Source organism: Phragmites australis, chromosome 6, assembly GCF_958298935.1.
Source record: "Phragmites australis chromosome 6, lpPhrAust1.1, whole genome shotgun sequence".
NCBI lineage: Eukaryota > Viridiplantae > Streptophyta > Magnoliopsida > Poales > Poaceae > Phragmites > Phragmites australis.
The window spans coordinates 14,379,611-14,522,508 of NC_084926.1; the positions used below are offsets into that span (position 1 = coordinate 14,379,611).

Here is a 142,898-nt window from a genome sequence, read left to right on the forward strand (position 1 = left end):
TTGCTGGCTCACTGGGCTGTTCGGCCTCGACAGTCCATTGGCCGGATAGTTTTTCTACTAGCCCATTCGGCACCCGCTCCCAGGCCCGCGCCAGCTGCCGGCTGGAAAAGCTGGAACAGAAAGAGATTAGGACGGCCTTCATGCGGACTGTTCACTGCGACACACTCGCGGCTGAGCGGCCGGCCTCGGCCTGCGACAGGTCTAGTGCACTGGTGCTCGGTGAACGCTGAACGGTGGTGATTGTTATGAGCTTGGTGGGCCGGTTGTGAGCCTGTAAAGTCTTGAACTTCTCCTGGCCATTTTCAACTCTCATTTTGCAGAGGTAATCTTGTTCAAACTTACGTGCCTTTGGTCCCTTGAGCGAGCTGTGTAAAGCATTGTCATGTAGGTTTTGAAGTTAATTTCACTTTCCAGCTCAATTGGTTTATGGGAAAAGAAACAAAAGAAAAAGGTATACAATTTGGCATGAAGGTTGGCTTTACATTTCACATATCTTCCACTTCGATCCGTCTGTTGCCTTGTAGCAGATTTATCATTTACCCCTCTTCAATCAAGTGCAAATCATCGATTCATGATGCAACTGATGGATGCCATTCACGACGCACTGCGGCATATGTGCTGCAGTCTAACTACTGTAGCAAGCAAGCTATGCACCTAATCTTTGAACGTTTCCAACTATCTACGTTAGCTTAGTACGGGGAATCATTCAAATAGTATTTAAATTAATCATTAGGATGATTATTTAATAAGATAATAGATAACACACGCTCGTCTTTCAACATGTCACGTGTTATGCCACGTCTTATCACAACGACCACAACTAACAGTGATTAACCCGAATCCTATTCTGATAGTCTCAGTATGTGTTTTATGCTCAAGATTGGAACGCACGTCTTTACAATAAGTTTCATCGCATTAAGACATAATAAAAAATGAGTAATGTAAATATATTACACATCCTTAAGTTATTACAAGTTAACGATTTACGAAACGGCAAGCACTAGGAGAATCAATTATAACAGTTTCATCTCCTAATTGATTTCGGTTAGTACACAGCGGAATTAAAGTTTGTATTGGAGCATGATGGCATGTCCCGGACAGAGTGCGGAGAGAGTCTCATCTAATAAGGGGCTCAAGCTAAAAGATAAACCTGCGAGCTGGAAGGAGAGCGCAGAGTGAAACGTCATCTGTGTGATTAGGGGAAACCTCTCCCGGGTCCCCTCTCTTGCCCTTTGAAGGCTTATTTATAGAGAGGGATGACAGCGAAAATTACCAGACTGTCCCTAAGATATTATGTTACAACCACGTGCATAGATAGGTATTATGGGTATTTCACCCCTTTATATACTACGTGGTGATTGAGATACTATAAAAGCTATAGCAATACCACAATGTATCGTCTAAATATCTCCAGACTACGACGTCCCCCCAACAGCTATAGTAATCCCATAGTGCATCGTCTAAATATCTCCAGGCTAGGGCATCCCTCCAACAATACGCCCTCATCTGCTAGTTCCGAGGTCCCAAGGGGTAAGTGGATGAACAGAGGACTAGCTCCAACCCCGCCTCAGAGTCATAATAACCTGATCAGCTTCATGTCCTTATAAAACCTCTCAGCGATGGCCGTGAGTAGTGGCGACGAGGTTCAACGAAGCTAATATTGTCGGAGTCCTATGACGAGGCCAAACGGAACATTGTGGTGAAGCTAGAGGCGAAATTGAAGGCGAGGCTGAGGGGCGTGACAGAGGTAGAGACGTCCAGAACCCCAGCGGCAGAAGCCGGAGGCGGAGTCGAGGCTGAGGGGGTAATCTGCTACCATCTTAGCGGTGGATGATGGAGGTGGAGTCGACGACGATGTTGTGGGAGGTAGTCTGCTACCTCCTCAGCGGTGGACGCAGCGGGACTCGATGTAGCAACTCTTATCTCTAGGACTATTACCACTAATCAGTCACTAATCTTGTGCTTAATTATTTTGGATGATCACTTTTAAGTATTTTGGTGGTTCTGATGTCTTCTCAAGTGTATGAGGGCTTCTCTAGTAGAAATGCTCGTGTGATAATACTCCGATGTACACAATACAAGCGCTGGACCACCCGGTTAATTGATCTTCATTCTTCAGCACTTAAAATTGCCTTTGTAAGAAATGCTATGATGCTTCTGCTGTACATACACTAGACAATCCGGTGAGAAGAAACTCTTCTGTCCAAAAGTACATCTGCTGTAAAAATACTCCGGTGCTTCTCAGTGCCAATCACCGGACTATCCGATGAGGTCTTCAGCTTTCACTTCGCTTCTAAGCAAAACACTCTATTGTGTACTCGAGCCTCAACACCGGACTATCTGGTGAGACTAACAGCCTCTAGATTCAATACTCCAGTGAGTGCAAGCTTCACTGCACCAGACTATCTGGTGAGATAAATCTTCCTTGAACTTCTCCAATTCAACCAAACTTTATCCTAACTGCGGTGGCTTTTTCATATATTGCATCCATGAGACCTACTAAAGCATATACTTGACAAACATATTAGTCTTATTGACTATTGTCATTAATCACTAAAAACACATGCATCCCCTAAAGTAATTGCGCCAATCATCCTAAGGGCATGTTTCCTGCAATCTCCTCCTTTTTAGTGATTGATGACAACACAATCAAAGCAAAAGGCAAATAAATAATGATACCAATTGTAAATGGCAAAAGGCGTTACCTCTTTGCTTGGATGCATGTACTTACCACTTAGTCCCCTTCTGTTGTAGTTTCCCCTTTCTCCATTGCCACTTTCTTCCTTGGTCCACTCATGCAAAAGCTTCCCATTTGTCAACTTGGCATGTTATCATTCATCTTGCTTTGGTCATCAAAATTCTTTCACTTTGTCAACAATCTTAAAAAGGGCTATAAGTACATGTTGAACTCAAGGAGTTAGAGCACATGGGAGAGAGCTTCATAAATCATTATCCAATAAAATAATACTAACCGAAGGGTTACCACTTGTAAGGATACAATTCAAGGAAATGGTATCAATTGAAATAAAAACACATGGATTATAATTTATGAAACTCACATAATATGATTTAAATTCTCCCTATATATGTGTATAGATATGATGAGAAAGAAACATATGCATAATTAGACAATATGAGAGATAGAGAATTTAAGTCATATTATACATGAATGTAGCTTAAATAAACAAATGAATTGACAATGATACCTATTAAAGCCTTTAAACATTGTATACCTTCGGGGACATGTAGATTTCTTCATAAGACTACAAAAGATACAACTTGCAACACATGTTAGTCTTAAAATCAGAACATAGGATATGCTCCCCTTAAATTTGTATATACAAGTGTTAAATACTTGTGATATTTATGTGCTTGTTATTAATAAAAATAGGAAATTTATCCTATAGATTGCACTCATGGCACACAAAATATATCTATTGAAGGAAAAAAAATACTATGTAAAGAATTTACAACTAATAAACTATATAGGTTGTTTATGGGCAAGAGAGAAACACAAGCAACCTACCATAAGATAAACCTACATTAAGTATTGCAATAAATTGAAATATGCATATGCAATCCTAGACAAGGCAAAGTGCTAGATGCAAAATAAAATGCATGAACATAAATCTAGCTACCATTACCTCTTTTACCTTTGGATGGAGGATGTTGGGTATATGATGGTCATGATCGTCATCAATACGCTCAAACTTTGTACACTTGACTTCTTTGCTTGAACCTTCACTTCATCTTGTGAGCTAAGTCTCCAATTCCCCCGAGCCAACACTTGGACTTTAAGTCTTCTTTGGAACCTAAACCGATTAGGACCCCTTTATGTTGGTGATGACTTCCTTGTGCACCCAAATAGGTTGGTTCCATCCCTAGTCTCATCTCCCAATCTTGTGTGCAACCACCTTGATATTGTTTTTCTTCTTGAGCTTGTAGCGATTGTTCTTGTTCTTGCTTTTGCCATTGTTTTAGGTTTGCTGTAGAGGTTGGAGGTCTTGTTGGATATGTTCATTGCTTTATTCTTCCCCTTGTCTCTTTCTTGACTTGTTTATATTGGAAGAACTTGTGGCCTTCTTGATGACACTTGAAGCATGTCATTGTGGACCCCTCCGTGAGCTAGTTCACCATAGTTGAACAGTTATCTTAAGGAGGTTGGATATGATTCTTGCTCTTTAATCTTGCTAAGTTCTTTTTGAGCTTCTTCACTTCTTACTTCAGCTCATCATTTTCTTATGCAATGAGATCATCATATGTTTTTACAACAATATTATTAACACATATCTTATTGCAAAGGGGTAAGCTAGATAGATCAATTAAATTATCACAAGAAGTACAAGCATATACCTTAGGATTGAAATTAAATAGAGATGTAGATTGCTTCAAAGGAACATTAGTTTGCGATTCAATGCCCTCAAGGTTTGCCTTAAGTTATTCATACTCCTTGTTTACCTATTCGAATTTGCTAACTAATTGTTTATAATTAGGGAAAAAGTAGCATGAATGTCATTAAGGAAATTAAATTTCTTTAGTTCTTTAGCTTGTTTTCTTTAAGACCCTTTGTTGCTCCTTAATCAAATCAAGAAGTTATTGTTGAGAGGGGAAATCCTCATCGGAGTCATCATTACTTATATCGCTCTCTATACCTTTGGCCATAGGGCACTTGTGTGATGATGATTTGCGTGATGACGACCTTGAGGAAGAGCTTCTCTTGGAGGAGTGGGTGGCAAAACTCTTATCATTTGAAGTATTTACTTTATAAACATATTAGTCTCATTGACTATATTATCATTAATCACCAAAAACACATACATGCCCTAAAGTAATTGCAACAATCACCCTAAGGGCATGTTTCCTACAGGGTAGTCTGTAATTCCCTCAGCGGTGGATGCCGGAGGTGGAGTCGATGGCGATGCTAAGGGAGGTAGTCTGTTACCCCCTCAGTAGTGGACGCGGCGAAGCTCGATAGAGGCAAGGACGTATAGAGCCCCCACGGTGGTAGTCGGAGACGAAGTCGATGGCGAGGTCAAAGGGGGCAGTCTGCTACCCCCTCAGTGGTGAATGTCGAAGGTGGAGCTAGCAGCGAGGCCAAGGGGACGGTCTGCTACCCCCTCAGCGATGGATGCCGGAGGTGAAGTTGACGATGATGCTGAGGGAGATAGTCTGCTACCTCCTCAGAGGTGGACGCGGTGGGGCTCGACAGAGGTAGGGTAGTCCAAAGCCCCCACGGCAGTAGCCGGAGATAAGTTCGATGGCGAGGCTAAAGGGGCAGTCTACTACCCCCTCAGCGGTGGATGCCGGAGGTGGAGTCAACGGCGAGGCTGAGGGGCCAGTCTGCTACCCCCTCAACGGTGGATGCCAGAGGTAGAGTCGACAGCGAGGCTGAGGGGGATAGTCTGCTACCCCCTTAGTGGTGGATACCTGAAAGGACAATGATGTCGTCTAGAGGGGGGTGAATAGGCGTTTTTACAAAATATTCAACCCTTTCTACCGTTGGCCTAAACTTGCATCGGAATATAAACTAACGGGTTTTTCTCAATTGAAAAACCTAAATATGCTAGGCTCAACTAGTGCACAATCACCCTAAATAAGTGTGGAAATTACAATCCTAAGGTGACTAAAATTATTCAATTCTAGCAAGAGATATGCAATAAAACTTAAATTGAAAAAGGCTGAAAACACTGTTCATCTACCTGAAATTACTGTTCACCGGAGACTCCGGTGTAGTCCGGATACTCCGGTTTGTACAGGTCCGGAAACTCCGGTAAAGGCCGGATTCTCCGGGTTCTGTACAGAACTGAGCCCGAAACTGAATGAAATAAATGAGTAGAGAGTTCTAACTCAAACCAAGTGATGTCGTGTGTTCTTGGAGATGATTCCAAGTAGATTCACGAAGAACCTACACTCAAATACACACAAACAAGTAGATCGAGCAATATGCACAAAGATTTGAGTAAGAACATAAAAGTAAGGAAACAAGAGAGGAGACGCAAGGAATTGTTTCCCGAAGTTCAGATTCACCACCGTGAATCCTACGTCTCCGTTGAGAAAGCTCCAACGAGCCGGGTCTCTTTCAACCGCTTTCCTCTCCAAGCTCGGTCACACTTGAGCTCGGTTTCCACTAACTTGACCTCTTTCCTTCCGGAGGCGAGATCGACCTTCACAAACTTTCCGCGGCTCACCACAAGCACGGGAGCTCACCGGCGACACCTAGCCGGCTAGGAGGCTTCACCTCCAAGAGTAACAAACGCTTCGAGAACTTCTTGTCAAGAACTCAAGTGCTCAAGAATGGATTTAGCTCACTTGCACTCAATCTTCCAATCTCTCAACCCAACTCACTTTTCTTCTCAAATCACACACTAGAATGGAGTGGGAGAGGTTCTTTTGGCTCTAAAAATGTGTTCTTTTCGTGCCCTTCCAGCAGCCCCGAAGGATGGGGTGAGTGGGGTATAAATAGCCCACTCCAAAGAACTAGCCGTTACTGTTTTTGACAGAACTGACCGGAGTATCCGGTGAACACCGGAGTATCCGGCCCTAAATCCAAATACGGCGTCAGAACGGTCACAGAATGTGTCAGAACTAGCCGTTACGCACTTTTCTGGACTTTTACCGGAGTATCCGGCCTACACCGGAGTCTCCGGTCGGCACTTAACCCAGAAAACAGCCCCGGAGACTTCCCAGAGTCTCCGGCCACTTCAGGTACCGGAGTATCCGGACTTCACCGGAGTCTCCGGCCTTTCCAGGCACCGGAGTATCCGACCTACACTGGAGTCTCCGGCCACAGCACAGCTGACCTCCGAAAAACGACGATAACTTTTGATTCCGGAGTCCGATTTCGACGATTTTGGACTCTATGGAAAGCTTATTCAGAGGGCTACACATCACAACTGAATTCATGACCTAAAACACATAGGATCAAATTATGAACACTCCAAAACCCATTTTGGACACTTTCGCACTTTCCGCTCCGGACTCTTAACAACAAACTCTCACTTTGGGTTTGGTTGGGAACTCTTGAGCACTGAGACGCGACAATTAGCTCACGTTGCATCCCTCTTAATAGTGCGGCATACCTATACTCAAATTCAAAGATAAAACTCGTTTGAACCACTTTGAGCATTTGAGAACTTTCAAGTACCGCTTCTTTTCTTTCAAACCTTGAGGGTTGCTAACTTCCATAAAATCTTCACTCCATCTCTTCTTGATTCTTCATATGATTTATGTGAATCATCCATAGCTTCCCATAGCCTCGCACGGTCCATCGGCGCAAAGCCTTCACTCGCTCTTCACCACCGCCTTGGTCCTTCGGCGCCAAGCCATTTGCTTGCCCTTCACCACGGATGGTCCATCGCAGCCGAGTCTTGCTTGCCCTTCACCGTTTTGCCATAGAAAACCACTTTGTATTCGACATCTTCAAGGAATTCACTTTTTCATATATGGAGTCCACTTTTGTTCTTCACTCTTGGCATATGTGATTTCAATTCAACTTATGCCTTCTTATAGATCCTAACCCCAACTCACTCTCAAGCACAAAGCACATGGGTTAGTCCATAAAACCTAAATGACAACATTTATACCTTAAGTTACTTGATCTCCACAAGTAACTTATTAGCCTTCATGCATATTGTCAATCTTCATATAGAACCTAACCCCACTCATTCTTAAACACATAGCACACGTTTTAGTCCATAAAACTCTATTGACAAGTCATACCTTTAGTTACTTGATCTCCACAAGTAACTTAGCCTTCAGGCTTATTGCTAATCTTATTGAGCTTCTTCTTCTTATGAGCATCACCAAGAGCTCCTTTATTTAGATGCATATTTCTCCTCCATGCATCACATTCGAGCATCACCTAGAGCTCATTCATCTCGATGTACTTTCAATCTTCCCATTCACCTAGAGTTCATGCATGTCTCTTCACCTAGGCTTCACCTATTGAACAACCTACTAACAATCTCAACAACATTGTTAGTCCATAGGTATTGTCATTAATTACCAAAACCACACATAGGGGCTAGATGCACTTTCAATACCAGAGGTGGAATCAACAGCGAGGCTGAGGGGACAGTCTGCTACTCCTTAGTGGTGGATGCCAGAGGTGGAGTCGACAGCGATGCTGAGAGAGGTAGACTGCTAACCCCTCAGCGATGGATGCTGGAGGTAGAGTTGGCGATGCAGCCGAGGGGGACAATCTGCTCGCCCCTCAGCCAACACATTCCAAATCACATTTAGGTTGGTTGGGATCTCAGCCCTTGCATTGTTCCTGCAATTGCTTTTGAAAATAATGTGCCTCTCCGACACGGAGGCTATTGCTTTCAAGATGCCAGAGGGTTTTCTACCTCTCTGATACGAAGGCTTTTGCCTTCAAGATGCGGGAGGGTTTTGAAAATAATGTGTTTTGACAGGGATAGCAAAATTCTACAACTTGTGCAGGATCAACAACGCCTTTTAGCTCCCTGACTCCCTGGTCCCCATCATGCTTTTTGGCCGCGAGTGGGCGAAGGGTGCATTCTATTAGCACTATTGGCATGGATTTAGCCGAGGCAAGGAACCTTCTATTTATATGTATGTAGGTATGTATGTATGTGTAAATGTATGTATGCATGCATGTATGATGTATGAATGTATGTGTATATGTATGTATGTATGATATAAGAATATAATTATATTGTGCTGACTTCATCTTTTGTCTTACACTTTTGGTGGCACCAACGTTTCATTTGTCTCCCCTTTCCCGGCCCCCTCGCATCTTGCGGTAGCTAGCGATTGGAGGTTGCAATTCTTTAGGGGTGCTTGGTCGAGTTGGGTGTGAGCAAGGCTGAATTCTTTATTGGCTTTTGGTTTGATACAACCTCAACGGTACTCAGCCTACGCCTTCAAGTCACCTGAAGGGTCCATATTTCTCCCATGTGGGGAGGGTTCACACCTCTCTGGCATGTAGCAATGCTAGAGGGTCTGGTACCTCGATGGTACTAGGGCTATGCTCTTTCCACGCCTCTCTAGCATGTAGCAATGCCGAATGGTCTGAGACCTCGACGGTACTAGGGCTATGCCCTTTCCACACCTCTCTGGTATGTAGCAATGCCGGAGGGTCTGGGACCTCGATGGTACTAGGGCTATGCCCTTTCCATGCCTCTCCAGCATGTAACAATGCCGGAAGGTTTGTGATCTCGACAGTACTAGGGCTATGTCCTTTCCACGGCGTGGCGCGGCGGCCAGTGGCACGACGCACGTGTGAGCGATGGCGCGGTGCGTGCGGCTCGGCCGGTGATAGCACGCACGTGAGCGGTGGCGTGGATAGCGATAAGATGGTCGGGTGGCGACGCGGAGAGACGGCATACAGGCGGCGCGGCGACAACACGGTGCACGCACGACGTTAGCCGAGAGATGGGAGCACGGCGGTGCAACACAGAGGAGCAGAGGGTGAGATGGGGGAGAGGGAGGCTCACCGGTGCCACTCAGAAGGAGGCCGGGCGGCGCGTGGGTGGCACGGCGCGACTTGTTGCAGCCTTGGCCGGGCGGCTGGCGGAGTGAAGGAGCAGGGGAGGCTTACTGAGCAGGAGGCCACGGTGCGAAGAGGAGAGGCAAAGGAGCTACGTCGGGGAGAAGCTGAGCTGTTGTGTGCTTGTGTGTATGTATGCATCTGTGTATGAATGCTTGCATGTGAAGCATGGGAGAGGAGCAAGGAGAAGACCAAGTTGATTTCAGGCTCTGAGGAAAAGATCAGTGGCGTGGGGAGGAGGTTGGCCGATGCAGATGAAAGATAGAGATGAGAGGATCAGAGAGGGAGAGATGTGTGTGTGAGAGAGAGACAGCAGTGAGAGATGAGAGAGGACAATTCAATTGTATAAGTAGAATTGAATCAGATTAGCTAAATTCAAATGAATGTATTTGAATTGCAAAGAGATGTATAATAATTCAATTACAATTAACAGAATTGATTTGAATTGGGTAATTCAATTTGAATTTGAAATCAAATTGATTTTGGAACAAGGACTCGAATTGCATGTTGATTCAATAAACGTATTCGAATTTGAAATCGGATGAATGATAATTGAAGGAATGATTTGAATCAAATTGGATTGGCAATTCATTTTGGATTTGAATTGGATTGTATTGAAATGAATTTGTGAAAAGATTAAACTGGAAAGTATTCAAATATAACTTGAATGATTCGAATTGCGTTCACATACGAAAGTGACGATGATTTGAAGAGTCTAGATTTGAGATATTTGGGATTAAATTTAAATAGGAGTATTTCAATTTGGATCTGTATTTGGATTTGGCACTAATCCAAATAAGAGTATTTGAATTTGGAGATTGATTTGAAAAGAATATTTGAAGTTGGATTCAAAATAGAGTTTGGCATTAACTCAATGATAGTATTTGAATTAGGAAATTGCCGAAAAGAACTAAAACAGATTCGAATTGAGAAACATTCAATTTCGAATCGCCACTCAAAGAACCATAAGAATCACTAAACCAAAAATGCATATGCTCAATTTAATGCAATGATTTATTTAGAAATTAATTTAGTGCTCGTTGGAATACTTAGCCCAAATAATATATTTGAATATATGCATACAAGTATATACACATTCAAATATATATTTCCTCGATTTTATATTGGTTTAATAATTAGAGAATTTTTTAATTTAGAGTGAATTTTGCTATTTTCTAAAATGCTAGAACTCAGGGTGTTACACTATGCTTTTTCCTTCTTCTTTTTTACTCAGGTGCAGTGTCCACTGACCACACCAATGGACACAAACATCCTAACACGCCGCAAATCACTCGGGGAGCCAAGACAAACCACCACTTCTCCTTCTACTTTCAGAAGACCACACAAGTCGGTGCTCATCTCCAAGCGTGGCCCTCTGGATCACGGCGCAAACATTCTGGTGGAGCCCACCGTCGGTGGGAATTAAATCGCATGCCTTGGGAACTAGCAAAATGGGTCCGGTGAGGCTTTGGTCGAGCGCACAGAGGCTTCGACCGGGCGAGCGAAGGGGCTCAGGTAAGGCTCTAGCTGAGTGCACAGAGTCTTCAACCGAGGCAAGGCACGTGGAGAGGGCTCCGGTAATGAGCGCGCAGAGGCTTCGGCCGAGGCAAGGCACATGGAGAGGGCTCCAACGAGGCGTGCAGAGTCTCACGCCAAGTAAGCAGATAGGTTCTGGTATGGCTCCAGCCAAGCACACAGAGGCTTTGGCCGAGGCGAGGCATATGGAGAGGGCTCTGGCAAGGTGTGTAGAGGCTCGCGCCGAGTGACTAGATGGGCTCCGGTGTGGCTCTGGTCAAGCGCGTAGAGGCTTTGACCGAGGCAAGGTGTGTGGAGAGGGCTTTCGTGAGGCGTGCAGAGGCTTGCACCAAGATGAGGATGGGCTCTAGCATGGCTCTGGCCGAGCGCGCAAAGTCTTCAGCTGAGGTGATGCATGTGGAGATGAGGATGGGCTCTGGTGTGGCTCTGCCCGAGCACGCAGAGGCTTTGGCCGAGGCGCGGTGTGTGGAGAGAGCTCTGGCGAGGCATGCGGAGGCTCACACCGAGCAAGAGGATAGGCTCTAGCGTGGCTATGGTCGAGCGCACAAAGTCTTCGGCTAAGGCGAGGCGCATGGAGAGGGCTCCAACGATGAGCGTACAGAGGCTTCGACTGAGGCGAGGCGTGTGGAGAGGGCTCCGGTGAGGCGTGCAAAGGCTTGCATCAAGTGAGCAGATGGGCTCTGGCGTGGCTCTGGCTGAGCACACAGAGTCTTCAGCCGAGGTGAGGCGTGTGGAGAGGGCTCCGACGATGAGTACGCAGAGGCTTTGGCTAAGGCGAGGCGCGTGGAGAGGGCTCTGGCTAGGCATGCGGAGGCTCGCGCTGAGCAAGCGGATGGGCTTTGGCATGGCTTCGGCGGAACGTGCAGAGGCTTTGGCTAAGGCGAGACGCGTGGAGAGGGCTCTGGCAAGGTGTGCAGAGGTTCGCGCCAAGCGAGCGGATGGGCTCCAGTGGCTCCAGCCGAGGCGAGGTGCGTGGAGAGGGCTCCAGCGAGGCGTGTGGAGGCTCACACCGAGATGATGATGGGCTCTGGTGTGGCTCCAACCGAGTGCGCAGAGGCTTCGGTCGAGGCGAGGCGTGTGGAGAGAGCTTCGGCGAGGCATGCGGAGGCTCACTCCAAGCAAGCAGATGGGATCTAGCATGGCTCCGGCTGAGGGCGCAGAGGCTTCGGCTGAGGCAAGGCGTGCGGATGCTCGTGCCAAGCGAGCGAATAGGCTTCGACGTGGCTCTAGCCGAGCATGCAGTGGCTTCGGCTGAGGCGAGGAGCGTGGAAAGGGCTCTGGTGAGGCATGCGAAGGCTCATGCTGAGGGAGCAGACGGGCTCCGGTGTGGCTCCGGCCTAGCGCGCAGAGGCTTCAGTCGAGGCAAGGCGTGTGGAGAGGGCTCCGGCAAGGCGTGCAGAGGCTCACACTGAGTGGGCGGATGGGCTCCGGCGTGGCTCTGGCCGAGCACGCAGAGGCTTCGGCCGAGGCGAGGCATGTGGAGAGGGCTCCGACGAGCCGTGAGGAGGCTCACGTCGAGCGAGCGAATGGGCTCTGGCGTGGCTACTACCGAGCGCACAGAGGCTTCGGTCGAGGCGATGCGCGTGGAGAGGGCTCTGGCGAGGTGTGCGAAGGCTTATGCCGAGATGAGGATGGGCTTCGGCGTGGCTCTAGCCGAGCACGCAGAGTCTTTAGCCAAGGCGAGGCACATGGAGAGGGCTCCAGCGATGAGCACGCAGAGGCTTCGATCGAGGTGAGGTGCGTGGAGAGGGCTCTAGCGAGGCGTGCGAAGGCTTGCACCGAGCGAGCGGATGGGCTCCGGTGTGGCTTCGGCCGAGCATGCAGAGGCTTCGACCAAGGCGAGGCATGTGGAGAGGGCTCCAGCAAGGCGTGCGAAGGCTCGCACCAAGATGAGGATGGGCTCCGGTGTGGCTCTGGCCGAGCATGCAGAGGCTTCGACCAAGGCGAGGCATGTGGAGAGGACTTCGGCGAGGCATGCAGAGGCTCGTACTGAGCAAGAGGATGGGCTCCAGCATAGCTCCAACTGAGCACGTAGAGGCTTCAGCCGAGGCAAGGCGTGCGGAAAGGGCACCAACAAGGATTGCGGAGGCTCTAGAGGGGCTCCTTTGCTTTTCTCTGACATGCGTGCATGGTGAGCCAACAAGAACAAAACAAGTGCACGACATTCTTAAACGCAACTCGTGCTGCAGGCTGGCTAGCCACTCAGCACATGTGAGTAAAGTTTCCTTCTATTGAATACAAGCGCTCAGTACTTATGCGACCCGTCTCTTGTTTATTTGTAGCCACGTCATGTCAGCATGCTAGAGTATAGGCCTCGCTATTTGATAGATTGAACATGGCCCTCTCATTTAGCTAGTGGTACGAGTTCCTATGGGTTGTGAAAGCAAAGACTACACACGCCGTCAACTAACTGCAAAGCAGACCCTATAGTCAAAAGCCACTACAGCGCAACACTCATTTTTTAAGGTGCAGTAAGGTGGGTCCAGAGAACGTGGGTACGCTGGGCTGCACGACTCTCATGTGCGCGTCTTCGACAAAGAGATAAACTTATCAGTGGACGACTGCAGACCATAAATTATAGAAAACTCTATACACACACGGCAAGTATATATACTACTATTTCCCACATCGCAAGAATAAATATCCTAAGGTCATGGTACAAACATGAGGACTTTAGTCAAACCTTGCGGCGCCATGCCCTACTGTGGACGGTGTGCGTGTCAAGTGGGGTGGTCTAGTTTTTTACTGGCTAACTGCTCTATCTCTGCCACTACCTGCATGGAAGAGCAGCTATAGCCCAATCCCATAGTATTTAAATGGGTCTGCTCTCTTTTTCACCATTATCTTTCTAGCTTGGGCGTAGATCTTTGGTGCTAATGAACAAAACATTCTAACGCCCCCCAAAGCTGAGGTGCAGTGGACACTTGCCCATAGATAAGCATGTAATGATGAAAGTACTACCACTACCTGTGACTCGTCAACCAAACTATGGTGACTCAAGTGCTAGTAGGAGTGTCACAATAAAAGGGGGCACGCTCTTACCTGACACATGGAGGCATTTTTACCTTTGATTTTGCCCTCACATGGGTTAGCCGTAGCTTGAGGTTGGATGGGCGTGGGGAGCGATCAATATAATGACATGAACAACAAATATTGATCGACAATAAACAAAACCTCCAATAATGTAAACTTGCTCAACTCAAATAAGCATCAACAGATGCTTCTCCTAAAAGCCCACATGCTTTCCATCTTTCCCAAACTAAATGAAATTCTATGATTGATGTCCAACGGACATTAAACATGTTCATGACCGAGAGCTCAGTTATTCGAATAGTTCTTAACCCCGCAGGAGAGTACTTCTTTACCCACACGATATGAGACCACCAACCATACAATCCTTTAACTGCAAGTGATGATTCACGTGACAACCGTTCATGTACTCACCCCGAACCTTTATTCCCATACCCAAGCCTGCGGAAAGTACCTAGGTCCACGCTCGGATATCCCTAGGAGTCTCTTACAAGTACAACTCACACCTTGGATGAATGAGTCAAATGAACACGTTGATGGACCATACTTAGCTCATCCTTACCATATTCAGATATGTGGTAGTACAAAAAAGTGCTTAAGCCAACGGCACCAACGATCGTTGCTTAAATGATGCAAGTAGTCTATGGCAACCGGGTCTCGTCTCCTGAACTACACCTAACAACCATTCACATCTCGTCTGAATCTCACTAATTCATGATCCCAACTCATTATTCCTTTGAAACAGTAATTAAACGACATATAGCTCGCGAACGACAGTGTCATGCACCGCTCAACTTCTACCGAGGACCTATGCAAAGGCTAAGTAATCACCGCGTCACTTTAAGTTAGACCATGACACATTATACCCAGGCTACAAGGATCGGGATTAACAACTTTCTCAAGGTAGGTATTATGCAACAAGTAGGATCTACCCACATTCCTGACATCAACTCACTAAAACATGCATATACGACATATAGCAATATTTAGCAAACTGACCAACAAGTCACTAAAATATAGGAGAAATATGATAGATGCTTGCCTGGTAGTTCCTGTTCATCACTCACAAATTCTACTGGTTCATCTTCGATTTTAAATACACAACTCTCCGAAACGTTGTTTTTTAAATAAAGGAATGATGCACTACAATGCAATGGGTATAGATGGCATGAGATGAAAGATGCTCTACAATGCATGACAATTACTGGAGGTGCAATACATCATGTCATGAGTCGATGGCACCAATGATTTCTTAAATTGGGTTATTATTAATTATTTAATATTTTCCGGGATTAACTAAGCTTAAGCCAAAGTTTAATCTAAACAAAAAATTAATTAAGTATAACATGAGGGTGAGTCTTTCTAATGAACAAGACATAATATAAAAATATTAATAAAATTGATTTCACTAATTTTGAATGGACCAATAATTAATTATGAATTATTAAAGCTTAAACCTATTTCGTTAACTAAAGAAATTTCAGTACATATTTCATGGGTGCTAGTATTTTTAACATGTAGAGTATGATAATACAAAGCTAACAAATTTGGTTTCACTATTTTGGATAATTATTCAATTTAATATGAATTAATCAAGCTTCAGCCAAATTAGCAATGTAAGAATAATTCGATCACAATTTTCAGGATTATCAAAAAATTAAAAGCTGTAAATCCCTTTTCTACCCGAGCCAAGTTAGACATAGCCATGATCGGTGGGGCCAAAGTCCATGTCAACCGGATCAAGACCTAGAGAGACCATGGCCGGCCGGCAAGATCTCACCAGTGCTCAGGCTCACCTTGTCATTGACGGACAAGGATGGGATTCAGCCGACCAAGAACACCGACAGAGAGAGAGTGAGGTGGGGAACTCGTCTATGGGATTTCTTGACCGGTGGCCTGACCGAAGCATGGTCGACAGCAAGCATGGTGGCATGGCGGCGCAAGGCGCTCACGGGCGGTCGAGCCGGCGTCGGGCCGAGGGCCAAAAGGTTCACGCAAATGCTTCAAGGGGTCGTGGGGAAGCTCACCAAGCTCTCGGTTGGGTCGGAGAGGTGGCAGGTCGACGGTGGATGGGCGAAGCAAGCCACCGAGGATGAAGAAGACGGTGGCACGAGCTCCAATCTGGCGGGGAAACATGCCAAATTGGTCGGGGAAGGCGCGCAGGACACCCCTCTTTGCTTCATGTAGCTCGGGCTCGGCTGATTAGCACTTGGGTTCATCAGATTTTGTGATGGCACAAGGGACCAGAGTTGAAAAGGGGTGGCGCTCTCGGTGTGCTGCTTTGTGCTTGTGCTTGGTCGGGAAAGCAAGAGAGTGAGAGAGATAGAGAGAGAGTGAGATGGAGAGAGAGAGAAAGAGAGAGAGAGAGAGAGAGGGCCGAGAGAGGAGGGAGACGTAAGGCAATAGCTGAATTCACTGGAAGGAGGTTCGGTGGCCGGCTTTGATTGTCAACAACTGTGGCGGCTGACATAGCTCGGCTGTGTCCAAAATAGAGAGAGGAATGGGATGACACGTGGGCCCCAATAAATAGTAACCGGCAGGAAACAAAATCTTCCTTCTTCTCCTTTGATCCAAAAGAGGATCTTTCCGAGCCCAAAAATTATAGGACTAATTTTGAGTGATACTATAATAAGAAACCCATTTTGATTAGTTTGACTAAAAAGCTAGAGTCAAATTTAATTTTAAATTCTTCCAAATTGTCAACTTTTATAACTTGTACATATTTTTAAGGCTTCAATTTAATTCCCAAAAGTCTAGAAAAATTTATTAATATTCTTATTATGTCATGTACTAATTTCTAAAATTATTTTCAACCCTATGTTGCATAGTAATTTTGTGAGTTCTTTTATAATGCACGACTTCTCATTAAACTTAATAATTCAATTTTTAATTTTTAGTTACATGCATAATTAAATATGATGCTAATGATACTCATGAATGCTTAATGACATATTTAATAATTTTGGGATGTTACCTACGTAACCATTTCAGAACATGTTTAAATACTTTAAATCAAAATCAACAAATAAAGCATGATGTCATGACGTATATGCATGCCTAATGACCGGATTATGGTTTTGAGGTTTGACAGCTATGCTGTAAGGATGTCCACATTATATGTTTATCTATGTGGAGGAGAGTTAATATGAAGAGAGAGAAAAGCTAGCTACTAGTGTGTAATTAGTCTATACCCTATTCCGATGCATATTCTTAATCAGCTAGCTATAAAGGTTGTCTATTGTGTTATCTGTAGATGATATGGATAACTTATATCTAGTAATTCACTATATTGTTTGGGACGCTCTTAATCATTTGATCTTCAAATCAACAATTGATTTAAACTGCGGTCGCTATTGTGTTCGGACGTGACAAAATTAATTATGTGCCATCTAGATTTCAGGAGTTGTGCAGACGACGCTAAACCACGATGAGTTCAGGGGAGGAGGGTTAGGGTTCAGGTTTTCGGGGTTCATCAGTGGCCATGAGGGTTAGAGGGAGGCTAGAGCGGCGATGAGCGGTGGCATGGTGTTGCAGCGAGGTGATGGCAGCGGCGCTGGTACCGTGGGCGGCAATTGAGGTCGACGACAGGGGTATCAAAAATGGATTAGTTAGCATGGAGGAGGGTTGCAGGCGCGGATCCAGCGCCAAGGACAAGAGGAGGCAGGTGAGGCAGGGGCGAGCACGCACAGGTTCATCAGTGGCCACGAGGGTTAGAGGGAGGCTAGAGCGGCGATGAGCGGTGGCATGGTGTTGCAGCGAGGTGATGGCGGCTGCGCTGGTGCCGTGGGCGGCAAGCGAGGTCGACGATAGGGGTGTCAAAAATGGATTAGTTAGCATGGAGGAGGGTTGCAGGTGCGGATCCAGCGCTGAGGACAAGAGGAGGCAGGTGAAGCAGGGGTGAGCACGCACAGGTTCATCAGTGGCCACGAGGGTTAGAGGGAGGCTAGAGCGGCGATGAGCGGTGGCATGGTGTTGCAGTGAGGTGATGGTGGCGGCACTGATGCCATGGGCGGCAAGCAAGGTCGACGACAGGGGTGTCAAAAATGGATTAGTTAGCATGGAGGAGGGTTGCAGGCGCGGATCCAGCGCCGAGGACAAGAGGAGGCAGGTGAGGCAGGGGTGAGCATGCACAATCACAAGCATTAGCGAGGAATAATAAGAACATTGGAAGGAGAGAACAGGCTAATAGCCCAGTGGTAGGAATGGTTGATCATTCTCTACCCATGAGTGTTCGAGCTCCAAGCTCGACGCTCGTGTCTCATCGGGGCTTGCCCCCATAAATTGATTTCTTCCTGACAGTCTCGAGTATCTGTGGACCATAGCGCGATGTGTCCATCGCTTACGGAGCCGAAGGCTTCGTACGTATGTGTATAGGTTATAGATGTAGCGTATGTCTTAGGGTAGATATGAGTGTGCGTGTATAGAGTATGATGTGTGTTTGAACATATATTCAAATAATACATCTTATATCTCAATGTTGAGGCTTTAAAAAAGAACGCTGGCAGGAAGAAGAAAGAATGCCAGCATTTGGATGGAAATCTAATGGGTCGTGGCCGTCGACCTAAGGGTTATCCGTTTTTAGGCGTCCGAATACTAGCACGACCCAATTAATTAATCTGAGATCTTGGGTGGCGAATGGCGAGAGAGGCGCGCGCGACCTGCGCTTTTTTTTTGGCGTTTTGGTGTTGCGGCGGGTCCGCGCGACGCGATCTGGTCAGACTCGGACGGGTTTCGGTTCCACGGGCCTGCTAGTCTGCCCGTTCGAATCCGTCCTGCCTGCACCTACGCCATCACGCACCGTCAATCCGGGATCAAAACCACGGACAACTTTTACATGCGTGAACCGGAAACTTCGCGGCAGCTTCGCGCGAGGCCGGGTGAGGCGACGCCGATGACGAACTCGTGTATTCGTGTGAATGGGGCAATTGCGTACTGCGTAGCCTCTGAACTCTGATGTCCACGCGCAGGGGAGGAAACAAATTCCAGCGGCCGACACGTCGGGTGGTTGCGTTGCGTGCAAGCATTCACCATTGCATCTAGTCATCTAGAACCCGTTGCGCGCGGCCGGCCCGTCGTCGGGTCGGGTGCATTGGGATGTTACTGTATATTAGAGCGGCGCGGGTTGCTGGTCAGCCAGCAGTTTCACGTCAGTAAAAAAATTTACACCGTTAAATTTTAATCGTGTGGCGCTCCGAGTTTACCGAGTACTCTGCTTTGCACCGATTAGTGCGCTCCATCTATCGAGTTTTTGTTGCCTCACGGAAAAAACATACGCTTTTCGAAGGCTCGAGAACCTCAAAACCCGTCTTGTCGTCCTCGCTCCTCGCCTCGTCTCCTCCCATTCACTTGCCTCTTCTTCTCTCCTTCCCGCTGCAATCGGTCACCGACTCCTCGGCTTCTCCCCGTCGTACCTCCACTACCTTCCACCCTGTTACGGTCGCCATCCCCGATCTGCGTTGTCCTTCCCGGCGTCGCGTGGGCCAGCCTTGTCGGCCGCCGCCTCCATCTCCCCACACAACTTCGCTGGCTCCGTCTCTCCTCTCGTCCCTCGACTTTGTTGCCTGGGTGTGGTGCCGCCCTCCTCTCATACCCACACCATCGTCGCTGCTTTCGCTCCGGCCGTCCGGTTACTTTTTGTTCCGCTTCCCACCCCTCCCGCCGTGGCCCTACCCCTGCTCGACCCTTAACGAGGCCGCGGCTGAGCTCGCTTCATTATCCTGGCTGCGTTTTGTTCCGCGCCCTGTAGACACCATCCCCTTTCTGCATCGTCCTCCCCAGCGCGTCGCCCCTCCCGTCAAAGGAGGGATACGGAAATTACAACACTAATGGAGGCGATAATCATTCTAACATATTTTTGGCCCTTCTGTTTTTAGGTCTATGTATTCTAAGATTTTTAAGCCCCATGAGCTCAAGAAAACTCTCTCTCGAATTTGAGTTATTGAAATATCAGACTTGGACGTGTTGATGTTTAAAGGTGTGTTTTTGACATCCTTTTTTAGTCTTCAAATCTGTTTCGTTTCATCCGAACTTCTTGGTTCTGAAAGTTTTAAATGTCATGTGAGAATGGCTTTTTTATGTTCTGATAAAGGACTGTTGCGAGGAGAATTAACTGGACTACTGCACATATATTTTTGGGCCTTGCTTGAATGAAGATATATGTTGTGCAACTTTCAGGCGGATATTGATAACAGTGGTTCAATCGATTATGGAGAGTTCCTTGCTGCAACTTTGCATCTGAACAAAGTCGAGCGAAAAGATAATCTCTTTGCAGCATTCTCATATTTTGATAAAGACGTCAGCGGTTACATTACTCAAGATGAGCTACAAAAAGCATGTGAGGAAATTGGTATAGGAGATGCACATCTTGAAGACATTATCCGAGATATTGATCAAGACAATGTAAATAGATTTGCTGTTCATTATGAGTCTGTTAGAACCTAAAGGCCAAGAATTCCATTCCATTTGTTCATCTCTTCAGGATGGCCGGATCGACTACAATGAGTTTGTAACGATGATGCAGAAGGGAAATAAGCCATTAGGGAAAAAGGGGCAAAGCCAGATGAGTTTTGGTCTTAGGGAAGCATTGAAGCTTGGCTAATGGTAACTGATGTTTCCTCTTTGCACATCTTTATTTTTTGTTAGATGGTTATGTTAGTCATCCACTCAAATTGAAATTGTTTTGATTTGAGCTGCTTTACATGACTATTCGATTATTTCTTCCTTTTTCCTGGTGCTTCAATTGGGGGGGTGATAATGTTAGCATCCATCGCCATGCTTATTGATTAATAGTATTGACATTTCAATGTTTTTCCTTTTCTTTTGGAGGACACAGGTAGCTGAACTTTGAGGAATTACTTGCACTTGAATTATAATATTACCTCGTTTAGGTCATAATTACATTTTCTGATCTCTTACAACCAACTTCGCTAAATACCATGCTTATTTTTCTTTCCTATCTATTTTTCTCATTCCTCAATACACACCCTCACATATTACTGGCCATCACTAAAAGATAAGTAAAAGCACTAAAAAAATTATCGCTCGCACGCGGGGCACACACGCAAGCCACTAGTTAAACATATAAGGCCCGAGCCGGTCAACTGGAGGCGCCGAGAGAGCGAGGAAGTTGCCACGAAGTTTCATCGGAGGTAAACCAAGTTGGATTATTTTCCGTGTGATGAGTCGTCGGGCCGTCGAGTAGCCAGATGGGGGAGTCTAAGGCTCACTCGTCCATTATAAAAACACATAGGGGACGACACGACAAATTAAAACAACACCAGCAGCTCGAAATTTATTTCCCCACCCTTCAAATTCTCCGGCAGGCCACCGGTGCGACGACCATCCTCGATTAATCTCGATCGTGTCTCGTCCGATGGAGGCGCGGGAAGAAGCTGCCAACAAAAGTCAGGCTGCGGAGGCTACCTTCGTGGTTGGTGATGATGGCGAGCTCTCCGGACTCGAGCCCGCCGGACAGGCCGGCGTTGACTTCGGTGGACTAGGCACCACGGGGATTGGCGGCGGGGATCTCCGCCTGCAAGACCTCTTCGGACCCGCCGGCGGGGTCCTTGATCATCCCTTGAACGCCCCTGGGCCCGGCAGCGGCGTCGACGATCTCGGTTCACATTACCAGATCGTGTGCCCATTATTGGGCGTGGAACATGCCCGTGGCGCTGACCCGGCACCCCCCTTCACGCCGGCCGGCCGTGGCGGTGACCCTCGCGTGCGGGAGCTGGACCCACGTGGCGTCGTCGTTGGACCCGACATGGCCGCGGACCTCCCGCGCGCCGGTGGCACGCTGAGTCATGCCGCGCTCCTAGCCATGTTGCTTGGGGCGATGATGCTCATCGGCGAGCCCGACGCGCCGTGGCCTAACCAATTTGGGGCGATCCTGATCTGGCTCTTTGGGTGCATCGCACTCCTCCTGTCACGGCACTGACGCCGGAGACGCGGGGCCGGCCGGCTCCCACCCGCAGTTTATCACCCGCCGGCCGGTCAGTATCTGTGTTCGCCCGGGACGGCGACCGGTGCTGCACATTAATCCCTTCTCCAAAATAAAAAAAGGACAGTTATCCAACATACAAACCTACCCTAAAAGACGAAAAGAAAAGAAACGCTGCTGGCTAGCAACACCGCACGGACTAGGATTATCCGGAATAAAATTATTATGAAACATACTATTTATGGTATAATAATCAATATTATGGTACTGATTACCTCTTACGAGATATTATTTCTCTCTAACTTCACCGTTATGGAGTCAGATAATTTGAATCTACACCACCATATATATATATGATAGTTGATGGTTTTATACGAGCCGTCTCTGTTTGAAGGCGGTAATATCTTATTTTTTACCTGAGTCCAAGTTGAAAAATTTGAAGTACACCTAAAAGACGACGAAGAACTGGATTTGATCGGTCGTCCAAACAAGATTGGTAAGTTCTTCAGGAATCATAATATATAAACGGGCAAGAACAAAAAGGGCCGAACTACATGGATTATGACGATGGCATCAGTTGGCTACGTCGTTGATTGGGCCTAGCTACATTCCAAAAGGTGGGCCCCACATGTTCTTGTGTTGATTAATCTTATGCCCTTTACGAGTCTTCGTGTGTTTAATTAATCGTACGTTGTTTACGAGTGTAAAAGGGCATGTCCGTGTTTGTCTCTCGTGTTGATCAATCAGTTTTCCGATTTTAATGTCCATGCAATTGACGAAGTGTACCTCAAAAATATGCCGGTAAGGTCCAGTCTGCAACTGCGGATTTGTGTGTATCAGTTTAATTCCATCCCCGTGCGGAAAAAAATCCTTTGTTATAAGTTCAGATATATATGATCCGAGCTTGGTCCGCTCAACTTAGGCTCGGTGAAGTTTGGATCTCGTCCGCAGAACTGGGTTTAATCGAGCCGCTCTCAACCCCAGCTCCAAGCATGAATTAGGAGCTCGATTTGCACCAATTCAGAGGGGACAGGTCCCGAATTGTAGGATGCTTCTTTTTAGCTGTGCTCTATTCAGATAGAAATGGAGGCCAATTACGATTACAATTCCAAAGGGTATCCAAGCATCAGATATTAAAAAATAGAAAGCTCCAATTACCCAATTCAAATCCAATTTCGCAAACCAGATGGGGTCATATATAGTTACTTCAAGGTATGCAGCCGCGTGGTTTATTCTGGAACACAAACAAATAACCTTTTTTTCCAAGAGAAGTTATATGGTGTTTGCAAGGTGGGTACCACCATTAGAAAAGCATCAGCCGTTGATTAACACAGGGTTACTTTAGGGATATAATTTTGGAAAAACTATGAAAATACCATCACAAAAGAGCTCTAGTTGCTAAATACCATCATAAAGTTGTTAGAGTTTCTAAATATCATCGCAAACACGAAGAACTCTAAAAAATATCATCGTCGTTGCATTTGCAACGTTAAAACGCCGTAAACAATACTCGACAGCTCTAATTTCTTGCTATTAAAAAATAATGGTCTTTTGTTGCTCCCAAAATCTTTGAACTTTTTATACATTTTTCAAAATATATGTGAAACCCATTTTAATTAGATTCACTTAAAAATCATGTGTAGGATTTAACTAAAATTATAAAAAAAATCTACTTTTATAACTTCTAACAATTATTAGGTCTCAAATAAATACCCAAAAATATGAGAAAATTCACTAATATTCTTATTATGTGATGAAATAATTTTTAAAATTATTTCCAGCCTTAGGTTATATGGTAAAAAAGTGAGTTCCTTTGTAATGCTCTATTTTTATGCATTTTTATTATTTCATGTGATATTCTTCTTTTAATTTAATTTGATTGTCACGATACAAAACTATGGCTGGAAATAATTTTAGAAATTAGTACATCACATAAGAAGAATATTAGTGAATTTTCTAGATTGTTGGGAATTATTTGAGGGCCTAATAATTATTAGAATTTATAAAAGTAGTCTTTTTTGGAGAATTTTAGTTTAAATTCTACATGAGATTTTTGGATGAATCCAATTAAAATGGTTTGCATATGGATTATAAAACATGTAAAAAAGTTTAAGATTTTTGAAACAATAAAAGACTATTATTTTGAATAGAGGGAAATTAGAGATGTCAAGTAACGTCCACAATATTTTAACCTTGCCAATGCAACGACTATGATATTTTATAAAGTTCTTCGTGTTTACGATAGTATTTAGCAACTCAGCAATTTTATGATGATATTTAGTAACACAAGCTCTTTTGGAATGATATTTTTATAATTTCCCTATAATTTTTATTAGCAGCTAACTCGTCCACTCCACATTTAAAAAAAAAAAGCTAGTCCGATTCGTGATTTTCTCTGACCGTTTCGTGGTCTTCGTCGCCCCTGCACCTGATGGCCTAATCGTGCTGCGGCCGCCGTTACCTTTTGGCGCATCCATTGTCGGCCCCCGATCTGGCGGCCGCCGGCGGTGCTCTCGCCACTCCGCCTTGGATGGAGCATCGTCGACCAACCTGCCGTCATCTCGTCTCTAGAAATGGTTTGCCGTAGGCATGCCAGGCATGCAAGAAGCCACGGCTGGGTCGATAGCAAGAACATGCGCGGTGTCGACGTAGACTAATGTCGAAGTATTCAGTAAGGGATGTTTCTCACGAGGAATACGACGATTAACGGGGATATTTTTTAAATCTTGAACTATCGCGCGATCAGATTAAGGCTCATACGACCAACGCGAGGCTTGCATGATCATCCTTCTTGTGATATAATGTGATCTCGCGACCAACCCTTCCTAATCGTGGAACTTACATACTAACCCATCTAATCATATTTATTGATGTCTACTCAAGTGTTTCCCTTTCTCAGATGCTTTCTCCAGCGAATAAAGTCGTGGCTGGCGCAAATGCATAGTGTCCCGTCCTGTAGCATTAGACGCTACGGGGTGAGGTTTCGCAGACCGGCTTACGCCGCATGACAGATGTGATTGGGTCTGCAGAACGGCCAGGTAAGTGGACGAGGTCGCAGGTGGACTCACGCAAAGCTGGGACAGAACGGTTTGAAAGATGAGCTTGCGGCGTACGATGAGGGGACAGGCAGGGCTACCGAGGTAAGATAAGTGTGGAGACGTTCAAACGGATGGTATGGACTAGCGGTCCCACCGGCGCAAGGTGCAGCGTGCATGCTCCGCGCGATGATTAACGAACAGATGAATATATAGCTAGACATGGATCTACTAAATGAAACCCACTTGTAAGTTCTCTTTCTCTTGTATATAAAGAAGGGAGGACCTGTTTTGCAGAGAGGACGGAAGAACAAGTCTAGTATTTAAGAGGAACTCATCTGTAACCAGTTCACAAACACTTATAATAAAATATACATGATGTATGGTTGTTATTCTTCGGAATGTCTGAACCTAAATAACTTCTGATATTTTTGAGTTATTCATACCATAATTGTTCACGTGTCTATTGAACAACACATTTTAGAATTATTGTCTAAGACTAACCCTCAGCAACTGCCATGATCGTCCATTATTCATCCTCTGATTTTTTTAATACGTTTGGTGTCACATGAAGAATGTTCAAGAAAATGTTGTATTGTTTGCTGGACGTCATACCGCAGATCATGATGCCACTACCCTTTGGCCCTCGATCCATTGCCTGCTAGTATTTTTGAACGAACGGTATCGGACAGTGCCAATTTATATTGATAAAGAAGGAAGAAATACAAGACTATAGCTCTGGAAGGCTATAACCAATAAATGAATAAAAACAACAAGAGCGTTTGATTGTTGGTATTGAATGGCTCATATTATTCCCTCCGTTTAAAAATAATATGTGTATTTTTTTTTTATCTTTGAAGTCAAATTTTAACTAAGATTTCTCATAAAATATATTATTTATAGCTATAAAACCTATATAGTATGAAATTATTTTAAATTATAAACCTAGTTATGCAATTTTTATACACTAGATTTTTTTCATAATTTAATTAAATGTTAGTTAAAATATATAAATTTTGATTTTTTTTAAAGAAACACACATACTATTTTTAAATGTAGAATATCTGCAAACAATGTAAAACACCTCTTTTTCCCAACAGCGAATTATGTTCGCACCAATAACTTGTCCTGCCAAGTTAAGCATCTCACTTTCCCCGCTAAAACTTGAGGTCAAGCACATCATATCATGATACGAACCAATTATGTTCATGACAGCAATCGGTTGCAAGTTATCATATTGTTCCAATGGAATCACTGCAGGTGGCAGTCGTTAGATATTCATATTGGAACTGCTGTGATAGATCGAAATTACTATTCCAAAAAGGCTTTTATGCATTTTTTTTCCCAGAAAAGAACGGAGAGGAAGAAAACTGATGAAGCCGTAACCTTTCCGGGAAAAAAACTATTTCATTCAATCGAGGCAACCTATTACAATAGGAAATGGATTTTCTGACTTTAGCTAAACTAAAGTCACAGTGACTTTGATCTTCGGCCATCGTATGGAAGGCAGAAGGATCAGGTCGATCACTACAGTGACATGATAAACAGTAAAATAGTACAGTATCCTGCTGAAATGTGGAAACCGTACAGTAACTAACTGCAAATTTACTTTTTTCACTGTTGCGCTGTGACAGTATCTGTTTCCATTACAATGATAAACTTGCTAAAAAATAAAGTGCGAGTAGACCCCACGACACAGACCAACAGACTTCTCACTTGGCAATACCACGCAGAGGCTAACCGGGGTGGTGCCAGTACTAATTTATTGTCCAAAATTGCAGGTTTGATTCAATTTCAGGCCCTCTATTTATTGGAAGAATCAAATTATTTTTAAACTCCGACATCAAGCTTAGTATTAAAAGGTCTGTTTGGTATAGTTTTAGCTTCGAGATCTATATTGAATCTAGAGTTTATATAATAAAATAAAATGATTTAAACTTTTATTTTTAGTTTAAAGTAAAAACTAGATGGTTCAACTAAATAATCTCAGTTCACCGATACTCTAGATCTCAGATTTTTTAGAGTTATATTTGATCAGCTTAAAAAAAAATAGATCTGGAGCTATAAATAGAGCCAAAATCGGCAGCTCTGTGACTTGTTTGGTCTTAGTCGGTTCCAAAGCATTACTTCTGCCCCTCTTCTTGTGTCCAAGCTCCCAACAAGCCAACATAGTTTGCTGAAGCTCGAAAGCGAACCCGAGTCAAAGTCGCAGAAGATTTGCTCCAAAGCGTGTGGAAAACATGCATGACCCGCGCACCGATCAACACGAACTCACCTAGCAAATGATCCCCTACGTACATCCTAAATGACACTACCGTACGTACATACGAGCCAACACCAAACGAACAGAAGCATAGAGGATGCGTGCTCAGCGCGCGCGGCGCACGCAAGATCACGCCCACAGCGCCCGGCGCTTATTACAGCCGCGCCGCGCCGCGCCGCCCCGCATCAGAGCGGCGGGATGAACAGTGACAGGTAGCCGACGTGCCAGACCACCAAGGCCCCGAACAGGCGGGGCAGCTGTACTTTTGGATTTTTTAAAAAAGTTGTACTTTTAGATTTTTTAAAAAACTGTATTTTTTTATTTTAACTATTGAATTTTACAATAATTTTTTAACTTCTCAGCACACTATTTTTCAAAAAAGCTACTCTCAGCTAGCTTTTTAGTTTCTAATTCATTTATTAAGAAACAGACTTCTGGCTTTTTCAGAAATTATTTTTCAACAAATCCGTTTGTTTAGGCTTCTAATTTCTGGGCTTTTGACAGAAACAAAAATATAAATCACTTTTCAGCAAATCCGTTTGTTTAAGCTTCTAATTTTTAACATAATCAAAAGCTAAAAACAGTCTGAAACAAACATGCTGTTATAGGGCTCGCGCACTAGAGATTGTGTTCTGAATCCTGATATGCTGATGCGTTTTTCTTTCTGCGGACTGAGGAGATAGGCAAGTTGAGCAGGGCAGCTTCCGGGAAGTTCCCGTTTGGTAGCTACCAGGAGGAGGAGCCGCTCATTCCCATCCATGTTGATTTGTGTGGTGGTACTGGTGCCTCACGCTGACATAAGCACACTCTCCCCGGGCAAGCGCAACGACCGTTTTCATTTGCCTGCTGCGCGCCAACGGGGCGAAACCGTGGAAGGCAAATGGCATCACGAGGCCCGCCCGGGGACGGTGGGTGCCGGCGAGTGTATGCCCGGGGACCCAGAAGCTTCCTGGAAATTACCTGTTATGTCACCCTCAATGTTTTATTTCTTAATGATATTTAAGAGAAAAAAGAGTAATAAATTGATTTTAAAAAACAAGTTTATAATGTATGTATGTGTATGACTTGTTTCATAAGATTACTTAAAGTAATTTATTATCTCACAATCATTTAGAATTACTTAAAAAACTAGTTTCTTATGTAATAAACAAGTTCCTTACTCTATCCTCTCTAAATTGATTGTCACATCATCTTTTTGCTTAGATAAATACCTAATTAATATATAAGAAATTAGTATTATAAGTGGCCTTATGCCTATTAACACAGACACAGCCGATTAACCGTGTTGTTCATCTTTGCACGGCACATATCGATATACAAACTCGGTTTAGGATAACTTCGAGGTTTTATGTTTTTTTGCCTTATTCCTTGTAGATATTTCAAAATTCTCTAGAATTAACAATATGTTTTTTCCCTCCATTTTACTGATCTTAGCAGGATTTCCTAAACGGAATTAACAAAATGAAACTACTCCTCGCCACAGTAAAAAGATGTCATTTTAAATCTTGAGACTCAAGAATGTACAATCTGGTGACAGCTGTTATATTGGAAAGAGCTGCTTTTCCAGAGGAGGGCCATTTGAATAAGTTATTGACCGTGCGGCAATCACCGCGAACTTGTGGCGACAGCCGACAGATGCAATATAATAAGGCCACCACGAACATTTATGGTAGGCTGATGCCGGCCTAAACAATTATCCTAAAGCGTTGGAGTACAAGATACATCAGCATGCCCAAAGCATAGGCAAAGAAGATAGAGGGAGAGAGGATAACACGAAATTTCCAATGTCTTCGGTTTTCAGGCTTGATTTCTGCTTTGGACTTCTTTTCCACTTTGGAGACAAATCATCCGTGGTTCGCCACACGCACAAAATCATCCGTGCTTCGCCACACTTTGTCCGGTTCCAGCCCAAGTCTCGGAGAAATCCATAAATTAATGGTCACTCAGACAAAGCCTAGTACGAGATACTTCCTCTGATTATAAATATAGATCATTTTAGATTTGTACATAAAGATTAAAAAAGTAGATTAAATGATCTTGTTGCCTTTCATTTATTCTGTATTGAAAAAGATAACTCATTCATTTGTGAAAGTGATAGTATTTATTAAACAAAGGTAAGATGAGAACAAAAGAGAAACAAATACATAGAAGTTCGAGAATGACTTATATTTAGAGAATAGTTGAAGAGACTAAAACAATCTACATTTACAAACAGATGCAATATCGTAAACCGTTTCGCACTCCTCTAGCTGCAATACCAAGCCAAGCCAACGGCCTCTCCTCTGTAAGGGCAACTCTTTCGCATATAAAAGCTGTCACTAGATATATCTGCATATCAGATTGTACATTCCTGAGTCTCAAGATTTGAAATGACATCTTTTTACCATCGCAAGGAGTAGTTTCGTTTTGTTAATTCCATTTAGGAAATCCTGCTAAGTCAAGATCAGCAAAATGGAGGCAAAAAACATTTTGTTAATTCTAGAGAATTTTGAAATATCTGCTAGGAAGAAGGCAAAAAACATAAAACCTCAAAGTTTCAGGCATCCTAAACCCAGGTTTGTATATCGATGTGTGCTGTGCAAAGATGGACAACGCGGTTAATCGGCTGTGTCGTGTTATTGGCGTAACAGGTAATTTTCGGGAAGCTTCCAGGTCCCCGGGCATACTCTCGTCGGCACCCATTGGTGGTGGCTATTGCTTTCCACCCACCATGGGTGCACTGCAGCAAGCAAATGAAACGGTCGTCGTTGCGCTTGCTGAGCCTCGTCGTTGCGCTTGCTGCAGCAGGCATCCTACACGTCCTTGCTCGTGGTGGCATTCAACGACAACTACACGTCATTAAACGGATTCAAATGAAATAATGAGTTGCAGATATCGTTGATATGCACTATTTTCATATAACGATAATTTTTATCTGAGATCACATGATCGGTAGAACGCAGTGTTGTTTTAAGAGCTCTTTTACGATGGTTCATAATACATATAGGTAAAAGTAGTATAAATTTAATCTGATCATTCACGTAATTAGATATTTCTGTAATTACGACAATAGTATTAATATTTACCTACCATATCATTGAAGAGCACTGCAATCTTTTTTTAATATCTAATCCTCAAATAATCGTTCAACCAAATAATCAGTATTCAGACCAGTCTAAACATTAAACCTATGAATTTGCACGATATAACTACCATGTTATTTCTTTTTTCTCAAAAATACCTTTATACTACGTATACTTTTCTCATATACTACTCATACTACCTTTAAATAATAGGTAGTATTTTAACAAATCTAGATCATCCGATAAAAAAATAGATGGTTCAAGTTCTTCCAAGATCATCGTAAATTTTTTCTTTTTAAAACCTATCATCCATTGAAAGTGTGATATCTTTATTATTAAAGCTACCGTCCTTCCAACGAGTGACAGTAGTCTATTTTTACAAATTTTTTAAACGAACATCTAGTTTTGTATTTTTTGATTTTCAAAATATAAAAATAAAAAGCTCGCAAATAAAAAATAAAGCTATTTCGCTTCCAACCGGCGACAGTAGCCTATATTTACAATTTTTTAAATTGATATCTAGTTTTGTAATTTTTTATTTTAAAATATAAAATAAAAAAGCTCGCAGATAGATGATATGGAATAGCAGAGACAGAACACACAAAAAAAAATCTTTGTTCGGTTGTTCCACCCAAAGTCTCGGGAAAATTTATAAAGCGGCACCACTCAAGCAAAGCCTAGTACGAAATATCTTACACCTTCTCGCACTCCCCCAGCTGCAATACCAGCCAAGCCAATGGATCCGAAGAAGATTGCCGTCGATGATGAGCCGGCTCCCGCCTGGGAGCCCGTGGACTTGGACGCCGGCGGCCGCCTTCGTGCCGCCTTCCTACTCGTGCTGCTGGGGGCCGCTTCCATCATTGACGCGGTCGCCGGGGTGCCCAGCTGGTCTCGCTTGCTCGCGGCGCTGCTGGTGTGGCTCGTCGGCTGCGTCGCGTTGTTCCTGTCGTGGACCTGACGCCGCCGCGGGCCGTGACGTCCACTCGGTCTCCCGTGTGGGGGCTGGCCGGCCGGTGGGGATCAGAAATCGAAAAGAAATTCTATAAAACTGGATCTCATATGCAGATCCTTATCTCTGTATAATATGTTTTTTTTATCATACCTATATGCATATATATGAGTCATTTAATTCAAAATATATGATAGAGATGGATCTCACAGAATCGTGTAAGATCTCCATCCTATAAATATATGATCATAGCCTGTTTGGTTACACACGGTTTGTACTTAACTGTTGGAGTCTTGGATTTTTTATCGTGTCAAATAAAGAGGAAGTACTCTTGATTAAATATGGCCTTTTGAGTGGTCACATCATACTCAAGCTCTACCATATTTGCCTCTCAGAGAAAATTGCGGCTCATTTAGTTATCATGTTCCGTTTCTTTCGGTAACAGCGACTGATACATGTGCTATTGTTGAGATGGCGACGCGTGATCCTCGGAGGGCTAGTGAATCGGCTTGAGCTACTATAAAACACTAATTACCACTACCCAATTTTAGCTAGGGATAACGTGAAGTAATCTGTAGATTCAGATAGTTCAATTTTACCATAATTAACTAGTCAATTTAACAGAGAATTATGGATTGATTCATGCTTATCTTTAATTTTATTAGTGATAAAATGAAAAAAAAACATATAAAATCACGAGATGTGATGCTGTACTTAGAGTCTATTTGGTAAAGATTTCGGAGCAGCTTACCGGTTAGAATTAGTGAGTTCTGCCAAACAGCTTTCAGCTTTTAGCTTTCTGAGTGGAATCTATATGAGTGATTCTCTAAAATGAATTAGAAATTAGAGAGTTTAAAAAATAGTTTTACCTAATTTATTTTCCTCACATAATCACTTTCTCTATATATTTTATTTTAGAAAATCACTATAGAATCACTTTCAACCACAAAATCATTTTATCCAAAATATCATTTTCCACAGAGAATTTGAATCAGAGAGAGCTCTAGCAAACAAACCCGAAATAATCTTTAGCATGGGTTTCTTGGGATTAATCCAACAATGGATTCTATTTTTTGGCTGCAACCTTTTTTAAGGAATACTACAATTCCATAAAAACATGGACAGATCGACATGTTGAAAGTCAACTTGATTAAAAAAAAACGAACGAGGAGAATGACGGGAAGCAAACTTGTAATCGACCACCCCGTCGACTCTGCGGCCACCGCCGCACCGGAACGGTATCTTCCCAGCCGTCCGATCGAAATTGAACGTCCGATATCCACACCGGCTGGGTGATAACGCGATCCTGCGTACTTCGTCCCATCTACACTGAGACGCAGACTTCGAGAAGGGAGCGAGAGAAATGGAGAACGGCGGCGGCGGCGACGTCCCCGAAGACGCCAACGAGCGTAAGCGATCACTTCCCTGTGCCCTCCACCGGCCTCGATTATTAGTTGTTCTTTCCCGTCTCTTCTTTTGGGTTTGGGGTCGATTTTTTGCAGCGATGTTTTGCCTTGTTGGCGATTGGTGAAAGAAAGATTGGTTGATGTGCATGAAAAATTGGGGCCTTTTGCAGTTGTTCCGAGTTCCGTTCGCATGGTTTTCTTTATCCAAGCTTCTTTTTGCGTGAATTTAAGGTATAAGTATCTCTAAATTTGCTTTGTATGGTGTTGCGCAGATTGCCCTGGAACGGAGTCGGAGGATGCAGGGAAGGCAGAGGCCTGCGCCGGATGTCCTAACCAGCAGATTTGCGCCACCGCTCCCAAGGGCCCTGATCCCGGTAATCTGATCATCCATGTACCCCTAGAGAAAAAGTTTCATACAATCTGTGAATTGACCTGCTGCCCCTTTACTATCATCTGACGTATCATTTAGTTTGATACTAATTGTTTAGAATTAGCCTATTTAAGTTTAAGGTAGATTTTTTTATTACAGTAGCTGCAGATTTAGTATGCTGTGAGTACACAATTCCCCTGAACTTAGTAGATTTAGGATCGTGTTTCTTACTTGCTGGATTTCGGATGAGCCAAAGATGAAAGTATTTAAAATATAAGTCATGCGTGATGTATTAGTCATTGTAGAGCTGGCAGTGCTAGCATGCACTGAACTACATCACTACATCAACAAGGGATCTCAAGAATGGTCCAGTGCTAGCAGGAACTAACCTGTAGTTGTGAGTAGTCAAGGGCCAAGATATTCCAAAGGGAGTTGAATATGAAATTTTCATGCGCCAAATAAGAAGTTCGGATTTTCACCAGGCATTTGCCATTCAATCCAATTACATAACTGTTGTCTACAAGTAATCAAATTTATGAGTTCTTCAAAAGATAGATAATATTGTCATGCAACACGCCATTGATCCAAAAGAGAACAATTTGTGGGTTTTGCTTTGTTCTATTGCTTCAGGCCTGTGCTGTCCTTTCCCAGTAGGGCGAGTGAGTGACAGATCACATCGCCGCGAGTACAATCTACTGTGAGAAAAATGAACAATTATTTTTGCTACTTGTAAGAGCATTTTTCATAGCTAGCTTGGGTGTCTTCATGATCTATTTCATCTTTTTCCATGGAAGACAAATACGCTAGATGTTACAATTTGATATGTGCACTTGAATGTCAGTATGTTGAGGTATTTACTAAAGTTGTTCTGATGAATTGCCTCAGTTTTTAAGAATGAAGAGCTTCTTAAAAAAATTATTGGGCACAATCCATCTGTTTGTAGGTTATGTTCAGGGCTGATGAGGCAAGGCACTCATGATATTGTCTTCTATTCCAGTTCTATAATTAGTGTATGTTAAAGCGTATGCTATCATTGACCTATGGCTAACAGTATGATCTTAATGTGATAGAACCATTGGATTGCAGTGTGACTCTCCAGTAAGTGCAATAGCTAGATGCTTGACCTAAACGTAACCATCAACAAGAAGACATGATCTTAAATGTGATATAACCATTGGAATATATTTGGGATACATTTCACTGGAGCAAAGCATCATGGTTAAAACGTTGAATGTGTGATTGCCTCAACGATTCTAGTAGGTAACCTTTTGCTTGTGAGCTAGGGTTTTGTGATTGCCTTAACGATTGTAGTAGGTAACCTTTTGCTTGTGAGCTAGGGTTTTTGGCACGCGCTTTAGTGAGATCATACTGTTAGCCATAGGTGACTGATATGCGCACGGGCACTATTTAGTTGCCACTTTTATTTATTCTATGTAAGTTAACTTAGTATTGATTGATTGTATTTTGCAGACGTGGTTGCTATTATTGAGCGGATGGCTACTGTGAAACACAAGATATTAGTTTTGTCTGGAAAGGGAGGTGTTGGAAAGAGCACCTTCTCGGCCCAGCTCTCGTTTGCCCTAGCTGAAATGGACCATCAGGTTGGTCTTCTTGACATAGATATCTGTGGCCCTAGCATCCCAAAAATGTTGGGTCTTGAAGGTCAGGATATTCATCAAAGCAACCTCGGTTGGTCACCAATCTATGTTGAGTCCAATCTTGGTGTCATGTCAATTGGTTTCATGCTGCCCAACCCAGATGATGCCGTCATATGGAGGGGTCCTCGCAAGAATGGACTGATCAAGCAGTTCTTAAAGGATGTTGACTGGGGGGAGATTGACTATCTTGTAGTGGATGCTCCTCCAGGAACATCTGATGAACACATCTCTATTGTGCAGTACCTGCAAGCCACAGGAATTGATGGTGCAATTATTGTCACAACTCCGCAGCAGGTCTCTCTCATTGACGTGAGGAAGGAAATAAACTTTTGCAAGAAGGTCGGTGTCCCGGTTTTAGGTGTTGTGGAGAACATGAGCGGCCTGAGGCAGGCACTTTCAGATCTCAGATTCGTGAAGCCAGGCGAGGCGGGGGAGACAGATGCTACCGAGTGGGCGCTGAACTACATCAGGGAGAAAGCCCCTGAGCTTTTGTCAGTTGTCACGTGCAGCGAGGTGTTTGACAGCAGCAAGGGTGGCGCGGAGAAAATGTGCAACGAAATGGGAGTCCCTTTCCTCGGTAAGGTGCCCATGGATCCACAGCTGTGCAAAGCCGCCGATGAAGGGAGATCATGCTTCGCTGATCAGAAGTGCAGTGCAAGTGCACCGGCTCTCAAGAGCATCGTCAAGAAGGTGATCAAGACCGAGTGAAAAATTAGTTTCGGCCTGCTGGGGAACCAGTGCTGAACAAGGTACAACGATGTCAGAGTTTCAATGTACGTTACTATCTTTTACGTGCTTAAGTTGTATTAGCGCCAGTCTTAGTTTTGCCTTTTGCGCTAGTTTTTGGCGGTGAATCTGTTTTGTGATTTGTGTCAGCAGTACAGACGAAACTGCAGGATACTGATGAGTGGGCTGCGGAATAGTTTTGAGCTGCAACCTAATACTTGCTTTTTTAAATGCTTTGTACACGAACGGAATGGATTCTGTTTGCAAAATCCGAGCTGCCTTCTCTTGTGGTCGGCATTGGTGGCGCGTTTGCGTCGCTTGCGCGCGTCTCGTCGACGCAATTTTTTTAGGAGAAGAGGCGCCTCCATGAGATGGCACGGGGGCGAGACAGAGCCGGCGGCGCGCGTGAGAGGTGGTGTTGCGGCTGCTAATGCTTCCGAAGCGCGGAGTGCCATGTGCAGCGCCCATGGTGGCAGGGTCCCGGTGCCTGGCGGCCTGGCGTGAGCGGTGAGCGCTGAGTGAGCAGCGGGTGGTCGACGCCGATCTGATAGTGGCGCGAGAGGGCACACAAGGCTGCCGCTTCTTCCCCCTCTCGGCTCAGACTTTACCATTTCGCTATGCATTGAGATTTACTGGCATGGATTAATCATAGCTGACCAAAGAATTACAACATGGGTTAATTCAGAAACCACGACAACAACCATTTCTCTTCCCCTTTTCGTAACTTGTAAAAGAACTATCGTCACACAACTTGAACACGAACTGGCAAACAACAATCGTCACACAACTTGAACACGAACTAGCAAGCGACGAGCAGCTGAAAATTTGTATTGCCAAGATCATCTGCCATCCACGACAGTACTCCAAAGTTCGTCTTGCGTCGAGCTGTTTTCCCCCGTGGGGCTGACTTGGCTATTGTCATGATAAAAGTTGCAATTACACGCAAGAGCTCAAAAAAGTTGAACAACATTCTCAGAATAGAGATGTGAAAAGAAAATTTCACAAACAAGGAGTAAATTTACAACATGGCATCTTTTATTACATATTGTAAATGGTACACTGATTCCACAAGCAGAAGTTTCTTATTACAGTACCCAGATTATTTCTTCTCTTTTCCCCCAAATGTTTGTTGGCAAACCTCATCAGGCAGCACCTGACAACAGCTAAATTTTTGCCAGGGTAGGAGGTATCCATATGTAGCCATGAGTCTGCACATACCCCATCCTCTTGCTCATTTCATCAGCTTCAGGAGGGCCCCGGGTTCCAGGTTTGTATGGAATGGACTTCAGCTTGCCCGCATCGATGTCGTGCAACAAAGGACTGAAGATCTCCCAAGCAGCCTGAGACCAACAAGCACATTGTCAGGATCAGAAGGGAGCCTTCAGCACAGGAAATGCATAATGCATATATATACGATACTACAAAGTACAAACCTTCAGCTCATCTCGACGAACGAAGTGCTGCTGATCTCCTCTTATCCTGTTGAAAATTATATATTGGTATCGATCAGTAGATCATGAGGAAAAGCATGGTTGTTCCTTGTGAAACTTGCAAAGAACCGAATGTAGTGGGAACAAATATAGTACTAGGGTGGAGCAGCTCATACGTGTCCAAGATAAGACGCTCGTATGCTTCTGGGATTTTTATTTCTTGGTACCGTAGCCCGTAGGATAAATCCAGTTCACTTTGTTCAGTTGCCATTTCCAATCCAGGTTTCTTGACCTGCAAAAGTTTGTGCAGTCCATTTAGACAATGTCAATTGACAATTCCGTTGCATATTTTATCTTTGACCTAAGTAAAAATTTCAAGTGCTAGAGTTTAGTAGTTTACATACCGTTAATTTCATATACATGGATTCTGATGGCTGCAGGCGTATAACAAACTCATTCCTTCCTTGTTTCTTGCCTATATTAAGGTAAAATAGAGCACATCATTAATTACCTTCAGTAGAAACAGACAATAAGTCAAACGGATAGAAATTTAGTTATTCAAACAAAATCGATCAATGTAGTAAGAACATGGAAAATCAAGTTCCCAGGGGAAAATGGGTAAAAAAATCTTTTAGTACTGTAAGTTCTTATATTCCGATAGGTTTTGCATTTCCTAGGGCTAGTTCCCACTAACTTTTGAGTTTTGACTCAGGTTTTTCAGCACAAAGAACTGTTACAATAGTTGGAACCATTTGCAGGAACAGACTTCATGTCAACACATTTAAAAAATGTGAAAATCATTTAGTACGTACATCTAAAAATGTCACCAGGAACATCCTTGAACTGCACACGTATCTCTGCTTTCCTAGAGCTTAGTGCTTTACCAGCCTTGAGAATGAAGGGAACTCCTGCGGCACACACATTGATATTTACAGGTAAGTACTGATATAAACACACCACGATTTGTAGGTTCAGAAGTACAGTATTGGCATATGTATGAAGCATGATATATTTCAAATAAAAACATAAGTGTTTATGCACGTGTTACCAATTTCAACTACTTCCATTAACATGATAACTAAGACTGCAGTAGGGGCCTCCCCTACTGTTTTCCCCTAAAAAAAAACATGATAACAGAGAACTCTTGTGCCAAAATAAAGGGGTTGAGAAACTTCAGATGTAACTACAACGTGGAGACAGAATTAAAGAAGTCTGCAGAACTCGACATTGGGAGTTTTGAATACATAATTCATCTAGTAACATTTACCTTCCCATCTTTCATTGTTTACCCTCAGTACAACAGATGCAAAAGTAGGGGTGTTGGAGTCATCTGGCACAGTAGGGTCATCCTTGTAGCCATCATATTGTCCAATGACTACCTCATCATGCTTTATAGGGTTCACTGATTGCAGAACCTGGTATTGTGATGCAAAAAGGAAAAAGTTAATGTGTTTGAAATTTGTAAGGAACAAAAAATGATAACGAATAGAGGATTTATACTTCGGTATCACATCAAGAAAATCTAAAAACAGATATTCTGTAAATTAGAACTGCAATATGTAGTATAAGTTGATAAATAAAAAGATGTAAGAACCTTGACTTTTTCATCTCTTATGTGCTCAGGCTTAAGAGAGACAGGCCTTTCCATGGCTACCAAACAGAAGACCTGCAGATTAGAGTGACAGTGATACAAGAGCTCTCAATTCCTGAATACAATATTGTTTAGAGGAATTGTAATGATAGGTATCAGCCCTGTCTTCTCAGAAGATTTAACATGAGAACAGTGATGTTATTAAGTATTAACCGCACTAAATAATTGTCAGTGAAGTTTTGGGCACTCCCCATAATAAATTGTTGCTACTATAGATTCAAAATCAGGGAACCTGGCATCTCTGATACCAAATGTTAGGGTAAACATTCGTCAAGAGGATAGCCGGACGGCGTCAGATGCTAGGGGAGGGATTATATCATAGATTGGGGAACATAATATCGGGGGAGACTAGAGAAGAGGACTAGAAACTAAATTGATTTCTCTTTGTTTGATTACAAAAGGTGGCAGCTGTGTGCCTTATATAGGTCTACAAAAGATTTTATTTAAATTCAACTCTAACTTATCTCTAATTCTTATCTGATTTAAACTACTAACTTATCTCTAAATGCTATCTAATCTTTTCAAATAACAAACTAGAAGATAAAGCAGACTGCGCTACAACACTGCGTGCTGCAGTACCCGCAGTTGCTGTTCACTCGCGTGAACAGTATTTTCTGCACATAACAACTTCGCATATTAAAAAATGTTTGCAAAATTAAGCTATAAACCAAATTGCCAAAGGCTATCTTTACCTGCAACAAATGGTTCTGAATGATATCACGAATGATACTGCATCAGAAAAACTGGGGTCAGATACTCACAATGCCAGAAGAGAAATAACAACACATGGGGCATAAATAAGAATGACATTGCTTCTGTGCTATCTCAAAAACTAAACTACACAAGTTTTGAAGCAACGCTGTCAGTAACGGAGTAGTGGGTGTTTGCAAATGGGAGGAAGGGTCTTTGAATTCAGAAAAAATAACACAATGAAGTAAAAGAACTTTAAAAAGTGTCTTTGAAACCAAAGCAACACAAAACGTGCAATTCATGTATCTTCAAATGTATAAGTGTACATGATCAGAGGATTTGTCAGGACCATTGCTACTGTTCTACACCAAGGTTTCACAGTCGCCACCATATGCGTTTACAACAAGATGTTTTCAGTGAAGAACTCCCATGAAAAAATGTAGTTATTTCCAACATACCCATATTGATCAAAATATCCTCCACGTCCTTCAGTCCCAAAGTCCTCTCTAAATACGATCTGCAGTACGGATTTATTACACGCAAGCACATAGAGTTGGCACAGTTATTATCGTAACAAAAAGTAAAGCTTTCTGATATCGATTTTATTTAAATTTTGAAACAAACTGACAATGATATGATGTTTGTATTAAACTATTAAGATCTAACTATAACTTATAAAGATATAGCAGATAGAAGTGTGCTAACCACCTAGGAAAGGATCTTACCTGTACGTTGTCAATATTATCACGATTCCAGAGAGGCAACAAGAGGCGGTTTGCAAAACGAAGCACAAGCTGCAAATATGACAACATAAGAAACGGTTGCATGTATGAAGTATAAATAGCTCATTAAAGTCCCACATATTACCAAGTTTTGAACCAGCTCTTTTCCTAAATAGTGGTCAATTCTATAGAGTTGTTCTTCTTCAAACAGCTCTCCGAGTTGGGCACTCAGTTCTTGTGCAGAGTCCAAATCCTTTCCAAAGGGCTTTTCAACAATAACCCTTGTCCAACCAGTGCGTGATGCTGAAATTACAACATGGATAGATACCACCAATTGAGCACAAGAAGAATGGGGGACAAACAAGATAGTGCAGTAAAATTCAAAATTATCTGACCTCCAGAAATTTAAAGATCAATCTTGTTTTTCTTACTTATGTGGAAACATGAAAGACCATATGACAATCAAGGGGTTAAAAAAGAGGAAATTTGTTGCTGCACCCTGAGTGGTTCAAGCAAACCTTAAAAAATTGACTACATGAACTGCATTTTATTCCCATTTCATCAGCCATGGTGAAAGAGCAATGTGGAGAATCAAGGGTGGACAACTGGTCTGCTCAGAAGTTGAACCGTGCTTCTAGTAAAAGACTTGGAACTTTTTGTGTTTCAACCCACGAGGTAAATAGAAATTTGAAGAAGATTAAGGATGTAGGTTCTTTATTTCCTAATGAAGCCAAATATTTATTTCTTACATTTAAAGCTTTATTATTGGATAGCTTCGTTACTTCTAAGTAAGAGAAGGGGGGAAAACTTCTTAAGTGTAACTTACATGGATTCATGCAATATGATCTTATCATTTTGCATACTGACGGGTAGACCGACGGAGGCAATGCCAAATAAAATAGTCTGCGGGAGCTTCCTGATTGGTTTTCCTTTGACGTTTCATACTCTGAGATTGTCTTGTTTAATAATTCAAATCCTTCTCCACTATCATAAGAACCACTAACATATTTAATCTGCAAAAAAAAAAAAATCAACATGGTTACAAAAATTGAACATGCCAGGATTCAGGAACTATGCACAATGTTAGAAACTTACTAATTGCAAAAATTGTGAAAGATGTTCATCTGAAGCTCCTTTGAGGTATCTGCAGAAATAGAGCATAATATTCAGATAAAGAAAGAATGATGGAACCAATATTTCCATCAAACTAAAAATGGAGAAAATAGGAACGACCCCATCATAGAAAAGTAATGACTTCTTATACATGAAATCCTAGTATAATCCAACGAAAGTGGATCTTACCCACGAATGCGTTCTCTCAATGCGTCATCAGAAAGATTTGATCTTGCGTACCCAAATATATGGACTTCTCCAGATTGCAGGAATCCCTAAAGATGTCAGCGAGTAAGATTCACAATTATATACGTCTGACTACCTAAGAAACTTATATGTATACATTATATATATGAAATGCACATACATTATACAATGATGTTCTGCTATTTCTGTTCTACCAGGTACCCAAACTCCTAAACTCAACACAGATGGATCTACTTGTGCATTTTATTTTATTTTTTGAGAATCAGCTTGTGCACTTGTTTGCTACTTTTGGATCAAAAATTCACTGTTCTTTTATAACTTCTTATAGTTAATATGTAAGAAACTTCTAGTGATGATCAAATTACCTGCTGAAAAAGGTGGAAGAGTGCTGGGAAAGTTTTTTTCTTAGCAAGGTCTCCAGAAGCACCTAGGACAACAATGGACAAGCAACCAGACTCTGAAGATAGTTCTAGGTCCTTCAGATCTGACAAAGAACTAAATCTATTCTGTCCTGATAATGGGGAAGATCCAGACGATCCTTCTGACATGATAAATTGAATGATTTTTGTCTTCCTTCAGATATAACCTAGGAATGTTGCAAAGGTACAATTAATCACAAAATGTACAAGATGTTCAACCAAGTAATTTAGAATATATCAAATAAATTGATCCATGCTATGTAAGAAAACAAAGAAAATTCATTTCAGAAGGCACTAGAATAGAACACAGTGCAAGGAAATGAGGAATTACAGTCGCACTCATGAAGGCAAGGCCATCCTAAAATAATATTGCTGAACTAGATCATAGAACTCTTATAATTGATGGTCAATTCATACAAGAAAAATTTATCCTCTATTATATCACAGATTTTTTTACCCTCAATGAACAACTAATATGCTGCTATGAGGTTATAATCCAGTTAAAAAATTATCTATAAAGAAATCCATCGAACTGAGCTCCCTTGTATTCAGGGGAACTAAAATCAATTCATTGAACTATATATATGTTACAAAAAACTAAAGTTACTACTATCCTATGGGAGCTCATCCTGAAACAAGAAAAGAAAAACTAGCGAAACTACAGTTCATGCTGATGCCGCATAACTGGAAAATGGGTATTTTGAATGATAGGAAGCAGGAACTACCGCTTTATATTCTTTCAGAAAAACAAATTCTGCCGTATACAAATAACTACGCTGAATGCAAAAAAGGCTCAAATTACTGATGTATTAAGGATCAAAGCACCATCTTGCTGGTTAACTACGCTAAGAGAACTTAAGGTCATACAAATGTGGCAAGTAAGTAGCCTCTGAATAGTGAGCAAACAAACTCTGACAATATAATGAAAAGTTCACCTCCGAAGCTCAAAATATACGATTACAATTCAATTTCTCCATCACTAACCAATTTGCTAGGTACCCATACTTTGATAACTAATCTTGAACATGCAGGCATGCAGCAAATATGCAAGAATTGCATATACTCATGAATAAAGTCTGTGAGGAAATGTTCGGACGATCAGTGGCACAGGATTTTCCTTGAAAATTAACTTATTACATGAGAAGTCGTTTAGAGAGCAGAATAAATTAAGTCACTACACCAGTAAACTACCCAAAAAAGAGATGTTAGAAAGGGAGAAATCTCGCATGCTACAAGATTATCGTTCCCCCAACCACTCCCTAAGAAGAGAGGAACCCAAAGAGCCAACAAACACATAATCCCCGAAATAAACTGAACGAATCCTATTGCGAGCAGTTATTTGATCAATTGATATCCACAGAAGCATAAACACACAGGAAAGAAAAACTACCACTGATACCCTTCAGAATCGTAACGAACGGCGCAGAATCTGCAGCAAGAACTCCGGCGATCAACCAGGAACGCAGAACAGAAGAATCTCCGTGCTCAGCAAAGGCCGTGGAATGGAGCGGACTAGCCAAACACCGGTGAGATTTGGCTTTGCGAAGTGGGGGGAGAGAAATTTATGATGATGAATCGCACATTCGCACTCGTTTCCTTTTGGCTCAGCCTGTTTTATACCTGCGGACGGGCTCGTCTCGGCGGCCAACGTCCAGTCCCGGCTTTGTTGACCCGCTTACCATCCACCAACCCTGCTCTGTTCATCTGTTGCTCTGTTACAAAACTGTTCTGAAATTGAAGATTTTTTTCTTTTTTCGATAACGGAACCCATTACCATTACTTTTGATAACAGAATAGTTGAGTCTTACATACAGAAAGCATAGATCGTAAGTCTAAAAACATGACAGTAAGAAAGAGAATTTCACTACCTAAAGCCTTAGAGACTAGCACACCTAGAACCTAACAAGTATGAGATCATCACCAGACCCAGACTATCCGTATTAGAATTGGAGAATTTTTAAGGGCTAGTATGCCAAAAAGGCGTGATACACGTAGAAAAAAGAGCAAAGAACAGGACTATCCGTACTAAGGTTCTTCGTCCAAAGTGTGTATGACAATTTGGTTTGAGCATACTAATTCCATCCAATATAAAATTGACAGTTTCATAGCAACAACTCTTGATGACTTGGATGTTTGTAATCGCAGCAACAACTCCAGAAATTTCATTTTAGCGCGGTATCCTGCAGAAACAAACATGTTCAGAAATCTGGTGCCAACAGCGTGGGGGTGTGGACACATGCGGCCTTTTCTGTCGACAATATGTTCAGCCTGTACAGACTTGGCTTGACGGATCGCCAGACCGGTTCAGAGTTCCACACACGGTGCAGATTCAAAAAGCTTATGCAAACGCCTGCAATGGTCAAGCACAAGGGTTCATGCATGCTACTTTTTGGAATTTTATTATTTCTTAAATAAAAAATTGCAAAAATAAATGTCTATTTTGAAAATCACACATCTAGACTGTAAAAAATAAGCATGTCACCCTTCCAACATACGACATGTTTAAAAAATAAAATATGGTGCGTACATTGCTGTAAAAATTCAAAACATCATCGAAATAGTCATAAAAAGATTTTGAAAAAAATATATATAGTGTAGAGAATGCTATGATCTAGCTCTAAAAAAAAATTAGACAAAAATATGATAGAGTGTACAATAGAATTTGTTTGTACAATGAAATTTGTATTTTTTTTTATTTCTAATTGTATAAGTAATTGTTTGAGTTGAAAATGTTTGGAGAGCTGATTGCAACATTCTCTACGCCATATATTTTTAGAATTTTTTATGACTATTTTAATAGTGTTTAGAATTTTGAAAGCAGTGGAACATAAATTTTTTTATCTTTAAATATATCAATCGTTGAAAGGATAATATGTTTATTTTTTTAATCCCGTCTTCTGTTGTAAGGGTGATATGTGTCTGTTTTCTTTTCAAAACTGATAGTTATTTTTATAATCTTTCCATTTTAAGAAATATAAAAATAAAAAAGTTTGATCTTTTGGTATCTTCATGTTCATGCCCGCGTTCTTTTCATTGTACATGTCACCAGTGACAGAGCTTCACCAAAATTTTAAGGGTAAAAAACAGACCAAATTAAAAAAATATATATTCAAGTGCTAAACCATGAAACTAATATATAATGCAATTTATAGTCATTATTTCCCATACTTATTCAAAACACATATCTGAGTGAAATTAATAGATTATAATACCTAGAAGCAACTCTAAAAGACAGTACGATATATACACCAAAATTACAACTAGCTATGATCTCAGACTGATAGCCACTACAGATTAGCTCTTTGACGTTTTCCATCCTTAAAATCCTTCATTATATCTTTGTAGCTATACTTATCTACAATTTAACCATCAATCCATACAAGCAAGCTATTGAAAAAAATAATCATTTTTTCATCTTATTCCATAGCTAGCAGCGCTCTTCATAGGCAGCCAGAATTACTATAGAAAAAGTTCATTTGTGCCCTTCTTTCACTGTCGGTTTGAAAATAACCGTCAATAATAATGTATCAATGTCAGTTCTTAAAAAAACCAGTAGTAATAGCCCATCTGTCGGTTCTTGTCATCAAACAACACTAACAATAAATACAACTAATTTTTGAAAATTTATAACTTTTCCATATGGAGTCAGATGAAAACAAACTTTATATGAAAATTATAGTTCTCGACGAGATCTTTATAGTTGATTTTTTTTATTTGAAGCAATATAGATGACCAAATAATCATTTTAAAACTGTTGAAGGAAAGCCACACACTGGACAACAAAGTAAATTATCGGATCTCGTATAACACTAGTAAGTAATGATTGAAAAAAGCCACACATATGACCATAAAATTGAAAACTGCAACTTTAAAGATTTTTATCGTGAGTTTGGTAGCTCAGATTGATGAAACATCTACGCAACACCGACTTTCAGATGTAGCACTATAGCTCCAAAATATTTTAAGCAAATTGAAGAAGATAAATTTTGGATCAGAAACTTTAGAGGTCCCGTCGACGATATTCTAAGCCTTTTTAAGGTCAAGAAAGGTACCAGTGCAAACACCGGTATTTTTTTATGCGTGCCTCCTCATTAGCTTAGAAAGTAGATGTCAAATGTCGCTATTACTATATTCGATGAATCGACTCCCGTATAAATCACGAGGGTTTGTTCGTCGAGTACACACAAAAAATCAGTCTAAAACATATTAGATTTGGGATCGAATATTACTACTGTTTTGTAACACAAACTGGTAATGATAACTTTATTACTATCGATTCCAAAAATGGCAGTGATACTACCGAGTATCACTGCCGCTTACTTACTGCTAGTTTTGTGATACTATTTTTTAACTGACAATGATGATCTTTTTTTAGTAATGCAGAGTAAGTGAGCTCTAACCTAAACAAAATTAGGCCACATGGACTACATACCTGATGTTGATTTTTTTTTTTTTTTTGCAAAAAGGCTTGGGGGTCCACGACCCCAGTTGGCCTGACATAAGCTCCGTTTCTACATATCACCAATAGATATTACAATAATCAAGTTATTCAATAGCATAGTTAGAACATTTCTAACAATATAGTCAATCACTAAGCTATAATTTTTTTATGTCACCTATAGATAACAAAATAGACAAACCTTCCAATAAACTACCTATATCATCTCGTTCTAATTTAATGTGGAGTCACATATAATATGTTATTAAAAATCTGCACACACCTTGTAATGCTATCAACTAACTACACGTTAGTAGCTGTTAACTTTTATCTCTCCTCTCATTAACTCTCATTCACGTAGATAAAAATATGATGTATATATCCTTACAGCTAACTGACATGAATTGTTAGAGACGCCATAATAACACCGTCTACAAAGTTAATGTAGGCGCATATAATTAATAGACTATCTACTAATTAGTAACTAACTTTTCTCTCTCTTTGTTAATTCTCTCTTCAACATAGGCAAAAATTTAATGTGGCTTCCCTAAAGCTAGCTGACATAGATTATTAGAGACAGTCTTAGAGAGAGAGTGCCTTGGGAGGTAAGCCGGTCCAATAGCGATGGTGGACACAGGGGCAGCGAAGGAACACCGGTTGGATGATGTCGTGGCAAGGGAGGCACGACAACCACCCAACAAAGTTGAGTTAGCACAGCGGGCGCATATCTAATGGTGGTGACGCCGTTGGAGACATGAGGAGGAGGTGACGGGAGCGAACGGTACTATCGAAAGAAGAAGAACAGTGGATAGGTAGGAGGGAGGAAGAAAAAAGAACAATGGCAGTACGACCAAAATCCAGTGGCTACAAATCGTCAACCAAATGAATCGTTTTTTTTAGCCGGTTGACATATAGCACAACCCTTTTTTCAGGAAGACTACAATCCTGTTTGGTTGGCACATAACTGTAGGATCAAAGATATCGACTAGAGAAGAGTGAATATGTAGTTTCAAAATTAATTGCTATTTGATGAAATAAAACTTACGGAAATTAAACTAGAGATCACTAGTGCACTATAAAGTGATTAGAACTATGTTAAAGTTTGCAATCTTAAAGTGACATGTAACAAATTATATTATAGGAAGATAAATTATATAAGGTAAATTACATAAAAGTAAATAACACAAGAGATGACAAACGAATTTTATCCTATAGTATCGGTATGCTGACCACCCCTAATCTACGTTAAGGTGAGTTCAAGCTTCTAACATCTCCTCTATCAAATATACAATTCTCACCACGAGAAGAGGCTCACACCGAGCAACTTGATCTTAAAATAAATTAGAACAATAAACTATTCAATACCTCGATTCCACTAAAATAACACTTTACAACTTCGGTGAGACGTGATCAAAATCTCTCACAATCATCATCGGAGCTCCTTCACAAACTTTTTTGAATAGCTCAATGGTGCAACTACCTACCTCCAAGCCGTCTAGGAGGTAGTAACCTCTAAGAGTAACAGCTCGATGATACTTGCTTTAAGGATCACTAGTGCCACAAAGTTCAAACGCTACAAAGAAATACACTAGATGCTCTCACGCTCTCAAATATGCAATTACTAAACCAAGAGAGGGAGAAGAGGATGTCAAGTGCTCAAAAATTAAAAAATAAGTGCTAGAGCTCACCTTGAACCAGCAAGGGGTCTAATTATAGGCTGCAACTTGAAATATGGCCATTACCAAAAAGTGACATATCTTTGCATTTGATGATCAGACCGCAGTACAATTGGAGGTCAGATCGCCACTGATCTAACAGCTAGAAAAGTGTAATGATTACTTCAAATCTCAACTGAATTTGACCTAGCGAACAGACCGCTACTGATCTTGAACAGACCGTAAACGTAAAAAAAAAAAACCAAAACTCTCTATTACCTGACAGTCAAACCGTCAAACCCTACAGTCAGACCACCGACCGAAACAAAAAGTTCAAGCTCTCTGCTCACTTGGCGATCAGACCAAGATACCCCATCAGCCACTCAGAACTACTTCAAAGACATTTTTTCGGTTCTTCTCAAGTTAAATCTCCCAAAGAGAACTAGAGAGCCACACAAACATCGGCGCTTTCACTGACACTGGGGCCCGACCCCTGCTTCGCGGGCCCACGGGTCAGTAGCCACCTCAGCTCCCGACCACCAGATAAGCCGCTTGCTTATCTTCTCCAGTTCCCTCGAGGGGCACGCAGCGCCAAGCACTGAGGCATCCATGGAGGTGGTGGGCGGCGTGTCGCTGAGGCCGTCGTCGGCGCGCATCGGGCAGCTGTCGTCCGTCGACGTAGGCAGACGTTTCCTCCTTAGGGCGGCGCCGCGGAGGCAGCCGGCGAGGCGCGCGCTGGTGGTGGAGGCCCGGGGAAGGAGCTGGTCGGAACGGCAGATGCAGCAGCAGCGCCGCGCGCCGCAGCTGCCCAAGATCGAGGACGACGGCAACCCGCGCTTCGTCATCTTCATCCGCACCGCCAACGTCCGTGCCTAGCTAGCTCTAGCTGCCGCCAATCAATCGATTGGTTCCTGGTGTCGTCCTGCAAATTCAATCCCGCGTGATCAAGATTTGTGCTTCTTTCTGCAGGTCTACTTCTGGTACCCGCTCAACGTAGTCACCGGCGGCACGACGGCGAAGATCATGCTCGCGGCCAAGGACAACTTCCTCGGCAAGTATATCTACAAGGACACGCTCGCCAGGAACCTCGCCGCTGTCATTTACAAAGTACTAATCAACGACATCAGCAACTGTTTGCTTTACTTTACATGCTATTCAGGCGTGATTTTCTTTGACTATCTCCTTAGACATATATAAGCATCGACTTGTTCTTGCAGTAACAAAAATTGCTAGTGATAAGAAGACTAGTATTACTCTATTAGTAACTAACAACTGACTGCTTTGATGTCTGTCCATGTTGTATGTATGAAAGGATGAGGATGAGATTATAGACACAGCAAAAGCGCAGTACCGTGTGTTGAAGACCGAAAACGAGTTCCGATACGGCTACAAAGTCGTGGTAATTTTCTTGAACCTGAATTGCAGAAGCATAAGTTATTGGATAAGTTTTAGTCCTTGAAATGGACAATTGCAATTTACTTCACATTTGAGTGGGCAGGAAAATGGGAACATAAGATCTGCGCTGACGACAAGTAATGTGATCGAAGTATGTTTCTTGGATTTTCTCGAGTTCTATCAGTTTATCATAGACAATATTCTAATTCAAAACCCTATTATTAGTACTTGCCAACCATGATCTTGCTTTATTTTGAGAGATTTGACTCAATAACTATGATTGCATAGTACTAGATAGTTGCTCAAGATATGGTGCATAGAAATTGCATCTTTGATAGCCAATGCTCACATTTTCAGTAGATATATTTTGAGCATTCTGACAAGTCATTTACAGTAAAACTACTTATCTCAGCTTCCAAAGAAAGACGAGCTCAAAACTGTGGTTGACAAGGTGAAGGACTTCTTTGGCGATGTAACCGCTGGTGCCAAAGAATCCTTTGCGCAGATCACAGGGTCTGCTGTTGGCAAGGAGGCAGAGGAAGCAGAAGGGGAAGGAAAGAAGTTCGTCTCAAAGAAACGAAAGAAGCGGAAGTCAAAGCAGGGCATCAGTAAGTTTGCGCAGATCACTGTGTTTCACCAATGCAGCATAACGCTTATCTTCATCCTCTCTGCAACACTCGAACATTCGATCTGATCACGTGATTCCCGTTTACATCTTTGCAGAGACGGAGCAATAACTCTATCACTCAGTACACCAGGGGTCGATAAACAAGCGAGGCATCAGCTGTGATTTTGCCATGTCCCAGAGCTGCTCTGTAATTTCTCCACCTTTATTTTTTTTTGCAAAGAGACAATGTGTAACCTCCTTGATACTGACGAGTTTGATTTCCTCTCACTAAAATCTCACAACGTCTGTCGAAGATTTCAGCTGTATATTGATTTCATTTCTTGAAAGTTCAAAAGTGAGAGTGGTTGTACAGCACGGATATGAGATGGTATGGTCTTGCAACTGAATTCTCTTGCTGGAAATTTCGTCTGTAAAAGCAAAGGGTTTAGAAACAAAATGTTACACCTTGGTGAACTACGCAATGTCCACTGGTAGTTGATCAAGGTGTTGCGTATCAGATTCAGAGCGCTTTATGTAGGTCAAAAGGGTAATCAAATAGCAAATTATGTCAAACCAGTAAACTTATGAATCAATGCAGAGCCACATATATGAGACTCGAAATGAAAGAACAGGTTCACCACAGAAGAAACGTCTGCGAGATTGATCTGCGTTTTCCTCATTCTATAAACCCTTGGGATACATGTGCCAAATTCACACTTAAAACATAAGTTTTCTTAAAAACCTGTTCCCTCTGCAAGGTGAGAAATTCTCATGTCCAATGGAAGCAAATTGAGCAACCCTTCCTCTATGGGGAACATTTGCAGCGCTTCGAAGGAGCTCCAACACAATTCTTACAAGTCAATGACTCGTGATAGCCTCTGTATGCGGTTCAGCAAGAAGTCCCCTTGCTTAATGGTCGACTAGTAGAAAGCATTCCTCGCATCAGGTCGGTTCGTCTCCAGGGCAACAATACTTACTGGTCTATGAAATCAACAGTCACACCAGTGAAGCTTCCCAGCTGCAATCAATCGTGACAGTTCCCTACAACAAGTGAAATGGAAAGCTTATGAATTCATCACAGTATCAGAAAAGGAATGTATGGTACATGGGAATCACATAGATCAAATTACAGTTACAGGGCAACAATACTTACTGGTCTATGAAATCAACAGTCACACCAAATGCAGCAGCCATTGCTTCCATTGTCACACTCGTGTACGACTCCAAATATTGTGAGTAGACAACAGTACGCACTTCCCTCATGTAGTAGCGGAAATGAGGCTGAAGACAACGATCTAACTTGATCTGCTCCGTCAGGCCAGCTGAAAATAATTATAGACCATATACTAATATAAGCCACACAAACTTGAACATAATTTTACAATAATGCAAGAGTGTGGTCAAGTCATTTATATATCTTCACTTACAGAATGCAGCAAAAAATGACTTGTAATGGCAATTGTATAGGGAGTTGAGAAACTCAGAGAGGTGAGGCATTTCGCCAATCACAGCCAGGATTTCTGGTGCATCTACCACCTGTTAAATTCCTTGTTGGCGAGGAAACCACAACAGAGCAGACTAGGCAAAATTGAAATACCTTTTGTTTCAGAGATACACGATCCAATCAATGAGATGATACTTGTGAGGACTGTATAGAAGATGAAAGTATCGTATGGAAAGAGCTCATAACTTGTGAAAGTTGAAATGGGATCTAAAAATAAGCTGGCAGCTTTCTTGAAATTTCTGGTTGCCATGCAGTGCAAGCCTTCATATACTTTCAGTCGGTTCTTTCTCTCCCAGTCACCTCCTTCCTCAAACAAACTTCAATCAGTAAAATACAAAGTCAGATATCATCACCGCTCTGAGCCAAACAGCAGAATGGAACTCCACTAACAAAGGTAGAACTTACTGTTGTAAAATAGGCGATAAATAGAGCATGAATATTATTCCATAGAGGCAATTACCATAACAGTAATCTGAGCTATCTATACACATAATAAAGTAATTGCACAACTGAAAAAGGACAGCAACTACATTATTCAACATGTGTACCTTAAATAGCCGAATTGCAGAGCAGAGCATATGAGCAATTATTCCAAAAGATTGACAGCAGAATAACAGAAGGTAAAAATTTGCTCTCAGATTTTCACATAACAATTGGCTCCAAGACTCAAGTGTCTTGCTCCCAAATTGCCATCATCATATTCATCCAGTAAAGACAAGAATTTGCCATCTCTGTATAGCTAAGAACAAACATCAGACTGCCATCAGCAGCCCACAAGTTCAGTGCATCACAGCAGCTCATACATCCAGAGCACCACAACCCTATTGCTATTGTTTCTTGACTAATAGCCCAATCTCAGACTATACCAATCATCACAGAGCAAGAATCAGACAGAGGGATTAGGGGGGAGATTACTCACAGCGAAATTCGATCAAAATCGAAAAGAAGTGAGGCTAGGCACGACTCGAAAGCCGCTGTCCCAGAAAATCTAGCACCCGCCGTTGCCAACGGCGTGAAGGAGATCGGAGATACAAAGCCTCTCCACACTGCCACTGCACGCGTGGATGAACTTCAGCCGTGCAGCTCCGGCCACCAACAAATTCCTCTTCCCAGCCCCAAGAAATCAGATCGAGCAACCAACAAATCAGGACTCAATCTCCCCAATGCAGGCCGGAAAGGAACCAGGGAAAAGGTGAGAAAAATCACTCCAAAATCAGGTATCCCAGAGGAGAGGAGGAAGCACATAAGAAGGGGAGGCTCACACAGCACAGCCTGGCCGACGAATCCGCCCCAGAACCGCATACTCGAGGGAAACGGACATGGTAGTTTCGCCGCCGCCGCCGCAATTTCCCCAGCCAGCCTCATGCTTATCCACCCGAGGACCTCCGGCTGAGCAACCCTAGAGCTGAGCTGCTGCTTTTGCAGCACGACGAAAGGGCCAGGACCAAAACAAGCGAGAAGAAAAGGCCGGCCCAACCAGCTCCCCGATTAAGCCCAATAGTAAAATTTCTGAAAAATGCAACATTCCCCACCAAATTTTAATGTTGGAGATATCCGGTTTTATATACAGGATTTGAGTAGAGTGTACCTTACGGGTTTGAACACAATACCTAGTCATATAGACTTTGGCTCGAACAGACAGAGGAGGAATACACCTTGATCCTCTGTCTTGGTGTAAGAGCTTCCATCCACATAACACTATGTATTAGGCTGCCATGTTTTTAGTTCCGGGGTTGGACTTTATGGTCATATCCAGGTATCTAATTCATGAGTGCCACACAGAGAAGTACCCTTCTTCTCTACAATTGCGACCACACAATCACACTCATATAGGTGAATTCTCCTAGATGTCCTGTAGGACGACATCTATTGCCATACGGCACTAAACTCATTAAGAGCATAAAGCTCAACCTCTCCTACAGAAGAGCAAGGCAGCAAATAGGATCAATTTGCTCTTGTATCCACACAGCTTGTTTTCCTAGAGCCTAGTTCACGGGATCTCCGATCTCCTAGGATAGGTTACTGCCGACATGAATCTTTTCAGTGGGTAGTAATCCCATTCCTCTTGATGCTACCTGAATGACAGTTCTAGCCATTCCTTTGGTGAAAGGGTCCGCAAGGTTCCTTTCAGACTGAATATAATCCACAGCGATTATACCCGTCTCTAGTGTATGCCTGAGCGACTTGAGTCGCCGTTTTATATGCTTCGAAGACTTCATATTGTCCTTCCTACTCTTCACCTTAACTAGAACGGTTTGGTTATCGCAATAGGTGAGAACGGCCGGAATTGGTTTATCCAATATCAGCATGTCAGAAAGGAGTTCTCTAATCCATTCTGCTTCTACGGCTGCTGAGTCTAGCGCTACTAGCTCAGCCTCCATCGTGGAGTGAGTAAGGATGGTCTGCTTAGATGATCTTCAAGACACTGCTCCGCCTGCTAGAGTGAAAACATATCCACTCGTAGCCTTCATATCATCCGAGTCACTGATCCAATTTGAATCACTGAATCCCTCTATGACTGCAGGATGGCCAGAATAGTGAATTGCAAGGTTCTTTGTCCCATTTAGATACTTGAGTATTCTCTCCAGTGCCATACAATGATCATCTCCAGGGTTGGATGTATAACGACTCAACCTGCATACTGTGTATGAGATATCAGGCCTAGTTGCACTGGCCAAGTACATGAGGGAACCTATCACTTGTGAATACTTTAACTGGTCTTTTTCATAGCCTACGTTTTTCTTAAGCTTAGCATTTGGATCATAGGGCGTGGCTACAGGCTTACACTCTATCATACCAAAGCGTGTAAGCACTTTTTCCACATAATGGGATTGACTGAGTGTTATCCCATTCTCGTCCTTTAGGAGCTTGATGTTTAGAATTACATCAGCTTCTCCTAAATCCTTCATATCGAAGTTCTGAGATAGAAAAGACTTAGTTTGGTTAATCATTTCCAGGTATGTCCCAAACAACAATATGCCATCTACGTATAAACATAGAATAACACCTCGACCCCCACCATAGCGATAGTACACGCATTTATCAGCTTCATTAACACAGAAGCCGACCGAAGTTAGTGTAGTATCAAACTTTTCATGCCATTGCTTAGGGGCCTATTTGAGACCATACAGGGATTTGATTAGCCTGCATACTTTACGCTCCTGTCCTGTTACCACAAATCCATCTGGCTGGTGCATACAGATCTCCTCATCCAGCTCTCCATTGAGGAAAGCGGTCTTAACATCCATCTAATGCACAAGGAGATTATGCGAGGCTGCCAGTGCTAAGAGCACACGGATAGTGGGTAACCTGGCAACAGGAGAATGCGTATCAAAATAGTCCTCTCCTTCCTTTTGCGTAAAACCCTTAGCCACTAGTCTGGCCTTGTACTTTTCTATAGTATCATCGGGTCTGCGCTTTCTCTTGAAGATCCATTTGCAGCCGACCGGCTTGCATCCAACTGGGAGGTCAGCTAACTCCCAGGTCCCGTTAGTGATAATCGAATCCATCTCACTAGGACTGCTTCCTTCCAGTACTCCGCTTCTGGAGAAGTGTATGCCTCTGAAAGGTTTCGAGGTTCATCATCCACGACATAGGTGACAAAATCATCTCCCAATGATTTTCCAATTCTTTGCCTCTTACTTCTCCTAAGTTCCATATCAGGTATCGCATCATCAATACCTCGAGGAACATGGTCATCAAATAAAAGATCATGGGGAACAGTTTTCTTTGCTCGCATAGGAAAGATGTGCTCAAAGAATGTCGCATCCCGAGACTCCATTATCGAGTTAACGGCAATGTCAGCAACTTCAGAATGGACCACTAGGAATCTATAGGCTGTGCTCTGGTGTGCATACCCTAGGAAGACACAGTCGACAGTCTTTGGTCCTAATTTCCTTTTCTTCGGCAGGGGAACATGTACTTTAGCTAAACAGCCCCATGTACGAAGAAAGGACAAATTCGGTTTCCTCCCCCTCCATCCTTCATAAGGGGTTACCTCGCGATTCCGAGGAGCGACCCTGTTCAGGACATAGTTAACTGTGAGAACGGCCTCACCCCACCATGAGTTAGCCATACCAGAACTTTGTAACAAGGTATTAACCAAGTCACAAATTGTTTGGTTCTTTCTTTCGGCTACTCCGTTGGCCTGAGGTGAGTATGGTGGCGTAAATTCATGGATTATGCCACTTTCTTCACAGAATTCGGAGAAATCCCTGGGAATATATTCCCCGCCTCTGTCAGACCTCAGTCTCTTTATTGTATTCCCCAGCTGGTTTTCCACCTCGGCCTTATAGATCTTAAAGTATTCTAATGCTTCATCTTTTGTTTTCAGCAAATAGATATAACAGAACCTAGAGGCATCATCTATGAGAGTAAAGAAATATCTCTTGCCACCCTTGGTTAATATTCCATTCATCTCACAAAGATCAGAATGGACCAACTCAAGCGGCGAGGTGCTTCTCCCCTCGACCGAGTGAAACGGTTTACGGGGTTGCTTTGCTTGCACACACACCTCGCACTTATGGCTCTTATCATACTTGTAAGAAGGAATAAGATCCATCTTGCTCAAACGCACAATTGCTTCATTATTAACATGACATAAGCGAGAATGCCAAATATCAATGTTCTTATTAGAATATGAAGAATAGAAAATATTTGCAAAGCTATCAAGAATAGAAATGCGGAACATGCCTCCGCAATCATAGCCTTTCCCTACAAACGACCCACACCTGGTCATCACTACTTTATTTGACTCGAAGACTAATTTTATTCCTTGCCGGCACAACATTGATCCATTGAGTAGATTGCGGGTCATGGCAGGCACATATAGTACGTCCTTCAGGACAAGAGTTTTGCTGGAAGTCAGCTTCATGCTCACTTGTCCTACTCCGCGCACTGCTGCCGAGACCCCATTTCCCATCAGTATGGATCCACCGTCTGCGCCCTGAAGAGAAGTAAAACATGTCTAATCAGCACAAATATGCCTTGTAGCACCTGTATCAACCCACCAACTTACTAGTGAATTTGCCATAAAGGCCTCAGGTACATACCCACTAGTGGAGTCGCCTTTGCCGGTAACATCAGCTGTTGCAACTGCCACATGCACTTGGGCTTTGGCAGCCTTTTGCTGGTCAGGTGTCGGCCCCTTGCCCTTTCGGTCGCGGCATCTGTTGGCTTTGTGATCCAGCCCGCCGCAGACGTAGCAGACAATCTCAGGCTTCTTCTTCTTCTTCATAGCATTAGCCTTCGGTCCAGAATAACCAGGCTTGGCCTTCTCTTTCTTCACATTCTTCCCAGGATGGTTCTTGTGCTCGACAAGGTTAGCTTGAGCGGGCGCCTTCACCCCTCCATAGCCTGCCTTAGACTTCTCCTCAACATTTATAGCGGCAATGAGCTCATTAAGAGTCAATCGCTGCTTTAAGTGTCGACGTGCAGTGACAAATTCACGCAAAGAAGTAGGCAGCTTGGCCAGAATGGCATTAATCTGAAAGTTCTCAGGGAGGACACAGCCGTACTGGCCTAGGTCCCGCACGATCAGCTGTAACTCATGGATTTGTTCCATGACTGATCTGCCATCTCCCATGCGAAAGTTCAGGTAGCTTGCCACTATAAAGGACTCGTTGCTGTTGTCGCTTTCAGCATACTTGTCATTCAGCTTAGACCACACCTTCCGCGCTTCCTCGAACCCCACGTAGACGTCGAAAAGCCTGTTCGACAGGACGGCCAAGAGACGTGCTAAGGTTGAGGCATTTGCCTTCTCCCAACGGGCCCTTAACGCATCGAGACGCGTTCTTTCGACCTCGTCTAGCACGGCTTCCCCTTGAGTGACTGGCGGCTCTTCGGTGAGGACCCAGAATAACCCAAGCTCCATCAACCATAGCCTTGTTCGGGCCTGCCAGCGTTTAAAGCCGGTTCCATCGAAGATCTCAGGCTTAATCGCGTCCGAGGATGACAAAGGTAAGGTGGAGGAGCCAGAACTAGCCATATCCGAAGCAATACTAGGTTTTCTGGATTGTTGTAAAATAGGCGATAAATAGAGCATGAATATTATTCCATAGAGGCAATTACCATAACAGTAATCTGAGCTATCTATACACATAATAAAGTAATTGCACAACTGAAAAAGGACAGCAACTACATTATTCAACATGTGTACCTTAAATAGACGAATTGCTGAGCAGAGCATATGAGCAATTATTCCAAAAGACTGACAGCAGAATAACAGAAGGTAAAAATTTGCTCTCAGATTTTCACATAATAATTGGCTCCAAGACTCAAGTGTCTTTCTCCCAAATTGTTCTACAAATTTCATCATTGATTGGGCTATAGCTAAGATCTCAACTAGCAAACAGAGTTTGGACATTATATCAAAGTAAAGCACTGGACAGTGAGCTGCAACAACACAGAGGGCCTCTAACTGAATGTATTCTGTAATTTCAGAACTAACAAAAGTATACAGGTAGTGAACCCTGCAAAGGATTGCCATCATCATATTCATCCAGTAAAGACAAGAATTTGCCATCTCTGTATAGCTAAGAACAAACATCAAACTACCATCAGTAGCCCACAAGTTCAGTGCATCACAGCAGCTCATACATCCAGAGCACCACAACCTTATTGCTATTGTTCTTGACTAATAGCCCAATCTCAGACTATACCAATCATCACAGAGCAGGAATCAGACAGAGGGATTAGGGGGGAGATTACTCACAGCGAAATTCGACCAAAATCGAAAAGAAGTGAGGCTAGGCACGACTCGAAAGCCGCTGTCCCAGAAAATCTAGCACCTGCCGTTGCCGACGGCGTGAAGGAGATCGGAGATACAAAGCCTCTCCACACTGCCACTACACGCGTGGATGAACTTCAGCCGTGCAGCTCCGGCCACCAACAAATTCCTCTTCCCGGCCCCAAGAAATCAGATCGAGCACCCAACAAATCAGGACTCAATCTCCCTAGTGCAGGCCGGAAAGGAACCAGGGAAAAGGTGAGAAAAATCACTCGAAAATCAGGTATCCCAGAGGAGAGGAGAAAGCACATAAGAAGGGGAGGCTCACACAGCATAGCCTGGCCGCCGAATCCGCCCCAGAACCGCATACCCGAGGGAAACGGACATGTCAGTTTTGCCGCCGCCGCCGCAATTTCCCCAGCCAGCCTCATGCTTATCCACCTGAGGACCTCCGGCTGAGCAACCCTAGAGCTGAGCTGCTGCTTTTGCAGCACGACGAAAGGGCCAGGGCCAAAACAAGCGAGAAAAAAAGGCTGGCCCAACCAGCTCCCCGATTAAGCCCAATAGTAAAATTTCTGAAAAATGCAACACTTACTTCTTTGCCTTGTCGATGGATTTTGAGATGAGATCAAAATCCATATAGAAGAGTCCAATTTGCAAAGTGTGAAATACAAGATCCATCTTTTGGCCAACAGCTACAGTTTTTCCTTCAGTAACTTTAAGCTGTTCTAGTGCCTTTTCCTGAAATGATGGTTTGAGAATATGTCAACCACAATGTTCTAACACGCACTTAGTCAACAGGGCCACAGATAAATTATAGAAGTAAGCAAGTTCATACCTGCTCACCAACCCTTATAAAGTACAAGGATTTGGCAAGATGGGCTTCACGCACTTCGCTCTCACCCAAATTCTCCTCAGCATCAGCAATTCTTCATGGCAAAAGAAGTTTCTTTAGAGGAGCCAAATAGCTACTTAAGAAACATGCTAATATTTGAAACACCAGCTACATGATAAATGTGAATAGCAACACGGGAAATCTAAAAAATGAACAGAACTATATGATCAGTGAAAAAGGACGTATTTTCAAGATGATTTTTTCAGGAATGTTTTTTAAAATTTTAATTTTTAGTGAAGATTGTTACCTTAACTTCTTCTACCTTCACATTCAGATCCTCTCGTGGAACTTAACTAACCTCACTTGCTCCTTAACACTGACCACTAAACATAAAATCCAACTTATTTGATTGGTTTTCATTCCTGAGTCAGTGGTGGCAAAAAAGAATTGAGAATGGTTCGGTTGAACATCAAAGGTGTGAACTGTGGTGCGTAGTTTTTAGCACCTCTTACTACCCTTCCTCAACCCCAGTTATTCCTTGTAGTAATAGAAACAACAAACACAAGGATGCACATTTATGAATGTGCATGACAGTGAATGTAGAGATGTTAGGGTAAACATCCGCCGGGGAGGATAGTTGGACGGCGTCGGCCTGCTAGAGGAGTGTCGAGACCAATCTTAGAAACAAATTAATCTCATCTATATACTGATCCCAGGAATCAATCCCAACACATAGTGACTTCATTGATAATAATTATTATAATATTCATACCTTAATCGATAAATTGTCTTACAAAAGACCTTCAAGTGTCGAAGAACCAATAACTACAGTGGATCCTAAGCGTAGTCTTCATCTTCACCGATAACTTCACAGGAGAAAATTCGACTGAGAACACCTCCCTAGAATACATCCTCTACGAAGTCTTTCAATTATTTCTCAATTGAGTGTTTGGTTATAGCAAGTGTAAGAACATATCGTACTCAGCAAGTTGTGAAGAATATAATATGCATAGGGTAAGGCTCTTTTGCAAAAAAACAACATTTTTTTCAAAAGCAGTAGAAAAGTAATAGTAATTAAGTAAATGACTGTAAACAACAACCCAACTCAAGATTCCACCCATCCTGACTTAACCAATTGACTACCTCAACAAAGATTATAACAACCAAGGTTGAACACCCAACACCTCAACCAAAGCTCCTATTGCCAGAGTTGAACTACCGATAAACCACCTCAACCATGATTCCCACCGTCGTGACTGACCCACACCTCAACTATGGTTCCCACCACCACAATTGACCATACTGACCAAAATATCAAGTTACAATCATGGTAGGTTTTTTATACCACTCATGACCGTGAGCACGGCTGAATATTCAGTTTTAACTTTGCAGAGATTGTACTTTACCCATAAGTCGTGATTTTATCACCCGCAAGCAGGTGACTAAGTCTCCATTTTACCCGTGCTGATCAGGCACACTGCACACTACCTAAGGTGTGTGGCCAGAAGATCACCACAAAGCCTTTATAATGCCATATCAGCACATGTCTACCCGCTAAGGTTTCACCGCCACGTGATTCTACCTCAACAACGGAAGCCCCTTCTTGCGCCTTACGGATCTAAGGAAGTCCATCCCTTCCATTCCCCGTACCACTAAATAGTCTACACTATGTTGAGAATGAAGTAAATTATTTGGCTAAAATCGTCCCATACTAGGCTTGTGGTTGTACTACAAATACAGAAAGATCACCTCACGAACCGGTCCTTAGATTTGAACAAGACTACCACTTTCCCAACCATACATCATATACCAGCCTTATCATACAACTCGCTCAAATTCCTATGCTATGTTGCTACAAAAAATTATTCCATCATATTTTACTATTGTTGAATATGACCATTATCAATTTCGTAGAGCAATTATTATGATTATCAACACAAAGCAAGGCTAAGTATCATCTACCATTTCATAACCCAAAAACATACTATGGCGACAAGGATGATAAGAGAAAACTAGAGTAAAGCCTAACTCTTGAGTTTTTCAATAAAATTATTAGCATGCATATTTGTAAAAGAAAATATTTTAAAAACTAGGATAAATATGATCAGGAATATAACTTGCTTCACTCGACTCAGTTGGGTTTTCAGCGAAGTCTTGGTCTTGAGTCTTGAAGTCCTTCTAGCTTATCCAGAACATTGGTTTCTACTCGCGAAAATAAGCGAAAAATACAACACATAAACATCAAGATCCAAAAAAACAAATATCACACAACAAATATCATCACATATGATATTACACTTTTCCAGACAATCCGGCGAAAAGAATAGGTCTAAACGGAGCTACAGTTAACAAGTTATAATTTTCTAAAGATTAAAATAGGACTAAAAATATTATCTACCAATGAAATTACATTGCTAAGAATTTTCTAGAATTTGACAAAGTCATCTATGATTTTCTGGGATTTTCTAGGATTTCTCTGGAATTTATTATCATTTACTTTAATTATTAAACGTTAAACATAATTAAATAACATTATTAAATGTTACTAAAAATATTTCAGATTTTATCCTAATTTTGTGGAATTATTTTTATTCTAGAAACATTATTTAAACCATAGGAAAACATTAAACAGAATTAACAAATATTTATTTGAAGTATAAAACTATTAAATAGAATTAAATATACCAATTAAACATTATTACAAATTAATTTCTTATTTATTATTATTTTCTAGAATTATTTTTGCACTGAGAAACTAATTATTGTGTAATATACATTAATTATGACATCATCTCAGCAATTAAAATAATTAAAAAGAAAAAGAAACGCTAACTGAGTTGCTGACTCAGCTTTATGTGCTAAGGTGGCATGACACATCGGCAAAAACGCTAACACGGTTGCCACGTCACCCTACTGACCGGGTTTATGAAGACCATATGGCGATTTTCTATTGGCCAACAAAATGGTATGAAACAGATCTAATCATGGCTGTTGGTTTTGGATCGGATGGCTCACAACACTCGACTCTCATCTAAACGGGCGGCACGATGACGAAGACAGTTCCTGCGGCGGCGCTTCACCAAATCCTTACTGGAACAGTGCTCCGGTGCTCAACGGTCAACGACGAGTGGCGAAATAGAAGCACATACGCACGGGGAACTCACCTAGACACTCGTCAAAGCTCGGGAAGCCTCTAGCTAGGTCGATGATGGCGCACGGCAACAGTTCTCCTCAGTCGGCGTCGTGGACGAAACTCCGGTGACGAACGGCGGTCGGGCTAGCCTCTGGAAGCTTCCTTGTGCTCTTGTGGTGCTAGCGAACCCTTCGGCGGCGGTGATTGGGTTACGATGACCGAGATCAACGGCAGCGGCTTTCTTCACCGGTGCGACGACGGATGAAGCTATGTGGTGACTCTCGGGTTCTAAAACCAATGGCTGCATTGGGATGCTCTAGGGAAGAGGTCTTGAGTACATTATATACCCAAAGGAGATAGGGCTTGTGGGCGATTTGAACGGTGATAGCTTTGATTTGAACTCGGTTTAAACTCAAATCTGTTGGAGATAAGGCATTCTCGTCCGTGATTCTTGCTTATCCATAACTGATGAGCTTTTATAAGACCTTCTCCATCGAAAGCATGTTGGACTTGCTCCATGACCCGTGGCCGGCTCGAACCTCCACGGTGGCATAACACGGCGGCGCGCGAGAGAGAAGGAGAGGGAAGCTGGAGGTTGAGGAAGAACGGATGGGTCGGGTTGAGGAGCTAGGCCGGGCTGAGTCGGGCCAAACAGAGAGAAGAGAGAAAGAGATGGGCTTCGGCTTTTTAGCAAAAAAAGACATGCATATTTATATATACATACAGCGTATATACTTATATTAGCTCACAAAAATCAATCAATCAATCAATCAAACCATCAAATAAACACATATATATCTATAAATATTCTTTGATAGGAAAATAGCTCTCCATGTGTATATGTATTTATACATATAACACACACATACTCACATATATGTGTATATGTATAAAGGCACACATACACACTTAATAATTTTATTTAGTTTTTGAAAACTCTTTTATTTTTTTGGTTTTGAAAATTTGGACAGTTACACGGAGGAATTAGATCGTAGATTATAAAAACAACATATTGAATAGAGCTAGATTAATTCTTCTTTCTTATTATAATAAGCGTTACACCCTCTTTTATACAGGAGCCGACCTAACAATACAATCTAACAAATCTTATCTCTATATAATCTAATCCCTGACCTGCTGCTACAAGACGTGCGATGATACATCAACGAGGATGATACAGTACGATGGTGCTACAGCACCACAGCTCCTGTCCTCGTCCATGAACAGTATATTTTCATCGCATAACAAGAGAGGCCAACAATACACTTAAGACTGGACTGCAGACCCTCTCACAGTAACAACTAGTCTTTAGAGTGAACAGACATATTAAACGCTTATTGGCACAACTCTTAGACAAAATTGGGGGCTATTTTTTCGACAGCCACTTGAAGATGCATAATCTTCCTCTCATCCCAAAGAACACCTAATCATAATTCATAAGTCACACCTGTACCGTGCAACACAATTTAAGGGCAAGTTCTATTGTCTACGTCTAGCATCTGAACTAAACTGTGCTTGTTTCAAGCAAATCGATCATAGCACAACCTAAGCTATTATTATTACAAAATTATCAACACACACGCCCGGTACTATACGGCCAGATGAATAATCAAGTAATAAACATTGCAATGGCAACCTTATCGCTAAAAAAAAAAGAAGTGAGGCCAGAGTCGAGCAGAAGAGGAAGCAACTCACTTTCATCGAGCATGCGGATATGCGGATCTCCTCCTTGATCCGCTTGTAATCAAACAATAGAATTAGAATTACAGACCAATCCTAATTTCTCAGGAAATGGAATTGGTTGTTCAATTCAGGCACCAAACGGAGCCTAAGAAAAGAAAAACAGTTGCGGTTTATCTCTAGTTATCCTTTGTCCTCAAATTCGCTGATTTCATCTAAGAAAACTTTGCTGATGTGGCATGTTAGGTGTGGAAGGGATGGTCGACGATGTGAGACTCCCAATTGAGAATCCTAAACCTTAAAAATCCTAATCAATTAACTACTCCTCCGATTACAAATACATAGCATTTTGAATAAGATATGGTCTACATACATAGTTTTTTTTAAAAAACAGTAAGATGATCCCTACTGGTTATATATTAAAAATAATAAAAAAGAGAATAAAGAGAGAATTACAAACCGAAAACAAAAACAACAAAAAGACCTATACATGTTACTCTAAAGAAGCAAGCCATTCAGACATAAGATTAACATTTGAAGCTTTGGCTCTGTGAATAACCAGAGCAAATTTCTTTTTAAAACAACTCCAAACTTTATGAACCAAAGGAGAAGCATCATTGAAGATCCAATCATTTTGAACTATCAAAATACTCTAGCACATCAAAACAATAATCTCCATGGCAAAAGGAGTGGCCAGACATCTCCTGAAGCGTTTGAAAGTTTGTATAAAACAAAGACTATTGTTAATTGAGAGATGAAGGAGAGACCAACAGTTTCTTGCAAAGTTGCAATGAGCAAAAAGATGCAGACTATTCTCCTGAACTTGCCAAATACAAATACCACATGTGTAGGAAGGGAGAAACATATTTTTCTGACGAAGAATTTCCCTTGTGTTCGGTCTATCTTTAAGTAATAGCTAGAAAAAACCTTATATTTCATTTGACAACAGGATTTTCAAATTCAATTGAAAATTGAATGAACAGGACTGTTACATAATCTTATTTGTTACCCATCACTGCCGGATCAATTTTGGATCAAATCCACTTAAGTTCTCGCGTTCACGTCCGTTGCTCATCCTGGTGGCCTAAAAAATATAAGTCCTCTCTCTCTCACCCCTAATTCTCTCTCTCCCTTATCCTTTCTCTCTGCTGTCACTCACCCTCCCGATCCCGTCGCCACCAACTGCGTCACGCTCTCTTTCCCCTCCCCCGCCTCCCCATCGTCCTCCCCCATCGCTAGCCTCCTTCCTCTCTAACTGGACACCCTCCCCTGCGTCGCTGGCCTTCTTCCTCTTCGACTAGGCGCCATCCCCCGTTGACGGTCGCTGGCCCAGCCGGCGTTGGGGTGGTGTGGTAGCGGGGGGTGACATCGCCGTGCAAGATAGCACCAGCAATGGCTGAGACAGGAAGGGAGTGAGGCGCGACGTGGCTAGGCGTGAGGTCGTGCAGCGGCGCCTGTGCAAGGACGAAGTGGGCAGTGGTGTGTGGCTGCTCGCCAGCGTCGTGGAGGAAGGTGGCGGAGGCCCGACTACTTGCTGGCCGTCGAGTGCAAAGGGGGCAAGTGTGGCCTTGCCATCTGGCGGCGAGGTCGTGAGATCGAGGGCGGAGTCGACCGCACATACGAACAAAGTTGACGGGGTAACGTGGCTCCTTGAGCGGAGCCCGTGCGTGAGCGGGATGGTGTGGCGGTGGCGATGCTATGACCGGCCTCGGGTGGTGACGAGTGCGCAGTCGTCCTGCGACATGCGCGGAATGCCAGTGGGCGATGAGCCCGTGGTGGTGCGGTGTCGGCATGCTAACCAACATCGAGCGGTGGCACAGCTGTGGGCACGGTTCTGGATGGCACCTGCTTCGGGTCAGGATGCTGTGGAGTCGTCTTTTTTCTTTTTCCTAAAATACCATCACTACCATGGGAAAGACCCGGATGTGACAGCGGCTCAGCTATCGCTGCCACTTGGGTACCACTGGTTTTAGATTTAGAGCTGCTAGTTTGGAACCGGCAGTAAAACAATATTCTGTAGTAGTGTTAGAATATATTTATAAAATTTATTGAATTTGTGATATTATAAAAGTATTTTTCAAGATAAATATACACATATGATTTTAATATTTTCAAATTACATATTTTAAAAGATATTATTAGTTAAAGTTTTAAAAGTTTGATCAAAATTTTTCTAAAACAATATTTATTTATGACTGAAGAGTACTATGCAATTCTAGATATATTTCTTCTATCTAATTCTTTTATTTAGATAGAAGAAATTAAATTTGGATAGAAAGGTATATTCTTTTATTTTAGATATCTAAAATAAAAGAAACACAAAACAAGGGAAGAAAGCCAATCAGTAACCAAGAAGCAGTTTGGTTACTGTTTATATTCTAGCTTTTAGTTATTTGCAGAACTATTGTTTTTCTTCTCTTTATATATTGTAATTCACATTGAAAAAATATGGAATATCGATCAAGAACAAAAAACTATTCCATTGAACATCAACACATCACATATAGGTTCCATGTCTTTGTGTACACAGGCATTAAAATAATAGATCAAACTACATAGTTAACTCTAACCGACGCATCTAATTGGTGCTAAGAATCCTCCATTGCTGGCTTCCAGGTTGCTCCAACTTGGACATAGCCAAAATGGTTGTGGCCGCAGACGCAGCAGTCTGAATCCCAATTCATGCTGTGGATCAAATAATCATTCCCAATTGGATTAAAGGATACAGAAGCAACGCACTGACACAATCAACAGAAGTAAATTACGCAACACAAATGTCAAAAGAAAGAAACCAAAGAATCAATTCCTCATCTCGCGAGAATCTGGAGAGGAAACCAAATCCAAGGTACAATTAAAGTGAAAACGTTTTGGTCCGCTACTGAACGAAGCTTTCCGTGTGTTGGAAAAAAATGGATTTGCTTTCAGTCTCCTAGTGCACCCCTGAGCCCCCGAATGCAAAATTCCGTCTAGGGCTTTACTCATACATGGTTTATCAAAACTATTTATTTTTATTGAGATTCATATTAAGAGGTAGGTAGAAAAAACTATAAGATAGATAAGAAAGATCAAGAATGTATGTATATCGGATCAGATGTGATATATGAACAGCTAAGATAAATTTATATGGACTTACATTTCCTTGAACCCCGATTGGTACTATACAAGTAGTGATCGCATGCATGATCAATGCATACCGCAACACATCTCGCACATCGACTCGCATGTCACATCGCATCACAGCAATATCTCTACCAATTAAGTTCTGTATGGACTGCCAGCGCCGTCGCAACTGTATGTATCAGCTGAGTAGCATCAGGCAAGAGAAAGAAACAAATCTCCAGACCGAGAGATTCTAAAAGCAACGGAAGTGAGTCCCAACATGATTTCCAATTTCCACTCCAGATGTATCACATGACATGCATGGTAGCTGATGAACTAATTAGAGAGACAATCTTACATGTTCACTTGCATAGGAACTGATAATACAAGAATGACAAAAATAGCTGGATTCCGATGTACAAAACTGATCAAGCCAGCGCTTATGCACGGCCAAATTCAGACTGCTGCTACTTGCATGCTATCTGGAATCCGCGAAGAACAGCGGAGAGATGTCGAAGCCAGGATCAGGCATCAGCCGGTACATGCAGTGCACGCCGTCGTGCACATCCACGGGCTTGTACCCCGTCAGTTCATCGAGCTCCCTGCTCCACCGCTGCACCTGCTCGGAGTCGTGCGACGGCTTCAGGCCAGCCTCGCCAGCAAGATCGCCGCCGCTGCCACGGCCGACGGCAGGAGCTTCAGGAACCGATGGTTGAACAGCGACGTGTCCGTCAGGAGATGCGCCGTGCGCCGGACCTCCATGTCCCCTTCTCCTCCTTGGCTGTGCCTCGTGAAGTGCTCCACGAACGTGTGCTCCGTGGGGCCGCTGAGCCGTACCGGAGCGCCGCGACCAGGGCGCGCTCCGTGTCCAGCACCTCCTGGCTCGACGCGAACCCGCAGTCCGAGGCGACGTCCCTGGCATTCAGCTTCCGCGCGTCGCCCCGGTCCTCGTACTTGACAGCGGCGTAGACGGTTGAAGAGCCCAGCAGGCGGAGCTGACGCTCGTAGCTGGCATCGTCCGCGAGAAGCCGCGCGGAGAGGAACCGGTCGGCGTAGGAGACGGCGCGGTGGAGCGTGGCGGGGCCGAGATCTAGTGCCGGGAGAACTCGCATATCCACAGGACGAGGGTGGCGCGCGCCACCGGGTCCATCCGGCTCCCTTGCGTCGTGTTCAGGTAGTCCGGCGAGGGCCGCTCCCTGGCGTCCTTCTCCATGACCCGGAGGCTGGCGTCGATGTCGGCGTCGTAGGAGTTCTTGATCGCAGCGGCTCCGTCGTGGGAGACCGGAGGGGCGGGCCGCGAGAGTGACACCTCGGGCGCCTCGACGGCGCCAGGATGAACGTGGACGTCGAGGGCGGCGGCGTACAACTCGCACGTCACCAGGGGCTCCATGGCATAGTCCATGGCACCCCATAGGGTGGCAGCTGGGGTGGTGTAGCTTGGGGTGGGAGGGACATCGGCGGGTGGAAGCGGAGGGAGAACGCCGATGGCGCGGAAGTAGTTGTCCAGCTGTTCGGTTGTGATCTCCGTGTTCATGGAGCCGCCGCAGGAGAACGGATCGAAGCCGGGGGGCGGAGGGCGAGCAAGAAGCTCGTAGGCGAAGGGATCCATGATCTCCATCGCCGAGAGAGAGAGAGAGAGAGGACACGACGAACTGAAGATCCCGGCCGGTGGTGTGGCAGCGGTGCAAGAAGTAGGAAGAAAGCAGGGAGTGGTGTGCGTTCGCCGCCCTCGCGTCCCCGGCCTATTTATTTCGGAATGCTCCTCCCGGGTCACACGCTCGATCGCCTGAAGTGGGAATCTGACCAGCACAGCAATTCAGATTTTTTTTTTCCCAAAAAGACACTAAGACCATCTCCAACAGATAATTTAAAATTTTATCCCTATAACACTATTACAATATTTCTTATTTTTTTCATCTCCAACAGCTATCTATTTCTTACCTTCTATTACTCTCCTACTCTACTTAGATCCACATGCATACGTTATGAACAGTGATAGAGACTCTCGTATCCATCCGCAAAAATGCCGCCGCCCACCTCTCATCCGCAACACTGTTTATCCAATACAGATTCTGTTAGAGCTAGGAACCGGGCGTCACCATCCGGCATTTACTGTAGCATTCAAAAAAGTACAGATGCGAAGTCCGTTGAAGATGGCCTAAAAACATTATCGATTTGTTTATATAAAAAGAAAATTGATTTAGTTTATAAAAAAATCGGGCATAAAAATCTCACAACCCGAGACGATGCTACATCACGACTCCATAGACGACGCTCATACCAGAAGCATAAACCCGATAACAGACAAGACTAATCTAACTTAGCTCGCGTGCTAATTAACCAAACAACTGTCACATTCACAATTCGCTCGGTGGAGCCCTACTTTTATGTCGCTTCGGAGGAGCACGCATTGGACCAAAAATTCTATCGTGAAGCGCCAAACCGAAAGAAGAGCAGCCGTGAAGTGAGGACGTAGGGGTGAAACCTACAGAAGCAACCAATGAAAAACGACCCAAAACAAAACGCAACGACGATCACAACACACGGCGCAACCAACAAATAGTCGCGTCTAATCTAACTCAACTCGTGCACCAACCAACAACCTGAGCAACATCCCGACGGAGCCTTGCTACCATGCCAGCAGCAGCTTGGTTGGTGGAGCCCTGCTGTCATGCCGAACCAAACACCCAATCAGTTAGCGAGCGCGTCACTTCGGAGGAGTGCACATCAAGCAACAATTGAAATTGAGAATGCCATATGAACTGGAAACGCCATCACGCCGAGTGGAGACGAAGAGACCAACCTGCAAAAGAAGTCGGAGGCACTAACAACACGGTACACCCTAAACAGAAGAACCCGGTATCGCCAGCGAGTGCAAGAGGGCTTTCGGAGACGACGTCTTCAGGAAAGTAGCGACATCAATACCGCCATCATCCGACCAAAAACTGAGACAAGATTTTCACCCAGAGAAGCCCCTAGGGTGGGAGAGACACCACAATATCGTCTCCAGTGAAAAAATAACGCTCGTGGGCATCATCAATATTGGCATCAGCAGAATGCTAGCCTGAGCTTTCGCTCACGACTCCCCACCCTCAAGCACCTGCACTGGAGCCATGTCGCATCCGCCATGGCTACCACTATTGTGAGAGCGCACTACCCTAAGAAGCCTCCACAGGCTGCAGCGCCAAAGTCAAGCCTCGAGCCACCATTAAGCCGCCGTGCTCCCCACAGGCTAGGTCTAAGGGAGAGGAGACAGACCCGGTGAAGGAGAGGAGCTGATGTAGCGTGAAGAGGCAGGGAGGCGAGCATAGGAGCCAATTGCAGCACTAGAGAGACAAAGCACAAACACGTCGAGCAACAAAAGCAGCAGCTACAATCCAGAATGGGCAGCAGCAGCCAAGGACAGCAACAGCCACGCTGGCCAGCAGCAGCACCACATGCAGCAATAAACCACAACCCAGACGGAGTAGCAGAGCACAACACAACGGGCGGCAACAGAGACACCCGAGAGCACAGCACCACGACGGCAGCAGAGCCCGCAGCCCACGTGCATCACCACCGTGGATCCAGGCCGCCACGCGGAACCGACGAGGCCAGATGAACCGGATCCGGCCTAACCATCCGGATTGGCCACCCCCGTGCAGAAGGGAGGGGACGACGTGCCGCCAGACCGTCGCCGAACCGGGACACTGCGGAAAACCCGCAGATCCGACCGCCACCACGAAGAACCCCAGGGAGGGTTCTTAGATCCGAGCACTGAGCGTTGACGCGTGCGCACGGCCACCCACCCGGTTGCCTTGAGCTCCGCGAGGGAGAGCAGCACAACAGGCGACACGCGGAGGCCGACGACCTCGGAGACAGGGCAGAGCATGCGCCCGCCGGACCCGTGGCCCAGCGCCACCACGAGGCCGGCCAGGGTGGGGTCACGGGGACGCCTGGGACGAGGACGGCAGGCCACCCGACGTCGCGGCAGAGGGAGGCGCCGCTGAGGTGGTCCGCGTCACAGCCGAGAGCGGCGACGGAGAAGGGGGGCGCGGAAACAGCGTCGGAGAGGGCTGAGGCGTCCGCGAACCAGCACGACGACCTCCACGCACGGATCCGCGCCGCGCAATTCGGATCTCAGCTTGCCAAAAAAATGGCCCGCGCGTCACGTTTTCCGCGTGAGCGAACCGGCGCCCTTCCCTATTTGCCGTGCGCGCGCCATCGTTTCCCGAATCCGAAAGGCGCACGGAGAGGTGGGAATGTGCCATCCGGACCGCATGCAGAGGCTCCAAAAGCGCCGGGATCACGGCGGTTTTCTTCCGCGAGCGTCGGAGTCGGCGTGCTGTCCGCCGTGCAGCTTAAGCAAACACACGTACGCGCGCCGCCAGGCTCTGAATCCGCACGCCGGCGTCGCGGAGTCGGACAAATTATGTTGTGCCTTGATCAAGTTCGAGTCCGTCGCGGTGTGGTTTGCTCGTCAGGTGCCAGCTGAAGCAAATTGCGTATAGCTTCCTCGGTGGAAACACAAATCAGAGCGGATGCAGCGTTGCTTCCATTGGCTTCTTTGCATCGACGAACTAGCGAGTCCACATCAAGACCACGGGCCAAACCGAATCAAGCCAAACCTTTGCAGTTTTTGTTGGTTTTATCACGAAATGCAAGCACATCAGGCATGGGAGATCAGAGATACAACACGGCTATCCTACAGAAATTCTGAAGGTAGTGAACATTTATGAGTAGTACTCCATTGACAATACCTTCAGAACTCACATATCGAAACCAGAAATTTGCGTTACTTCAAAATTTCAAATGTGGCTCACAAGCAAGGTGTACTACTGCATAACGTACCCAGCCCAGGTGGCATAACGAAAGTACGAGAAACTACTCCTACGGTTTCATCCTACGCATTGCCATTACATGTTTCTTCCTTTTTGAGAGAAAAGCAGCAACTTCGTCTTCGACAAAGAGAAATAGCTAGAGCTCTAATCTTTCAAGATCTGGAGCCCCCGTTTCTTGATCAAAGCTCAAAACCCTGCGCAGCAAAACCGAACCAGGACAGCAAGTTTAGATCAGGAGAGGTGTCGCCATTCGTTGTCAGGGGCCCTGGATCTGGATGTCGTCGTTGGAGTCCTCGATCTCGGCGTCAGTGCCCTGGGTATTGACGCTGGGGTTGGGGTGAGGATTCCCGGCAACAGACTTGAACTGAACCAGTATGACGGTCATGTTGTCATTCGATGGCAAGCAGCGACCAATAAGTTCCTCACAAATAACACACAGATCTGTCTGCCCCTGCACGTTGATCGCAGCACATGTCAAGGCAAGGGGCATCGTAATTCAAACAACAAACGGTTAAAGTGAAAAAACACGCTATGCTATTCAAATGTGTAGACTTCAGATTTCGATATGTACGATGGTCAAGCAGATCCCATGCACATGAATATTTAGTGCTAAATGTTACATGTAAGAGATTATTTTGCATTTCTTATATATTGCTAATATGGAGTCATTCGTCGAAAAGCATAATCCACCCCGAAAATGTTTCTTCATCCAATAGGTGAATTTTTTTAGGAGTATATAACTGTCATGATAAGAAGAGAAAATGAGGGCAGAAACTCACAGATCTTAAGCACCGGTGTACATGATTGACCACAAGCTGACTTGACAAAATATTCCTGCAGGCAAAGAAAAATACAACAGGAATCAGAATGTATGGTCCAGTTTAAAGGGTTCTTTGCACATTCCAACATCTCAGTGCTTTGGAAATCTATGGTTGAAACAAATGCAATTTCTTTCCTTGGATATAGCTGCTAAATAACACTAACACTTCGACAGTGGACAAGTTACAGCCAAGAGGGTGGCCGAATGATTCAGTTTGCAAACTCTGCAAAAAAGAAAAAAAAACCCTCATTGTCTTACAATGTTTCTTTCGAAAAAGCATAGTCTTACAATGCCCTTTTGGTACAATAAGTGTGGCAGAAGGTAGCTATGTGCTCACATCAAAACCCTGACAACCAACATGTAAAATGGCGAATAGCTGCAGCTTGGTCGAATAGAACACAGCAAGAAGACACATGTGTTCGCTCAGTATATACGCCTGTTGCGATATATGGCGGCAGAGGATTTACTCAACCTTCAACTAAACATCAGAGTTAACTTAATGTCGTTCTTTTTTCTTGTTGATGAAAAGCGAGATATTAGTTCCGGTGTTATCTTTATTTACCCTTTTCTAGCACAATAGCAGAACACCTGCTTCCCCACCAAAAAAGTTACCAGAGGTGCATGAATCTAGTATGGCAATCAAACTGTAAAAGCGTCAACTAGGAGAGACATAAAAGCACAATTCCTACGGTTCTACTTCCATCAAGTGCCAAAGACATAAAAGCTAAGAAATGCTCCGAGCCAGGTTCTTGAAGCAAGCTCTAGCAATCATTTTCAACTAGCTAGCCCTAGAAGATATCAAGCTATCAAGGGTGTCCATTCAAATCTCTGAAAATCCCCTTATCCAAAATTCCAACAGGGTTTAGTAAAAACTAGCTAACACAGAGATCGACAGAAGGTCCTCTTTTTAGTAACTTCAACCTCTGCTGTTCTGCAGGGCCATTAAATTGAACTCAGGAAAGAAATAAACCCCCCTTGTACGAGAAATAATACAAAAAATGAACCGTTAATGAAGTGATGTAGCTTAGCCTCTTGATAACAGTCCAGGCCACTTCCAATTTAACTGAACTAAAAACAGATATTCCTAAGGATAAATACCTCTGTCTTAGAAGAAAGAGCAGTGGTACATGTACCAAACATTTTCTTACAAAGACATTACAGACATAACTCTGATCCATTAGATTTATTCAGTGGGGATTTGAGACAAATCAAGATTCTATCAGATTTGGCCGTGCCATTGTTTGTAAAGCGTTTCTAAGAATATATTAGTATGCCTTAGAAGCAACAAGTGTGCAAAACAACGCCCATTTGGAGTTGATAAATTCTGCATGGAATTTCGGAATTGGGAGCAAGTATAATAATAATCTTTATTATTTGAGTAAATTTTGCAAAACTACATATTCTTTGACAAAATTATCGCAAAACTACTGATTTAAGCAATAGTTTCACAAAACTATAGATTTAGTACCAATTTTATCGCAAAACTACAGATTGGCACTAAATTTTTATCAATCTGTAGTTTTGCGATAATTTTACCAAAATATCTGTAGTTTTGCGATAAAATTAGCACTAAATCTGTAGTTTTGTGAAACTATTGCTTAAATCTGTAGTTTTGCGATAATTTTGTCAAAGTATATGTAGTTTTGTAAAATTTACTCTTATTATTTTTATCTGAGGACTTACCATATGCCGTCACTTGCTATAACAAGAAATTTAGTGTTATCATCGATGTCCACCTGACAAAAGTCAGATTCCATCATATCATAACCAGCGGATAGACATAAACTCCCATAATACAACTTAGTGAACTTACAGTGCGAATGTCAGGATTACATGTCACCATCTGTTTTTCAGGAGGGAAATTTTCGTTCTGCTTGAATATAGAATCACCTAAAAATAAATTGCGTGAGACACCAATTACAATGCTACAGATTGTGTGCAATCAACCAGAAAGAAATCAGACAAGGCTATACCGATTGCTCTGGAGATAGGTAATAGATGACCGTTGAGGGCTACCCATCCTAACCCTCGTAGTTTATTCTCGACTATATGTCCTCCTGCTCTCTCAATTCTCGGGCTTTCATACGAACGGTTCGGTTTGTGATCGGTCGATAGATCAGTTGCCTTTGGATACAGTGGAAATAAGCAATATTTTAGGCTCCACTTGAATGCATTTATTGTGACAAAAGAACATGCCAATTAAGTACCAGTAAGACATTTGACAAGAAAATAACACCTGACCGTTACTTGAGAGTACACAACGAGAATCACCAGCATTTCCAACAATGATCTGATTGTCTTTGATGAGAACGACACATGCTGTGCTTCCTTCAGGTGCCTGTTCCTGGGGAAAAGGATCCAAACCGAAGTATATAACAGAGAATTTCAAAATCTTATAAAGAAAAGGCTACCAAGAAATAGGTCTGGAACACCACAACGAAAAATACTTTTCTATGTGAACATTGCAATGCCTTAACTTTGTGTAGTAGGATAACAGCCAAGGTGCGAAGAGAAGTTAAAAAGCTTTTGGCCTCCAATGTAGCAAACCAGGCACTCGATATAAGTACATAAAAACTAATTAAGGCCATAATTTAAATATACGAGTGCCTCCATATCACATCCATCCCTTCCATTTCCTTTTACAGATGATATGCACACTATCCAAGATAATTTTTTTTAATAACCTCTTTAAGAACTGGATGCTTAAATAAAATTCAGGAGGTGATATATTACTTGGTTGAAGGGCCAAACGTTAGCACAAACACCAGTCTTGAGACACGGTATAAAACCACCATCACCACGAGGATTAACCAATTCCCTCCATTCATTTGATTGTTGTATCAAATCATCCATTCTGCAACAATTAAGTAGGAATAACAATCATTCATTTCGTATTTGCACATGTAAAAAGTGCAATTATGAACAAAATGGGGGTAGCATCCAGCCTTTCGCCTTTCACTGTACGAAAAAAGATAGAACTAACATAACCTAAGAAGTAGTCTGCATGAATTAATTATCCACAAAATAACCTGAAAAACACACTCCGCATTGCATTAGCAGGATTGTTTTGATAATTTGGATCATTGACCAGCTCATTATGAAATTGTCTCGCACAATACAGTGCTACTTCAGCTCCTGAAACAGAAAAATAAAAACTCAGTATTACCATATTATCTAGCTACTACAGTAAATGTTATATGTAGAAAATCGAAGGATGAATCAAAAGAACTCCTGCATGAATAGAAGCTTATATTTCAAATAACACCAGGTACTGAATAACAATTCAATAGGTATCACAACAAAGAAAACATATATTGGGCAGTCACCAGATCATGTGATTATCCATTTACTCATTGTTTTTTTTCTTCTTCCAAGGTTCAATAACCACCCATGGAATATCCGGTCCTTTGCAACTTCTTTTGCGTACCCGATAAAGAATAGTGTTATTATGATTATCTGGATTTTTTTGTGAAGGCATGATTATCTGTATATTGTCAGCTGAAAATTACTAAATACATAGTAAAAGGTGCTATGCATGGACAAAGACAATTTAACACAAACGTGTGCAAGATTTGTATTTTCTAGAGGTGAATTATTTAGCTTTTAATCGATTCATGAAGTTATCAGTTATGCTAACAGTTGAAAGCTTTGAAACTTGTAGTAAGAAGATGAGAACGAAATCAAACCTCCATGGCCATCATAAACACCGAAGAATGATGTGGACTTGGTACCATCTAGATCTGGGACAGCTGCACACTAGAGAATAAGAAGGGTGCAAACTAGGCTTAGTATTTCACCACAGTTACTTGTGAGACAATAATATATTTATCAAAGATTATCCTCCCAATAATCTTAAACAAGATTGCATGATTACTCACAGCATCTTCCATTTTCTCACACCGTCCTTGCACAGATGACACAGCGTAATTAATTCTATCAGTCTCTCCTCCATCAGTAAACTTTGATGTCACAGGGCGGCTGTTAGATGCACCCATAGCTGGGCTATGCTTTCCTGAAAAATTCTATCATGGATACTATATAATAGAATTCCTTATTTCCTTATTAACAAACTAGCGAAAAGAGTAAACTGAACACAATGAGCCTGCACCGCAGATTGCATAAATATCAGAAAGCTTGATAAAATATGAAATAGAAGTCAAGTAGCACCATCAGGTTACTCTACTCCAAGTAGAAAAACACAGATATGCCAGTATTTGCATATCTCAGAGCATAATATACGGCAGGCTGTTGCTGATGCTTGGACTCATGGTCCCTGAATTCATTCCAGTATGCTTATGTAATCCCTAAGTAGCAATTTTCAGGTGCATTAATGCAATGTTTTGCGCCTATGATCTTGCAAGAGAACTGATCCAAAAGTGACAACGACTCTACCATCAACAGAGTACACATTAAGCTCCACAAAGTCAAATCATAACATCAAATTCCAAAGTGCGAGAAGAAGTGAAGATAAACCGAAAAGACAATGTTTGACTGATTCCATCTTGCAAGAACGAACTAGCCGGTCTCAAACAGGAAATTATCACCAAGAGTGGGTTCTTCTTGGGGAGAACATTCAATATCCCATGAAATTTCGATTGTAACCATATACAATATGACACAGCAAACCGTCCTGCAGAAGCAAAATAAACAACAAAAAAAAGTTCGCCTACAAATTACTATTCAGCCTACCAAGAATCAAGTAAGCACACAAGGAAACACGAAGCACTAACACACAGAAGCGAAATAAAGAAAACAAGTAAGAGGGACGGGGAGAGACAAGACCTCACATTAGCAGAGCAGCAACAAGAACACTACGAACCAAGAAACGGGTTGGCACAAACCCGCGAGTAGCGGAAGAGAAAACTCACTAGAAGAAAAACCACTCCTGGTCTTCTGGAACATACAGAATCCGGAAATGGTAACAGCAAGATCAAGACCAGCGTTTCAAGAATAGAGGCGAACTGGGGAACCCCAGGGAGCTGCGGTGCACGTTAGGCTTCTCATCCTCCAAGAACATCAACACCAACCACGCAGAATTAACAACTGCAACAAGAAAATGGGCGAAATAATCTAAGGACACCGAAGGAAAGATCGGAGGAGCGGTAAACTCTTGCAGAGCTTTGGAGACCGAAGCGTCTCAAGATGTCCACATGCAGAACAAAAAAGAAAACACCCACATGCAGAAATCGCCACTTCTGGAACTCACCAAAACGGGAAAAAGCAGGAAAAAAACTATTAAGATTATGAGACTCTCCGAGTTGTGATGCACGCATTGGTAGCATCACGATTCAGGAACAAAAAAGAACCCACGTGAAGAAATCGCCACTTCCCAGTTTGCCAATGATGCTTTCGTATCTTAGGTAGCTTTTATCTGATGCGGAGTTCCACTAATGATGTTTTAAAGTTGATTTGATGCTACTGTTAAGAAATCATATTAAGACATATTACAACCGAGCAGATGGAAAGAAATGTGCATTGGTTTGGTACTACGTTTCTTCTCCCGTTGTATGGGTGAAATTTACTCTGCTAGAATTACCTACCAAATATACGCGGCCTATCCAGAACTTAGATCGTAACAGAAGGCTAACTTCTCTATAACAAATTACACGACACTACGGGTTTACACCCAACCATTAAAAATGACAAAGAAGGTAAAGATCTGGCGATATTGAAATGAAATGTGGTATTTTAGCAAGTTTCAACCGGTCAGAGTTGACCTTTTTTTAATCATTTAAAGTGATATGTAAAACTTTTATTGTGACAACAGTTGTTCTATGAGAAACCTATTATTGAGCACAGTTTTGTTGGTGGGGTTCGATTCCCCTATACATTGAATCTCAATATACATTGAATCTCAATAGAACGCACCAAAACAGAAAATGAAATAGTAAAAACGTGAGAGAACTAGAGCAGGTCTACAGTGCTGCGATTAAGGAACATGGAACATGTTTGGTAGAGTTTCTTGATTTTAGTAATTCTCTAAAGTAAACTTAAAAAAATAATTCTACGTGAAAAATAAATCAAATAAAATTATTTTTTTCAACTCTTAGATTTTAGATCAATTCAAATAATCACTTACACGAATTCTACTTAAAAACCTAAAAACTAAAAACTACTGTTTGCAAAGCTCAATTCGAAATCAACAGCAGCAGCAAGAACAAAAGGATGATTCCGTCCCCCAATAAACAACAAGTCAACAAAGAATGGCATGAACAAGAGCAAGTGAGATCGAAGAAAAGAGGCGAACAGACGTCACAATGGGTTTTCGATGCTCGTTGGCCTCCAACTTCAAAAAGCAACAGCAGCAAGAAACGTACGGATGCAACCGCAAGAACACAGCACACGATCCAAGAGCGGTAAAACCCCACAAGCAGGGGTGCCAAGATTCAAGAAAAAGGGAGGCAACTTCTTGAAAGAACTCAGAATAACTAGAAGAACAACACCATGCATCTAGCAACGCAACACAACGCACCACCACCAAGAACCAAACAGATGCTTCAGAAAGAAGCAGCTGCGGCCGAAGAACCTTACGCGGGTTTGGCGGAGGCGGAGAAACCCAAAGAAGAAGAGAGGAGGGGAGAGAAGTGGGAAGCCGATCTCCTCTCACCTGCTGCTGCTCCTCCGTGGCGAAGCGAAAAAGTGGTTGTGCTATTTGCATGCAGCGAACGCACCACCGACTTCGCACGCAGGCTTTTGTACTTGCAGCTCTGGTTTGTCGATTCCTTTGCCCGGGCGCGCCTCGCCCGTCCAATCGCTGTCCACGCCTCGCGTGCCCAATCCGACGGTCCAGGTTGTACGCAGGCAGCTATGGCAGGGACGGAGGTGACACGGCACGAATCTTCAATTGCGGCCCTCCAGTCCCAATGCGAGACTGGAAATTAAAAAAAACGGAAAACAGAAGGTATGTGTCCTCCAGTCCGAATCTTCAATATGCATTCGAAAAAGAAACAGGAATGTGTCATCCGGTCTCCCTGCAGCATGTAAACAGTTGGTACAAACAGGACGCTAGGCTTACTCCACAGCCAGGATTAGCCACGTAACTTTTGTACAGCAAAGCAAGATACATCTCTCTACTACTTATAGAGTTCATCACATCATGTTTCCGAATGGTATGATAATGCTATCAAGCTTGGAAGGCAGGGATCTGCCGGCCCTGGAGTGATCTGCAGTTTCCAGTGCACGCGATGCCTGAAGGGCCATCTCAGAATGGAGCCGCAGGCATGTCATGGCCATCTAGGAGTCAAACATGAGAAGAGCATGGTGAGTAACAGTTTTAAGAGTAATTGCATATCCACATATATCAGTAAGTGTTTTCTTAATACATTACTATTTACCGAAAACATTCACGGGACCGAAATATTAAATGGGATGGTTGGTTATATCTCTTACTAATTAGCGCTATACATGTTCTACTGACAACAAAAAACAGAAAACGTCAAAGTCAGATCATGTGGTCAGACGGTAAACCATATCCTCGAGTAAAAATACTAAATTCTGCAGGATAAATTCAAAGGCAATGATTGTCAAATTCAATCCAACATTTGCCCTGCACGGCTGTAGTCATTTGCTGGTTGAAGTGTCCTATAATGCCCTCTTTGGGAAGAAAAGGGACACTATTATCCCACAGTTGCTCTATATCTCAAGGACCAGAAAGCATATAAGTGATCTATAACACAGATACTTATTCCCAATAATGATCCCAGTACTTACTGATGTGCATTCTGTATCAGGATCAGCTTCAGCAACTTGAAGAGCCCATGTGCGGATCCACTCTAAGCCAGTAGAGATGTCCTGGTTGCCTTCTATAAGAGATGATGCCACGTACGACGGGTGCAAAGATATCAATATGCAAGAAGCTGCAAACAGCACAGACCTTCTGACATATGCTTCAGCATGTCGTGAAACATCTCTGTAGAATAAAATTCCACATCAAAATAAAGAAAATGGATAACAAACCAGGTCCTTAACATGGGAATATTTCTTCTTACAGTGAATACCTGGATCTTATCATATCAAGAAGAGCTGGAGCAAGAGCTGATGCTTCTGGATGCATGGCCATACACTTCATACAGACACCAAGCATGTATATCAATTTACCGAGGACAACAAAGTCCCGATTGAGCAAGTCGACACCATGTGATCTTTTGTCATATCCTTGCATCACAGGGAGCATAAAAGCAGCGGCGTACAATGGAAATCTATTTTTTGACCACTCCGCCTGCAAGTCTTTTGCTCTTCCCAGACCCCATTTACGAGATTTTCCTGATTTAACTTGACCTGATCTAGATGGAACCTTTCTTTCATACCGGTGTGACCAATTTAAAAGTGATCCCGATTCTGAGACCTCTCTCCACGGGCCTGCCCCAGGAGGTCCCCTATCACTTGGAACCAGCCAAGAGGGAGAAATGTCAGATATCAAATTACCACGCCGCTGTTCTGTCGTCACAGTTTTAGTTTCAGTAAGCTCCTGTGCTGCTTCAGTCATAACATCGATAATCAAAATACGCTGACTAACATCCACACTAGATGAATATAGCAATTTGGTCAGAACATCTAATGATTCAAATGGGCAGGCTACCAGCAAGGCAACCAATGCCTTCTGTCTCTTTTCTTCAGCAGAATCTTCATCTCCTTCCATTGCCACATCAGAACAGCGAACATGCACCAGTGCTCTAACAAGATCGCCTGAGTTGTGGCGTAGTTCATCAGGCGATGCTCTCACAAGCTTTTCGGCAGCACTTAGAGCATTTTCAACCTTGGGGGCATAAAAGAAAGAAAGATCAGGATTTTGCAACATTTTCTTTGAAAAGCACTGATAATAGTAAATGGAAACTTACACCATCTGGATCATCAGGTTTTCTTAGTGCAGCTGCAAGATCACTCAGGTGGCTGAATTTCTTTTGCAAATCTGTGTCATCATCTGATAGATCATACGGCTCCAGCGATGAATCACTGGATGCATCAATGTTCATGCTTTCCTCATCACACTCTTCCTCCTCAAACTGTACATTCATAGCAGGATCAGACAATTGATCATGATCTAGCGATTTGATCTCTACGATTTTTGCTCTGCCATCTGGAATATCATGTTTGACTGCTTTTGCCTTTTTCTCACCGGCATTTCTCTTGTTCTCACGTAAAGATGCTTTTGGTTTATTTTTAGATTCTACATCATGTGAAGCTTTGATCTCCTTTGGAGATAGAACCCCAAACTCCCAATCAACATTTTCACAGCAGTTGTCATCAAGGTAAAGAGGATTTTTTGGATCAACAACTTTAGAAAATGTCAATGCAACAGCACTGGCCATCTTCCGTATTAAATCAATTGGGCTCTCTAACCTGCCTATAGTAAAAATAATAATATTCAGCAAAGAGATGTTATGATTGTTCAAATCATATTCTGCTAAGCTAATGTACGCGGGGGGGGGGGGGGGGGGGACTCACAGGTTACTCCTTGAAGAATAGAATTCAATACACCTTTAGTTGTTTCCAAATCTTTTTTTGTCAGCTTTTCCAAACATAATCCAATTGCTGCAGTGATATCTACAAGTTCTTAAGTGGAACAATGCCAAACAATAACTTGCATTGAAAAATGAACAATGTAGTTTTCAGTGGCTCAAAGGATACAAGCTTGTTGCTCCACTGAATATGACTGAACAAACTCTTTCTTGGACCAAACACTAACTAAACTTTGAAATGTACCGAAAAAGTTTGGTGTCCTCTGCATCTGCGTTTCTGAGGCTGAATTTGGTGGGCATTCAAAGACAGCATAGTGAAGAATCCATCTCAGGCAGCATAATGGAAATGTTTTCCAAAGCAAAAATTTGTCAATAAACATTGCCCTAAATTAAGAATAGATAAAGTTACATGATGACGGAATACAAAAGAAAAAATAGAAGTACATTACAATTTAATAAATAGTAAATTTTTACTAAGGCCTGCAATTTATACATTGAATAGATGTGCACAGGTAGGATGTAATCAAAGTACTGTGGATCTGAACGATATTATTCACATAAAAGATACACAAATCAAAAAAGATAATTATGTATCAACGAAATAGGTGCTAATATGAGACACCCAAATATATAAATATTGACTTGAATATGATGGCATGCCAGGAACAAAATCCTCGATATTCATCACAAATTTCACCTCAGAGGGCACGTCCAAAGAATTTCATAAACACGCAGTGAGCAGAAAGATGAATGTTTAACTTGTAGTGATAATTTGCAGAGCAATGGCTGCAGAAAGAAATAAAAGTCCAATACATGACAGACTGCTCTCTTTAGTTGCCAAATTGCATATTTTGCATCTATTTTTTTTAATATTTTGAACAAATTTTGGCCAAAAAAGGCTTTTGAAGTATGTTCCCTTCACAAAGCAATATAGCATGTCACGTACACAGATGAACTAAAAAAGTAATAGCTAAGCTACCACAAGATGCACTTCCAGTGTTGCTTAAAATTCAAATGGACATAGGTACTATCTCACCTCATGACAGTTAAACGCATGAAACTACGATTAAAGAGGGTCCACAGAATCCAATACGCCTCTTCATCACTTATATGTTGCGATGCAAGTTGGCACAACAATTCTTCAGTCAACCTTTCAATAGAATGCTGATCTCTCATTGCTTCAACCATATTGAACCAAAATTGAGACTGGGAAACATGCTGGATCATGTAAGGACTTATGGTTTTATGATCTGATACCACACATCTATGTAGGTGACTTTGGATCCTAGGAATCAATTCAGCAACTAAAATGCCTGAAACGAACAAGACATTATCAGACATACAAACAAATGATCTGACGCCTTGCCATGTGATAATTGATAGCAAACAAATAGCACAAAGCTTGAAGTGTACAAGCTTTAGGCTAAAGAACCAAACATGCTCCAAGTCCATAGCACACATCAAATTGCATTTTAAGGGATTAATCCTCACCAGTAGAACCACGACGAGTAACACGAGATAGCACTTCACCCACAAAGAGGAACACAGAACTCAAGGCACAATGTTCATTAGCATCTTTGTCAGCAGCCAACTCAATAGCTGCTCCTTCAGCTCCAACAAGAAGTTGACTGACAACATCCTTGAAGAAGGAGCTTGGTTTTGTTAAGGATTCACAATTGCAAGAACGAGTGAAAAACATGTTAATTGAGTTTGAAAACAACAAATCTTAGAAATAAATGGCACAAAAAATATTAAACTCACTATTTAAACTATAATCTTTGACCCAGGTGCACAGTGCAGTGCAACATAACATAACACAAAGATGAAATGATGAAATTTATCAAAAAAAGAATCTCAGGTTAATTGTCTAGTAAAATATAAGATATTCCAGAGTAAAAAGAGGATACGGTGATGCAAGCGCAGGTGAAGCTCCCAATCTTGTTTTATCTGGAATAGATGCAAGTAGTTGTGCAACCCTTGAAATGAATGTTGTTTTATCTGGGTTGGGAATGTCATCACCATGCTTATTAGAATAAGTAAACTCTGCAACGATTTGGACAACCCCCTTGTTGTCAAGCAAGCATAGAATCAGTAGCCTGAAATGGGTAAAGCTCTTAATTAGCAAACCGAAATTCAAAAGATACTTATCAGGTGAGAGCAAAAGGAATATCCCACATGGAAGTAAATTTCCAGGTTAAGAAGCAACTATCACTAGTTAAAGATAAGATGAAAATATGCCCCAGTTGCTTCTGCTAATACTAGATAACTAGACTGAACAACAGTGCATACATAGCATCCACAGGCTAAACGTGACAAAAGCATGACACTAGTGAAGATCACGAAGATGAACCATGAAACAAGATTTTGGTGTAAGGTGTAATGCCTCACAAAGTTGAACAGGTTGTAGTCTGATATAGAACTGCAAGGGATTTGTCTACAAATAACACCTTTCAACGTTCAAGCAAAAAGTCTGATGGTCCTTAGAATCTCCATTTTTAGACAAAGCTGGAACAAGAGCTTGAATCACTTCAGTTGGAGGTCCTTTGACAAAAAATGGATCATAAATTTCATTCCTTGCAGAGGCATGAATCTTCCGTAACCACTTCAAGGCAACATCTGACAACCAAAGTGGCAGAATGGATTATAAAGAGTGCCAAAAATGCTTAAGAATAACAAAGTGAGAACACGCTTAGTAACTGATCAATATGTGCTGAACATTTTAGATGTTTGTGGGGCCATAAGAACCAAACTGCTGTAAAAGACAATGAGGGCAACAAACAACTAGTGTCCAGACAAAAGTTGGATTCTGCTCTCATTTAACACTGCAACCATATATGATTTGCTTTTCATATTAAACAGAAGTGATAGGAAGAGTACATGATTGAACAAGCAATTATGGACAGTAGGCAGCAAGAATTCTCCACAAGATTGTGAACAAAGGAAATTCTAGCACCACGGGCATAAACTCTCCAGAAGCATCCAATAAACACTTTTAGCAGCAGGTCTCTCTTGCTTTCCACCCATGGCACAGTGAACATAAAAAAACATGAACATTCAATATTTTCCACCCATCTGAATAGAAGTTTCTGAAGAACTCTAGAAGCTCCCTTTGCAGCTGGCAGTAGCAGATACTATTAATTTTGTGTGAATACTTAGGAGCAAATGGGGTAATTAACACATGCCAAATGAAACACTATTGCATTATACAGTGACAAGTTCAAGGAGTACACTTACTGCTAAGCAATATCTTAGACATAGTAGGAAACGCTGGGCCATGATAAAAGGCGTGCCTCCAAGACTCCCTTTCATCATCGCTGAGGCTTACAGCTTCAACAATCTGACAATACAGAAAACGATGAATTCTCCATGCTATACCATGGTGCTGAAACTCCAATTTTCTGAACCGCACAGAAAAAAGTATGTGTCTTTGAATATGTTCACTAATTTATCTCCCAAATTTACAACTCAGTCATTTTTCATGAATGTTTTATCAAAACACCAAGGTTTTGACGTTTCATAAATGTGTACTGCTACTCCTCACATAAGGCAATATCCAGCAGATACTATAAAAATGCATCCCCTATAACACTATTACAGCATCCTCTAACACTATTACAATATCCCCTATTTTTTTCATCTCCAGCAGCTACCATATTTCCTACCTTCCATTACTCTCCTCCTCTCCTCAGACCCGCACGCATACTCTGTGAACAGTGATACGGACTCCTTTTTGCATCAGCAAATTTGCCGATCCCGGCTGCCACCTGCTTCCTGTAGCACCGGAAAAAGCAACTTTGCCTCCTCCGTTGGAGACAGATGCGGGATGGCAAGAGAAGCAAAATCGTCGGCACAGTGATACGGCCAGCCGATGCCGCTCCTGCTGGAGTTGGCCTAAGTGGTTTCAGTAAGGTCTTGTGTGATAATCCATTGTGTGATCATTCATGTACTGAGTTTACAAATGCTTATCAAGGATCTTGTGGCACAATTAATTTAGTTCAATGCTGGGCTAGGGGGCAATCCTTTCCAGAACATAATTTCTCCGATCTCAGTTGCATATTTGACTTCTTACGATTTTAGTTGCTACTAGAGGTTAGAGAACTCAACCAAGAATTCTCTTTCTTCTTTTTCATCGTTACTTACTCTCTACCTGCTGGTTTGTCAAAGGCTTCTAGGGGCATGACCTATGATAAAGGACACAGGTTCTCCCTTACGGCACGAGCTGACGACAGCCATGCACCACCTGTGTCCGCGTTCCCGAGGGCACCCCTCTCTTTCAAGAGGATTCGCGGCATGTCAAGCCCTGGTAAGGTTCTTCGCTTTGCATCGAATTAAACCACATGCTCCACCGCTTGTGCGGGCCCCCGTCAATTCCTTTGAGTTTCATTCTTGCGAACGTACTCCCCAGGCGCCGAAAACAACGTTCGACTTGCATGTGTTAAGCATATAGCTAGCGTTCCTTCTGAGCCAGGATCAAACTCAGATTTTGACTATGATTGGGCCGAACAGTGGTAGAACCTGGTGAACCGGGCCTACTACTAAACATTGATTCTCTCTCCTAACCACTCTGAAATATGTTAAATACACGGAATCGATCAAAAACATAGAATTCTACTACTTCTGGATTCCATTTTAGCACGCTATTCTATGCAATTGCAAGCCAAAACAGACTTCCACAGCCTCCTCCGACCAATCAAACTTCGTAGCACAGAATATTTTCCACAGAAATAAAGCAAAATTTGTAGTAAGCTTGGAAGTTCGCCCAAATCAATGAAATAAAAGGCTTCAAATTTAGCATGAAGTCTCACCTGGCTCCTGAAGGGATCCTCCACGGTACCTGCAGGAGAGCGCGTCAGGACCTCCAAGTGGTACGATTGAGAGGTGGAGGATGGGGGCGGATGGGGTTAGGGCTCGGGGCCTCACCGGCGACAGCGGCGGAGTCGACGGGGAAGAGGAGGGCAGCTACAGCGTGGATCGCGCGGACCACCTCGCCGGCGCTATCCGCGGCGGCAACTGCGTCGGCGGCCTCCGCTACTTTGGCCAGGGCCAGGGCTTCAAGGCGCGTCTCTGTGTCGCCGCCGCCCCGAGGGAGCGCGGTGCTCGCCATGGGAAGGCAGTTCGAAACTTCGAACAGACGAGTCTACAAGAGAGTACGAGAAGTTGCAGGGTTTTTTTGTGTAACTACATAAATAGTTTTGGATTAAATTCATAGTAGGACATATTTCCTCCTTTTCACCCTTTTTTCCTTGTTATTTTAAATATTGACACGCTCTTCAATTCATATTAGCTAAGTATAAACTTAAGTTATGAAGATACGAATTGATATTAAAATGTTACCGAATGAATACGTATAGAGCAATGATGTATTTTAGATGGAATTTTAAAAAAAAGATTATTTGCTAAAAATTTTATTTATTTTTATCAGTAAAACGGATTCTATATCTATAGCTGATAATATGGTGAAAAGGTTGGAGATGAAATTGGATGAAAAGTAGGTTAAATATTTAAATTTTAGTAGTTTTTGTTAGATGAAAAAAGAGTAAAGGAGTGACGCGGAATCCAACTCATATTTTATATATTAGATATTTTGTAATTACTCTTCATAAACATAAAATGTAATGTAATTATTTGAAAGCATTTTCATGTCAAATGTACCAATATTATTTTATGTGGCCGACCTTGTATTTTTTACATGTTGTCAAAGTTTGTAAAGCTTGATCGCACATGCTCTTCGATGTCGAACCGGGAGGTTCAAAATTCACGGGGCGAGCACGAAATGCGTAGCTTCTTATCCATTTCTCTAAGCTAGTTTCCCAAAGAAATAAAAGAAAGAAAAACACGTCATGAACTCATGAGGGTCACATCCATGACTATCACTTCTTCAGCCTAGTAAAGAATGGTAATGTTATTTTCTGCACATTACATTCTCTGTTCGAAATTCAACATATACTGCTCGAGTACAAATCTGAGCAGGTAAGAGCAAATGAGAAGGATGACCTTTGTACCATGTATGGTAAGAAAAAAAGAAGAAATTGTTAATGCGTGCTATTGTACAATTATGCTATGAGGGGGTTGGCTATTGAGAAGCAGTGTCACAAGATGCTGCCTAGCAACCATAGGTGCAAGAAGAGCCAGTACACCATGAGCCCTAGCCTTGCTCGCGGCCGGTTCATCAGAATTTGGCTCCCTGAGACCCTACAGAAAGACACAAGGTAAGTAAGATGCGGTACTCTCCTCATACATATTCATCATAGACCAACAATCAATTAACCAAGAGAGTGCGTATTGCGCAAGGTTTTCTATTTCATCTCAATGAAACATATGACTTGGCATCCTTTCGGAATGCAACTCTTCTTTCCAGTGAGCTCAGTCATAAACGCAAAAATAGAACATATCTAGCGTAAACTAATAGCTAGGTGCAATTATGCAAGCTGTTTCGGTCCAGGCATTGAGTGAAGACCACAAAAACTTGTGAAGGTTGTCTGAATTTAGCCCACCTCTAAATAAAACTCCAAGTTCATGAAAAATTTGTGTTAGGAGAACAAACAAAAGAAAAAACAGAGAACCAGAGGATTTGAATGCATCAAACTACTGGTTTGAGCTAGATAAGCCCTCCTATCGGTAATGGAAAGACAAGGCAGTATTAAGACCTGACGTTTGGTAACTGCCTCAATGTAACAAAAAAATTACCACACAATTGCAAGGATTCCCATATGATATACCGGGGAAGAAATTCCGTGATATCAACTGTGAGACATGGAGAGCTAAGCAGCAGCTTACCAGATGGCGTCAACCCTATCAGCAATGTGCTTTCCCTGTGCTGGAATCATGCCAGATGTATGCAGCGATTTTATACGCCCTTCAAAGACAAGAAATACAGTACTGTTATTGACACTGAAAATATAGTGGAAGAAAACCCCAAAAAATAGTCTACATTACCTTTGTCATCTGAATCCTGTGCAGAAATTAGACGTTCGGACTCTGTGCCAATATTGACAACAAGATGATCTGTTGACCCCTTTCGCATTGTTCTAGCATGTGCAGCAGTAGAAACAGATGAAATTGATGTCTTGCCCATCGATCCCTGAAAAGTAGTTCAAAAGACTATATTGTTACAACCAAGCATATATACATGCGCCAAGAAATGTGGTAGTATTCACTATAGCTCCTGTGCATGAGTTGACAAACTACTAACATGAGAAACCCTATAATAACAAAGGCAAGGTTAATAATATTTATGGCCAGTCAAATCACAATGAAGGAACAATTTATTGCTGATAAACATTATGAATGCCAGTAAATATGTTAGAACATGGAGAGAAGGAGAAGTAATGATAAAACCACTAGACACAAACGAGGCATACCAAATCTTCAATCTCAGACAGATCTGAAACAATTGCTGAGGAAGATGCTTCAAATGCTCTCTCTTTACTAGCCTCTGGCTGCACAAGACGAGCATGATACAAGTCCTCAAGCATCTTAACTTTTGTTGATAACTCATCAACTGCCTTTTCCCTGGACTGCAACTTTGCTCCAAGCTCCTGTATTATGGACTTAGCATTCCCAGCTTCGGTACTTGAGGCAATGATTAGTTTTTCCAGCTTTGATAAGAGTGCTTGTGTGGTAGTAAGTTTGTTATCTTCTAGGACATCTTTTCCTCCAAGATACCCTAAGCGCTGAATCATCCGCTCCATACTAACTGTTACCTCAAGTAGTTCATTGCTTTTCGACCCCAACTCCCTATTATTTAAATCATTATTTCTCGAGGCCTCCCTTAGCTGTTCTATTTCACGAGCATAGGATTCAACATTTAACTGTAAATCTTCATTTTCATATCTTATGGCCTCAACCTCGCTTTGAAGTGCACCGAATTCATCAATGACAACAAATAGTTTGTCAATCGGACTAGAAAATGTTGCCACTTCTCTCTGCAAATGTGCCTCGCGTGATGGCATATTAAACTTATTTATCTTCTCGACAAGGGCATCCAATTGATCTTTTGAAATTGTGTCGGTTATACCTGAATTTTTAAGGAAAGAGTTTAGCAAAAAGAAACAAGTAAATTAAGTTTGAAATTAACTGAACATAATGAATATACAAATGTACAATTAATAGTAGTTTAGTGTAATTTACCTCTGTCTGCTGTTATTTGAGCGTGCTCAAGTGACAGCAACTCTAACTCCTTTGCCTTCAAGGTACCCTCCCTTTCCTGGTATTCCTGAATTTTTAGTTCCATTCCATTGCACTCATCCTGTAATGTTTTGATATCTTTCTCCAGCACACATACCCTTTCAACATAAAACTGATGGTCATGTAAAGCAGTTTCAGCAGCTGATTCAGCTTGTCTCAGCCTCATATTCAACTCATCCAACGAAGTTATCACGGATCCCTTAATAGTAGATAATTTTTCGGACTCGGACTTCAGTCTGTTTATGGTAGAGAGTAAAGTATCCACCACCTTAGTGTAATCACCAGCATCTTCATCTTTCAGAAAAGACACTGTTCCTTCTACTTCAGATCCTATGCTGGAACTGCCTGTAGCCGCCTCTATTGCATATCCTAGATCAAGCACATCATCAAAAATAATTTTAGTCTGTTGGATGCAATAAATACATTTTGATGATATTGATGTCAGCTCCTTTTGCAGAGAAAGCAATTCAGTTTCTTGATCTCTGTTACAAGCATCCTTGTTTTCCAATTCAATCTTCAAGGTGTCATGTTCTTGTAGAGTATGAGCAAAGTTGTTGCTTGTCAGTTGCAGAGAACAAAGCACCAACATAATATTATCATTCATGTAGCCTGACAAATCTTTAAAAAAAACAGAGAAGTATTCGGCTTGGTTGCTCAACTGTTCAACAATAGTAGTGAAGGATGAAATGTCATCAATATTCCCTTTTCTAGTTTTGCTGCTGATCAATCTTTCTGTAACAAAGCTATCAAAGTCCGGAAGAGAGAGAAGTGTTGTGAATTCTGAATCCTGCTTACACTGTATGATCGTGATGAGGTCAAGTTAGCACAATCACTATACCTGACAAGGAATTACAAAGCCAAGCAACAAAAAAAATGGAAAAAAAAGGTATATTCTAAGACGGGGAGGGAATTCAAAATTGTATAAGATCCACATCTTTAATTGTGTGCACATCATGCAGGAGAAATAATATACTAAGTGAAACTAGATGGCCATGCCCAACTTACAACAGGGGATTCTATTCTTCACCCTTAGGGAGCCTCCAGAAGAGACCTTAAAAACGAACCGTATCACTGTGCCGTCAGATTTGCCGATCAGACCGGCCAGCAAACACCTCCAGCAGGATCCTTTTCCAGCGCTACAGGGATGCGGTGGCAGCTGGCACAGTGGTGGCGATCAGCAAATATGAGGTCCTCTCTCCTCCCTCAACACTGTTCCCAGAGTATGAATGTAGGTCCGAAGGGATGAGAAGAGTAATGGAAGGTAAGAAATAGGGTAGCTGCTGGAGATAGAAAAAATAGATGATGTTGTAATAGTGTTATAGGGGATGAATTTTTAGAGTACCTGCTGGAGATAGCCTTAGTTATCTTACTACAAAGATCAGACACAACATGTTGACAGCTCTAGATTAGATTAGTCGTTCAACTATCTTGTTTACTGGTGGGTAGCAATTGCACACACTAATGACAATATTACAAAACTGACAGGTCCAATAACACAAGAACTAGAGGAGCAACAATGATGTAGCTCTAGAAAGCCAACAAGTCTAATAAACTAATAAATTCTCTCACTTCAACGCGCAGAACAGAGAAAGAGCCTAAAAATATATGATCATAAAGGAGAAAAAAATACCTCCATAACTGGATCAGTCTGAAACCCCTTTGCAACAAGCTGTTCGTGCATACTCTTCGCTATAAGGCCCATATCTCTCAAGTTGCTCATCGTCTTTCCAAATTCTTCAGCCATCAGAGATAAGAGACTATCATCCATTACAAGCATGCTAAGCTTCTCCAGGTAACCATGATGTTCGGATGAATGAATTTGTAAGTTTCCATGAGTTTTATCCAACTCTTCCAAACATTTGGTTAGCTTAGCATTAAGAGCACCGAGTTCTGTTTCATGTTTCACTTCAGCTTCATTCTTTTCAGCCTCAAGAATAGAAAGATTTGATCTAGCCTGTGATAGTGCATCTTGTAGTGAGTTAATGGTGGTGTTGGCATCTTCAAGTTTGTTGGCATTTATAGCAAGTTCCTCATTTGTCTTCTCCAACTCCTCCTCTACAGCAGCAGTATGCAACTGTATTTGACGTTTTTCTTCCGAACTGGAAGAAATATAATCTTTCAGTTTACTCAATTCATCTTCTAACATGTTTATGGTGGAAAGGGCGTTGGAAAGCCTGCTAGCTTGTAAGGTAATTTGCTCATTTGCATTATGTAGCTCATTATCCAATGAACTCTTAGCAACTTGAGATTCCTTGATGTATTGGGCAATCAGGCCAATTTTTTCCATAGGGTCCTCAAAGGGCTGATCAACAGGAAGACCAACACTTGATATTGAATCAGCCAGAGTGCCCCAGGAAACCTTGGCATCTTCCAACATGCTTTCTAATTTCCCCTTTTCATCGTTAAGGGTAATAAAATCCAATTGAAGCTTTTCAAAGTGTGCAGCCTGCGAAGATACATGCTCAACTTGCTCTCTGAGATCCATAATGGAAGATTCTCTTGACTCTATCTCATGTCTTAGATTCTCAATTTCCACATTCTTTACATCCAGCTCTTGTTTTATTTTATCTGCTTCCGAGTTTTTCTCAACCCAAGCTTGCTTCAGATTTTCCGTTTCTGAGCTATTCTCATCCAGAGCATGTTTAAGCTTTTCAATCTCAGAGTTCTTCCCACCCAAGACTTGCTTCAGATTTTCCGTTACGGAGTTATTTTTATCCAGAGCATGTTTTAGCTTCTCTATCTCAGAGTTCTTCTCGTCCAAAATTTCTTTCATATTCTCCATTTCAGATTTATTTTCATTCAGAGCATATTTTACCTTCTCTATCTCAGAGTTCTTCCCATCCAAAACTTGTTTCAAATTCTCTATTTCAGAGCTCTTCTCATCGAGGACTTGCTTGAGTCCTTCACGCTCATGTACTAGACCCTTGCCCTTCTTTACAGCCATTGACAGCTTCTCCCTAAGCAAAGATGATTTCTCCTCCACCCGTCCGAGCTCCTTCTGTAGTTTGTCCTTTTCATTTTTCAGAACATAAATCTCCTCTGTCATTCGTTGCAGTTCACCAGCCCTCTCAGATCTATCAGTCATGTCTTCCTCAATAATTATCTTACATAGTGTTGATTCCAGATCTAAGATATATAGTAGTGTTTGTAACTTCTCAAAACTTTCACCCTCAATAGGAGAGAATTTTGTTCTTTGTTGGATTTTGCTGAGGCTCTGCTGTACTAATTTGACAGTATCCACAGGCTCATTGCCCTCCAATGTGACATCAGAATACTCTGCAAATGCCTTTAGCAGCTCATTATTCTGTGCAGAGATAACAGACAATTTATTAGCAGCAGCATTGTATAGGGACATCAGTTCAGAATGTTCATTTACAAGCATGTCCTTTTCCTGTTTCTCTTCCAGTAGAACAATGGTCAAACGGTCAATTTCCTCGTGCATTGAAACCAACTTTGACTCATGCGCAGCCAGTCTGGCCAACATATCAGAAGACTCATTATGTAACCGGAAGGCATAATCTTTGGCCTGTTTGAACGAACTGACAAGCCAACTTATTTGGGAATCAAGTTCATCAGCTAAGACCGAGTGCGGAATGTCCACTGAGCTTAAGATATCTTTTACTTTGTGGTGCTCTGAGAAGATCATATCAGCAATTTTCTTTTGCTCAACCAACCATCCCAACCTGTCTGTCATCTCCAAGGAAAGCAGATCCTCAGGAAATGTTGCCCCCAACATGACCTCCTCAATGCGTTGAAGAACCCCATCCTTTAGTGAAAGGGAGGCCTGAAGAGAAGTAAGGGCAGCATTTGCTTCATTCAGTTGTTCACTGCTAGCATTAGCAGCTTCCCACAAACTATATGTTTCTCGAAGTTCATCCAAGCACTTCTCATGCTCATTCGACTTCTCATCTAGCAATATCTTTAGCTCCTCAACCTTGCTCTCTGCTGCTTGCAGGCCATCCGACTTCTTTTGCAACTCTGCCATGCAACTATCAAGCTCACCCGTCTTTTCAGCCAAGGCCTGCTTCAAGGAATCACGGTGCTGCACCAGTGACTTGCCCTTCGTAACAGCCATGCTAAGCTTCTCCTTGGTCGTCGATAATTTATGCTCCATCTGTTCAAAATCTGCCTTTGCTTTGCTTGCCTCAGCATTTGCTGCATCCCGAGCAGCTTTCACTTCCTCAAGTTCATCAGCAAGAGCCTTGTTCTCTTCGGCGATGGTGTTGACCTTCTGCAAGAAATACGCCTCATTTCTCTTGCTACTGATCAATTCCTCTGAGACAACACTTAAGATGGTAGCATGATCATCTTGCCCTGTGGCCACAAAGCCAGGCTTCACCTCGGCCAAAACTTGCTCAAGCTGTTCAACACCCATCAAAACCTGCCTGTACCTCTCAACTAGCAACAAAGTCTTCCTTTCCACAAGAGAAACCCCGTCCTGATCTGCACCCTCAAATCTGCCATCGTCTTGCCCAACCACAGCATCAATCGATGCAAACATCCGCCCAAACGCTTGATCAGACCCTTCCCTCCACGAACTCAGGTAGACATCCACAATCCCCGTTGACACCTCTGCCTCCACAGCCCTCGCATGTAGACTCTCGATCTCCAGCTCCCTGGCGCGTGACACTGAATCCAATTGAAGCACAATCCTCGAGCAGTCATCCAGCATCGAAGGCAATGGTGTATCATCAGGATCCTCTCCCTGCAACGATACTGAAGCTTCCTGCCCCACCATCTCCCGCAGCATCCTCCGGAGTGCCACTGCCTCCCGCGCAAACACTTCTCTCTCTTCCTGAACCAAAACCATTCCGCGTCATATCAGACGCTAGAGCACGCACCGTGCAACTCATGTGCTGAATCACAGGAAACTAATCAAAGAGCGGAGGGAAGACTGACTAGGAAGCAGCACCTGGTACTTGCGGCACTCGGAGGCGACGCTGGACACCTCGGGGAAGTCAACGACGGCCATGGACTCGTCGAGGGAGCGCGCCGAGCGGGAGCCTGCGGCGGCGAGGTCGTCGGGGGCGTCCTCGAAGGTCTCGCCGCTGGTGGCATCGTCGGCGGGCATGTTGACGAGGACGCCGCCATCGGGGTCTGCCCCGGGGCTCCGCGCTTCCTGCAGGGCGAGAGAATCTTCTGTAAGAAGCCGTTCGTCCCAGAACCCAGGTATCGGAACAGAGGCGACTTTGCGCTATACCTGGGCGGGGAGCTCGACGAGGACGCCGTCGCTGCTGCCGCTCTCGTCGGAGTGGGCCCGGGCGCGCGGCGGCGACGACCGGCGGCGGGCAGAGGGGGAGGAGGACGAGGACGCCGAGGACTTGGGGGAGGAGTCGGAGTCGGATTGGTCGGCCATGGCGGCGGCGGCAGCGCTAGATCTGGGCCGGGTGGTGGATCCGATCAAACCATCGGCGACGCGAGGGAGAGAAGGAATTGGGTGGAATGTCGGGTTCGGTGGAGACGATGACGGGCGGGCCCAGTTCCCGGTGCGTGGAGCCAGGTTGCAGCTGCAGCAGAGGCAGCGGGGAGCTTACACGTGGGTCCCAGTTGACAGTGACAGAATTTGCCTGATGTAGAGTGCAGAACCAAATTTATTTCACCGACATGCAGCGAAGCAAAAACAAGATCATCTGAAATAGTTGTTACTGATGGAGCTCCTTCAACACATGAAAATGACGGTAGAATGAAGCATGAATTAGAATTACATGATTCAGATGAAGGTTTAGGAAAGAAAAATGAAATAGATTTCATTCCTTTAGAATCTAGTACAGCTCTGGAGAAATATCATAATAATAGCAATATGAATTTCAGCAGAAACTTGTGCCAAAAAATATGAAGCTCCTGGAGGTTTTCGATGCTTGGAGAAGTGGAGGAAGGGTATTATGAGCGGTCGTGCAGTTTTTGATGGCCCTGGACTGATTAAACCTGAAAAAAAAACCCAAAAAAACTGATAGCAATTTGGTTAGTGATTATGGTTGCATTGGACTAAACCCTGATGACAAGTGTTTTTTGTCCAAGGGCACTCATGCTTGTGTCCAACCAATATTCATAGTGCCCGTCAAAGAACGCTCAAGTTCTGATAGAGTATCAGAATGCGGACATTGCGGGACAGAGATCGATCATAGTATTAATGGAAAAGGTGCAGGTGTGCTCAGTGACGGATCTAGACAAGTAAAATAGGTAGGACGAATTTCAAAAAGAGATTAAAAAATATCTTAATTAAGACAATAATTAGGCGAGACAAAAAGATCCTTAACATAAATCCATAAAACCATATTAACCTGCAAAATGGAAAAGAACCGAAGGTAAATATATATGCAATTATGTAAATATGCCAAATATAAACAAAGACAATAGAAGTAATTAAGTATAGAAACTTACAGAAACACAACCACTAATTATGTCTAGAACTAGAAGGTTTAGGCAAATTCATCTTTCTTATTTTCATGTCTTGAAACCGGTTCTTAATAGCATTAGAATCTAGTCTTCTGAATAAATCCCGCTCAATATAACACAACATCAAGTCATTGAGCCAATCATCACATATCCTGTTGCGCAAATCAGTCTTGATGATGTTCATGACCGAGAAGACTCTTTCAACAGATGCTGTTGTAACTTGTAGTACCAATACTAAGTCAATAAGGTGGTACACTAATGGAAACACAATATGTCTTTGGGTTTCTACCATTTTCATTGCTAGACTTGCAAGATCATAACAACCAATAAAATCTTCAACTCTTCGAACATGAAGAATGAATGTTTCAAGTTGATCCTTTATAACGGTGCGATCGCTGATGGAGAAATCTATGTCATATATCTCCGTAAGTCTAGCAATCTTGTGCACATCAAACTTAGAGAAACTATCTCTTGGATCAAGACAAGAAAAACATATAAGGAACTCTGAAGATAGCTCATTGAAACAATGAGTCATCTCTGTGTTTATAACATCAAGAGCTGCATAAAAGGTGTCAACACGGTAATAATAGTCTTGAGTGACACTGATCTTACTTCGCCTTGATTGACCCCATCTTGGTACTATTTAATCCATATTTAGAATTGGTATCTCATTGTGTTTACAAAATGTTTTGACTTCCTCAAACAATGGCTCCCAACCATGATTCCTCAAGTTAAGCAAATGTGCTTTCACATCAATCAGTAATGACATGGCCTCAACAATATTTTGGTCCTTCCTTTGCAAGAGTAGAGATAACTCACTTGTAATATAAAAAATTTTCAACATCATCTTCATAACGAACACAAAGTTAAAGCTCTCCATTATTCTCATCAAACCACCCGTTGATGTTGGATTTCGGGCATCTTCCTGCACAAGCCCTAACACCTCTATCACTGCAACCCACATGGATTCAATACGAATTAAAGTTTTGTAATGAGAACCCCATCTAGTATCCCCGGGTCTGGCCAAGTTAGTTTCTTGATGTTTCCCTCTCCAGAAAAAATATCACCGCTATCTAACTTGGTCAATAAGTTCTCACGGTGCTTGCTAGACAATAAATCCTTCCTCTTGCAAGATGCACTAGTTGTGGTCACAATCATATTAACATATTCAAAGAACTCATGAATAGACATGCAACTACCTACGACAGAAACGACTATCAATTGCAATTGATGTGCAAAACAATGGACACAGAAAGCATATGGGTTCTCATCTCTAATGAGTTTCTGAAGATCATTGAATTCACCTCTCATATTCGAAGCTCCATCATACCCCTGCCCTCGAACTCGTGCAATATCCAAACCGTGTGTAGAAAGCAACTAAAATAAAGCTCCTTTCAATGCATCTGATGTTGTTTTTGTAACATGCTTAAAACCCAAAAATCTTTCCATAACCTTTCCTTCCTTATTCACGAACTTGTGCAACACTACAAACAATTATTATAACATCAGTATATCACACACCTCACAATATCATAATTTAACAAATAAATAAGATCACTAACCTCACAATCATGTCTGCCCCTTGATTCATATATCACGAGATTCATCGATCAGAATAGAGAAATAACCATCACCAATCTCTTTATTTATCTCTTTGGTTATCTCCTGTGCACAACTCTTTGTAAAGTCCTTTTGAACTGATGGTGCAAGCATACGAACATTTTTAGGACACAACTCCTCAAATACAATCCTCACTTCCTCGTTTCTTTTTTTGTACCAATCAATTATCTCTAGAAAATTGCCCTTGTTCGATGAAGAAGAAGATTCATCGTGTCCACAGAATGCATGACCTTACATTAGGAGATAGCTTGCACAATCTAAAGATGCAGTCAAACGGATTTCATATTTGGCTTCTGATTCCTTGCTATGAGTCATCACCTTATATGACACACTAGCCTTTTGATTTTTGAAATCTTTGTGTGCCGTTCTAGCTTTATTGTGGGCACTATTAGGCCCACCAACATGTTTAGGTAATGATTTATATGCATTCTTCCAATTTCTAAATCCTACTTTTAAAAATATATCACATCCAAAATGAGACTCTGAAGGATCATATGTAAAAAGATAGCAATAGAAACAATAAGCTGCATCCTTCTCCACACTATATTCTAGTCAATCATATTTAGTAAACCATGCTACACAAACAATCCTTAAATCTTTACCAAACTGTTTTTTGGGGAAAAGTATGTTCAATTAGTTGAGTCGGACCCTTCAACACATAAGCTCTTCTAACTTCGTCTCTAATATCATGATCAAATTCATCTATTGAAATACGAAGTCCCAGATCGGCAATAATAAACTCTTGCCTAAATTCTTTAATACATTTGTATTCTATCCGAGAAGTTACAGGAGCAGGAGTGATAACTACTATTTCATTTTCTGCAACACAGTCTTCACTAACTCTACTCTCCCTCATACTTTGGTATTCAAAGATGTTGGTTTGAAAAATCTCTTCATTATTTATATCTTTATATTCTGCGAAAGAAATGCCGATGTTATTGGACAAAAATACAAAATGGAATTCACCTCCATGGCTCAAATCAATTAACCTCAATCCGAAAATCTCAATTCAGCATTTCACCTCAATAGCTTTGTGCTGCCGGCTGCCGCTGCCGCCTAGTCCTGACGCAGTGACGCACTGACGCCTGCCCCTGGCCGCTGGCCCGCTGCCCTGCGGCCCCTGCACTGCTGCACAACGCCCTGGCGCGGTGGCCCGCCCGCCCGCACGGCCTCACGCACGGCCGCAGCCCGCACGGGGCACGGCCGCAGCCCGCACGCACGACCGCAGGCCGCATGCACGGCCGCAGCCTGCCCGCCGCGCTCACGTGTGGCTGCCCGCCGCGCTCGCGCCCGTCGCGGCTGCCGCGTCTGCCCGCCCGACGCCCGTCGCGGCTACAGCGCCTGCCCGCCCAGCGCGCGCCCGCCCGCCCGCTTGGCCGCTTGCAGCACTCCCACCGCCCGCCCGCCGCCGCAGCACGCCCAAACACCACAGCAGGGAGAGCACAAAAGTCACAGATGAGATTAGGGTTGCATTCATTTGCATTTTGTGGGCTGCGAGTTGTGTGGGACTGGGCCACTCGACTAGTGGGCCTCACGGGCCAGGACGGCGCCACGCTGGGGAGCTTGGGCGGCCGCCCAGGCTCGCTCTAGCGGATCCGCCCCTGGGTGTGCTACATATCATGATTTTCTATGATTGTTGCCACTATTTATTGCTATTTTTTCCTGTTTCATTAAAAAAAGAGTGTTGTACTGTTTATTGTGGAGATAAGTTATATTTATATTGAATATCTATTTGATTAGTATTGTGCCCGTACGTTGCTACGGTTTCTAAATGTTACAACGAATAATATTTAGATCATGTCCTACACAAAGTATACCAATATCAAAAGATGACGATGCATGCATCCATGAGCTACCAAATCATACAAGAGACCACATATAATGATGCAATATGAATGCAACACAGATTGCTGCAGTTAACGTAATTACTAAAGAAATGACAATACCTGTCAACAGCTATAAAAGGAGAAATATATTCATCATAAATTAGTAGCAGAACCCGAAAAAGATACGAAGCACAACTCTTTAGCTTGAATACTTTCCTTTTTGGAAATTTTCATCAATCTCTTGCCCATCTATTCAGTAAAGAAGTTACAAACAGCAAGAAAAATTGAACTTTCGAGTCAGAAGTGGAAAATAAATAATACTTCTCTTTTTAAATAATAATGCAATTGTATACTTAGTGTAAGCAGATGAGAAATCACAATAGAACGAAGAATAGTAGTCAATGTGAACCTTGCAACAGCTAATTGATGCAGATATGCAAGTAACCACAGTCAACATCCTTGGCCTTTTTCGTTTTCAGCAGAGGCACTTGCAACATTACTCTTTGAAGCGATACTTTTGTTCACAGCACTTACTTCAGCTGAAGATTTCAAAATTAAGACACACATAAGCATAAATAATATGAGAAATGCTAAAATCAGTAAAAATAAGTATGAATATTAGTTGATTCACCAGAGGATGCGAATATAACAGAGAGGAGGAGAATTGTAGGATCAAGTTCACATCCACAATGATAGGGATAGAAGATACATCGCACACACGCGAGATCCACTTGAGAACAATTCCATTTTCAGTTCAAAATGGCACACGAAGGATTTGATAGTGCTCAATGCCAAGGACTTTCTCAAGATCCCGACCACAGGTGGTGCTAGTTGCATCAGGGAGCAACCTGGTGACCTATGCAAAACCGAAAAAATCCTCACTATTGCATCATTTTAGCTTAAAAGTTTTTCGCTTAGCATATCGGATATGACACTTACAATAAGAATCTTTGGTGCGATATCAAGACCACACTGTTTGATCTTCAGCATCATTTCATTCTCCATAGCATGGACTTGATCTAAAATATAGACAACCTATAGGTAATCATAAACAAAGATTGGTAAGAACAAATTTAGTGACTAAAGTATGTATCATTATCAAAACTGAGTAAGGATTTTACCTGGCCTCCAGTGTCAGGGTAACCCAAGACATTAGCTTGGGCGAAGTAACCATGGGGGGAGAGGATGACAACATTGAACACAATGGGGATTGTTCCAAGGAACTTCTCCAGTGTGAACGGATCTGGACCCTCAAGAATGTCTAAGAGGAGGTGAATAGTCTCCTACTCACGCTTAGCACAACCACCCTAACCCTTCTCCAGGCTAAGTTCTTGGAACCTATTTTTCCCAATCAGATGAACTTTGTTAAGTAACAAGAATACTACATAACTTCATAGGGTTAATGTGAAAATGAGTGTAAGATATAATCAGTACCTGTGCTGTAAGTATGAGTATGGGGTATCTGCTGGAAGGCTAGACAGATGCTCCTCAGCCTTCCTCAGAGCACCTTGGAGGCCCACCTGCCCTCTTGCCGTGCCTAGAAGAATCAGCAGCTTTTGGTTGCTATTATCTAACAGATCAACATTTTGAGGAAGTCTACCAACTGTGCTATATTAGGATCAATAGGCAAGATGCTAACATATCACAGGTTGATGATCCAAAGTTTTTATTTTACTAATAAATTTTTATGACATTTTATTTGACAGAGAAGGACGGGGGAAGGACGCATTGAATGGCTCAAAGTCCGGTTCAAACACAAAGTTGTTGTTGTTTCTAAAATATATACATAAAAAGAATTACAAGCTATCATATATGAAGAAAAAAAATTATGTTTAGCATGATCCTAATATCTGGAATTTACAATTCTCAAGTGTAAATCATACCCTTCTTCCACAAGCTGTTCTTGAACTGTAGGTACTCAGGGACCCTCAACTCCTCAACAACAAGCTCGCCCACATTGACCCTCACATATTCCCAGACACCAGGCCTAGGGCAGATGGCAAGGGCAACCCATGGGGGGATAACGATCGCCTCCTGTATGATAAAACATTGGCTACGGTTAGGACAGGAGCAGAGAAAACAAAAAGGATCAAATGCGATCCAATGATATCTGAATCTGATGCAAACCTGCGCCGCCCTCAGGACATCCTCAAAGGCACCATCCTTCAGCTTCTCACGCTCAGCCTCAGGGATTGCACTATTGTACTGAGCAGACAGGAGCAGAAGCGCTCACCTTTACAGCCCTCCAGTGGTCGAGGCAGTCGCAGTGCATGTACTTGGACGTCCCCTTGCACTTGCACGGTGCGATGAAGTCCCTCACTGCACACCCACAAGCACACCCGTGTAACTAGTCAGAACCTCGGTACTTTGCCATCCCGGGGCGACCTCCTCCTTTCCCTCGCACGCGCTCCGCGACCCATGACCCTGAGCGGTGGCGCCACGCCAGCATCCTCGTTGAGCACGTTTTGTCGCTACTGTTGTAGCCTATTGTCTCGTCAATCAAATCCACCGCCTCATTCGCATCGTTCGCAGCATCCACGTCCGACACCTCCCCCTCGCTGTCGGTGGCCCACGACAGTGTGCACCAGAGGGGGGGAGAGAGAGCAGGAAGGAGGGGGTTCAAGGCTGAGCTTGCCGTCCAAGTAGGAGGCGAGGGCGAGGAGGGGGGCGGGGCAGCTAGATCCGGGATGCGAGTAGTGCGCGGGGGGGGGGGGGGACGAGTGGTGGGCCGGCGCAGGCACATGTTTGGTTGCGATTTTGGAGGTGGGAAAGGGGGGTGGTGGGGGTAGCGTGGGCGGTTGTGTTTTGCCCAGGTCGAGCGGGGGAGGAGCGAAAGGCATCCGATGATTTGAAGGTGATAGGATATTCTGCCTGGTGCGAAAACCACCACTACTTTTTAAGTAGTAGAGATAGGTGTTGTTGTTCAACTTCAAACAAAAAATGAACAATTGGAACCCATGGGAAGCACTATAAATAGCCAAAGGAGCAATATCCATGTGTGTGCGAACCCTGTAGTTGCGGGTAATTATGGTGCAATAGTTCTAAATCATGTTGGGTCTGAAGGAACTTATTGTGCCGTTGAGAAACCCTCAAGTCCTGATAGAGTATCCAAATGTGGAAGTAGCAGGACAGAGATCAACCATAATGTCGATGGAAAAGATCGGAGTGTGCTCATAACTTTCTACAGTTACTGCAGCTATTTTTTTTCTGAAATTCTTTTGGACTGTTTATTTGTGGAGATAAGTTTTATTTGTGGCATATACTGAATATCTACTTTGTGGCACTCATGAATTAAGGTACTTAGACATGACCATAACCTCCAACCCGAGAGCTAAAGGCTTAGTAGCCTAGTACAGAGTGTTATATGGATGGAAGCTCTTACACCAAAATAGAGGATCAAGGTGTAATCCTCCTCTGTCTGTTTGAGCCAAAGTCTATATAACTAGGTATTGTGTTCAAACTTGAAAGGTACATTTTATTCAAATCCTGTATATAAAAGCGGACACTTCCAACATTAAAATTTGGTGGGGAATGCTGTAAATTTCGGAAATTTTAATGTGAGGAAAATTTGTTGTGGGCTGAAACTCAGCAGTTGGCCAGGCCTTCTCACCCTCTGTTTGGCCCAGGCCCACAATCACTTGACTTATGTGCAACTGCTAGGGTTAGGGGGAGAGCTCTAGGTGAGGATGAGGTTTGGGGGCTCCTACGTCTTGTGCTGGGCGGCGGCGGCAGAACGGCCAGGTCCAAGTCTTGCACTCGTGCGTGAGGGGGCTTTAGGCATGGCTAAGGCCATTGCTGGCCGTCGGATCGGCAAGGGGCGGCTAGCTTGGAGGAGAGGGGCGCACACGATTCGAGTGAGGAAACCTTCGGCCTCAATGTGCGCGTGCGTGAGCCTCCCCTTTATCTACTCCCTCGTCTCTCCTCTTGGGTACAACAGATTGAACATAGTTTTTCCCTTTGTTCCTTTTTGGGTTGCACTGGCGAGTTTAAGCCCGATGTCTCCCCGTACTTGGTCGATGTTCTTGGTGCCGTCAAGGATAAGTTGGTGGTGTCCAGAGCTACGCAGCTGAGGCTCACCCACACGTGCTGTCACAGTGTATAGGGCATTGTATCTCAGTCTTCCTTCTCGCCGATGGCAACGGCGAGCGATAGGATTTCTAGGACAATGACCTTCGAGTCATGTCTTGCCTCTCTTGTCTGCTCCTTTCATCAATTTTCGCTGTGAGTTTTTACCCTCTTTTGTCCTGAACAGTATGATTATTTACATTTGAATGCTCGATGATGGTTTCTTGGACTGAAACTAGGCTAGATTGTTGAGTACAATAGACAGAACTTGAAGTATTTCTCTGGTTATATTGTTGGGCAGTGATTGATGCTTGTGACATGAAAGTCTTTGGTCTAATCCTGTATTCTAAGCTTTGAGAATTTGTTGCATTCTCTACTCACTGCCTAGTAGGTTGAATTTATGGATTAGGAGCTACAGATTTGTGGTCCCTGCATATTTTTATAGTTTCTGTTCGACTTGTTTGTAAGTCTGTAGCTCAGTTTACACAGATCTGTTTCCTTCGATTGATCTGATTTTGTTCTGTACCCTGTTCAGGAATACATGTTGAGTTTCAGAGAATAAGAGTCATGTTCTTTGTCTAGGTGTGATATCTAAATTTTGCCTAGTTTTTGATATGTCCAGTGATAAGTTAGGGAGCGGAACTTAGTGTTCTGAGGCTAACTATAATAAAACATCTTAGAGCAATCAATTTTACATTTTTTCAGTACTACTATTATTTATACATGATGATTGTTGTTTTTATTTCGACACTGGTAGCACAATCTTGCAAGTTCATGTATATCTTTTATGATCTACTATGCTTTTGTTAGGTTATTTATGTAATATGAATATTCTTGCTCTTATTATCGCAATTTATACAAATTATACTAGCTGTAGGTAGGAGGTAGTATAAATTTAATTTGATCATTCACATGATTAAATACTTTTTAATTATTGTATTTTTGTTAAAATTAACTATCATACCATTCAGAAGTGTAGCGGTCATTTGTCATCCGGCCTAGGTGGCAGATCTTGAGGCAGCCGGCCATTCAAGGAGTCGGAGACGTGACATGATGCAGCAGCTGTTGGGCATCACGGAGGCGATGCACACGCACGGCTTGGTCCACCGCGACCTTAAGCCCAGGAACGTGCTCGCCGGCAGGCATGACGGTCACCTCAAGATCTGCGACCTCGGCCTTGCCAAGTTCGTGGCCACGCCGCTGCGGGACATGCAGCTTGAAGGCACGCTCGGGTATATGGCACCGGAGGTGCTTCTGTGCGAGAAGAACTACGGAGCGCCTGTCGTCCTGTGGTCGCTCAGGTGCATCATGGGCTCATGGCGGAGCTCGTCGCCAGGGAGCTTCTCTTCAAAGAGAACAATGAGTACAAGCATCTGATCGAGATCTTCCACCTCCTCGGAGTCACCGACGATGTGTCCCAGATGCCGCTGGGTCCTCAGGAGCAAGCCAACTACGAGATACGATGCCGGAGGAGCAGCTGTCGCAGGCAGGCTTCGACGTCTTGTGCGACCTACTGGAGTACGACCCCAAGGATAGGCTTACGGCCGCGGTGGCGCTCCAGATGCCATGGTTTGTTGTGAATGATGACTGACGATGCTCCAGCGGCAACAGCGCTGTGTTACTGTGGTGTAGTGACTGATGTACTTAGGTTATTCGCCCTGTATCAGCCAGGTTTATTTTTTCATGATGATGCAGTGAGCTACAAACTTATATGGATTCTTTGGATTGTGATGCTACAAAAGTGCAATCACAATCTCCCATTCTCTACATTGAATCCAGGATTTTACATGTTATTACTTATATGCCATTTCTTTTTTTTTTCAAAATATCCCTATACTACATATACTTTTTTATATACTACTCATATTACCTCTAGACAATATGTATTATTCTAACTGATCTGGAATAAAAAAAATAGATATTCCAAATTACTTCGAGATCACTGTAAAATTTCTAAAAATATAAAAAAAACACATATTGCCCATGCTCATTTTTCTGCTTTGTTCCTTGATCCTGCTAATATTTCGACCGCCATGTCTGAACTCGAGAAGGATTGCCTTTGTGCATCAATAACGTTGAATTTATATTTCGCATGCCTGATATGAATTCTGAAATGTGAAGGTTATTTTTTTATAGGCAACCATAATGTGAAATTATTCTGCCATAGCACCCAACACAATTTTTACTTGGTATTTGGACCACGTATTCTATCTTTTAGCCTTCTTTTCCATAGCCTCAAAGAAAAATGAAACCTTGACCGTGTCAATTTGTTTCTTTCATCTCTTGTTCACACCAAAGAACCTACTGAACACTTTTGAGATAATTCCTTATATGACATCGATTTTTAAAAAAATTATTGTCTCTCATATATCACTACTTGATATTTTACTTTCACTATGTACTACTATTGTCATAACAGAGCTCACAACAATAGCACATAATGGAAGAGAAATTTAATACTTTTATGATCTGTGTGTCATATTGAGTAAATATAATTTTAAATAGTGGCTCATGAGGAACGATAATTTTTGACAGATCAAGAATTTTGATCACTTCAGACAACATACAGGGCATTGTCTCCACACATTTCAGCAGTCTCATTCACAGTAGCATAATCCGTATCCGGACCGGGTTTGAAACAAAAAATCACCAACGCTGAGACCCGTGGTTTGCCCCGTGCAAAGCACAGGACAGAGGCGGCGCTGACCATCACGTCAGTACTAGGCATCTAGACCTGTCTCCGTCCGCGCGCAGTGTTAGCCCAACGCCCAGCGTTGTGGGGTTGTGGTGCACCGGTAGCAGCGTCCCCAACGGCCCAACCTGCCCGAATTCAAGGTGATTTTTATGGGGAAATCTTTGATGCAAATAATCTTTGTTCGGAAGCTACAGTTAATCTCATCATTCTATCGAAAGAGGAGTTACTTTATAATATTTTATGAGTATATAAAAGTTTTTATGCAAATCAACATCTTTACAATGAAACAATAGAATCAATCATAGTCTTTCGAACAGGAATAAGACAGAAAATACTAGATAGATCGACGCGCTACACTGCACCAATTCATGGTCTGCATGAAAAATCAATTGTTGAAGTTGAGGTAGAAATGTATATTGGAAGATAATATTTCTAAAATTATACTACTTTAGTATTTGGTTAGAGCAAAAAAAGATACGTGCAATAGTCTTCTATTTAGATGAAACTGGTGTCAATAATGACCTTGAATGTGCATACAGTAATATATAGTTAAACTTGACAGAGTACAATACAGAATACAGAAATAAGAGACAGTGTAAAGAATAGTTGGAAACATCATACTATGTTCGGTCTTCTATAACAGAGTACAATACAGATTATTTTATTGACTCTGACATTGAATGGAATCCAAAAGGAATTTGGAAACAAAAAGAGAGGATTAGAGAAGGATTTCCATTTTGCAACAGGGCATTATGATAACAAATCTACAATTATGCACTTAATCAAATCCTTGTTATGCACAAAAATGTGTTCCAACGTATTGATGCATGAATTTACGAAACCCACTTTGCGCAGACAAAGGTGTAGCTTAGGAAAATGATGCTGGAGAAAATAGCATTGTCTGAATGTCCAAAAGCATTGAAGGTGATGTAACAGTGTGAAGTTGTTAGTATAAATAGCAGATGTGTCTAGTAAAATACATATAAGTAATTAATACCTATCACTATAACCATAGGACTTTAGTGTTTGATCAGAGCACAAGAGATAATGTCTAGACAATATGTATACATTAATATTATCTAAAATTAAGTAGATCAGTTATTCTCTATTTTTGTTATAGAGTGAAGTAAAAGTGAGTGAGTACGCATAGAAGTAGTACATGTGTATACAAAGAGAGAAACGATATAGGTTACAATGCAATTTGAGGGCATGACACGGTAAAAAATATTAGGAACTAAGCATATTATACAGGGACAACAATGTCAATATATAATTAATAATATTATTTAGTAAGCAAATATAGATGGCAAGCAGTACATATAGTTAAGGCTAAGGACTAAATTCTAGAAAACCATCACGTACATGAAAAGTTAAGGATACATATGAGAGATATCTTCAAGAGCTCTCATATTTGATTCATATATACTTTAATATTTTCTTATACATAATGTTCTTTGTTATTGTTTTAGCTGTTCTATCTTCATTTTCAATAAAAATATTCATTCCACTTGGTGATGTGGCTCTTGAAATGGCCACATATAATTGTCCACGTGAGAAGATAGGCCCTTTTAGATTAGATATGTTAAGCATACCATAAATAAGGCTATAGTCTATTAAAGAAAATTAGGCAAATAATATGGCATTGAAACTTTAACATCTCATACAAAATAGCACAAAAAATTGTTGGACATGCATCTAACCAACTCCATTTTTGGTACAAATATAATTAAAGTGAAGACAAAACTCACTATATATTTAACATTTGTAATTTTTTGGACCGCAATTGATTTGATGCACCTAAATTTTTGTATCATCCCATAAGCTAACATAGGTATCTTCAGTGCTCTGTTACTACTGCAACAAATATCAAGAGTGATAGTGGTCCAAATGCAAGCTTGATGCTTAATGGTTCTCCCTAAGTTACGTCAGGTTTCCCTACAATTTTAAGGAAAGAGAGCATCATACCAAAGCTAGGATGCGCTACGTTGTGCCTGTCATCGTCGCTGTTACTGGTGATGAAATCCTCCTGGGAGCAACGAGCAAGGTAAGTGCCACTCAGAGATGACTCTAAAATAGTAGAATTCTTTTCTCGAATAAATCACTTGAACTATCAAGCTACACAATATAGATATAATTGGGCATGTTTGACACAACCATTAACCAAGCTGCTCTACTCAAATTGCAGTACAACTATTTCAATCCTCACCAATTCATTTGCTTTTCATAACCACAACCAACCCTGTTCTTACATATATGCTTTTCCTTAGAATATCTTCTGATATATAGTCAGCACAATGTATCACAATGAAATCAACAAATGAGGGATCAAATCACATAGATCGTAAGAACAGCTAATTAATCCTCACTGATTCATTTATTTTTGTGCTCGTAAAGAGGACTATCGGAAGGGAGAAAAAGAAAAATCACCTTCTTTGTGCGTGGGCCGGTAGATCACTGGTAGGTGCACAGAGATCGAGGCAGAGCAGTTCGACGGGGGTGACATGATGGAAGCGAACGCGGAGGTGGGGTCGGAGTGGAGGTGGGCGAGGTGCGGCTTGGCGGAGGCGAAGGCGCCGGGGGTGGTGGCGTCGAAGGGGGCAGCGGTGGTGTTGGGCCGCAGGAGGAGGAGGAGGAGGAGGGAGGAGAGGGGGAGGGCCCCGAGAACGGAGCGATGGCTCCAGCGGTGGGGAAGGCCTGTTTGGTAGGGCAGGCAGGGGAGAATGGGGAGGTGAATGCTGACACCTCGAGCTACAGTGCATCAATGTCCCCAGTGGTCTCCAGATCCTTCTTTGTGCACGCGTCGGTAGATCCCTAGCAGGTGCATGGAGATCGAGGAGGGGTAGGAAGGCGACGACGACGCAATGGAAGTAGATGCAGAGGTGGGGTCGGAGGCGATGTCAGAGTGGAGGTGGGCGAGTTGTGGCTTGGCGGAGGTGAAGGCATCGAGCATGGTGGTGTCGAAGGGGGTAGCGGTGGCGTTAAGGCAAGGATTGAAGCTTACGGTGGCGTTAAGGTGAGGATTGAAGCTTACGGTGGCGTTAAGGTGAGGATTGAAGCTTGCAGTGGCCAGATAGCAGCAACGCATGGGGTGAGCCGATGAGGGTACGGACAAAGAGATCAAAACTAGGGAGTAGGAGGGTTGCGCGGTCTGGTACACGGTGAAGGGCGAGTCGAACGTCGTGAGAGGAGTATGGAAAGACGAAACATGCAATGAGAGTTCGTCTACCCGTCGCTGACCGGTAGCTAAAGAAAATCAATATGTTGAGAGCTCGTCAATTCTTAGCACATAAATATATGTTATAGATTCGCTATTTGTAATCATCTACTCCATCCGTTTCGCAATATTTGTCCATGACCTCGGGAGTATTTGTCTCAAATTGTTTGTCCATTGCGGTAACTAATGATGTTTTATGGTCTATTTTTCTGTTATGCCTTTGAGTGTATATATACATTTATTCCAACGTTGATGAGTTACTTACTCTCATCCTTACCTTGATTAGAGATAATATGATTATCTCACTGTATTTTTTTATTTGATTTTAGTATTTTTTAGTTTGTACATAATGATGAATAAATATTGCAAAACGGAGTTAGTAATAGCTTACATCGAATATTTCCCCGACTTGTATGCAGGGTTCAAAAAACCGTCGGTAACCGCTCAAAAATCGCGGTTACCGACCTTCCCGGTCCGGTCCGATTTCAAAAACCGCTCGGTAACCGAAATTTGAATTCAAAAAATTCGAAAAAATAAAAAAATTTAAAAAAAATCAAAAAAAATCTTAAAAAAAACTAGACACAATTCTAAGAACTTCTGTGAAATTTTGTTTCAAAAATAATGTCGTTTGCATCATATTCTATAGGGAGAAAGTTTAAAAAAAATGAAAAAAATTGAAGCGTGCGGCTCAATTATTAACTCACGTTAAGGAAAAGTGTAACATGCAAACACATATTTTTCTTGTATAAAAAGTATTTTAAGAGAACCTTTAAAATTGATTTCACTTTATTTAGAGTTTTATTAAATTCTCTATGATTTTTACAAAGTTCACAAGCATAAAGTGAATATGTTAAGAAAAATCACTGTAATTAATTTTTTCATGTCTACTATTATTTTTTCTACGTAAATCATAATATAAATAAGCTAATGAAAGTGGTTTCACTAATTTTTAAGGTGTGATGGGTCAGTTATGAATTAATCTAGTCACAACACATTTACACAATCATGCATGTTACAATAACTAATTCATGAGTTCATATATTTTTAAAAGATATAGGATCATGTAAGAAGACTAACAAAATTAGTTTCATGATTTTTGGATTAGCAAAGAGTAAACTATGCATTTACCTTAGTTTAACAAATAAAATTTCTCACAGAAAATTTTGAACTTTTTTATGAGTATAAATACTTTTATCATGTAGATCATGTTACAAGGAATCCAACAAAATTTGTTTCACTTGATTTGAAGCTCGGATGAATTAGTTATTGATTTTACAAGATTGAACCCTTTTTTAGATTTTTTGTTGAACTGCGCTGAAATTCGATAAAACCGCTCGATAAATCGAGAAAACCGAGCGGTTACCGAGCCAAACCGCTCGGTAACCGACCGAATCGAAAATGCGAGAAAATCGCTCGGTAACCGACCCAAACCGCTCGGTTACCGAGAGAGCAAAAACATGATTTTTTCGCAAAAATTTAAAATTTGCCGAATGAATTTTCTCCGAATTTTTTTGAATTTTTGACCGGTAATCGCGGTTACCGCGGTTTTTCGGTTACCGCCGCGAACCTTGCTTGTATGGCGTGAGTTAATGCGCCACGGCACAACGCCCGCTGGCGGCTTTGCTCGACGGACGACGGCGCCGTGCCTCAAAACTAAGTGGGCGAGGCAGTTGGACTTGGAATTTCCGCCGGCCTGCCACCGTCCCCCTCGTCTTAATTTCAGCTCATCAAACCCCAGCGCCCCAGCCCAACCGCCCCGGCAGCCCCTCGTCAGGCCTCCGCGCACGGCGACATGCTCCCGGTGCACCATGGACCCACTCTGGTCTACTCCGAACGACAAAATCGTCAGTGCTACGCTTTGCAAATATTCACATGTTGCGTGACCCTACCGAACACGTAAACGGCTCAATTCGCCGTGTCTAAAGAGTGTGGCCCGAGGTGCATTGTTGCACTTTGTTTCGACGTTTCACTGCCGCGATATGGATCTGTGATCCGCCTCATAGAAAGATTGCTCCTTTGGCTGATCCTTTGACCGGCATTTTTCAGCATATTCCATGGCTTACTAGTCGTTTGTTATGCACAAAACAAACAAAGTGCAGCAGCCTCTCTCAAAGAAAACTGGTAAGCTGGTGCATTTTGGGTGTCTTTAACCCTAGTGCATATCTTATATTGAATAAACAACGGATTCATATGGTACAAGGCACATAACAGTGATGCAAAAGCATCAAGATGAATTAAAATTTTAGTATTAATCATCCTATTTTGATCATATTTCTACTATTTAGATTACAATTTTCTACTATATTACATTATCATTGTTTTGGTTCTAACTTGGCCACTTAAGACACAATCAACCAGAAAATAAGGCTTCTATCGAAGATACAAACATGCAAGAGGTACACCAGCCAAATGATTTAAAAAAACACACACACACACACAACGATCTCCTGGTTTCATGTTTCTCCCTGCCTGAAGTGACCGAAGTGCGTAGAAATCAACCAAGTCCGCATCCACTATTCATCCGATTTTGTATTTGTATTCGTACGCGTAAGTTTCCAGTTTTAAAAATAATATCGAGACGAATTCGACCATATTTTTTTCGTCTTCCGCTCGGCTCCGACGCGCAGCTGGTGCACCGGCTTCACCCACCGCCGGCGAAAAGCACCCTTATTAAGTCCCAGCTCGGCACCGCGCCGCATAGAACGCTGGACACATCTCGAGCTCTGCTCCTCCAGGCTCCAGGCTCCAGCTCCCAAACCAAACCAAACCCGACCGGACCATGGCCGGCACGTGCGCGCACGTCGAGTTCCTCAAGGCGCAGCCGGCGTGGGCGCTGGCGCTGGCTGCCGTGGGCCTCCTCGTGGCCGCCCGCGCCGCCGTCCGCCTCGCGCTGTGGGTCTACGCCGCGTTCCTCCGCCCGGGCAAGCCCCTGCGCCGCCGCTACGGCGCCTGGGCCGTCGTCACCGGCGCCACCGACGGCATCGGCCGCGCCATCGCGTTCCGCCTCGCCGCGGCCGGGCTCGGGCTCGTCCTCGTCGGCCGCAACCCGGACAAGCTGGCCGCCGTGGCCGCGGATATCAAGGCCAAGCACCCCAGGGTCCCCGAGGTGCGGACCTTCGTGCTCGACTTCGCCTGCGATGGGCTGGCCGCCGGGGTGGAGGCGCTGAAGGAGGCCATCCGGGGCCTCGACGTGGGGGTCCTCGTCAACAACGCCGGGGTGTCGTACCCGTACGCGCGCTACTTCCACGAGGTGGACGAGGAGCTCATGCGCAGCCTGATCCGGGTCAACGTCGAGGGCGTCACGCGGGTCACGCATGCCGTGCTGCCCGGCATGGTCGAGAGGAAGCGTGGCGCCATCGTCAACATCGGCTCCGGCGCCTCCTCCGTCGTGCCCTCTGATCCGCTCTACTCCGTCTACGCCGCCACCAAAGCGTGAGTTCCCCGCGTCCTTGTTCTCGAATTACTGCTTTGCTTCGTCTCCTTTATGTTTACTGCTGCAGTTCTACATGTTCTCGCTTAAATTGACTCTGATTTTAGGATAGATGGCGGTAGTGGAAGTAACCTTGAGAGTTGAGAACAAAGGGCACGCCTTTGTTAGTACTAGATTTAGCTTCTCAAGATGTTTGTTAGGATCTGGAACTATTTAAGAAAAACTGGATAGGGAATCAGAGCAAGCACTTTCGGTGTGACTAAGGTTAGTCATATCAGATTCCGATGCAAGCAGAGTAGGCGTTAGATGTATATTGTAAGGATAGAATTAGTTGGAGACTGAATTTTTCTCAGTTTAGGATACTTGGAATGTTCAGTTTGTTCAGATCTGATGTATGATCAGTCTGTTTAGGTGGCGTCTAGTTCGTGGGTTATGACTCATGGGGATGGGAAATGAGGAGGGGAGGTTGTCTTTTCCGTGTTTGGTTGAACCGAATAGGAAATGTAGGGGGTTTGGGAATGGGATAAGATGACCTCATTTCCCACTGGTCCAAACCCACTGAAGGGGGTGGGTTTCGACCGGGAAATGAGCTCTTTGCCGACTTGCGTCAGGCACTCGCTGCCCTCGGCTAACACTCTCTGCCATGGCCGCACCTGCACTCGTCTCCTGTGGCAGCTGCCCACGCCTCCCGCGACATCCACTGCTCGCAGCAGCTCCTTGCCCAAACTATCCTTTCGCAGCGGCATGCTCAAGCTTTCTAGATCAGCGGCCTGCATCCAATCTTCGATCTGGAGCCCTGGATGGTCGAGATTGCTACTCCATTTTGGATTTTGGTAGCCTTCCGTCATGCCTCAATTGTGCTCGCTGCCGGCCCCATGCTGCCCACGCTCCATATCCACCGCTCCAGTCCTACGTAGGGGCACCACAAAGCCGCCTTGGCCCGCTAATACATGATTGATATGGATTTTGGAGCTACTGTGTCATACCCGATTTTCAAGAGAATAAACCAGATGCAATCTACATGTATACCAGGATCAAGTTTCCATACATGCAGTGACTTCATAAGTGATAACATAACAATATCATTACATAACGATAAGATTCATTACAAAATGACTCGTAGGTCTTAAAGAAAACACTACGATAACTTCCAACGATAGCGGGTTTTCCATCCAACCACAGACGTTCTTCAGGGGAGCGCCAGCCTACGACATGGTCTTCAGGTCAAAATCTTCTTTCTCCTAGAACTCAGCTCTATCGGCTGGGATGTCCTCGAAATTCTCACTTTCTGAGCAGCATCAAGAGGTTAGGAAAAGGCAAACGTGAGTACATGGAGTACTCAGCAAGTGTGGGAAAACATGACATGAAGGATTAATGCAAGAAAGGCTTGACTCAGGTTTACTGCATCTATGTCATTCTAATCTAGGACTCCAAAATACATAGCAATCCTATTTACTATGTGTGATGACATTAACATTAAATGAACAGCTCATCGGATTCTATCCCACTACCAAACTCACCAGATATTCCATACCCAGTTATCAACTCATCGGGGTTCCACCACCCGACTACCCAAAACCAACCATCCAAGATCCCCACTAATCATGAAGAAGTCCAAGCCTGCTCTTGATCGTGAGCACGGCTGATCCATCAGTTTTATACTCTACAGAGTTTGCACACTTTACCCATGAGTCGTGATTCCCGTTTTGCTTCACACTTCCGGGGTGTAGAGCCGGGGTCTCACTACCAGGCCTTTACAATGCGCATCTAAATCCATATGCACCTACTAAGGTTTCACCGCTAACAGAGATTCCATCCACCGCAGAGGCCCCCTCTTGTGCCACTCAACATCTCATCGGTGTGTACAGAATAAGGAGGGTATCTAGTTAATTGGGCAGGCTGTATCCATATAAGCCTCGTGGTTGCGCTGTTATGCCGAGTTACAGGCTTCACAAACCGGTCCTTAGGATCTACAACAGGTACTTGCACATCACCCAATGCGCACACAACAACCATACCAACCAAACCAACATGCATAGATCCCTGTGATCACAGTTGCTACAAAGATTATCCAAACTGGTTCATGTTGCATAGATCATTATTCAGATTAACATTTAACCCACCCGACTTGACAGCACGACTAAGCATTTCTACCCTTGACACATAGACTACAACACAAGCGACAAGGATAATCACGAAAAAATACTAGTAAACTCTAAACATGGGATTCATATTGACAAGCATGCATTTAGAAAAATAAAAGATACACTTTCCTACAGTGAGATCAATGTGATCAAAGACACTTGCTTTCAACCGCGGGTTGCTCAAACTCCTCGAAAGTCTAGTCCTACAGGTTCACGAATTGCTCGTCTCCTATTGCAATCACGTACACTGGAAATAAACACAAACATCTAAGAACAATACACTAAACAGTAGCAAGGCACTATAAAAAGGTTACTAACGGATAGTACTTGCTGCTACGATCGCGGGAGCGCAAGAATCGTCTAAAACGGAGCTCGTATGAAAAAGTTACGAGGGTTTTAAGCTACAAGGCTTTTCTGAAAAAGAACAGGGGCTAATTGGAAAAACAGAAAGCTCTAGGGACTTATTTGTAAAAATTCAGGGGTCTATTTGTAAATAAATAAAAGGTTAGGGGCTAAAAGGGAAACAATAGGGGCTGGTAGGGGCTTACTTGTGAAAACAGTAAAGTCTAAGGGCCTCAATGCAAGATTACCCAATTTCAGAGAATAAAAGGATTTATTTTTGTATTGAAAAACCTATTTATGATGTCAGCATGGCGTTAGCACGCCGACGTGGCTGCTGAATCGGTTCGGTTGGCTGACGTCGCCATGCCACGTAGGACAAAAGCGTCTGCGTGGCCTGCTGACGTGGCATGGCTGGCTGATTGGGATTATGAGCACACATGGTGCGATCTAACTGGTCCGCGAAGGGGTAAGGCTAGATCTAATCGTGGTCGTTGGTTGGAGATCCGACGGCTCAAGGTGATTGGGGGAAGTCGGCGGCCGGCGGCGACAAGAAGACGGCGGCGCTGCCTCGAACATGGCCGGAACATCACCGGCGACACGTGAACAGGGGCTACGGGCTACCAAACTCGACGATAAACGGCGCAATCGAAAGAGATGACGACGGGGAGTCTCACCGAGGGCTTTACGGCGGCCGGAGAGCTCGGGGATGGCGGGCGGCGGTGAACGGCGGCATGAGTCGACGGCGAGCTTCGGGGACGGGGTTTCGGTGCGGGAGACGTAAAATTGAGGGTCGGGGAAGCCTCCTCGGGGTCCTGCGGTGCCGAAGAACCGGTTAGCTGACCTCGGGGTGCAACAGGGAAGGATATCGATGGCGAGGCGGCGGCGAAGCTTACCGGAGCTCGACGAGATGGGTCGTGCGGCGGCGGAACGGCGTCGAGGAGCGGCAGAAGCTCGGCGGAGCTCAGCGACGGCAATGGCGGCTCTGCAAGGGTGTGGAGCGGGCGGGATTGTGGACGAACGGGAGAGCAGCAAAGCTGGGCGACAGTTATAGGCGCGTGCGCGGCGGTTGCGGGATTCGCGGCCGTGGGTGGCGACGTGGGTGCCGGCGGTTTCGGACGCGTGGTTGCGGCGCTGCGCGAGCACGGGAGTAAGCACAGCGCGGAAGAAGCGGGAGGAAAACGCTGACAGACGGGCTTTGGCTGTCAGAGAGAGAGAGGGAGGAGGGGTGGGCTAGGCCGGCGAAAAGGAAGATGGGCTGGGCCGGCGAAAACAGGCGTCACATACTGCCTGTTATTGCTACTCGATTTTGGGTGATAGAGAAGTATTGAAGCAAGTTGCATGACGGTAGTGTTTTGTCGTCTTCTGTTGTAAAGGGCATGTCCCAAACCACGTACCCAAACATGGCAAGGGGATTAAAACTTCATAACCCTAACCCAAACCTACCCTGTCATATCCCATCCAATTTCTTTAACCCAAACCCACCAGCAATCCAAACGGCACTTTAGGGAAAATAAAAGGATATGTAACCTCAAGCAGTGTTCTAGTTAGTTACAAGCAATGTATTCCACTTTTGTATTTAGGTCTACTTATTTTTGTAGGCATGCAAAGTGAAAACTTTTGTGATGTTTCCTGTTGGAGTTGGTCTAATGAGTCCCTTCTGCTTCCAATTATCAGAGCCTATGGAATACTTGGGATATATTCTCCTGTCATGTAGTTCATCTTGAATGAAGACCCAAAAACACTGAAGTACAGTCTCCTAACATATTGGCACACTACACTTGCAAATGAGCAATTGGTCCTTTTCTCTCTTCTGTTTTATGTGTGTATCTCAGTGCTATGCAGTAGTACATACTTAGATGGAATAGACGCACATAATCAATGTTTTCTCTAATGTAATCTTCAGCAGGAAAACAAATAACCCTAAGTAGACAAGCATGCACACTCCCTTCAACTTACTAAGTTCATGCTAAATGTAATTTTATCTTTACTTCTCAGGTACGTTGATCAATTCTCAAGATGCCTTTATGTTGAGTACAAGAACAAGGGTATTGATGTGCAGTGCCAGGTAACAACTTATCTCTCTTTGCAACATATGTACCATAGTTTCTACATATATCTCTGCGAACAACTAAAAAAATTATTATGAAACAATCCACCTGTTCTTTTCAGCTTCCTATGTATCCTATGGCAGGAATCACCTGTCACAATGTTATAGTGCTCATGAACTAATGCGGTCTTGAAATTTGCAGTTCTAAAACTAGTTCGTCACTAAAATCATGATTTCGCTTGTTCTACTGAAATTACTTAAGCTCTCAACTGAGCTGTACCTATCTTTTGTCTCTGCATTTGTACTTTTACAAATGGTACATATTTTTGCTATTAGGAATATGCTTTGGCTTCTGTATGAACTTTTACACTCTAACTTGACTTCTCCGATCTATTCAGGTGCCCTTGTACGTGGCGACAAAGATGGCATCCATCAGGAAATCTTCCTTCATGGTCCCATCTGCTGACACCTATGCCCGCGCTGCTGTTCGCCACATTGGATATGAGCCTAGGTGCACACCGTATTGGCCGCACTCTGTTATGTGGTTCTTGATCTCCATGCTTCCGGAGTCCCTGGTAGACAGCGTACGCCTCAACATGTGCATCAAGATCCGCAAGAAGGGGCAAGCTAAGGATGCCAAGAAGAAAGCGCAGTGATGTTTCAGATACTTGTCGAATGCACATTGAGATTTGCAACGCTTCTAGTGGAAGACAAGTGTTTCTAGCTTTGCTGTAGTCACTTTATTTAGCTACTAAGTTGAGAATGTTGTTGTTCCCTCCACGGTTATGAAACTCAAACCTGTAATCTTTCCTTTCAGATTGTAACACCAGATGCACTTAATGTGGAAATGGAATTGACTCGAAGTTGTGTAGCTTTTTTTTTTAAGAATTTTGTCCGCGTCCCTGTTACTGCATTCGAATGCTGTATCTTTGCACTTCGAAAATCCGAGATGGCTTTCTTTTTGGCTTTCTTCAGATGTTTTAAGGTAGGTATGTATATTACCAATACTCAACTTTTTATCTTGGTGAGATGGCTAGCATGCATGTACTGGTTCATCCATGAAGGCATGAACCAAGATGCAGATCTAAGTAGAAGTAGCAATGGCACAAATGGGGTTTCACTTCCTAAGAAACAGAGCCTTGCACTGCATGTCGAGGTACAGTTCTCAAAACAAACAACACATCAGATTACGAGAATGGTTAAGATTAGGCTCTTTGTACAAAGTTAGCAAAAATAGCCCAGAAAAAAGGCAATGGAGAAATTCTCTTTACACCAACTTTTCCAGGTGATTACTGCCTTTCCAAAATAGTAATATGCAGTTTAAGCACCATTTGTCAGCTGGACCTCTTGATCATCGCCCCGAATGCTTCTTGTTTTCCCTAGTGATCTCTGGCTAAGCATTCGGACGACACCACTTCTCATCTTTCGGACTTAAGCACCATAGTACTCGCAAGCTCTTCCAAAAGCATCCTCGCAAGGGCGTCAAAACGGCGCTTGGTTGTAGGGTACCTGGATATTTACTTTGTGATTCCTTGCAACCTTGCGTAGAATCAAAACAATTAGAAAGAACTAATCTTCCTTTACTAACTGAAAACGACTGATGAACGGAGGCACCTCCGAGCAAATGCATCTATTTCTGCTTGTTTCTGCTCATTCAAAGATGGCAAATGGGGAAGATTCTCCTTGAGGCGCTTTGGATCACTGATCAATAGTACACGCTTTCCAAGGTACGCTTCCTCTTCTTCTGTAAGTTCTCAGCTTTGATTTGCTCTTTGGTGACCATCAGAGGGTCCAAAAACCAATCGAAGATTTTACTTTTAGGCCTATTTTCAGATGTTATCTCAGAGCCACCACCTGCATATTTAACAAACAAGTATGGCAAGTCAAGCAAAGTCAAGGAACACATCCTTTCTTTTGAGATGCAGAAAACCTCTTTTAGTGGTGAAGGAAAGCATTTCTACTCACTCAAAATTAGACCATCAGAATTAGCTTTTGCAGATCGGAGGAGTGCCTTAAAGATTACATATGCCGGCAAACCGACATTTAGTACCCCGCTGCTGACTTTGCCTGACTTTGTTCCTTCTATATCTTTTGGGGTTATGACTCCGTCAGCAACCAGATCCTTCACAATGCTTACACTCTGCGAATAGGTGATCTAGCAACTAAAAAACATTCTAAGTCAGTTATACTACACAAATTTTGCTAATGGGATAGGTTTGAAGCTCAAAAATCAAATTTTGGTTGGGGCGGGGGCTCTTTGTCCAACACTTTGGCTCAGTCGAAAGTATGTGGTACTTGACAAAGTGTAAGTTAATTCCTATATGCAGAAGATCTTCAGGGCACACATTGGATCCATTTTTTGTCGTTGCTGCAAAAAGAGTACTGCCGCACAATGCACACGGCTTGCTACTTTTTGGAGACCACCACAATGGATGTTTTGGCTTAGAGGTTTAGCAATAGACTTTTGTGTGTGATGCTGCTTTATATTTGCTTTTCATGGCGAACTATGGCTTTGTGTTAGATTTGTATTGTCCATGATATGGTTCGAGCTTTGTAATAAGTATTGGCTTTGTATATTTTCGGATGTAGAGACTGGGATATGCATTATTACATTATCATGTTGTTTAGCTAATTTTGCCTTCTCGAAAAGGGAACTCTTGTGGTAAACTTTCTAAACATTTATGGACAAATATTCAGAAAAAGAAAAACCATTGTTCTTAGTGGCAGGCCATAATGGGCCCAAACTAGTCCAAGCCCAACACGTTCATATCCAAGGCTTGGTGACTGCATCGAGTCCCAAGGTCTAAGCCTAACGGTGAGTAGAGATCTAGATAGAGTGGGTGGGGGTAGGTTTTTTCTCCACTCGTCCTTATCTGTATGTTCCTCGTCTCGTCCTATCCCGCCCGATCCGAGATCGGACGAAATTTTTTCTTGCCACGCCCTGCCCCATGGAGCCTCAATTTTGACCCGACCCGCCCCGCACCATGAGGCAGAACTTGACCCACACCCGCTCCGCCCCGATTGGTGCCCTGTCCCGTCTTGCCCCGTCCTGACCGGTGTCCCGCCCTATCTTGCCCCAATCGGGGCAGGGCAGATGGAGATCCAGCGAGTCGGGTGGGTACTTAGACCTCTAATAGTGAGTTTGAGGTTACGGGCAGATGATGGTGGACGGCCACCGCCGGAGCACACCGACGCCCCGCCACTTTCGTGGTCCACGATCGTCGCATACACACGTACGTGTGCCCCACTGCACACATCGACGAGACAACACCGGTGAAGGGATCACGCATGCGGCACGCGGTTCTAGTTCCGTGCCGAGGCACGTGTTCGGCAGCATACAAAAGTCAGTCAAGGGCTCAAGGCCCAACCATGCACTGTGTGCTCACGTCTTGGGTCTTCTCCATGTTGGAATTGATATCAGCTCATGCTAACATTCTCTAACAGAACGAACCAAGAGATAAGGGGGAGTCGTCCCCACCTCAGCACCCTAATCGGGGGCACAACCAACGTTGGTTGCGGTCCCATTCCATGCAATGCAATAATAAAAGGGGAACGCCAGGGCTCGTGGGTGGCATTGATCTCACATAGCTAATGCACACCCCCACATACCAAAACCCTAGACCGATCTAAAGGGTGCGCTGCAGTGGAGCGAAGGCCACCGCCGGACTGCTCCGAAGATCTCCACCAAGCTCTCACTCACCCACAGCCACATCTATATCACCTGTATCACGCCGACGACAACAACACTGATGGTCTGCACAACATCGACCATCATCATCACGCAGGCTTCGCCTACATCACGCTTCTCAACCTCGTCTGATGGCATCACCGAACGCAGGTACACAACTGTTACGAGGTGCTTGATCTCAGAGCTAGGGCATCATGTTAATTAGCTAAGGATTAGACATAATATTTGGTATCAGAACCTAACTTGCCTCTAATCAAGCCCATTAGACCTTAATTATGTTAGACTATGTTTGGTTGATGTCGTTTTATGATTAGACGGGCCTAGTTAGTTTTGGTTTACACCAATTAGCTATCAATTATGAATCTTTAAGATGAATTAGACTCGAATCAATGCTCATATTCATGTTTTAGGTTGTTTATATCTTGGATTAATGTTAATTAAGCATGTTTAAGTGATAATTAGCCCCAATTAGTGTTAGATTAGATAACATGTTCATGAATTAGGGGTTTTGAGCTTGGCTAGATGTAATTTATGCATATATATGTGTTCTTGTGTGCTATTCGGATCAGTTTGAGGGCTTAGGGCATGTATAAGTCTCGGGTGGCACATAGAAGGAGGGGATTTTGGGGAATCTGAAAGAACCCTAATGAAAAACCTAAAGAAATTCTCCAATTCCCTAAATCCATGCTCTTTTCCCCATTTTCGAAGACCTAAACCTGCAAATCCCCACTTTGGAACCCAGAACAAGCAAGAAAGGGCGGAGAACTTATGGTTTTTGGCGCTCTTCGTCGTTGTCACGCTCGTCGGAGCCTTGAGCTCTTCTTCTCTGGCGGGATCTCCCCTCCTATCCCTTGGCTACGCGCGCGAATCATCCGGACTTCCTGGCCTCATTGTCGTCTTCTCGTGCCGGAGTATGTCTCTCTTTCGCCGCGTGCGCATGTTGCCTTCGTGACACCTCCACAAATCGGCTCGACGGAGCTGCGCACGACCGTTGTCACACACGCGCACCGGCGAGTCGATCGATGACAACATCTTCTTGCCTTCCTCCTCTTCTCTCTCTTGCCAGATCTAGCTCCAACGACCTCTCATCTCTCATGGTGGTCGCCTCTCTCTCTCTCTCTCTCTCTCTCTCTCTCACCGTGGCTGCGTTTTTCGGTGGGGAGAGGAGGAATGAGGTTAGGGTTAGGGCAACCGGCGCCACTCCATTGTTTTGATCCAGCGAAAACAACGGACGACCGTCGATCGCGATGAGCGGCCGAGATCGCAAGGGCTCAGGTGGCCTGGCCGGCAACACGCTACTGGGCCAGATGCCCGCGCGTGTGTCGTGTGGGCCGAGCGGCCAAATAGGCTGGTTGGGCCGTTTTCCTATTAATGCTTTGGGATTTTTGTTTTAATGATTTATCCAGTGAGTATTAATGTTTCTTAATTTATGCACTAGATATATATTGATGTTTACAACCCAAAATAATGATGTTTTATGCACTAAAATTATGAATTAATTCTCTGGTTGAATTGGAACCAACGGGAAGATTTTTCTGGAGAATTTTACAGTTAATTTATGTAGGTTCATAATTACTTTTTGACCAAAGTTGACTGTAATTATACGCCACTTTATGTGTTAATTCAAATTCTTTTCCGTCTTTTACCCAACGGTGATACGGATTAGAGTTTTTTGGCATGATTTTAATCAAACCAACGTAGGGTTATTTTTGTGCAAGTTATTTCTTTATGATAAATTTTCTAATCTGGCCTAATTTTTCTCTCTAACTCTTAACGCTTCCTCTGTTGCCGCCACAATTAACGACATAGAGCAACTTATAGAGAATAACTTTCCCGTTTGGAAAGCTAAGATGATTGTTGTCCTTGGAGTTTTGGACCTTGACTATACACTCAGGGTTGATACTCACATTACTCCCGCCATTGGCATAGATAATTATGATGAGCTAAAAAAAACTTATGATGCACTTTCCAGAGAAGTGGGAGCAGTTTAACCGCATGTCACTAATGATTATGTGGAACTCAATCTCAGAAGCTATAAGGGGAGTAATCCCAACCTCAGAAAATGCTTAGGCGTACTTGACATCCGTAAAGGAGCAATTCAAAGGCACCTCCAAGGTTTATGCCAGTATATTAAGGGTCTGTTTGGCAGAACTCCTAGAGCAGCTTCCCAGGTGGAATCAGGGGGAGCTATGACAAACAACAGCTTTTAGCTTTTAGCTCTGTGAGTGGAATTCGTGGGAGTGATTATCTGAAATGAATTAGAAGCTGGGAGCTGAAAAAAGCAACTTCCCCTGATTCACTTTCCGCACAGAATCACTTCCTCCATATAGTTTATTCTAGAGAATCACTTTCAGCCACAGAATTACTTCCCCTAGAGAATCACTCTTTGTAGAGAATTTGAATCAGGGAGAGCTCTACCAAATATGCCCTAATTCAGAAGCTCCTCAACACTAAGTACAATTATAGATCCGGCTGCATAAGAGAACACATCATGATGATGACAGACACAGCTGCCAAACTTAAGAGCATGGAAATGGAAATCTCTGATGGTTTCCTTGTCCATTTCATTATGACATCTCTGTCTCTTGAATTTTCTCCATTTAATATTAACTACAATACTCAGAGAGAGAAATGTACCATGAGTGACTTGATTGTGATGTGTGTCCAAGAGGAAGAGAGGCTGAGAGCTGAAAAGAAAGATTTTGTTAATCAAGTTAACAGCCCCATAAACAAAACAAAAAAATCCAAGAAGATTTCAACTCTAAGAAGAAGTTGCATTTCGTCGCTAAGCTCGACAAGACAACGCAGAGGGCTCCCAGGGCACCTGCTCCTTCTGCTCCTACCTCTCAAGAATCTAAGGATGACGGATGTCACTTCTGCTACAAGAAGGACCACTACCAGAAAGACTGTGTTAATTTCCTGTAGTGGCTCACAAAGAAGGGTAATGATTTAATAACATTCATTGATGAATCTCTTTATACTGATTTTCCTCTTAATTCATGGTGGATTGACTTAGGTGCTATGGTGTATGTTACCAACTCATTATAGGGATTCCTTACCGTGAGAACATTAGAAAAGTAGGAGAGAAGTCTTAGAGTGGCTAATGGGAAGGAAGTTGAAGTTGAAGCTGTCAGATCCCTTCCATTAGTTTTTGATAGTGGCTTTACTCTTAGACTGAATAATATAGTTTATGTTCCTTCTATGAGGAGGAATCTCATTTCAGTTTTGATGTTAGACGATGATGGTTTGTATTGTAATTTTGGTGGCAATAAGTGCATTCTTAAGTTTAATTCCGATGTTATTGGTCTTGCCATCTGACAAGACAAAATTTATATACTTCCTCTTAATGAATCCTCTGTGTCTGTGATATAAGCTATAAGAGAAAAAAGAAGTATAATTAATAAGACTTCTTCAAAATTGTAGCATTATTGTTTAGGCCATATTTCAAAGGGGAGAACGGAGCGTCTCATTAAGGAAGAGATTCTCCAACCCTTAGACTTCTTTGACTTAGATCACTGTATAGATTGCATTAAAGGAAAATACGTTAAGTAAATAAAGAAAGGGGCCACTCGGAGCATAGGATTATTAGAATTAATTCACGGATATCTGCGGTCCTTTTCCTGTGACATCGGTGAATGGTTTTGATTCATTCATTACATTCACTGATAATTTCTCTCATTACGGTTATATCTACCATATTAAAGATCAATTTGAGTCTCTCGACAAATTCAAAATATTTAAGGCTGAAGCAGAAAATCAGCACAACCTAAAGATTAAAGTAGTGAGATCGGATCGCAGGGGAGAGTATTATGAGAGGCATGCCCTATATGGGCAAATCCATGTTCCCTTTGCCAGATTCCTTCAGGAAAATGGTATAATAGCTCAATATTTTACACCTGATGAACCTCAACAAAACAGGATAGCGAAGAGACACAATCGCACGCTTATATACATGGTGCAAAGTATGCTCGGCTATTCTTGGTTACCAGTTGGACTGTGGATGGAGGTGTGAGGAACCATCTAAATAGTATTCTAATTAATTATTAAGTTTATCATTTTCTTAATCACAACTTCAACAATTAATTAGAATACCGCTCAGGTAGTCCCGACACGTGTTTTGTGCCCAAGATCGAAACACATGTCTTTCCAACATGAAATATCATAGCAAAGCTTAAGAAAGAGCGAATAATTAATATTATATTATAAGTTCTTAAGCATGCACCAAGTTAATATAATTTACAACAAAAGAATGCTAGGGGGAGACTAAAATCTAATCAATTCCTAACCAACAAAAGAAACTACGCAGCGGAAACAAAAGCTAAAGACAACAAAAGATGAGTAAAGCCATATGCCCTTAGGCTTCACCCCGAATGCGCGACCTCCAAGAGTAGGATGCACTAATCATTCCCACCACTCGCATCGGCGGGCGTGAAGTAGCCAAAAACCAACTCCTCCTCACCTGCAAAACCTGTAGAGCAGCTGAGTACGAAGGTACTCGCAAGACTTAAACCATAATGGACACTTATAAATAGCCCAACTCTAAGGATTATTCATTAGGATGTTAGCAAGAATACGGTCACATGGTTAAGTAAATTTATATGCACAAACAAATTTGACATAAACTTGTATGAGTATCTATACTTGACCAGAATAACAAACTAGCCTATAAACATCAACTGATCATAATGAAAAAGGAACGATAGTAGTAACATCTATAACGAACCATCTCAACATCTCAACCATACAAAACCACATTCGTAACTCTACAACCGTTGCAAATGGACAAAAGCATACTCATGACCGAGAGCGCGACATTTCAAAATATTTTTACACCCTGTAGGGGTACTCATTTACCTACACGACTTGAGTACCGTATGGCTTACATGACCACACATGTTCATACAAGGGGGTACTCATGTCAACCTTTTCCAATAAGGCCCGACCGTTTGATCATGCAATGATAGGTGTGGGGGGTCATCAAAAACTACTCCCGGAGCAAACTGGATACCCTAACCGGCCTCATCTCCGACACTATCGACCCACACACCAAAAAGTTACAACTACAAAGGTAATTAGCTTATCGTTCCCATATACGACATGTAGTAAGCATGAAAAGTGCTAAAGCCAACTGCAACAACGATCGGTGCTTAAACGATACAAGCGGTCTGTGCTGCCCGGGTCCCTCTCCTGACCTACCTAGGGGAACTCTACATCCGGGCAGGATAAACACCCCTAACACTGCCTACATCTCACCTCATCCACCCCACTCATCCAACTGACACCATCAACCCATCATTATGATCATTGTACAAGTAATTAAAGCCTATGCTTGCGATTGATGAAACATTTCACCGCTCGACTTCTACCAAGGACCTAAGCACTTGTTAAGCATCACAAATAATATTTTAAGTTAGACGACATTATATTAAACCTAGGCTACAAGGATACATATCAACAATTATTCAAGATAGGAGAATTAGTGTATCAACATAGGTTCTACACATCATACACCCGACATCGACTCGAACTCATGCATAACATACATAAAGCATATTTATCACATCATATCATACGAGATCCAAAGTATTAGGAGAAATATGCTTAGATGCTTGCCTTGCTGCTCCGGGGTTCGCCTTATGCTACCCGCGCAACACTCGCAAAACTCCGGTAGACTGGCGTTGCTTTCAACCACGGTCGCGACATGCTCCAGTTCTTCGTTCACTAAAGAAGAACGGGTGCAATGATGGGCATTTATGAAATTCATAATGTATGCTATAATATACATAACAACAAGCTAAAGGTGTAAGACATGCAGAGGAGTAACGAAACTTGCGATCTAAACAAAGCCGAAAAAGTAACATGAGGCTGGAGACTTCGGGTTGAACTCGGAGTATCCGGGTTCCGGAACCTCCAGGTGAACCTTCGGGTGAGGGCCCTCGGTTAGCCACTTTTTAAGTAACTCAGAACCTCCGGGTGAGTCTGAATACTTCGGATTGGGTCGGACACTCCGGACAAGGCTCCGAGTGGGGCTCTTAGCTATTTACCCGGACCCTTCGGGTTGAGTCTGGATACTCTGGATTGGGTCAGATACTTCAGGTTGATCCGGACTATCTGGGTTCTGGCCGAGTTGAGTTCTAAAGTGTTTTCCCCGGTAGATTCAACCCGCATGCTAAATCTATTCCACCAAAACATGGATATACACTATACAATGGGTTCTAGACTCGAATTGAACCCTAAATCTCCATAGTTCCTGAGGACAATTCAATGGGGTTTCTCCAGGTTTACTCGGAGTATCCGGGTCAATCCAGATTATCAGAATTGTCCAGAGAGGCTACTTCAAGGGGGAAAATATCGACCTATTTGATTTGTGAGCTTCTCCAAATCAAAGGGAAACATGTTTGAGAGAGTTTGTAGAGTCTAGAAGTCACTCACCAACCTAGCAACATGATCCCTAACTCAAAACTCACCAAAATCCTCATTTTAGCTCCAAAGCTCAAGAACTCATGAACTTTGCAACCAAAGATTCAAACTCGAGATTCATCCAACCAAAACACGCATCTATACCATGGGATCCTAGGAGACTTACCCAAGATGCTTTATCGAGCTTGGAGACTGTCGGTTGAAGGAGGAAAAGCTCGAAAAGAGAAAGAATCCATGTGCTCCTTGTGCTTCAACCAAGAACACCAAAAGATATCAAAACTGGCTCGAATCCTTCAGGAAAACGAAAATGAATTGGATGGATCGATAAATCATGAGATCGTGATCACGTGAGTACCACATGCATACCTTGATTCCTTCTCTTGAGGTGGGATTTTGGGGGAGAAAGGGAGAGGGAGCTTGGGATTTTGCTCTTGCTCCTTGGCTTGGGTGGTTGAGGAGAGAGGGAGCACGGGAGTGGAGTGAGGAAGAGAGAGGGGGGCAGGTGGGTGCTGACCAAGTGAAGGGAGAAGTGGTGGGGCCAGCCAGGTGGGCCCATGTGTTAGAGAAAAGGGTATATTTTAACTGTGAATTCCATTTTTTCTCTCCTGAAATTCTTTCTCTCGCCTAATTGACTTTAAACGAATTGCACTAGCATTCCAAAATAAATTGCCTCAAAACTAATCATGATGCTAATGCCGCATAATTAGACTTAATCATGCGATTATGAATTTGGAACGTGATAGGAGGCACTTAAAACAACCGCACACATTCTTAATCGGGTTCCCAGTAAATAAGTTCGAAAAACACCTTATGAATTATGAACTGGGAGAAATCCCTCTTTGAAGTATTTGCATGTGTGGGGTTGTGCAGCTGAAGCTAAAGTATTTAATCCATATATTAGAAAATTAGATCCTAAGATAGTTAGTTGTCATTTTATTGGATATCCCGAGAAATCGAAGGGGTATCACTTCTACTATCCAGACAAGATCACTAAGTTTGTAGAAACAAGACATGTTGTATTTCTTGAGAACGAGGATTTGGAGCCCAGTGAAGTTGATCTCGAGTACAAGTGGGTTTATGTTCCTACACCATTGATCCAAGAGCCCTATATCCCTGTGCCTCAGGGGGTTGCATCTTCAGTACAAACTAACATCAGTGCACCCCTGTTGAGGTCTCTGAAATTCATAATATTGCACCTAACGATGAGCCCCAATAGTCCCCTGCAGTACCTAGTCCTAGTCCTGCAGTACCTAACAAGCCGATTAGGAGATCATAGCATGACAGGAGACATGTCATCTCGAACGATTACATTGTCTACATGAATAAGGATGCTAATGACATAGGGAAGGAAGAATATCCTAACTCATATAAAGAGGTCATGATGAGTGATCATTCATCTGAGTGGCTTAATGCCATGAAGGACGAATTAAAGTCTATGAGCGATAATGATGTATGAAACCTAGTACTTGACAGGAAATTAATTTATGGTCTAAAGAAAGCTTCTAGGCAGTGGTATCTCAAGTTTGATAAAGTCATTAGAAAATTTGGCTTTAAAGAAAATGAAATTGATAACTGTATTTACGTAAAGTTCAAAGGGAGGAAATTCACCATCTTAGTTCTTTATGTGGATGATATCTTATTGGCTAGCAGCGATAAGGATATGCTGTTTGAGACCAAGAGATTTCTATCCTCTAATTTCAATATGAAGGATCTCGGTGAAGCTTCTTACATTCTTAGTATTGAGATTCACTGAGATCGGTCCAAAGGAGTATTAGGTTTGTCTCAAAAGTCATACATTGACAGAGTACTGAAGAAATACAATATGCATAAGTGCTCTGTCACGCCTGCTTCTATTGTTAAGGGTGATAAATTTGGGACATTTCAATATTTGAGGAACCAGTATGAAACTGATCAGATGAAATCGGTTCCTTATGCTTCAATTTGTCGGAAGCATTATGTATGCTCAAGTACGTATTCGCCTTGATTTAGCTTTTGTGATCGGGATGCTTTGTAGATATCAGTTAAATCCAGGATCAGAACACTGAAAAGCCGTTAAGAAAGTTCTTCGCTATTTGCAAGGCACTAAGAACTACATGCTCATATTTAGAAAATTTGATAACCTTAAAGTCGTTGGTTATTCAGATACAGACTTTGTGGGGTGTGTGGATACTAAAAAATCCACGTCAAGTTATATCTTCATCCTCACTGGTGGAGCTATCTCGTGAAAAGCTCTAAACAAACACTTACGGCATCGTCAACGATATAAGCTGAGTTTGTAGCATGTTATGAGGCTACCGGGCAGGCTGTATGGCTAAATAATTTTATCCCGGGATTAAGAGTAGTCGATAATATTTTAAAACCACTTACATTATACTATGATAATTAATTCGTAGTTTTCTATATGAGTAATAACAAGTTGAGTGATGCTACCAAACACATCGACATTAAGTATCATGTTGTGAAAGATAGAATCCAGGATTAAACAATTAATGTTGAGCATATAAACATTAAGTCAATGCTCACGGATCAGCTTACTAAAGACTTATCATCCCATATTTTTCGTGATCATATTACCGGCATGGGGTTATCAGAAAGCCTATAATTCAGGATAAGAGTATCATAATGCAAACCAATTTCCAATAAGAATAACGAATTTCTATTTTAAGATGAAGTGGTATACTATAGGTTTTTAGGTTTCAATGGTATTTCATTAGCCACTATAACGCTTTGTCTTTGTATGCTATTTCATTGATAGTAGACTTATGATGTTAGCTTTACGATCAAGAGGGAGAATGTTAGAATTGATCTTGACTTGTGCTAAAATTCTCTAACAGAACAAACCGAGAGATAAGGGGGAGCCGTCCCCACCTCAACGTCCTGACCAGGGGCACAACCAACATTGGTTGCAATCCTGTTCCATATAGCACAATAATAAAAGGGGTACCCCGGGGCTCGTGGGTGGTATTGATCTCACGAATCTACACACACACCCCTACATACCAAAACCTAGACTGATCTAAAGGGTGCGTTGTAGTGGAGCGAAGGTCGCTACCGGACTGCTCCGAAGATCTCCGCCAAGCTCTCCCTCACTCACAACCACATCTACATCACCTGCATCACGCCGGCGACAACAGCACCGACGGTCTGCACAGCGTCAACCATCATCATCATTACGCACAGCTACGCCTACATCACGCTTCTCAACCTCGTCTGATGGCGTCACCGAATACCGGTACACATTCACGCTTCCGCTGTTACGAGGTTCTTGATCCTAGAGCTAGGGCATCATGTTAATTAGCTAAGGATTAGACATAATACTCCACGACGAATGACCCTGCCCAAGAAAGGCATGCTGTTCACGCAGCCGCCTCAAAAGATTGGGAAGGCCATCGTCGTGCGCAGGCAGCGACCATGCCTGGTTAGCTTCAGCACGAATACGAATGTTAGAATCTGATTTTTATTGGAGTGTCCAATTCGGTAAAAAAAAAAATAGACACATAAAATATAATTTGAAATTTAATATGGGTGTCAGAATTCAATTTGGATTCTAGATATTAGATTCGGCAGAATTCGATCCAGTTAACACTGGCTATCTCACTTCTCCCGCTGCTTTCTCTTCCAATTGGAGAAGCATGGTCTGCTCTGATCTGATGAGAGCTTTTGCACCCTTGGCAGGACATCGATCGGTCAACTCCTGCATCGAGACAGGACTAGCGCCGCTAGATTGGACAGTTGACACTGCTACAGTAGACAAGCTGACCAAGGGATTGGTTCTGGAGGGATCAGGCAGTGCAGCCTAATTTGTCCTGTTTTTACCAAAACTAGGAGTCCAGAATGGCAGAGTTTCATCGCTGTTTGAATGTTGGGACTTTTGCAAATTTGCCAATGATTTTTTATTTTTTACAAGAATACTACTTGAATGACAGTTCTGGTGGTATTTTTTGTAATTTTTTATGATAAATTTGTAATAATGGTTCAAAACAGTGGTAAATTTATAATTATCCTTTTTTTGGCTTTTACAAATTTACCACTAGTTTTTTATTCAATGACACACGGTTCTTTTCTGTGTTTGAGAAAAAATGATTTAGAATTCTAGACCCAGAGCTTGAGACTGAGGTCCAACAGTCCACCAAATCGATGGTGCTATCACATGCAAAGGGTGGTTGCATCAGAGTATCCCATCTGAAAACCTAAAGGATATGCTCTTCTGTCTTAACCGGCTCATTTTTGCAGTTAGTCTAAACATTCAAGGGATAATTGTAAATTTATCACTGTTTTAAATCATTATTATAAACTTGTCACAAAAAATTACAAAAATACCATTAGAACTGTCATTCGAATGGTATTTTTGCAAAAAATAAAAAATTAGTGACAAATTTGCAAAAGCCCCAAAAAAAGGAATAATTATAAAATTGCCACTGTTTTGAACCGTTATTGCAAACTTGCCACTAAAAAATTACAAAAATACCACCAGAATTATCATTCGAGTGGTATTCTTAAAAAAAATAAAAAACCAGTGGCAAAATTGCAAAAGCCCTTAGGGTATCTCCAGCAAAATCTGTATTCAGTGCTACAGTACCCCTCCCCCAAAGTACTGTACCACTCAAAATTTCAGACTCTGTATCCAGTGCTGCTACAGTGCCGAGAGAATCAAACATTCTAAATTTGCCGAATTACTGTAGCACCGCAATACTGTTCACAGTGGATCCGGAGGGAAGAGAAGAGTAGTAGAAGGTAGGAAATATGATAGCTGTTGGAGATAAAAAAATAAGGGATACTGTAATAGTGTTAGTGGATGCTATAATAGTATTATAAAAAATCAAATTTTAAAATATCTATTAGAGATGATCTTAAAAAAACGATCTGATTACAAGAAATTCTATATCATAATTCCGGTAATCAATCTGTCTCCATATGCAGCAAACCTTGTACTAGTTCCTTTCTTCTGAAGCCAAACAACCTTTCTACTTTGCATTGATGCTGACAATTCAAGCATAAAAGGAGGTAAGGGCAAGCACGCAGGTTGTTTGCAAATGGGGAACACATCAGCGACCAATTTGTACTCTCAGCTCACCTTCACTGCAGTCCAAAGCACTTGATCTGAAAAGCTCAAGCGCCAACCACCATAGCACATCAATGGCACAGCAACAAAAAGGATGGACTACGTTGTCCACCTCAAAATGTTGCACATCTTAGGGTTCCTTTCCTTAACCTGAAGCATTCTCCATGCAGACATCCCAATCACATCCTCAAAGATCACCAGAATTCCAGAAAAACAGAAACTTCATCATAGAAAGGAACACACTTACACACATTTAGTTTCATTCATGGGAACAGGAACACAGGATACATACAATCTTCTCATTCCTATCCATAACCCATGTAGGAATGAGATAGAATTGACCAAAGTAGTAGGGACCATAAAAAAGCCCAACACCAGGCTTAACATGGCAGCACAACCACCATAGCTGACACTTGCAACTAACTACATGATTAAAAGGCTCTCTCACTCTCATTTCAGTGACCCTTAGCCCTTCCATGGAGTGGCGCTAACAGTGAACTACGTGGGGATTACAGAACAAACCCCTCCGATTCTGGACATATAAATCCTTCCAAATTAAGCCTTCGCGTGAGACTAAATAGCACAATTTATAATCTAACAAATATAGTAGTAATAGTTAGCACGATAGCAGGCCACACCAGACCAGGCTAGGCTACACTTGGATAAAAGGTTGGCACGAGCTCCACACGACTCGGGCCGCGAGGGCCCGGAGCTTCATGTCCTTGAGGGCTGGGTCCTCGAGGAGCAGGACCTTGTCCTTGTCCCTCACCCCAACCATGTGGAGGTGGTCGGTGTCGTCCCTCTCCTTGCCCCTGAACAGCAGCCGCTGCTCCCGGGGCTCCAGCCCTGTCACCATGGACAGCAACACCTTCAGCTCCCCTGCAATTTCAGAAACAAGCTTGTTAACTACAGTACAAACAAAAAGGAAAAGAAAGTTCAGACTGGAGACGCGCACAACATTTAGAAAACAAAGGAAAAGAAAATGGATGAAGGTTTCCAACATGTGTGCAGTTTTGTCTGCCTCTCAGGTATGCTGTCAGCCTCTGGTAGATGCCTGCAATGCATGTATGAGCATGAGTTGGCAGTGCCGGTTGCAGCCATGAATACATATGTGTATGCCCATGTTTTGCGTCAGCACTCAGCATTGTTTGTATAGATAGATACGGTGACGGACGGTGAGACTTCTGGAGGTAGAAGTACTGCAGTTCTGAAGAAGATGCGTCACTTGTCGGTTCTTTTAGTATTCAAATTTCAAGCTGCCGACCTTCCTAGCTGTCAAGTACTACAAAAGTAATGGCATTTGCAGTAGGATTCAGAGGCGTGGAAACTTCACGTTTGGATTTTGGAGCTCACATTTGGCAAAAAGAAAATAATTTGGAATCAAGACCAGAGGTTTTAATCTGATTTTTTTGTGACCAGATATGAGCAAATTTGGGAGCAGGACTATCCAGAGGCGTATTTTGCATCGGAATGTGAAATATAGAGACGCTGCTATACTGATTCTGGTTACTGGTACTTCTCAGTTCTTAACTGCAACCAACGACTACGAAACAACTGCACTCACTGATGTGAATGGAAAACTGGAGTTTTCGTCTGTTTCTTTTATAAGGAGTCTGCTTGAGTTATGGAAACTCTCCCAGAAAGAAAACAAGAACAAATCAAGCTCCAAGAACATACTAATCTAGCAACAACCATAAAAGAAATCAAATATGAAAACTGAAAGAGTCACTGAAATCAACCAAAAAACAGAGAAAAGATTCAACCTACGGAACTCAGATTTGAGCAGTGTGCTCACCAAAAGTGGAGGTGGCGCCAATGGACACATCATGCCAGGAGAAGCCGGTGGACACCCTCACCACGATCACCTCCTCGTCGCCCCGCCTCTCCCTCTTCTGCACCAGCATCCCTCCAGGCCTCACCTCCCACTCTATCTCCCCGGCACCGCCGCCGACGCCAGCACTGGCCGCATTGCCATCGCCTCCGCCGCAAGCACTCGCCTGCTTCGATGAGAAGCTCCTCTTGAAGAGCCTCTTGGAGTACCTCAGCTTGATCATCGTTGCAAAAGTGTATCTGCTAGCTGCTCGCTCCAATGGCCTCACTTCTACTGTGCAGCAATCGATTCAGACTAGCTAGTAGTTGCAGTTCTAGTACCAAGGCTTGTGTGTGTGATTTTCATATAGGATGGCTTGGTACGTGCAAAGGGTGAGCGCAGGCCGGCTTTGGAATCGTGCGTCTGTTTGAAGTCCGGTCCAACGATGAGGCATGCAATCTGTGCAATGTCCAGAGTGTAGGACCCAGAAGTTTCTTTTTTCAAAGAAAAGGACAAGCATGCTGTTATTATAGTACTAAGCACTATTGCAGCTGACAAATTTAGAGCTTCGTGGAGATGGCAATGGAGGGTTGCACATGGGAGGGTTGGCGCCAAAAATGATGAGCCTTTGATGATAGGATTGGGGCGAAGGGCATGATGATCAGCGTGGTCGGTGAGCTAGGCCATAAGCCTCTCGATTGGACTATTGATTGACAATTTGCCATGATGTTGGCCACCACAGTTTTAGTTTTAGTCTAGGGCGTGCGATTGGTTGCCGTAGTTTTGGACACGAGGAAAGCTTAGGAACGATGATGATGGCGAGAGTTGTACGTGCACAGTGTGCATGTTTTGAGTAGAAAGGAAGATATGTGTGATTTTCAAATTGGATGGCTTTTCAACGGTGGTTAAGGTGGTCATTTGCATTGCTATTCAAGACTCGGTTCCATGAATCGTACTGAGTACAAGTTACCAACCATTTGACAAGAAAGCTTAAGCCTCGATGTGGAGGCTAGCTTGGACAACCCTAGAATCTTACTCATTCTTCAACAACAGCGAACAATCAGAGAAACTTGACTACTACCGTTGCAAGTAATTACTGTGCTCATTCTACTGTCTTAATCATGCTATCAAACAATGATACTTCATCTATTTCTTTTACATGGCGTATTAAGATTTGAGGAAGTCTTTCAAAGTATACTTTAGTTATCAACTTTTTTACAATATATTATCAATTGATACGAAACCAATATCTTACTTAAAAAATATTTGAAATATGAATCCATTAATACATCTTTTATACATCGAACATGTATATATTTTAACTAATTATTAGTCAAATAGTTTGACTTTACCGAATCCTAACACACGACCGTGTAAGACCGACGTGGCCAATGCCAATCCCAACATATAATGCATAGAGCCGGCACAAGATCGCCCACAAAAATCTAATTCATCCTGCGTCGTTATTTCATCCTCTCAACCATTTCGCCCAGGGAGCCGGCGCAACATCACCCACAAAAGTCTAATTCATCGTGCGTGATTGTTTCATCCTCTCAAACATTACACCCCTGAGATTCCGTGAACTTTCCCGCGGCCATGGAGGCAGCGCCATGTTGCAGGGGGCAGCGTTTGCTCTGCAGAACGCGCGTCGACGCGAACATTTGCGTCGGAATCGCCACTGTTCTTGAGCCAAACCCAACCCGTTCGTGGCCGTGAAACCCCTCGGATACATGGCGTCGCGGGGACTTCGATCCCCCGGCGCGTGCTGCGGCAATCTAGGCTATTCCCGTGGGTCGCGGTTTTGGATTCATGCTCTCCGAGCACGTTGCTATTGAATCGTGTGATGGTGACGCGTATCTACGTGGATCAAGTCGTTGGCTGCTGCTTCGTTAAGGCATCAACTGTTGCTTCTTGCTTGGCCAAACATGTGCCGGTTGCCACTCGGTTTATCCTTTCTTTTTCGATTACCAGTTTACCCTTTGTAGCATCGGCGTTCATGTTTTTCCCCCCCTCCAAACAAGACATCGTTTGTGGTTCTGCGATTATCAGGTTTGACAAATAAAAAAGGGCATCGATCGACTTATCATAGCTTGGAACAGCCCTAGAGCTTCCGTTAATTTGCACCCGGATGATTATTTCCTTTAAAAACAATCGCATCTGCGTCTGCGTCTGAGAATCTGATGCAAATTCCGTGTGATGGGTAACGGAATACACGGAAGTGCTCAGCGCCGTACGACACCGCCATGTGAGCGCTCCAGCACGTCGCGCTCCAGCACAGCGTGTGACGCAGCCAGCCACGCCGCCGCCACCACGTCGCGCAACGCTATCCCCCGCCGGCTGCCGCCCGCGCGCGTCCTGGTCGCCTTCCACCCGCGTCAACCCAACCGCTCGTGCTCAGCTCCACCGACCCACTCCGAGTCGCAGAAACATGGCGGGCCGCTAGCGCCTCGCCTTTCGGGCCGCATATCCGAATTGCAAGAGGATGGATGTGAAGTGATCCGTAAATATATGTAGATCTATTTTAATAGAATTTAATTAACTAACTAATTATATTAATTTAATTATGATAATTAGTTAGTTGATGGAATCAAACTAGAACATACACATGGATGACTCTATCACTCCATCTCATCCCTAGCACGAATCGGTTGTCGATTCCGCTTAGGAGATAGGCGGAAAGACGTGCATCCTCCCGTCGGACGTAGATCCTATGATGTTGATGTCGGGGCAACGCGTGCGGTTATGCAACACGGTTACAAATATCGTCAGTAACAGCTCGTTTATTGCGGTTACCGAATGATTTGGTCCACACCGCTTTTATAAACCGAGCAGTTACCGATTAAATTTAAATTTAAAATTAAAAAAATTAAAAAAAATTAAAATTTGATCAGTTTCTACGAAATTCTACTAAATTATTGTACGGTTGTCACGGTAACCATAGTTAACACCGAGGACCGATAACAGTTTAAAAACGGTAACTAAAACCCTGTCGTGCAGTCGCAACGAGATCCGCCGTCCGTGACAGTATTGCTTGCTCGCTCCAAAAGGCCTGAAGTCCACTTTGATTCTTTGAGGCCCAAGCAATGATCTACCCACTAAAGTCCACTGAGCCTACTTGCTGCTTCCTTCCTTCGTGAGCTTGCATAGCAGAACGAAAATAGCATGCATCTGAACTGCTGAGACTATAGTACCTAGAAAGTAACCAAAATTCATGCATAGTTATATCGACTTCTTCTGAAATTAACTAAACAAGCACATGGGTTTTCAAATAACAGCATCCAAAAGTCAAGCTTCAAAATATTATCATCCCTATGAAGGTTCAAAACACAAGCTCCAGAATACGTTTGCCAAATACAATAGTAGTGCCCTAGAATACAATCTCTATTTCTAAAATAATTCTTCAGTATAAAGCTTATCGGTAATTGGTCCCTGCAAATCTGTAAACACAGCATATGAACAAATTACCGTTAACAGTTGAGTGAAACTGCTGACAACCCTGTATTTTTCAAGATCCTTCTTTGTTCTCCCAAGAAGCACTAACATCCGCTACTTGTGGTTGCACACCATCATTATCAGTCTCCTTCCCAACCTCTTGTATCTGGAATGAGAAGAAAATCAAGACAAACTTAGTACTGAATATAATATTAGAATGCAATTGATTTGAAAAACAACATACCACTGGTTTATTTCCTTCTAACGTGGTTTTGGTTTGTCTTTTTTTCTCCTTGTCTTGCGTGTCTTATCAAGCCAACCTTTTGTCTCTTCAAACCTCTTGTTCGGCCCTGCTTTTTAGGCATGCATTCCTCAGCTCGACAAATGTCATTTGTCACTTGAACATCCTCTTGAACTTTACATGGACCCTAGAAGTACTATTTCCACATGCATTGATTTGATCTTCAACTTGCTTACTAAGAACGGTAAGTGTGTTTTCCACCAGCAAACAACATTTTGGAGAGCTTGCTGCTAGATGTGACAAATTCAGATTTTTATGCAAAAGAAATTTGTAGCAAAGCATAGCATCTAAGTTTGGATTTTCGATTATATTTCTTTCTTGGTTGTCTTGTATGGTTCCACATCATACTTCCCATGTCCATTGATGGAGTACATAATGCACCGGTAGAGATTCAATATTCATCAAATCGAGAACTTTCAAAGTATGACCACACAATATTCCAATCATGTTGAATTACCTGCAGTTGCAGAGTTGTTTGCTCCAGAGGATTACCAATAACTTTGTACTCCTCCTCAAAGGTTAAATCTTCATCGAGACTCGCAATTATAACAAGATATTCATTATTCCCATCTAGTATTCTAGTGCATGCCGCCATAGATCTTTCATATTCATCTTGGAAACTAAATGCTTTGAAAATCTGATTTCGAATGTTTTTCAAGTCAGTTTTCAGACTCACTCAATTGGATACTTCTCATTCCCAATATGAAAACACTCTTTATATAATATTCACCACATTTTTCTCTCAACTTGTAGATACTATCTAACTAAGTCTGCTTGTGCATTTTGTCCCTCATGATTTCAAATTCTTCTTCAAATTTTGCCTTGTCCTCATACTCATACATGCAAGCGCTAAAATTGGGGAGAATATTTGAGTCTTCATCCTTCTCATGAGATAAATGTTTGATAGCATTCTGCATTATGTGGAATGTGCACAATCCATACCATGCTTCTAAGAACACTTCCTTAACTACTTTTCCCATTGCAATATCTTGATCTATATAGATTGTTCTAGGTTGCCTTTCACTATGTGTTGATAGAAAAGTTTCAAAGAGCCATTTAAAGGATTCAAATGTTTCATCATACAAAAGAGCAGCACCAAAAAAAATCATCGATTCTCTAAAATGATTGAATCTAACAAAGACACCAAAAGGCTTATTCCAAAAGTAGTGTCAAAAGTGACAACATCACCAAAATATGCATAATCAACTATCATCTTAGCATTAGCCCAAAATATATTTGTTATCTATTCTTTACAATTGAAAGTGCATCTAGGCCCCCGTGTGAGTTTTGGATGATTAATGACAAAGGATTAAGGGAATAATAAATTCAATAAGTTGATGAACATGTAGTAGTCCCATCAGAAGAAAACAAAAGAATGATTTGGCGACCCTCAAAAAGAAGAAAGAAGCGGCATATAGTTATCCCTAACTTTTTAAGTTTAAATTTGAATTTAAATTTGAGTTTAGGATGTCGTACTATCAAGAGGGATGTGCCGATGAATTTACATGACATGTCTCATTGCTCATAGGATATCTAGGACGATTTGAGAAGACACATATCACTTCACGCCCACTGGGAATCTAAAATTTAACTTGGGTACTTGAAAGTTCTGGTTTTGGACTGAAAGTTCTGAATTAGTCAGTAGTTTCAGGTTCAACCAGGAAAGAAACTCCCAGTTTTGGTTTTCTCATGAAACCGAAGTTCCAATTATGGACTGAAAGTTCTGAGTTCGATTAACTTTTGAATAGAAGAACAGTTGTAACAGTAACTTTTCGACCTAAGTCAAAAGTTTCGACTTAGAATCTGGAAATTCTGGGTTAGGCCAGAATGCTTTGTAACAACTAGTTTTAGTGGGTTGGGTATATATACCCCATCACCCCTTTTGAGGGGGCTACTGCTTTTGCAGGAAAGAGACAACCTTTAGAGAAAAAAGCACTCACTCCCACCGTCCTTTAGCTTGATATTTGCAAAGATTTGTGGGTTGAGTTGTGAGAAAAGAGATTAAGTGACCATAATTCTCATCTTGAGAACTTGAGTTCGTCAGCAAGTCGATTCATCGCCAGATTTGTTACTTTAGCTTGGAGCTCCTAGACGACTAGGTGTCGTTTGTGAGCACCCAAGCTTATGGTGTGAGATCTTTGTGATTGCTTGGTGAGGCAAAGGGTTGAGAGAGATCCGACTTTTTGGAGCTCTCAACGGAGACTTAGGAACCTCATTGGAGGGGTCCTAACTTCGGTAAACAAATCATTGTCTCCTTCACTTGGTTTGCTTTTTGAGCACTTGTTCTTTTTTGTCCACTTCATCTAATACTCGGTTGATCTCAATAATAGTGAAGCTCTAGTTGAAATAGATCGGTTGCATAGGTCGTCAGCTTCTTTGTGAACTCGTGGGTATGCATTACAAGTACTAGAATTGAGTAGGGGTGGTTAAAGTTAAGTTTTTCTCTCAATCAGCAGAATATCCAAGTTGAACCTAGAAGTTCCGGTTAAAGTCGGAACTTCCGGTTTTACTAATTTCCGCTGCAAGTTTAAAATTTTAGATGCGCCTATTCACCCCATCTAGGCGACATCAAGGGTCTTCAATTGGTATTAGAGTCTGACCTACAACAAGGCTTAATCGCTTGGAGGAATCAAGATGTCAATGTCTGGAGAAAAGAGTCCACAAACTCCGAGAAATCCAAAGAATGATCCATCGAAGACAAAAGATAGTAAGAGAGTTGAAATCGGTTTCGATTACAATAAGTTGAATGCATCACATTCTTATATTTCGTACCGTTTGGGCGTGTGTCATATTTTGGTGGCTCAAGATGAAAATACATATAATCTCTCTTCATTCAAGTGTTTGGAGAATTAGTTGCATATGTTTTGAGCTGCCTGATGAAGACATAGAGCTTACTCTCGAACAAGAGCAAAACCTACACCGCAATACACAAGCCGCTAGTGTGTTGCTTGGAGCCTTGAGTCCCGAGGAATTCAACAAACTGGATGGACTCGATGAAGCAAAAAATATATGAGAAACCCTCTAAGTTGCACATGAAGGAACATCAAGTGTGAGGGAATTAAAAATAGAATTGTTTGAAGGGAAGTTGAGAAGATTGTGATGAAAGATGATGAGACATTGTAACAAATGTTTGTGAACATGTTCTTCTATGTTTAGCTCACGTGCAGACCTAAATATACAGTGGTGGGTTCAAAGCTAAGAGGCTCTTCTCCTTATCTTCTTCTCTTCTTCTTCCTATTCTTCTTCTTTTTCTCTTTTTCTTTCTTTTTCATACCCAAAAATTATAGAGAGACTCCTAACTACACCGAAGTTAGGGGCTTGAGCTTCTCTTGCCCCTCTGGTGGATCCACTCATGTACACGTGCACATATAATCGACATTATTCAGCACTAATGTTTTACCATTAAAACTATAAAGCTTAAGTGACGAGTTCACCAGGTCATTGCAAATCTGGGTAGGTGTTGATGTACATAAATTAGACGAGCTCAAATATGTAGTAGCTAGGATATCCTCATCCCAAATCATCGGTTAGAAGATATTGAAAGAGCAGAGAGATTCCAGTCTCGCAGATCTGAGCTTCAGAATTGACCACGGTTCAGATGTTGGAAGAGTATTGATGCAGGGAACACGAGACAATCTGACCCCGGACGACGGTACGCCGCCGCAACCGCGAGTTGTGCGCCTGTGAGATGACGCTAGGGTTAGTGAGGAATACGTTGTTCATGGTTCATGGTGAAGGCATACGTTCTAGTCAGTCCACGCATTCTTGCAGTCTCCTCCATGAACAGCGAAGTCGCCAGCTTCCCACCGGACAAGCAACATTTGAGAGTTGCCGGTGCAAAGGTAGGCTGGGATTCCTATCATCACGATCGAGAACACACCTGTCAAGGTGCATACCAAAATCACAGGGAATAAAAACATCGTTATCAAGTCAGCATGTAATTTTACAAGGAGTAATGCCCGGATCACCACGAAAACAAGTGTTAATGTTACACTGACGCCCAAATTATACTACAGCAGGCAGCTTGGACGATGCCAGGCAGGTGACGAAGGCAGCCAGCCTTATCCCGTCAGAAGAGTGTTCATGTTACAATGAAACCGCATTTTTGAGGTTGAGTTCATCTTGAAACCTTAGCAGAAACGGATCATCTTGAAACCACATTTGCGAGCTACTGGACTGGCTTCGGCTTCTTCCTTCGGGTTGTGCCCAATGCTAATATTCTCAAATGTCTTAACCATAATGGGAGTGGCACATTCGTTTAGACTTCATTCTATATATATGCTTAGGTCGCTCTCAATATTTTGTTTCTTAGGTGATATTTTAGAGAAAAG

At 42.8% G+C, this 142,898-nt stretch overlaps 9 protein-coding genes and 2 pseudogenes across 15 annotated transcripts; 3 read left to right on the plus strand and 8 right to left on the minus strand.

Annotated features, from left to right (window-relative positions):
• The first annotated feature begins 32,596 nt into the window (after positions 1-32,596).
• Positions 32,597-35,773, plus strand: LOC133921829 (cytosolic Fe-S cluster assembly factor NBP35-like). Its single transcript, XM_062366872.1, has 3 exons — positions 32,597-32,734; positions 33,004-33,105; positions 34,572-35,773. The coding sequence occupies exons 1-3, from the start codon at positions 32,689-32,691 to the stop codon at positions 35,465-35,467; spliced, it is 1,044 nt and encodes a 347-aa protein (XP_062222856.1). The 5' UTR covers positions 32,597-32,688; the 3' UTR covers positions 35,468-35,773.
• Positions 35,774-36,463: 690 nt separating this feature from the next.
• On the minus strand, positions 36,464-43,406 carry LOC133921828 (glucose-6-phosphate 1-dehydrogenase, cytoplasmic isoform-like). 2 transcript variants are annotated; one of them, XM_062366871.1, is made up of 16 exons: positions 43,117-43,406; positions 41,664-41,884; positions 41,281-41,366; positions 41,074-41,122; positions 40,805-40,991; positions 40,124-40,281; positions 39,982-40,050; positions 39,715-39,773; positions 39,259-39,295; positions 38,510-38,581; positions 38,183-38,330; positions 37,728-37,823; positions 37,320-37,390; positions 37,092-37,207; positions 36,919-36,964; positions 36,464-36,825 (listed from the first exon to the last, which is right to left on the minus strand). In XM_062366871.1, exons 2-16 carry the CDS (start codon positions 41,844-41,846, stop codon positions 36,649-36,651), a joined length of 1,554 nt encoding a protein of 517 aa, XP_062222855.1. In that variant the 5' UTR covers positions 41,847-41,884; positions 43,117-43,406; the 3' UTR covers positions 36,464-36,648. The 2 variants fall into 2 exon arrangements, with proteins under 2 accessions (XP_062222855.1, XP_062222854.1); XM_062366870.1 differs by having other exon boundaries at positions 43,108-43,406.
• A 4,959-nt stretch (positions 43,407-48,365) lies between these two features.
• On the plus strand, positions 48,366-50,138 carry LOC133921831 (protein HHL1, chloroplastic-like). The gene is made up of 6 exons (XM_062366873.1): positions 48,366-48,674; positions 48,780-48,917; positions 49,123-49,209; positions 49,309-49,356; positions 49,618-49,813; positions 49,929-50,138. The coding sequence occupies exons 1-6, from the start codon at positions 48,420-48,422 to the stop codon at positions 49,940-49,942; spliced, it is 738 nt and encodes a 245-aa protein (XP_062222857.1). The 5' UTR covers positions 48,366-48,419; the 3' UTR covers positions 49,943-50,138.
• A 327-nt stretch (positions 50,139-50,465) lies between these two features.
• On the minus strand, positions 50,466-64,924 carry LOC133922988 (26S proteasome non-ATPase regulatory subunit 6-like; annotated as a pseudogene).
• Positions 64,925-67,268: 2,344 nt separating this feature from the next.
• LOC133922989 (cyclin-F2-2-like) lies at positions 67,269-68,408 on the minus strand. Its single transcript, XM_062368477.1, has 3 exons — positions 67,925-68,408; positions 67,599-67,880; positions 67,269-67,486 (listed from the first exon to the last, which is right to left on the minus strand). The coding sequence occupies exons 1-3, from the start codon at positions 68,406-68,408 to the stop codon at positions 67,269-67,271; spliced, it is 984 nt and encodes a 327-aa protein (XP_062224461.1).
• A 3,137-nt stretch (positions 68,409-71,545) lies between these two features.
• On the minus strand, positions 71,546-79,198 carry LOC133921833 (probable protein phosphatase 2C 21). Of its 6 annotated transcripts, none has more exons than XM_062366879.1 (11): positions 79,038-79,198; positions 76,309-76,442; positions 76,117-76,186; positions 75,460-75,565; positions 75,164-75,284; positions 74,667-74,774; positions 74,404-74,554; positions 74,244-74,320; positions 74,114-74,166; positions 72,390-72,444; positions 71,546-72,061 (listed from the first exon to the last, which is right to left on the minus strand). In XM_062366879.1, the coding sequence occupies exons 2-11, from the start codon at positions 76,423-76,425 to the stop codon at positions 71,867-71,869; spliced, it is 1,053 nt and encodes a 350-aa protein (XP_062222863.1). In that variant the 5' UTR covers positions 76,426-76,442; positions 79,038-79,198; the 3' UTR covers positions 71,546-71,866. The 6 variants fall into 6 exon arrangements, 4 of the variants coding, with proteins under 4 accessions (XP_062222863.1, XP_062222861.1, XP_062222859.1 ...); XM_062366877.1 differs by having other exon boundaries at positions 76,309-76,452; XM_062366875.1 differs by having other exon boundaries at positions 78,962-79,198.
• A 138-nt stretch (positions 79,199-79,336) lies between these two features.
• LOC133921832 (uncharacterized) lies at positions 79,337-87,038 on the minus strand. Its single transcript, XM_062366874.1, has 13 exons — positions 86,809-87,038; positions 86,694-86,722; positions 85,123-85,225; positions 84,336-84,504; positions 83,796-83,984; positions 83,380-83,540; positions 82,925-83,201; positions 82,058-82,272; positions 81,875-81,973; positions 81,268-81,773; positions 80,428-81,185; positions 80,141-80,339; positions 79,337-79,663 (listed from the first exon to the last, which is right to left on the minus strand). The coding sequence occupies exons 1-13, from the start codon at positions 86,990-86,992 to the stop codon at positions 79,520-79,522; spliced, it is 3,033 nt and encodes a 1,010-aa protein (XP_062222858.1). The 5' UTR covers positions 86,993-87,038; the 3' UTR covers positions 79,337-79,519.
• A 705-nt stretch (positions 87,039-87,743) lies between these two features.
• LOC133921834 (trans-Golgi network-localized SYP41-interacting protein 1) lies at positions 87,744-95,558 on the minus strand. Its single transcript, XM_062366880.1, has 8 exons — positions 95,276-95,558; positions 94,988-95,194; positions 91,706-94,870; positions 90,019-90,871; positions 89,250-89,905; positions 88,825-88,969; positions 88,666-88,744; positions 87,744-88,080 (listed from the first exon to the last, which is right to left on the minus strand). Exons 1-8 carry the CDS (start codon positions 95,429-95,431, stop codon positions 87,978-87,980), a joined length of 5,364 nt encoding a protein of 1,787 aa, XP_062222864.1. The 5' UTR covers positions 95,432-95,558; the 3' UTR covers positions 87,744-87,977.
• A 4,809-nt stretch (positions 95,559-100,367) lies between these two features.
• LOC133922990 (sucrose synthase 2-like) lies at positions 100,368-102,366 on the minus strand (annotated as a pseudogene).
• Positions 102,367-112,516: 10,150 nt separating this feature from the next.
• On the plus strand, positions 112,517-118,735 carry LOC133921835 (very-long-chain 3-oxoacyl-CoA reductase 1-like). The gene is made up of 3 exons (XM_062366881.1): positions 112,517-113,323; positions 117,803-117,872; positions 118,253-118,735. Exons 1-3 carry the CDS (start codon positions 112,671-112,673, stop codon positions 118,508-118,510), a joined length of 981 nt encoding a protein of 326 aa, XP_062222865.1. The 5' UTR covers positions 112,517-112,670; the 3' UTR covers positions 118,511-118,735.
• A 14,541-nt stretch (positions 118,736-133,276) lies between these two features.
• LOC133920488 (BAG family molecular chaperone regulator 3-like) lies at positions 133,277-135,279 on the minus strand. The gene is made up of 2 exons (XM_062365104.1): positions 134,820-135,279; positions 133,277-133,903 (listed from the first exon to the last, which is right to left on the minus strand). Exons 1-2 carry the CDS (start codon positions 135,076-135,078, stop codon positions 133,677-133,679), a joined length of 486 nt encoding a protein of 161 aa, XP_062221088.1. The 5' UTR covers positions 135,079-135,279; the 3' UTR covers positions 133,277-133,676.
• Positions 135,280-142,898: the final 7,619 nt, after the last annotated feature.

What these genes read in the sequence shown, in the direction of transcription:
- LOC133921831 (XM_062366873.1), top strand. Translation starts at nt 48,420, where the DNA reads ATGGAGGTGGTGGGCGGCGTGTCGCTGAGGCCGTCGTCGGCGCGCATC. An exon ending in TCTTCATCCGCACCGCCAAC is followed by an intron (nt 48,675 to 48,779) that starts GTCCGTGCCTAG and finishes TTCTTTCTGCAG; the next exon opens with GTCTACTTCTGGTACCCGCT. An exon ending in CGACAAGTAATGTGATCGAA is followed by an intron (nt 49,357 to 49,617) that starts GTATGTTTCTTG and finishes TACTTATCTCAG; the next exon opens with CTTCCAAAGAAAGACGAGCT.
- LOC133921833 (XM_062366875.1), bottom strand. Translation starts at nt 79,088, where the DNA reads ATGCAAATAGCACAACCACTTTTTCGCTTCGCCACGGAGGAGCAGCAG. An exon ending in TGTTTATGATGGCCATGGAG is followed by an intron (nt 75,566 to 76,116) that starts GTTTGATTTCGT and finishes TTTCTGTTTCAG; the next exon opens with GAGCTGAAGTAGCACTGTAT. An exon ending in ACGTTTGGCCCTTCAACCAA is followed by an intron (nt 74,775 to 75,163) that starts GTAATATATCAC and finishes CCTTTTCCCCAG; the next exon opens with GAACAGGCACCTGAAGGAAG.
- LOC133921834 (XM_062366880.1), bottom strand. Translation starts at nt 95,431, where the DNA reads ATGGCCGACCAATCCGACTCCGACTCCTCCCCCAAGTCCTCGGCGTCC. An exon ending in CCGAGTGCCGCAAGTACCAG is followed by an intron (nt 94,871 to 94,987) that starts GTGCTGCTTCCT and finishes GTTTTGGTTCAG; the next exon opens with GAAGAGAGAGAAGTGTTTGC. An exon ending in AGACTGATCCAGTTATGGAG is followed by an intron (nt 90,872 to 91,705) that starts GTATTTTTTTCT and finishes ACGATCATACAG; the next exon opens with TGTAAGCAGGATTCAGAATT.
- LOC133920488 (XM_062365104.1), bottom strand. Translation starts at nt 135,078, where the DNA reads ATGATCAAGCTGAGGTACTCCAAGAGGCTCTTCAAGAGGAGCTTCTCA. An exon ending in TGGCGCCACCTCCACTTTTG is followed by an intron (nt 133,904 to 134,819) that starts GTGAGCACACTG and finishes CTGAAATTGCAG; the next exon opens with GGGAGCTGAAGGTGTTGCTG.
- LOC133922989 (XM_062368477.1), bottom strand. Translation starts at nt 68,408, where the DNA reads ATGGAGATCATGGATCCCTTCGCCTACGAGCTTCTTGCTCGCCCTCCG. An exon ending in CCGGATGGACCCGGTGGCGC is followed by an intron (nt 67,881 to 67,924) that starts GCGCCACCCTCG and finishes TCCCGGCACTAG; the next exon opens with ATCTCGGCCCCGCCACGCTC. An exon ending in AGCGGCCCCACGGAGCACAC is followed by an intron (nt 67,487 to 67,598) that starts GTTCGTGGAGCA and finishes CGGTTCCTGAAG; the next exon opens with CTCCTGCCGTCGGCCGTGGC.
- LOC133921832 (XM_062366874.1), bottom strand. Translation starts at nt 86,992, where the DNA reads ATGGCGAGCACCGCGCTCCCTCGGGGCGGCGGCGACACAGAGACGCGC. An exon ending in AGGATCCCTTCAGGAGCCAG is followed by an intron (nt 85,226 to 86,693) that starts GTGAGACTTCAT and finishes CTGTATTGTCAG; the next exon opens with ATTGTTGAAGCTGTAAGCCT. An exon ending in TACTCGTCGTGGTTCTACTG is followed by an intron (nt 83,202 to 83,379) that starts GTGAGGATTAAT and finishes TGTTCGTTTCAG; the next exon opens with GCATTTTAGTTGCTGAATTG.
- LOC133921829 (XM_062366872.1), top strand. Translation starts at nt 32,689, where the DNA reads ATGGAGAACGGCGGCGGCGGCGACGTCCCCGAAGACGCCAACGAGC. An exon ending in CCCCGAAGACGCCAACGAGC is followed by an intron (nt 32,735 to 33,003) that starts GTAAGCGATCAC and finishes GGTGTTGCGCAG; the next exon opens with ATTGCCCTGGAACGGAGTCG. An exon ending in TCCCAAGGGCCCTGATCCCG is followed by an intron (nt 33,106 to 34,571) that starts GTAATCTGATCA and finishes TGTATTTTGCAG; the next exon opens with ACGTGGTTGCTATTATTGAG.
- LOC133921828 (XM_062366871.1), bottom strand. Translation starts at nt 41,846, where the DNA reads ATGTCAGAAGGATCGTCTGGATCTTCCCCATTATCAGGACAGAATAGA. An exon ending in ATAATATTGACAACGTACAG is followed by an intron (nt 39,774 to 39,981) that starts GTAAGATCCTTT and finishes TCCGTACTGCAG; the next exon opens with ATCGTATTTAGAGAGGACTT. An exon ending in AAACAATGAAAGATGGGAAG is followed by an intron (nt 37,824 to 38,182) that starts GTAAATGTTACT and finishes TGTGTGCCGCAG; the next exon opens with GAGTTCCCTTCATTCTCAAG.
- LOC133921835 (XM_062366881.1), top strand. Translation starts at nt 112,671, where the DNA reads ATGGCCGGCACGTGCGCGCACGTCGAGTTCCTCAAGGCGCAGCCGGCG. An exon ending in GTCTACGCCGCCACCAAAGC is followed by an intron (nt 113,324 to 117,802) that starts GTGAGTTCCCCG and finishes TTTACTTCTCAG; the next exon opens with GTACGTTGATCAATTCTCAA. An exon ending in GTATTGATGTGCAGTGCCAG is followed by an intron (nt 117,873 to 118,252) that starts GTAACAACTTAT and finishes CGATCTATTCAG; the next exon opens with GTGCCCTTGTACGTGGCGAC.